Here is a 119,482-nt window from a genome sequence, read left to right as displayed (position 1 = left end):
TTCCCAGAGTCTCCCATTAGGCAGTTGCAGTACCGCCTGGATAAACTGAAGGAAGAACAAGGTGATCTGGAGCATGTTACCAAAGAACAAATTAATGAGCTTGAAATCAAGAACAATGAGTAAGTACCCAAGACCATAACGTCTCATTTCATCCCCTCCCTAGTGTACTATTAAAGGTTGTGAAAGTGCTCCTGCGTAATGGCAAAAGAACCCTGGAAACGTATGCCGTACTTGATGATGGCTCCCAACGTACCATGCTTCTGACATCTGCAGCTCAGCATTTCCACCTAACTGGGAAAGCTGAAAAATTATCACTCAGAACTGTCCATCAAGAAGTTGAAATTATTCAAGGTTCTTCTGTAAGTTTCCAGATTTCTCCCATCGCACATCCAGAGAAAACTTAAACAATTAATAATGCCTTCGCTACAAGTCACTTAGCACTTTCAGACCACACCTACCCCGTATCCTGTCTTCAACGGAGATACAAGAATCTTCAAGGTATCCCATTAACCTTTATTAACAAAGCAGCTCCACTACTGCTCATAGGCTCTGATCATACCCACCTTATTACGCCTATTGCACCAGTTAGACATGAACCATTTGGATCCCCTGCAGCAGTCAAAACCCGCTAAGGATGGACACGCCAAGGTCCAATCCCAGACTTCCAACCCCAGAGCAGTTCCACGCATGCCCAATGTTTGTTTACATCTTCCCGACGGTCTGCAGGTCTGGGCCTGCCGCTGCATCCCACCCGGTTGGCATTTGGACCTGCTTTGCCACCACCGCTGGCTACATGGTCAGCCCCCTGAACTGTCTGGCCTGCGTTGTCGACCCCTGAACCTATATTAGACCTGTAGCATGTCTGATTCCTCTGCCCCCTGCTTCGTGAAAAAGAGCACCTCTAATCCTTTGAACATATTTCTCAGTAGAAATATGGGGGCGGCTGTTGTAAAGGCTCACCTTTTAGCACATTCACTTCACCAGATGCACCTTGTTTCTTTTCCTCACCTTTGATTGGGTGTGGTGCTTGGCCTTAATTGCACTCACCTGTCACTCGTTATATAAGGACTGCACTCACCAACCCCTCACTCTTTCTTCACTCCCACATGGGGCGGCAGCTGAGGTGAGTTTCTCTTTGAGTCTCCTGAGTTCATGTATCATTTTGAGTTACTTAAATCCTACTATGTCCGTTTTAGAGATAGCAGTCATGTGTGTCTTTCCTTCCTTTACCCATTATTCAATGAAATGACAAAACTTGTAAACGATTGACTGCTTATTCTCATTCTAATCGGATGAGCCCATGATGATGACTACTGAAACCCTGAACCTTCCTCCAAAACATGCACACTGTAAAACTAACAGGGTTGTCTTTGTATGTTTACCGTTAGCGTTGGCTGTCAATCCAGGAGACTTTCCACAGGCTGCTTGCAGATCTGCAGACTTCTTTAAGCTGTTGCCTGGGGATTTTCGTGCCGAGCTGTGCAGCTTGTTCAGATCTTTCTTCAGGTAGTTGCTTTTAGGGGTGTTTTTAATGGTTAACGTCACAGACAGTCTCCGCTCAGCCTGAGAGTAATGCAAGTGAAACTTAGCAAAGTGCTCAAAAGTTTTGTCACAATTTTTGTGAGCTAAAATTACATTCACTGGGCTGAGGGCAGCACGAAGAGTAGAGCTTGGAACCGTGGACGCTCGGCGGATTTCCTCTTCTCCGGTTCTGGAAGATCCATCTTCATCCGAGGCCGGGTCGCGGGGGCAGCAGCCTAAGCAAAGAGGCCCAGACCTCCCTCTCCCCAGCCACCTCCTCCAGCTTATCCGGGGGAACACCAAGGAATTCCCAGGCCAGCCGAGAGATATAATCTCTCCAGCGTGTCCTGGGTCTGCCGCGGGGCCTCCTCCCGGTGGGACATGCCTGGAACACCTCACCCAGGAGGCGCCCAGGGGGCATCCTTGTCAGATGCCCAAAACACCTCAGCTGGCTCCTTTCGATGTGGAGCAGCAGCGGCTCTACTCTGAGCCCCTCCCGGATGGCCGAACCTCTCACCCTATCTCTAAGGGAGAGGCCAGCCACCCTTCGGATGAAGCTCATTTCCGCCGCTTGTATCCGCGATCTCGTTCTTTCGGTCACTACCCACAGCTCGTGGCCATAGGTGAGGGTAGGGATGTAGATCGACCGGTAAATTGAGAGCTTCGCTTTTACACTCAGCTCCCTCTTCACCACGACGGACCGGTGCAGCGTCTGCATTACTGCAGCTGCAGCCCCTCCCATGGCAAATTGGTCCTGGGTGAGGGACCAGACAAAGAGCGATTCAGAAGACCCTTATGAAAAGAACACCGAGGGAACAGTTTACCCTGCCCGGGATAGGGTTACCGGGGCCCCGCCCTGGAGCCAGGCCCGGGGAGGGTGCCCGAGGGCGAGCGTCTGGTGGCCGGGCCTTAGTTCATGGGGCCCGGCCGGGCACAGCCCGAAGAGGAGACATGGGCCCATCCTCCCGCAGGCCCACCACCCGCAGGAGGCGCCACAGGGGTCGGGTGCATTGTGTGCCGGGTGGCGGCCAGGAGCGGAGACCCTGGCGGACTGACCCCCGGCTGCCAAGACCGGTTCTGGAAGATGAGAAAGAAATTGAAAATCAAAGATTTAGAAAGCAAATAAATCAGTGTTGTTTCTAATACATGAAATAAAATGTAGACACTTATCTGTACAATTGTGTGATTATTTTTTACTACAGTACTCACTCCGCAATGTTTTGCGATTGCGAGTTTCGTAATGCAAAATATCAGGGAACAAGATATAATCACTGCCAATTCTTAAATCTTGTCTTGATAGTAAAACATGTCTTGGTAACATCACAACCAATCTAGAGCAAAAAATGTGTAACGAGTATGACCACAAAACCACTTTTTTTTATTTTTTTTTATTTTTTTTATTAGTTTGGGTTTTTTTGGGGGGGAGGGGGTTAGGTTAACCGGTTTGTTTACATATTCCACTCTCCGTGTTCCAGATGTTGCATTCGCAGATTCTCATTTTCACCGAAAGATCGTCTCTTTCCGCCTGGTCTTGTGTCTCTGAGCTTCTGTAACATAAAGAACGAGCTGACATTTTTCTCACGACACCAGCGATCAGCTCAACAGGCCCTCAGTTTACCTGCATGGATCCTCCTCCTCACCTGTCAGCTGTTTAACACCTGCTAATAAATCTAGAAACACGCCCACGTTACCTGGTGATAGTCTGGGCAGCCGGTGCTCGATATAACGCAATGTCGGCGCATTTTTCTGCACAAGATAAGTAAATATAGTATTTTTTTTTTCCCGAGCGCAGAGCTGCTGGAGCTTGTTTCCTTACAGAGCACTCCACTTTATCAGCGGCTGATGTCCAATCACACACAGCTTTGAAACCTCACCTGAGTTTTAGCTCTCAGTGGTTAAACGCTGGACTTAATTCACTCAGGTTCTGTCTGTCGGGTCACGTTTACTTCGCTGTTTTATTTACAACTGAGCAAATCGGTTTGGCCGAGGTTAAAGTTACATTTCATAACTGCACAGTTTTGCTGAAGTTTAATGGTTCACTGGCACATGTGTTAGACTGAACCATTCGCTTTTCTTTATCTGGTGTGTTTTGGAATTTTTAATAGTGAATTTTGAGATTAAACTGACTTTTTATACAAAGAGGAAAGAGAAGGCGCATTTCGACCGAGAGGAGCAGAGTTTGCAACAGCGTGTTCATCATGAAGATGCAACCTGGACCGAAATATTACATACATATCATCAGTTTTTAAATAGTCATTCAACTGTATTCTAAGCACCAGTTGTCAGAATTTTTAGAGTTTACTTAACTAAAAATAAATGAGGTCAACATATAATTTGTTTGTTTGTTTGTTTTGTTTTTTGTTATTATTGTTTCGGGCATGTTATGTTTAACTGTCAAAGGCTTGTAACAAACTATGAAACGCATCGTGCAGACTTCTGGATGTTAGAAGAAAACTAATACTGCTAATGAATGAGACTAAAGGTGTCCTTTAAAACTAAACATGTTAATAGGACCTCCCTATTTATATCATAGTTTATGATATAGCACGTGTATTTCAGTAATAGCCTATTTATTTCAGTGTAGTGGTGTACAGTCACATAACTCACGTGGGCGTTATCTGTGATACTCCTTAGCTATAATTTATCCGAGTTAACTTCAGATAACCATTCGGACAGTTCTTTTGCAATGAAAAACATAAACACCCATCAAGTTTCCGCAGTGCCAGCTGTTCAAATTACAGCTGCTTATGAAGTAACCATGGCAACCACGGACTCTGAGCAGCTGGATCGACGCAGGTCAGACAACAATTTTACAGACAAAGCCATTATACGTCCTGGCCTCATATCAAATGTGAACGTAGACTGAGTCTGTGTTTGACGTTTGCTTTATATCTAATCTTCGCTCTCAAACATTTAAACAGCAGCGAGTCTGCAGCTGAGGGAATACAAACTCAAATTGTCGGAACAGGTTTGATCGTTTCGTTGTATTAATTTGGTGATTTATTAAATGTATAAATGTTATTCTAATCTGCTGCTGTGCAGATAACAGATCTGTTCAACCAATCACTTTCATTCCACTTTGATCTGTGACAAACTGACGGTTCATCTCTGTTACAGTGTTGAGTTAGACTGCTATATTTTTGTGTTCTTTATACTGCAGATTTTCATGTGTCTGGAATAGTTGGCAGTAATAAGGGTGATTTTTATTTATTTATTTATTTTTTATTTTTTTTTGTAAAATCATATTGATATGACCCGTGAATTATTCGTAGATGACCATTAGATTCGTTTGATGCTGCCGACTTTTTCAGCTGTGGAACTCTGGGTTAACTCAGAGAGCTGAAGATATCGTGGAGATGCTGACCTCGCTCCGTGGTGTACAGGGCCGTTTACCCTCATGATTAATATTAACAAGAAAATATATTAGCCGAACATCATAAAGTCTGTATTATGTCAGGGGAACAGTGGTTGAACTCACCTGAACTTGGGAGAGTCCGGTGATAATTGTTCCAGTTTGCCCAGGTGTTGGTGATGTAGCTATTTTGTCTTTTCTGGTGGCTGGTATATCATACATTTTAACTTCTCTGAAATTGGGTGTAAGAAGGTTACAGTTTATTAGTTTATGTTTAAGTGTAATGTTATCTTTGTGTTTTCTCCTCTGATGTATTCAGGCTAAACGAGTCTTCCAGAAGCCCTGCTCACATTTTAATGATTTCACGTGGCTCCAAGTGTGAATGTGATTAACATGAAATATCAACCTTTATTTTTAGCTATAGAATAGAATAACTTTAGTTGTAATGTTACAGGTGTACAGCAAAATGTCAGGCATTTCCCTGAGTTGAATACATTTAAAAAAAATAATAATAATAATAATCAAGTAAGTGCTTTTATATTATACATAAATTAAATAGAAAATATAAATTCAAATACAGACAAAATACCGACGATTATGAATTACAAGAGACACACGGACATCCATTTCACATTCCTTTGTGATATTGCACAGGATCTTCTGAGTGATGGCAGTGCACAGCCTTATGAGACACTTTAATGACTTCTGCAGGGGCCTTTACTGATGTGTAGCGCCGTTGATGTTTGAAGTTTCGGCTTCTGTGCTGGTAGCTGAGTCTTGGTGGTTCTGTATGCCGACACGATAGCTCTCGCAGAAGCCGTAATGTCACCCTCAGTGCAGCTGGCATGCACCTGGTATATGCTGCACTAAATATGCTTTCTACTGAACCACAGTAAAAGGACACCAGCAAGTGTTTGGAGAGGTCGTAGGCAGGAGATAAAACATTTTAAATAAAGTCATTGATTTATTTTATGGGTCAAGTTATTATTTATTTAATGTTAGTAAAGTATGTTATGTAACGTGACTGCTTTTCTTGCCCCACGCAATGTGTGGCTTCCATAATACTGTATGTAAACAAATGGATGACACAGTGCTCGTACCAACAGGGGGCGATGTTTGGTTTAGTTGCACAATAAAGCCCACTGACGAGAGTCAAGTTGGCTTCAGTTATTTCCTTTCAATGCGACGTTCGACATAAAGGTATTATAACATTCGCTGTTATTAGCCGGAAATTTACTTAAATAAGCACTTATGGTAGATTATATATTTTTCTTTCTTGACATTTCTAAGTTTAATTTAGTTGCTGTTCATTACTAGCCCCTGTGTCATTAGTAAATACTTTTATTTTGAAAATGTGGGCAGGATGTAGTAGGTTGATTTGATGCAGGAAATTGAAGTTGAAAATGAAGGAGCGGCGAGCGAACAGGAAGAAGAAAAGGAAGCTAACTGCAGTTTAGCTGCTTTTAGCGTTTCGATAATGGCGCCTTTAGACCTCGATAAGTACGTAGAAATAGCGAGACAGTGCAAATATCTGCCTGAAAACGATCTAAAGGTGAGTCAAAGTTTCTGGATTTAACTTCAGATAAGCTCTGTTAGTATTCGTAAAAGGTCATGGTGCGACTAGACGAGGTTTGTTCAACAAATGTGGCCGGTAGTTTTAACTGGGTTTCACGCTCAAGTAATACTCTGTTTGTTTCAGCTTTTAAAAAAATGAATCTCACAGAATTATAACGCATGTTGACTCTGCTAAACACGTCGGTGTGAATAGTGAGGAAGGTGCCACTTAAAACATGGTAATGGGAACCACTGTTGTGTTAGTGTCTGCCGTTACCATAAGCCGTATTAACTTTAAATATAAGATATAGGTTTAACTGTGGAAAGATATCATGGTAGCCGAAATATTCCGATGAAATGTGCACTGGGGGTGTAAATAGCATAAGGAAAACAACATCTATACGTCTATTCATCCCTCTGCTCTGAGGCTTTGCTTGAAACGGCGATCAGAGCAGAGCTAAATATCAGACTGAGTGCGTTGTAAAGAAAAATGAAACTTTCTGAAAAAGGAGTCATTTTGACTTTGTAAATGTCTCAGAATGAACTGAGATCAAAGTACTTCCTAACTGTATTCTTTACATCCCATTTTAGTCCTTTAGTCACACTGCTGTGAAAATGTTTCACTTAAAAACAAGTTAATATTCAGTAGGACATTAATTACTTCGTACTTGGAAATAGATGGCCCCTATTAGTGCCCGATCTGACATAGGGAGAGATCTGGACTACAGCTAGTTTAATTAACTGTAACTAGCAGCTAAACTACTTACAAGTTTACAACAGAAATATGAACTGTGAAAGTCACATGACTGCAGAAACATAGCACTCAGCTGAGTGCCTACCTTGTCACAGATCATGCCTACAAATCGCCTTTAAAGAGTTCTAGCGTTTCTAGTGCTGTGGTTTGGGAGATAGTGGAAGATCCTTCAGTCTGCATGTAAAAGTATTGTTGCACAAGATGCAGCACAGAATGTAAATCCCAACCCATTTCCCATTTTACAGTCCATCTGTAAGAATAGAATTTAATGGGCTGTGTGATACACACGCTGCCTTTAATATAGTGTGTTTCCAGGTGCCTGTGTCCACTAACCGTGTTGTGTTTTTCCTCTTGTAGAGATTATGTGATTATGTTTGTGATTTACTGCTTGAAGAATCAAATGTTCAGCCAGTCGCTACTCCGGTTACAGTTTGTGGAGACATTCATGGTCAGGTAGGTCTGTGTGATTTTCGTTTTTGTTTTTTCTTCTTCTATAATTTTCTCCCAGGGTGATACACAATTTTCACCATGGGCAAAATATATTATCCCATATTTTGAAAATACTTTGATTACAGAAGTGAATATTATTATTGTTATTATTATTATCGACCAGTAAAATCATCAAAGCAAATTGAGTTTTACAATAGCAATAAAACCACAACAGACTCCCAATCAGTAAATGACCCACTCTACCTCTAAAGCTACAGCCACCCCAATATAGGATTGGTGGCAATATGTTATTGCAGTCATAAAAAGCATTTATAATATGAATATCATTTGGAAATAAGTTAAGTTAGGATTCTTTTTTCACTAGCACCTACTTGGCTCTGCTCAACTTGACTCTGCTCGACTCTGCTCCAGTCATTTTTAATTGCAATTAATGTGGGTGAGGTCGTTATGGCACACAACAACTGAGAACATCAAGACAATAATATACTCGCTGCTAAACCATTAGTAAACATCTGCACCTTGTCATTGGACCACGGTGTTAGTTTGTGTGTAGCCATTTCCCTCGTTGCCTGGATTCAAAAATTCCGGGTTTGATTGTTGTGAAGGAGTCACTCTCTTGATTTATCCAGTGATGGCATGCAGTCAATTGACGTCAGGCTTGACTCGGCTCATTGGAACTCCGGCTGAGTCAGTACTAAAAAAGTACCTGGTACCAGGTACTTTTACCGGTACTGGTACCTGTTGGGAAACCCTAAAAAACAAGTTGAATCAAGTAGTTACTAGTGGAAAAGGGGTTTTTCGTACCCCAGTTTAGTTAATTTTGGTTTCAGGTTTTATTGGTACATGTGCTAGTTCTAATTTTAATATTTTCATTGATGAGTTCTTCTTAATGTTCCTCTCTAGTTTTATGATCTATGCGAGCTCTTCAGAACTGGAGGCCAAGTACCAGACACAAATTACATTTTCATGGTAAGTAAGCTCCCTTTACTTTTGCCTGAGCTGCAGCACATTTAAATAAATCTGAATGATGAAGGCTGTTGGGCATGTTGTAATGCCATTATATAAAAATGTAATGCCTCTCAGCAGCTGAATCAGCCCATGAAAACCTATCATTGAGAATTTTTGAATAACGTGTAATGTTGATAATGCATGATGTGAGGTGCCGCACATTTAAGTGGCAGGACTCATTATTGAAGAACGTGATTAATAGTTTCAGATGCCTTTGTTATTAGTTTTTGAAATTTCCCATTAAACGGTTCTTAAATTTAACTTAATATCTGAGCGTTTCTTACTTTTAGACTAGTGGGTTAGTTTATATTGTTTCTTCGTTTAGTCGACGTCACCAGGAACATCGCTAGTTACATGTTGCTTTAACCAGTATGCATTTGCAAGTTTAATGCAACTAGTTAAAATAAAAAGCAGGTGTTCTGTTCTCATACAAATATCCACCTTTTCCAGAACCTTTTTAGTGTCTGAGGCTTTAATAATGTCTTCTTGTTCTTCTTCCTAGGGAGATTTTGTAGACAGAGGATATTATAGCTTGGAGACTTTTACACACCTGCTAGCTTTAAAAGCCAAGTGGCCAGATCGTATCACACTCCTTCGAGGGAACCATGAGAGCAGACAAATAACTCAAGTGTATGGATTTTATGGTATGTACTTCACTTCATGTATTTATGGAAATACATTTTTTGTGTGTTTACGAAGTTCAAAATTCATTATTAACAATGGTTTACATTTTCTGTTTGTCTGTTGTTTGTTTTAGATGAGTGTCAGACAAAGTATGGAAATGCAAATGCCTGGCGGTATTGCACGAAAGTGTTTGATATGCTGACTGTGGCAGCTGTAAGTCTGATTCCTTCTCTCCGGTTACATGACATTTAACTATTGTTCCTTTTTAAATGCAGCGTAATTGGAACATCCATAAAGACATCTTAAGTAGCTATTCACCCCCTGTATGCTATCTTTATGTAAATGGATGCTTGTTACTTCATTTAATACATTATCATAATAAGCTCCAACTTAAAACATTGCGTCTTTAGCATCACAACAAAACAAAGAGCACACTGGTTTACATTACATTTTCTTAATTTTGGGGGGTTTTAATATTAAAAGGTGCCTTTATCCAGCAGGCAGTTAGCTTTGCATTAAATATTTATTACGGCATTCATCATCACAGACAGAGCCCAACAAGGATCAAGGCAACAATTCTCCAGGAATTCAATTAAAAAGTACTCTGAGGTTACTACTTTCTTTTAATGATCTTATGGATATATAAGTATCCATATAATCTTCTGTAACAGGTGTATTAGCAACACAAAAATATAGAATGCCAGAAAACAACTCACTCCATACATAAACGCTACATGCATCAGTGTTACTCATTAAAAATGGTCATGACACAGCCAGAATCATAACCGTGACCGTCATCGCAAGTCTTAAAGCTAGTCTGTTTCAACAGCAGGAAGATAGATTTCAAGCAATTATGCATCCAAGGCTTCAGCTCGCTCATGATTTTGGATGTGTTCTTGCTTTTAGAGAAGAGTAAGAACAGTAAAGTGTGGGAGACGTTTTTGTTGAGTAAGGGTGTTTTCACATCTATAGATGGTTTATTCTGGTCCCAATCAATTTATGAGTTAATAAACTTGTAGCTTTTCCCTATGATTTGGTTTGAGAAAAATCCAAGTGAACTCAAAGGAAACCAGAATGAGCCACTAGAAACCATGTGAGAATATTCAGTCCACTTATTGGCCAGGTGTGTCTGGGGCGTGAGCAAATACAGGAAGAAGGTGGTGTTTTCGGGACCGTTGGAGAATTTACGTTCACAGCTAGTTGCTAGCTCATAAAGATCATTTTTGCATCTATAGTACCTTTCCACAATCTAGAATACAAAGCAAACATGGCTACAGTGCACACTTGGTAGTTGGTTTGGATCAAGGGCTGCAAGGATCCATTGAGTTATTCAAATAATTTGATTAGAAAAAATCTTCGACACACATTCTTTGCTTCAATGCATTGTTTAACACAAGGCTGTGTAGCCTGCCAATGTGTTAAACGATGGAGACGTTTAACCAATGCACCAATGAGCCTCTTGAATTTATATTAAAATATGCAGACGAACTGTTAACTTAGTCTGATAGCAAGTTTACTTGCACACTGAACTCAAAAATGAGCGGACACCAGAACTGCCTCGTTTCAGAACTCTTTTTGCCTCCTATTAATGTTAGTAAGCCAGAAAGAAGACATAGTAAAGGTAATTTGTTATGCCTTAGTTTAGATTGAATATATGTCTTTTGACTGTATTGGGATTATTTATGTATTTTTGTATTTAAGAAAATGTTTCTTTTAAAAGAATTTTAATATGGCACATACATACTGGGGGTTCAGCTTTGTGAACAAATTGAGTTTAAATTTGTTCACAGATTTGTTTTAAAACATTGCAGTTTCTAAAATCTTCTCAAAAGCCAGTGAGCAGTTCATTCTGAAAGCCTTGGGTTTTTTTTTTCTCTTTTTGGAATATTTATTGCTTATTAATAAGAAGAAAGTATTTCTTAGCATATTACATGATTGATCAATGGAATAATCAAGAGATTACTTGATTTCAAAAATAATCGATAGCTGCAGCTCTAGATTGAGGTCAGATCATGTTCACTCCATAAACAAACCGTTCTGGAGTTGATTCAGAACTGCTCTGAGACCACTTCCTCCAAATGGTCTCAGTGTGCTTGTTTGGCGATTCACATCTGCACAAATGAATCTGGCCAAGGAGGAAAACGAACCAGACTTTGATTTAAACAGAAGGTGTGAAAACACTCTGACACTGCCCTCTTCAGTTCTGCTACCAGATCTCATGAGCGCTCTTTAGCAGCTGAATGTAGTGCACTTCAAACTTTCCTGAAAGTTGTTCTGCTGTCAGGATTTTCCAGTTTGTGAAAGAGTAGAACAGAGACAAGCAGATGGCAACTTTGAAGTGTTGCTAATAGAGATGTATATTGACTTGGGTTTATTCATTGATTTGTTCATAATAATATGTTTTAAACCCTAATCCCAGTTGATAGATGAGCAGATCCTGTGTGTCCATGGTGGTCTCTCACCGGACATCAAGACTTTGGACCAGATCCGAACCATCGAACGCAACCAGGAGATTCCTCACAAGGGGGCTTTTTGTGATCTTGTGTGGTCAGATCCAGAGGATGTGGACACCTGGGCTATCAGTCCACGAGGTGCTGGCTGGCTTTTTGGCTCCAAGGTTACTAATGAGGTATGTTGAGCCATCCGTGTTGGAAAACCAGTCATTGGAAAGCATCCTTTAACCCAGGTGTGTCAACCTCCTTTTACTTACTTCTCTAATCTGTTGTGTTTTAGTTTGTTCACATCAACAACTTGAAGCTCATCTGCCGTGCACACCAGCTGGTTCATGAAGGCTACAAGTTTATGTTTGATGAGAAACTGGTGACCGTGTGGTCAGCGCCCAACTACTGCTACCGCTGTGGGAACATTGCCTCCATCATGGTCTTCAAGGACGTCAACAGACGAGAGCCCAAGCTGTTTCGAGCCGTTCCCGACTCTGAACGTGTGATACCTCCTCGAACAACCACCCCCTACTTCCTCTAATGATAAAGCGGAAGTTTTCTCTTAGCTCTACCCTCTGGACTTCTCATCCCTCAAATATTATTCAGCAAAAGATTACATGCAGGAAATCTTATAAGACTTCCTGGATTTTGTTTTTTGCACTTCTCTCTGTGCAGCTGAAGAGCACCTGTTGGGTCAGCCATCAGATCCATGCCGTGCTTCCTTCCTTTTTTGTAAACTCACAACATGTTTTAGGAAGTTAACACAAGTTAAGAGTGTTTTGAGTAGCAAAGAGTTTCTTTAAGGCTACAGTCTGTTTGCACCACACCCACATTCTGCCATAAAAGTAGGAAAAATATCTTTTTATACACCCAATGCCAGACTCATACTGTTAAATGACTTCATATTTTAAATAATTACAATTTTTGATCTTATGTATCCCTCCCAAGAAAAGTAATTGACAAATATTTATAGTAGCTCGTGCCAACAATAGAGGCATATAAGTGAAGTGATAAATACTGTTTCCTTTGATTCACTGTGTAAAAAGCTCCTGAGCGATTCTCTCAGCGTTTTGCCTTAACTGCTGATTTCATACTTTAGCTTCAGTTTAGTTTTCCTTTTTTTCTTTTATTTATTCAGTTCAAAAAGTGTCTTGCTACTGCACATGGATTTTTTTCTTTTTTAAATGGCAAGTTCCCACAGGTATCTTTCTTTTTAAAATTTCCCATCCATCTCTGCAGTGTGATGAATTATGGCATTTTATAAGCAGAATCTTTAATTGTGGAAAAATAAATAGCTGAAAAGTAGCTGTAATTCTAGGAGAGCATAGGCCTCTTTAACATTGTTTTCCTGTTTTTGTTTTTTGTTGTTTTAATTTCAATAAAACATTCTTCCTTAATATTTGCAAGTAGTTGTCATTTGAACCTTACTAATGATGTAATTTTGGCCCAGGATTGCCAAACTCAAATTTACTGAGGCTAAATATAGGTAAAAGGGAGACAAGATATTTAGAGCAACCACATCTCATACCTGATGTGACCCTTCAAAATTTACCCAAAATGCACTTTTTGAAGTTCTCTCCATCAATCATCAGACAACAGATCAAAGGGCACCAGTGCTTGTTTCTGTTTCTTCCAATTTGCTGTGGCTTTACTCCTAAAACAAGCTCAAAGTTTTATTTATTTTTTTTATCCTTTTTGGCTTTACATTATGACACTTGGAAAGAATGTAAAATCAATGTGATTAACTTTTTTTTTATTATTATTATTTAAAAAGTTTAAATGTGTTTAAATTTCAACTTTTTGCTAGGCTTGGACCTTCCTCCCAGTTTTCGTTAACTGGGTCCAAACCCCCCTGAGGCTTTCTGCGGAACAGCGACTCAAAGGGAGAAAACCCCGTGGAGGCCTCCCGCAAACAGATGTGCTAACCAGCGATCTCAATTGCCTTCATCCTCGTGACTAAACTTACAAATCATGAACTTTAAAGTGTCATTCAGCTGCTCCACCAGCCCATCAGTCTGAGGGTGGTACATACTGGTCCGAACAGATTTACAGAATGGTGTGCCCTGGTCATTCAGTATCTATTTGAGGATCTGAAACACCGCCTGCCCCACACTTATTGCAGAAATGGTGCATAGCAGCACTGCTTCAGGATACCGTGTAGCGTAATCGACCACAACTAGTACAAAGCCTTATTCCCATGCACTCCAGTGAAATGGCCCAATGAGGACCATACCTATGCGCTCAAAAGGGACCTCTATTAATGTCAGTGAGTGCAAAGGAACTTTGGGAATGGCTGGCTGGTTAACCAGCTGAAACTCCAGGCAGAATGCGCACCATTGGCGCACATCCGCTAGGATGACCGGCCAATAAATCAGGCCATTATCTGCTCCAGAGTTTGTTTTTTTGCTTTTGTTTTTGTTTTTGTTTTTTTGTTTTTAACTTTATTTAACAAACAATGAGTATACAACATACGAACAGATGAAGTATACAAAACAACAGAACATGAACACAAAAAGCCAGGGGTAAAAGAAAAAAGTAACAATTATAAGAATACACGCAAAAAATTCACATACATATATTGTTTTGAGAGCCTTTTTGTTGGTGGAGTCTGATATTGATTGTATGTACATTTCCACATCCTTAAAAAATGACAGAAATATGGTGTTTTGTTAGTAAACTTACATTTATGGATAAAAAATTTCTGCTCCAGAGTTTTATCATATCCCATGTGACCGGCCATTGGGTTTTAATGAGTCGCCTGGAAAATTCATTTCCCGGGGCCTTTTAGGCACCAACCAGCCTCCCCTGTCACCACACCCTGAATCCGCTGCTCCACCCCTCCCCTGAACTGAGCCACAAACCACACCCCACGACACCCTAGTTTTATTTGTGGTTTGTTGGATATGTAAAGGTTGAATGAGAGGCAAAGCCTTCAGCTTTCAGGGCCCTCCTCTGTGGAAACAGCTCCCAGCTTGGATTCAATACACAGACACCCCGACTCCTTTTTAAGATTCTTCAACTTCAAACTTTCCTTTTTGATAAAGCTTACAGCTAGGGCTGGATCAGAGGACCCTGAAGCCAGCCACCTAAGCCTGAATTGAATGTTAATATAGAAATAGTCCATTAAAGAATCATAGGATCATACTACTACTGGTTGAAATTTTGGCTATTAAAAACTGTAACGACGTGAAGCTCTTATTTTGAAATAGTTGACCCGGAAATAGCTAGCCAGTTGGAGTGGAGCAGTGCCAGCGGCGGTCCTCACCCTGCCTTCTGTTTCTCGTCGCCTGTCACAGCCTTTGAGCAGCGTTCAAGCTCGGACAGACAGCAGTCCAATCAACGCTGCGGGGGAACTCGTTAGCTGGTCTGGTGGCACTTCCACGCACTGAGATGCCAGGAAAGTCGCGCTTCAGCAGTAGAGCTCGTCGAGGCTTTCGCTGTGATTTTTGAGAAGCATCTCTGTGAAAGATAGTACAGTTTGTCACCGTTAGCCGGCTGCACAGGTAAGAACAAATGGCAATTACACAAGCAGAGGCGGTTAAAGCCCTGCAACCGCCAGCACTCAGTGTCACCTGCATATATGAGGTATTCTCTGTTATCTTTGTGCTTCACATTATTAATATCCAGATGCTTATTATGTTGAGATTTTATTCATGATGCTGATGGTAGATATCAGGAATTAGCTATGTTATTAGAGCTTACAGCACAATCACGCTCTTTGATACAGATTTTTACCGGCAAAGACAGAAATTGCAATTGCATTTAAATGAATGCCACCCATCTACCAGTGATAATAATATTGGTATTCAGTTTACCTAATTTTAAAAAAAAATCCTCCAAACTTGATTGTTATTTTTGGAGATCTTTCTTCCAAACATAGTGACAAATACTACTTGTGCTGCATGTTGTGTTGGTTTGGAACAAAGAGATGTTCACAGGTGAGACAGGTTTTCACCAACTCTGCTGCTGTTAACATGATAAGTAAGCCACAAGGGAAAGCGGGAGAAAACAATGGTACACATGATGTATAGCATGAGATTGTCATGCAGACCTTCTCTCACAGCTTCTCGCCTTCATTTAAAACTGAGCAGAAGTTTTAGGTACTACAAGTAAAATAAGGCTTCATACACTTCATACAAAGAACATCAGTTGTTTCATGAGGAAAATAATTAGACAATACAAAAAATCCAAGGTGCTGTCTTCGCATGTCTTTTTTAAGAAGCAGCTAGGACACTCTAACTTACAAGACAGAAGTGTTCGCAGCATATTCTGAAAAATCTTTACATGAAAAACCTTATTTTTCAATCACCTATCTCGCATAACTTTTACCATAATCTAAATGTATTTATTTAAATAAAAATATAAGCAGCATCCCAAAGTAAATGAGTGTAATAACGTGCCATTCCACGTCATTACACTCATTTACTTCATTACATAAGTTAAGTAAAGATAGCTTGAGTTCCATTCACAAGTTTTCCTGCGCACAGTGATAGTCACCATCCCACTAACTCACTTAACTCTAGACGTTGCTAATGTAGCATTGGACTAAACTGTAATCATAATATTAGAAATGTAGAAACACTTAGAATAGCCCTTTACTGTCATTGTATCTATTCTGGAATAACTTGGTATAATCCATCATACATAACAGTTCAGTTAACATCCAGACTCTGCTACTGCAAACACTGACACGCCCACTCAGAAAAGGATTAATGGACTGTTAACTGTATTTCATGACATGCAGCTACATACATAACTACTCAATGTGACAGGGCTTTGTTTGTTGCTATTGCCGTTTCTCACCACATACACCGTCATGGCATCAAATGCCCACACAAGTACAGGAAAATTATACTTTTAGGCAGTGCTTAATTAATCTGAAAAATCTGTTAAGGTGAGGTTTATATTGAATTTCAATGTATAAAAAAAATCATTTTTTAACTCTTCAGTTTGAAATTATGGATTTACATTACCTAAAAGCCAAACAGATGTAGATCCACACACATGCACAGTAACTTAGAGGCTATAGCCAGACATGTTTATAGCACGGTAAAATTGTCATTAGCTGCAAATGATTTTAACATGCAGAGCATTAGCTGAACATTGTGCCCTAGCTGTCTGCTGCCTTGACCTGATTGTACATCCTTAGCAAACTGGAGACTGCCGCCACTGTGAGAATGAAATATGGGACATCCCAGGTCAACCTAAAAAAAGGGTGACCATGTGATGCATTTCCTCCTCCATAGTTTCTTATTTCTATTCATAAGTAAGTAGGGCACCAGTAAGACGCTTGGATAACTCCAATCAGCAGTGTTTGTTCAGTAGTACAACCATGCATATCAACATGTTACATATGCCTAGATTATTTTCAAGTCAAATCAAATTTATTTATAGATGTTTAAAAACAACTGGAGTTTACTAAGTCATGATGTAAGTGTTACAGGATAGACAGTATCAGGAATTTGCTCCGGAAATCAAGACAAAAAAAAACAACAACAATATTTTGCTTCATTTTAACAGTCTAAATTGTTCCTCTTTAGTCAGTCACAAGTTCTGATTGGCTGACTTTCATGTAGTTTCCATCAGTTTCAATGAGTACTAATATTTTTTTGTAACTGAAATATTTTCTTTAATCCATCACCATCAGTCTATAGAGTATCGACCGTATACGGTCTGTATTTCTCTTTAAATTCAGGTGTGAAAAGTCAGTGTCATGACTGGAGCTGAGACTGAGGATGATATTCCATTAGGTGAAAGGAAGACTGTCACAGACTTCTGCTATCTCCTGGACAAGTCCAAGCAACTCTTCAATGGGCTACGGTTGGTTGGAATTTACTTTGTTTTCTTCTGTATGCTGGACTGTGTTTTCTACTCTAACATTGGTTTACAGTGCATTACTCTGGTGAATGGGTGCATTGAACAGATACCCCTCAAGAGTGTGTTTTCACTGGATTATTCTGCAGCATTCGGTACCAGTGTAGGAAGTGGTGTGCCCTGTCTGTTAGAGGGGTGGATTGATGTGTAGCTCATGTCAATTTGGAAATTTGTTATTTGATGGCTTAGAAAATGAATACAATGTAAACCATAAACATTTTGGGGTGTTTGCATGGGGTGGCTGTAGCTCAGGAGGTAGAGGTAGACCAGGTAGAGCTGGTCACCTACTGATCGGAAGGTTGGTGGTTCGATCCCTGGCTCCTCCAGTCTGCATGTCAAGTATCCTTGGGCAAGATACTAACTTGCTCTCCGATGCGTCCATCGGAGTGTGAATGTAGTTAGAAAGCACTAAGTGTAGATAAAGTGCTTGTGAGAATGGGTGTGATTGGGTGAATGAGGCATGTTGTATAGAGCGCTTTGAGTACTCCAGGAGAGTAGAAAAGCGCTATATAAGAATCAGTCCATTCATTTATTAAATTATAACTAAGAATAAAATGAGCAGAATATCATGTTAGTCAAAACAAATGTGTTTTAAACATAAAATCTGATATCCTGAAACTTCTGCAGGCAGATAAAATGAATAAAATGCATGCATATGAAACATTTTGTTGGCATTCTCCAAGTTTTTCTGCTTTTCTTAAAAGTTTGAAAAAGCTCTTTCTCTGGGAAGTTAAACTTCTTTCTTTTTACTCTGAGCAATTTAGAACGCTCAGGATTTTCCTTCACAGACACATTTTTGGTACTCACGAAACCCAAAACACTGTGTTTAATCAAACATACAGCAGCTGAAGAAGAAACCTTCCTGGCGGTCACATGCTTTAAACCCTGGTTGTACTAAATGATGCATTTTGGTTCAAATGCTAAGACCTGTTTCCACCTGTTGCATTGCTATTTCATTCATATCGTAATATGACTTTCTTTCTTTTTTTTAATCACATAAAAATGTATACCAGTATTATCTTGGACAGTAGGATTGTGGCATGACCTGGAATGTGCCACATTGGTGGCTTCAGTAATCTGTGAATGTCGCCTTTTTGGTAATGTTTTTCATGGCTTCATTCAGATTGAGCAATGGCAGGAATGGATAGACCTGTGTTACACACGAGTAAGATAGTCATGTGTTTATTTCATAAAAATGGCGATGATTGTGATTTAAATAATTACAGGCAGCAATCTATAAGGAATGTGGATTATAAAATATTAGCTAAAATTATAATGAATGGAGTTAATGATGTGTGTATCATTATTGATAAAAATAGACTTATAGTCTTCAGATGTGAGATAACTTTAAGAGAAATTGTATATACTGGCAATGACACAGGCTTGATATAGGTTTGCATCAAAAGAAAGCGTTTAAGTTTCACATTCCTACTTGTAGACAGTGATAAAGACATGTGAATTTTCATAAAAGTCCATTGTGCAAGTAAAAGTAAATGGCTTTTTGAGTGAACCTTTTAATGTTTCCAGTGGGGTGAAACGGGGATGTGCTTTAGGCGCTTTCCTGTATGTCTTTGCTATTAGTCTTCTGCTGAAAAAAAGAATAAAGGTTCCCGTTTTAAGAGATATAATCTCTGTGATTCATCTAGAGTGAGAGGCTAATGTTGACAACATCACTAGCGATCTCCAATCTTTAATATCTTTCTTATAAACTTATATCTTGGAAACAGTATGGACAACATTTATGAATCAACACAATTAACTAACTCATGCTACTTATGGCTATTTGTCGTACTTTCCTGATTTGGAGTTTGAAACATTTTATAACTGAGGCAATTATCAGCTGACCATTGCTGACCTATTTACACTCTTTAGAAACTAATTGTGATTGCTATAGAGTGCGAGCCATTTTAGTGGATTCATTTCCACCCGTTGTTGGAGTTTGTCCCACTTATGTTCCACCTTCTTGTTGTGCTGCTTCTTCTCGTCCGCAACGTCAGCTGACAGAACGATCACGGACATAAATCAAAGATACCAACTGCGCTTTTATTTACATTTTACAAGTGAGATGATCACTTAGAGAGAAAGCTAGAAGCAACATGATGTCTCTGTGATGTTTCTACTTGCTGCAGCTTACTGAATGTTACAGAAGGAAAAAGAAGTGTCCCTCACACTCTGAGCAGAACTCCTGAGATCAAGAAGCAGTACTGGTCCTAGATTTTTCACTAAGTAATTTATTTATAAGCACTGAAGTAGCCTGTTCATTTCAGGCATGAGTTAGGCAATCTACTAAAAGGAGGACAAATTAATATGTCAAAAACAGGCAGACCCAATTAGACGGCAATCCACATTTTAATAAAGTTACTGTTACTTTATTCCGTGCATAAAATCACAGCACACAAAGTCACTACTCACGCTTTTTATTTGCAAAATTGTTACTGTGGTTTCTTTTGTTTGTTTGTTTCGATGTGACTTAATATAAATACAATGTAACAACAGAAGAGGATTTTATGCTGCAGACTGGGATTATAACATCTAGTCCTTTATTGAATCTAAAAGTGCCTTTTGTGTTGGGTCTGAACACACAATAAGAAGGGAAGAAATTTTATCAATAACACTACCCATTCTGGGTGAGAACCTGAATGTTAAGATGTTGCCAAGCATGTACAAAGCTGTCATCAATACAGCAAAGCTTTAAAGCGCTTAAACGTAGAAGCTCTTTGGTTTGTTTACACTTTTGTCTTTTGTACACAATTCCTTACATCTAGAAAAGATTCTAAGATTAGAGTTTGCTGTTGGAGTTGTAAAAAAAAACAACAACAAGAAACTGACAAGGGTCATGCTGCTCACAACAATTCAAAAAATGGCAACTACACAAATCACCCTGACTGAAGCCTTGGTTCTTAAGGTTGCTTGTTTTCTTTTTGTCATACACAAAGCAAGATATTGTAGTTTACACTTCATCTAGTCCTCAGATGCATTCCTAATCACATTTCTTTTGGATTTGTTTCTTGTGATATTGTTAGAGTGGCTATCACAGCTTCAGAAAGCTTCAGAAAAACTGTTGAATAAACAGAGACTGGCCATCTGGAGTAGCAGGAGTTTTCCTGCTGAGTTGGTAAACCTGCCATTTGATATAAGCCAAGCTGGCCAGAACTGACACTAAGAAATTGAGTACAAAATGGGGCCAGGCCCCCGACTGACATGGATATGTAGGGTACTCCCAGTTTTTATGAAAAGTATCAAAGTTAACTTGCATTTACTTTTCCAATAGTAAAATTTTAGCTCATATTGCCTTTTGAAGCCTAGCTCTTAGTGACTCTGTTCTGCTGAATGAAAAACTGACACAGATATAAACCAAAGCCATGACCGATGTTGGTGCTTCATTTTGCTATTTTCAAATGTACTAACAGTCTGCAAAAGCATCCCATTAATAAGTTAAAGACTGAAAGGTGTGAAAAGAGACATGCTCACTCCAGTCGTTGCACCGGAGAGCAACTTGGGTTTTGTATCTTGCCCAAGGATCTTTGGCATGCAGTCTCGTACAGCCAGGGATCTAGCGATTGTGGCTAATGGCTGGAAGTTGGGAAATCTCTAAAACATTCTAGCCCTACTGTTTGTTTTTCTGTGTTTCTGGTGGCTTGGCACCATATTTTTGTTATTGATCAATGTTGGTAAGGTAGGCTTCCACTGTTTATATCTAGTTGCTAATAGAATGTACTTATTTCAGCTTAAATCTGGGACTTTAAGATGAAAAGAGAAACATAATACTTTTCAGACACAAGTTATTGTGTTATCCTGGTAAATTAATACTTTCTGTTAATTTCACAGACAGGCAGGACTGAAAGTGCCTGCTTCCTAGCTCTTACAATAATGCCCATCATAACTTCATATTACTGGATAAAACAGATTAACCTTTAGGACATAATTTATTTTATTATTATTTTTTTTAGAAAAGGTGATAAATCTCAGTATATGTTATTGCAATACTCATACAATAATCATATTGTATATTTAAAAATTATGAGTGAAGTATTGTGAAAGTGTCTTATGAGCTAGATAATCAGCCAGCCATCCTTTTGTACCCTGGTGCCTTCTGCTTGTTTTGTTCTGAGATGAGAGTGACGCACTGGGTTTGTGAGTCAGTGTAGTTGTGTAGTCAGGGCTGACGCTGCCTTTTGGTCACATTTGAATCATTGACAGAGGGAGCATCAGGTCAAAATTAGGATTTAGAGGGCGCACAAATTCAGAGTATTGTTGAAATATGAAGCACCGCTATTAAACATCCAGTTTAATTTCGGTTGTTCACCATTCACTGTAGTAATGTTGGCGTGTGAGCATTGTAAGAAGAGATCAGCTAGGGTCAAATTTAATACCATCAATATATTCTCTCATGTGTGTATCAGAATACACTAATTATGTATGCTATCCATGTAGGGGTTTTTTCTCAGTTAATGTGCATTTATTGTAGGTTTCTGTCTTTAGTGCATGGTGGTTTTATGAGAATAAAAAGTGTATTTTAAGTTTACCTTGAAAATTTAAAAGCTTGAAAAGGTTTGAAAATGAACTATAGCTAATAACAATGTGCAGCATGGTGTCATTTTCTTTACTGTAAGTGTTAACCTGCTTTAAAAAGCTGTTTAGCACATTTTACTGGTTGAATATTGGAGCATGGAGAAAGGAAAATCTAATTAATAGCATTCATTAACATTTTAAGGTAAGGCTTAAAGCTGCCCGGTGTGTGTGCCCTTCGAGTGATAAGACAAGGATAATTGTAAGCTGAACATGTGAGATATCATCGAGCTCTCAGGAAGGGATATGCTGGATGTAAAACTCAAGACAAACAGAGAGCATCTTTGCAAAACTAAATGTGGCTTAATAATCACTTTTCTCAAAAACCAGTCACTGGAAGGCATCGTTGCAATTGAAAAAATAGTTTTCAAATAATTACTGAGCTCTGGGTAAAAAGACACCCCATTCCTGTACAAATTTGTATAATGTGTAATGGAACAAAAAGTCATCGCTTTTCCTTGAACAAAAAAAGTAACTGGGGTCACAAAAAGCACCAAGAGTGCTAACAACTCTGTTTCACGAATGTTTTCACTGTTCTTTTTATTGGAGTTTGTTTGAAAGGCTGAGTGCAATCAGTTGAATTCTATGTGTGCTTTTCTTGCCTTCTCTATCCTCTTCTATGCCGTCTTTTGCTGCAGAGACCTTCCTCAATATGGACACAAGCAGTGGCAGTCCTACTTTGGACGGACCTTTGACGTCTACACTAAGCTATGGAAATTCCAGCAACAACACAGGTTATTTTTTTCTTGTACCGTTTAAATACTTGAATGAAGAATGTTCTTTTTTTCTTTCTAAGGGTTGGTTTTATCATTGTCTCAATGTTAAGTTTGACATCTTTGTATACTTACTGACAGGCAGGTTCTGGACAGTCGGTATGGACTGAAGAGATGGCAGATTGGTGAAGTTGCATCCAAAATTGGACAGCTTTATTACCACTACTAGTAAGTGACAGGGCCTCCTGAGTCATGTATCAATGTTTTGCAGCATTATTAATATGACTAAGGATAGGGTAGTCATCAGGTAAGATACATGTGTTGTTGCCTTTTGAATGAAGTGGACTGCTTATTGGGTCCCAACATAGGGTCCCGAAAATTCCATGTCTGTTTAGTATCAGCATACCTTCCCTAACTCAGATGGTGGAAGACGACAGTATATTTTACCGTTTTCATGAAGACTTGCCACTGATTTTATTTCAGCATCACGTACATTCTTTGAGAAAATGACAGTACACTAAAATATCAAACACTAACATAGAATTATTGTTCTTGGCTGGCTTAGCGATAGCATGCTGTCTGTGCAGGTGCTTGCAAAGAGCTGAAGTTGTGTTAGCAGCACAATGCAGCTGTTACTGTATTGGATGCAGTCTCCACTTTACCATCGCACAATTTTCTTTTTGTGCAGTAAAAACAAAAAATGATGTCCTTATACACGCCGCAGCCTGCACCACTAGTTTACTCCTCCTGCACACAAACTGAAATCATTCCTATCCCTACTGCACCTGGAAGGTTTTTTCCAGCAACCGTTAAGGGAAAAAAAAAGAACTGGCAAAGTGTTGGGCATGATGAAATTAGCCACTTCTGCATAAGCAGGAAACGTCCAAACATTGTATTTACAGCCCACAAAACTCCTTAAATGCACTCCTTAAAAAAATAATAATGATATTTTAATTCAGTGGCAACTACATCTGAAAAAGCTAGTCTGTCACCACAATGGAAGTGCCCATATTTATCCACTTCTTGTTACTACTTTGAGTATTCTAGTCATTATAACTTTAAGTATTGCATTACTTAACTGCAAGCAAGCAATGTTTATTTATGTAGAGCTGTTCAAACACAGAACTCAGGAAGTGCTTTAGAGAATGTAATCCAAATTAAAAATTAGGGGAAAAACAGAAATCAGTGCTTTGTGGAAATTCCAACTAGAAAAGGTTTAGAGCAAAGCATCTCTAGACAGCTCTACTGTAAGAAGATAGAAAAGAGATCACATTAGTCCAGTTTTCACATCTTTATGTTTTTTTGTTTGTTTGTTTGTTTTATCATTGAAGTAAAACAGTGAATACATGTTAGATCTGGTATGTTATGAAACTTTCAGAGCTCTCAGGTAGCCTCAAACAGCTCAGCTCAGTGTCTAAACTAAACACAGAAAAGCAAATGAATGCTGCTGCATTCATTCAATTTATCAATTACCACTCGCAGATTTGTTTAAAAAGATGCAAATTTGAAATATGTATTCCTCTTTGTTGACAGCCTTCGTACCTCAGAAACAAGTTACCTGAATGAGGCCTTTTCATTCTACTCAGCCATTCGTCAGCGCTCCTACTACTTTCAGGTCAACAAAGAGGACAGGTAAGCTCCAGATATTTTTTGTTAAAGTAGTGTAAGTTGCAGTTTTTGTAAGATGTCTTTAAATGTTATGTATAACAAGCCTGTTTAAATTTACCTTATTAAGAAATGAGATCATACTACGAAAAAACTCCCAATGAAGTTAGTATGATTGCTGATTCAGAGGGGTGTACTACTTTGTCAACTATGTGTGAAAGTGGCTTTCTTATTACCTGGCTGGGTCACCATGGTGACTTATGCTCCAGGCATAACCTGCTAGCAGTAGGTTATGTTTCAGTTTAGTCGTCTGGAACCTCCACATTTCACTGATTTTTTTAATTTGCACCATGTTTTAAGTGCAATTTAGGTTCCCTGCTGGGCAAACATGTCTCAAATGTGCAAGTTGTTGCCCAGCTGTAAATATATAAATGTTATAATTTATTATAATCTGCTGCCAAGTCTCTTTTACACAGTTGGAACTGCAGCTACTAGTAACCTAGAATGTTAAAAATGATCCAGTTTAAGCTTCAGAGCTCTGACGTGCAGCTAGCACATTTGATATAAACAGCAGCACCAAGATTTCCCTCAGCGTTGAAATAATTAACTGGAATTAAGATGTCAAATTTTTTGCTCGTTATGCTAAATCCCAAGATTAATGAATTTCTGCAGCTTTAAACTCTTGTGCTATTTGCTCTTGTACTGCTACATTTTTAAGTGTATAACATTCTTTATAGATTTTTATCTCCATTTAATCATTATTTGATATTGTGTCTGAGTGGACTGGACTGCACTCTTGGGGATCATTTAAGTGTGTAAGAGTCATATTATGTGTGAAACTCGCCTTTTTATGTGAGCGTGCACAATCTGATGTCCTTTTTTTCTAAAAATGACCAAAATTTCTCTTTTCACGCTCCCCAGAGTGTAGATATTTACATCAAATATTTGTTGAAAAGACAAAAATGTTTATTGGAGTCTTAAGAAACACAGGGTGAACCATTTGGTGGCTCCAGTCAATTTAATAAACACGGCTTCAACTGTGATAGTGCTTTATGTTGATTTGTTTGTGTTTGCACTCTCATATTGTCTTTTCTTGTCTTTCATCAGGCCTGAATTAGTAGTGAAGAAGCTTCGTTATTATGCTCGCTACATAGTCGTCTGTTTACTTTTAAACAAGATGGACCTTGTCAAAGTTTTGGTGAAGGTATGGAAGCCATATTGTTAGTACTTTATATTACAGCTTGGTATGCAGGGTTTCAGTCATTAGGTAACAGTTTTAATAATGAGGTACAGTCACATGACTATAATTACAAAGTAATAACGTAATAACGTTAATAAAGTAATAACGTTGTATTAATGAGTATATTGACTAATAATACTAGAATGAAAAGCATGTTACAGAGTAAAAAAAGGGCCAAAAACAGCTAAATAAAGGAAGAAACAGTCAAAGTGTACCTATACACTTTTTTTACTCTGTAACATGCTTTTCATTCTAATATTAGTAGTCGATATACTCATTAATACAAAGTTATTACTTTGTAATTATAGTCATAAGGGAAAACCATTTTGTAATAGTCGAAACTATAATTTGCCAAGTGTAGTACCTGTCTACAGTCCACTCGATACCTTCAAAGTTGAAGATGCTGTATTATAATGCTTAAAAAAATCCCCCCTTATATTTTAATTAGTCTTTTCGTTTCAAAGTAATGAACAAATATTAAGCTGAATTGGGTGAGGAGGAAAAGGTAAGTGTCTTGGTTTTAGGCTAATAGTTTAGTAGTTAGTAATGAGGCCACTCACATCAAGAGGGTTGTGCATGGTCTTCAAAATGTTTAGGTAGGTTGTGCAAGTCAGAGTAGTATCTACATGAATACCATAAGCCAAGTTTTCTTATGTTAAGCCTTATCTTTCTCAATTAAACAAGTCAAAACATAACAAGCAATGTAAATCCATTCACCTGTCAGTGGTTTTATTGTTTTTGCTGAGAAGTGTATTTTCTTAATTTGTAATAGAAAGTATCTTATTATTATTGGGTATGTTGCTCATGTTGTCAAAGATCAACACTTTGTACATGTTGAGGTACCATTAACAGGTTTTGCAAATCTCTCTTTTAGGTTCTTTCTTTTTTTTTTAACGTTAGAATATTTTCTAGATCTAAGGAGCTGCAGATATTGTATTGAATTGTGCTAATATTTTGGGTTTTTTCTCCCTGTAAATGTGAATGAGGTAGTCTACTTCATGAATTTTGTTCACGATTTACTTTTATGATTGTGTAAAAATTCAAAACTGTTCGTTTTTTTTCATGACACCTCTTATTGCTCTTCCTGCCTATCTGCCATCTGCAGGAGTTATCTGAGGAAATTGAAGACTACACACAGCGTTTCAACACAGAGGACCAGTTGGAGTGGAACCTGGTTCTGCAGGAAGTGGCAGCTTTTATAGAGGTAAATAACCCTCCAAGCGTAATACTGTTTGATGTTATTTCATTATGTTAGTATTTTATTCATTATGGTATAATTGTCATGTTTGTGCACGTACAGTGAGGTAAACAGAGAAGTCTCTGTTCTTCCTCTTGTCTGCTGGGTGATATACTGGATCCGCACTATTTCTTCAACTGCTCTTCTTCAATTGTTTGTCTGTAACAGGCAGATCCTGTGGTAGTTCTGAACGACAACAATTCTGTCGTCACCATCAGCAATCGGCTGCAGGAGGGAAGTGTGCCTCCACTGGAACAAGGCATGGTGGTTGGGCAGCTCATCCTTGCTGACGCACTAATCATCGGCAACAGTAACAACCAGGTTCTAACCCACTAAATCTGATTCATGGTTTCTCAAACTTAACACACATCAGCATGAGCAGCATGGTGGTGCAATGATCGGCACTGTTGCCTCACAGCAAGAAGGCTTGAACCCTGGCTGGGGTCTTTCAATGTAGAAGTTGCATGTTCCTCAATGTACCTTTGTGGGTTTCCTTTGGATACTGCATGCATGTTCTAGTTAAATGTTATTTGTAAAGTGCCTTAACTGAGTACTAAGACTAGAAAAGCAATATATTTCTATTTCCACAATTGCTGCAACTCTTTTCAGAGAAAACTTGAGACATTGACTCTCAAGTAATATGGATGGATGGATTATTTTATTATTTCATATACGTCTTCTCTCTGGGCCTCTGATCTGATCTTTTTCTGCTTTCTGTGCAGTTTACACTAACATTCAGTTTCTAAAGTGCTGATAGTATTTGCACTGCTCACTCCTGGCTGTTATGACCCAAAAAACTAAAATATTTGTCAAACTTTGTAGGAGAAGATTACTATATAACCAGTAGTTGTTTTTGTTTCATTTTCATTATAACTGCAGCACTGATTTATCTTTGAGGGCTCTCATTTTTCTGTGTATGGCAAACAATTGTGTTTGTGTGTGACTTTGAATCATTTTTCAAACCACAATGAAGGCTGAAACAGTAACTTGATATATTAATATTGTTTTGTCATTTATTTTAGGTGAAGTTCAGCGAGTTAACCATAGATATGTTCCGCATGCTTCAAGCTTTGGAGAGGGAACCAGTAAACCTGGCCACACAGACCTCCAAGCAAGGAACGATGGTGAGTGTCAGGCACATCGTGTAGTGGTAATAATGGGCAAGCCCCCCTCCTTCCTGCTTACCACTTGTTGGCCCAAACAGTATGGAAGCCTCCACAGATGCATTGTCATCTGGAATATCCTGGTTAATCCATGACTCAGTGAAGAACATCAGGCTTCTCTGACTCCAGGCGGGTGCTGTTGGCTCATGCAGCTTGTTTGCTAGCGACCTAACATTCCCCATTATACTACATGGGAGACTCGGCTTAAAGCTCTTCATTGCTTGAAGCCTCCACTGTATTACCGTCTCCCTCGTGCTCTTCTGTCCCCCACCTCTGCATCCATTTCAGCCACAGAGCGTGTGGTGTGTAACTGCCATGCCGCAATCCCATTCCTCAATGAAAGTAATAGTTCTACGGCAACAAGGAGAAGAAAAACTTTCTCAACCCACATGTTTGAGAGAAAACTATTGAAAACAAACTAACATGCTACAATAATAAGTAAAAGATGAAGAAAGTAAGGAAAAAGTTTAAAGTATGGATTAAAAAAACAGGAGCAACTGAAACAGGCTGCATGCTGGTTGACGCATGTCCATCGTGTGGGTCTCTGAGACTGAGCTGGAGGATTTATCCACAGCACAAACTGTTCCTCTGTATAAACTGTAACACATTTACTGTCCAATCCCAATCTGCTTGTCTGTTAATGAAGATACTATTACTGTACCACATGTATAAATGCACAAATGGCTTATACATTTATAATGTATAGGGATGATAAAACCACATAATACACCTGTACACACAGCAGTGTGCCTCAGCCCCTGCCCTAGAAGCCTTTTGATTTCACTTGCATTTACATAAGGTTTTACAATCTTTTGTTTACACATGCAATATTTTGTGTGATGTTTCTCCACAGGAACCCAACGAAAAGCCAGCAAAGAGAGAAAACCCTCACAAGTATTTGCTGTACAAGCCAACCTTCAGCCAGCTTTTTACTTTCTTGTCTGCCTCTTTTAAGGTCAGTATGAACTTTAATCGCAGGTTTCCTCAATAAATATTCAATAAGTTGAGATTTTTATCTCCAAGATGTATTATATATTTACATTATTTGCATTGTTAATATTTATATTCTCACTTCTTTCCACCGCTATCTGGGCATTGTTTTCAAGTTAAGCTCATAAAGGGAACATATATATATCTACTCAAGTCAGTAAATCGGGTAAATCGGTGGGATTGGATTGGGCATGATTGATGTCAGAGCCCAAACAAATCCATGGAGTTTGAGGAATCATCTGTAGACCTCTGAGTTAGGATGGTATCGAGGTACAGATCTGAGAAAGTGTGCAGAAAAATATCTGCAGCATTGAACGTCCCAATGAGCAAAGTGGCCTCTATCACTCACAAATAGAAAAAGTTTGGAACCACCTGAATTCTTCCTAATTGTGGCTTCCTGGCATTCGGGGTAGAAGAACCTTAGTTGAGGAGGTGACCAAGATCCTATGCTCACTCTGACAGAGCTCCAACATTGCTCTGTGGAGAGAGAATAACCTTGCAGAAGCACAATCATTTCTGCAGCACTCAACTATTAAGGCCTGTGTGGTAACGTGGCTAGATGGAAGCCTTTCCTCAGAAAAGGCACATGACAACCCACCTGGAGTCCTTCAGGTGCCTTTTAGACCATGAGATACAATATTTTCTGTTCTGATGAAGCAAAGATTGAACTCTTTGGCCTGAGTATCATGTCTGGAGGAAACCAGGTACTGTTGAGCACTTGGTCATTACCATACCTATAGAGAATCATGGTTGTGGCAGCATTATGGTATGGGGATGTTTTTGGCACCAGCAACTGGGAAACTAGTCAGACTTGAAGGCAAGATGATTGTAGCAATGTACATAGATATCTTGGATGGTAACGTGCTCTAGAGCACTCTGGACCTTGGTCTGGGATGAAGGCTCATCTTCCAACAGGACAGCGACCCTACGCACACAGTCACGATAACAAAGGAGTCACAGCCCAGCCAGAGCCTAGACCTGAACCCAATTGAACGTCTCTAAAAAGATCTGAAAATGGCTTTGCCCCAACTCCTGTCCAACCTGAGCTCGAAAGGTTCTACAAAGAAGATTGGGAGAAACTGTCTAAAAAATGGGTGTGCCAAGCTTGTATTATCATACTCAGAAAGACGTGGTTGTGAATTGGCACTATATAATTTCAACTGAATTGAATGGATTCAGTTTTTCGGTTATCATGCGCTGTAAATTATTTAAGATTAGTAGTTATAGTAAAATGAAATACTTGAATTTGTGACTTAATTTTTTATCTTACCACTTTTATTTCCAGGAGCTACCTGCTAACAGTGTTCTGCTCATCTACCTGTCAGCTACTGGAGTCTTCCCTACTGGGCATTCAGATTATGAGGGTATGTTTTTCTTTTGTTGTTGTTGTTGTTTTGTTTTTTTGTCTGTAATTTCATGGAATTTCTGAATACGATAATTGGATTTGATTGGAGTGGAGATGAGTAATGTCATTACAGCTGTTAGCGCATGTTTGTGGTAGGAAGTAAAAGTGAAAATACGTGAAAGAAATCTGATGAAATGTCTTGAAAAAGTCAAAAATGTCTGGTTCATGAGACAGGCTTCCAGGTTTTATCTGATGTCAAGTTTTTAAAATCCATTCAAGCAAAGTCATGGATGTAACTAATAACAATAAATTAGAGACAACAGCAAATGCAACACTGTCATTTCAAGAGTTTTTTGTTATAGTAGACATGTTTGCAACACTCGTGTCCTTCCTTCCATTTTCTTCTGCTTATCGGGGGCTGGGTCGCAGGGCCAGCAGTGTGAGCAGAGAAGCCCAGATTCTTTTCTCCCCAGCCACCACCTGCAATTTATTCGGGGTTTCCTAGACCTGCCGAGATGTATAATCTCTCCAGTGTGTCCTACTGGTTCTACCCCAGGGCATTCTCCGAGTAGGACATACGCAGAACACTTTAACCATAAGGCATCCAGGAGGCGCCCTTGTCAGATACCCGAGCCACTTCAACTGGCTCCTTTCGATGTGGGGGGAGTAGCAGCTCTAATCTGAGTCTCTCTCAGATGGCTGAACTCCTCACCTATGGAGACTCCAGCCACCTTTTGGAGAAAGCTAATTTCCCCAGATTCTATTCCCAATCTCGTTCTTTTGCTTGTGTCCATGGGTCAGCTTTGGCTTCATTAACTGGTAAATCTGCAGCTTCTTTTTCATGTTCACCTCTCTCTTCATCATGTACCGCTATAATGTCTGCATCACTGCAGCTGCGGCTCCAATCTGTCTGTCGATCTCTTGCTCCCCTCTTTCTTCAATTGTGAACACATTGTGCACAAAAAGCATAGCTGAAATTCTGAGGTCACCAAGCTGGAAGCCTTTCACCACTTAGCTACACCTCGATATTCTGCCCATAAAAAATCTGAACAGAATCGTGACGAAGGGCAGCCCTGAGAGAGTCCAGCACCCAATAGAAACAAGTCAAACTTATTGCCAGCAATACAGACCAAGGGACTGGATTCCTCATAACAATGGGCTGAACACCCTGACTCACACAGCACCCCCTATAGGGTACCATAGGGTTATAGTCAAATGCCTTCTCCAAGTCCAAAAACACATGGACACTGGCTGTGCAAACTCCCACAGACACTCGAATATCCTCGAGAGGATAACGTGCTGGTTCAGTATTCCCAGACACAGAACAAAACTCGCATTGTTCCTCCTGAATCTTGGGTTCAATTAACGGACAAACTCTCCTTTCCTTTGGCGTAGACCTTCCCAGGAAGGCTGAGGAGTACGATGCCCCTATAGTTCCCTCCTGAGTCGCCTCACGGTTTGTCCATCCAAAAATCTTTTTCCATGGCTTCGCCGCTCCCACACCACAGTTTGTTCTGCTCGGCCTGCTGACATCAGCTGCCTCCAATGTGTTACAGGCTAATCAAGCCCAACAGGACTCCTTTTTCAGCTTGATGGCTCCCTTCATGGATTACCACCACACCAGGCACCAATCACTTTGCCACCACATCCTCATGTGGCAGCCGCAACAAAGGAGATCTAGAATATGGATGGGAATTGATAAGAATTTAGCAATTCTGATTCTGTTTTCAACTTCATTTAACTATTTGGTTCCTTATCAATTCTCAGTGAGTCCCCATTGGCTCAGTTTTGAGAGTCACCTCCATTGCTAAGCAGTATATCAAAGACATATAGGTATTTCCCCTCTATGTTATGATTGGGGTTGGGGGTCATTATTTAAAGTTTATTACAATTAACAGTAATATAGTGCATTACTTAATTACTCCCAGGAGAAAGTAATTTGTTACACTACTTGTTACATTAGTTTTGCATTTCACTTTAAAATGACCTGAAATGCATTGTCTTATAATTACCATTTAACAATATACAACTGAAATCAGCTGTTTACAGCAAGTGCAAATGAAACCGTTAAGCAGGATCGATAGGCAAGGACACTAACAATTAAAAGAAATTGAACTACTGGGAACCGGTTCACAAGTCTCATCCCTAATGCAGAACAAGGTCTGTTCAGACTCAGTATACTTAGCCTCTCTTGGAATGCTGGTGAATTTGTACCTCAGGTGGTTGAAGATGTTGTGGACAGTGGCTTCTACCAAGCATTAGCAATGCATATTTATGACCAATACAGTCTTTTCGAGTTACACCAAAGAAGCGTCTAACCCTTTCCCACAGGACCATATGATTTTGGAGGAGTTCTCACGAATACAAATCGAGATGTGGTGAATGGAGAGACGGTGCAGAAGAGGAATCAGGCCCAGAAGGAAATGCATTGGTGAGAATTTCCTAGCAATACTTCTAATTTTGCTTTGTTTATTCAGTTGACAGCATCTAAACCAAAATCAGAGGAAGTGATTTTACCTATTACTTTTACTAATAAGTAAATGACTTTCAGGCTTTCGTGCTGAAAGCCTGACTCTATATATGTTTACATAAGTCATAATGTGTGACAGAGCTTACTAAGAATCTATCTATGTTACTTGAAAAGTGCAGAATCTCACTGAGGGTTTGCTGAGTTACATTTGCTTGGCATATTGCAGCCTTCATCCCGGAGACTTATTCCCTTTCACCCGGAAGCCTCTTTTTGTCATTGTGGATTCTTCAAACAGCACGGCCTACAAGGTATGTAGGTTAAGACCTTCCATTTCAGAGACATTTAAATGGTGAGGAATTGTTGATGGGCAAATGGAGGGGAAAATGTTATGAGGGAATCTGTGAGAACAGAACACAACTTAAGCCCAGTCAGCATAAAAAGAAATTTGCTCACTATGCATCACCTTGTAGTTGGCAGCTGAACACTAGTGGACATATGGTTGCATGGGAGATACTCAGGGGATGTGCAAGTTATGATGACAGGGCCAACTTGAAACCTGTAACTGAAAATGTTTGTTAGGTCTTTCTCATGCCTCCTTCATAAATTGCATGAACAAACACCCTATCTTATGTCAATTAATAGTTTTCTTCACTCCATTAGTAACAAGTACTTGCCTCAAAGTTGAGAATAGTTTTATCTGTGTGGATACCGCCACATTGCATCACTACTAGTGAAATGCAACGTGAAGTTTACATCCACAGTCTTTTGGAAAGAGGTGAACTGACAAAAGCTTGTGTTGTCCAATATGAAAAGATCAGTAATTCTCCGGTTCTTTGGCAAAAAATTTGCTTTGTGGTGCAATATAAAGACGCCTCAGCTGGAATTCTCTCATAGACTGTGTATTCTCCTAATGCAAGAATCTAAAATGTAGGGCAACCTTATTGATGCAGGTTGAGGCCATATGTAGCTGTAGGATTAAACTTGACTTTTATGTAGAGATGGGGGGGAAAAGTGAGAGCAGTTGGACCAAGACGACAAGAGAAAATGTTAGGGGCGAATATTCATGAGTTTCCAGGGATGTGCACATATTGTGTCCTGTCCTAGTACCAGAGTTACTAGTGGTTTAATCTAATTGTTACATTTTAATTGGTGCTCCAAAAGGTCGATGGCCTCTCTCTTAGCGATAGGGTGACGGCTAATGCTGTCGCCTCCTTGACAAGGTGTTCAGACGGGCACGTCCTACTAGGAGGAGGCCCCAGTGTGTACCTGGGACACACTTGGAGAGATGGCTCAATGTTTCCCAGGATAAGTTGGAGGAGGTGGCGGATTGTGGAGGCAGGACTTCTCTGCTCCTCCCTCCACAATCCGACTTCAGATAAGCGGAAGAAAATAGCTGCATAACTTGTTGTTTTGAACATCTTGTCTCATCTTACGTAGATTTACATACATAAATTTAAATTAATATTTCAGTGTTTCTTAGTTTTAGACGAGGGGGGTCGAGGTAAGAGTAGGGAATTAAAATGTAGGGGATATTACTGCTAAAGGGGAGCGAGTGATGCTGAGAATGAAGGTGTATGAGAGAATCTGCTCATGGGTTTCCTGACAAAATGTGAAGCTAATTTTTTGCCAAAGTCGAAATATTTATAAATTGAGCTGATGCTCACCTCTGTTCACATCACACAGCACAAGTTTGTGTCAGACGTTCAGCTTTTGTGTGAATGTCCCTCACTCTGTCTTCAAGATAAAAATGTCACTAGTGTCCACAGCAGATATATCAAACATGCCACTGTTTGTTTGTAAGTATATTTCCATAATTAAAATGCTTGTTTCTGTCTTTGTTTTATTAGAATTTTACAAATCTATTTGGCCAGCCCCTGGTGTGCCTACTATCACCTACGGTATATCCCAAGAGTGTACAAGGTGAGTGTCACTGCAGAACCACACTCCTTTAACCAGAAGACCTAAACGAACTCCATCTTCGTCTGTTTGCCTAACTTCCTCTCTGTGGCTCCGCTATCTGAGTGTTTTGACTTTTAGTCTAATGTTAGTTAGACAAAAGTAAATTCTGGACTATTTGTAGCAGCTGATTAATCCACATTTAACATGGGTGTCATTGGTATCTACCAGTATTTTTATGTTTGGTAAAGATGCTGCTTTCAGTGGAAGCTTTTCAGGCATCGAATTTCCTTTCAGTTTACAATGTCTCTGCTTCACCTGTTTAGATCAGTCTCAGCGTGGGAGTCTCTTCACTCTGTTCCTCTACAGTCCGCTCTTGGCTTTCTCCTCCGTGTGTGGCTTAAACAGTGTGCAACGAGGTCTTTGGGAAAGAGCTCAAGAATTCCTTCGCAAAGTGTACCGTGACATTGGGCAGATGCTCACACGATCGCGGACCATAGGTATGTTATGGAGATTAGCATGGACTATGAAAGGGTTACTGTGACGACCCATGTGTACTGTATTTGTGACTGTAAGGTGAGCTTTGTAGGTCCCTCCATGAAAATAAACTTCTCTGTTTCTTGAGAAGTTGAAATCTATGGTGGATTTAAGGCTGCACTGAAATAAATTGGGATACATTCATCTTCTGTTGATCGACTTATTTACACATTGTTTAATGCAGATCAAGCCTTTTTGCAGTTCTTTGGTGACGAGTTCCTGCGGCTGCTGTTGATCCGCTTTGTGTTCTGCTCCGCCGCACTGAGACTGCATAAACTCTTTCGGGTAAGTCTGCTTTCCTTAAGGAGCCACATTGTTTAAGTTTGTATGCCAAAAATGCACCATGCATTTCCACAAACCAGTGTTTCTTAAGCACTTGCAGTAAGTCGTATTTATGCATCATCAGGAAATCATGTCATGTCAGCAAATACTCAGTAAATGAACCCACTAAAGTCCCCAGATTATTACAGGTTTACAGTTATTGATTATTTTAATAATCAATATTTTAATATTGATTATTCCATCAAGTAACTCAATAAAAAACACTTTTATGTTATTATGGGGGCAATAATAAATAATATTAATAAATGAGAATAACAGATGACTTTCAAAATAAACTGCTATTTTTTTTTTTAAAATTTATAAGAGTTTACCTGCATACAATAATTTTTTAACCTTCTTATTGTATTTAAATGCTATTTAAATCATGTATTTTTTAAATTTCTCGTAAATGAAGGAAGCTCTTCTTAACACTTAAACCTTTCATTCTCACTTTAGATTGAGAACCCTTCAGTAACCACCAAAGTATTTTTGTCAGGTGGCTAAAACACAATTTGGATGTTTGTGTGCTTGCAGGAATCTCAGAGTTTCCCAGAATCCTATCCAGAGCTCCCCAAACAGGACACAGTGGAGAGCAGCCTTCTACAGAAGCATATTTTGGAGCTGGCGACCATGCTGGACGTGCAGAGCTTATTTTGGGATGATTCACTGGAAGCCTACTAACATCTTCACACAGGGCAGTATGGCGTATATGTAAATACAGACTCCACTGCCAAAGCCCTCATAGTCATTTTGTTTTTTTAACAGTTAATGAAAAAAAAAAAAACAACAACATGCAAGTTCATGTCCTCCATGTAAGTGTTAATGTCATGCAACAGAAAGATGTTCACATAGTTTCTTCTCATAAATTCCCCATTTTGACTCTCATTGGCTTGCCTGGTAAATATGAGCAACATAAGAGTAAAACAAATGAGACGCTTCACGTTACCGTTCAGCTTACTAGTTCTTGTTTATCAGCTTCTAACTTTTGTCATCACAGCAGACTATCATCAAGATGATAACAGCCTCGGTAGTTTGTTGTAAAAAGATTTTTCATCATTTATTAACGTAAAGGAACAAAGAAAGGAAACATTCTTGGCAGCTTTCATGTGGTTTTTGATCCACCTGTAAAAAGACAAGCATGGTAGAGCTAAAAATGCATCAGGAAATGTAACAGTTATTATATGAGCACATTATTCACCAAAAATATTATTAGTGCTGGAGTTTTGTGTTTGCCAAACAGCGCTTGGTGTATCAACTCGCAGCACGCTAAAGGTGCATGAGGTTTTGTTTCGCCACATGTTGTGAGTTAGTTATTCGCTTTCATATCATTAACAAACTAATTCGGAGACTTTTATTTTCAGCCTTGTGTGACGTGATAGTGCTTCATTTCCCATTTCACTGTGCTGTACTTGCATGCTAAAAAAGGCAAAGACGCGTGTCAGTTAGTTGTGTGCTCCAAAGAGGATGCTCCACCACCAATTTCCACAAAAGAAATTGTAGATGTTCAGATGACTTGGAATGAGAACGTAAAGGGAAGTAGTGCATGTGTTGCATGGGCCTGTACAGTTTAGTTAGTCAATCGGTGAAGACAATCTAGTGAGAGGTGGGAGAGGTGGTGACCTGTCAGAGGTTCAAATTGTTGTGCTTTCTGATAACACAGATCGTTACTTTTATTACTGAAATGGCTAGGCACCTGTTATCTTCATGATGACAGCATTAACGTGTGGCCTGCCACCTAATCAGAACATCCTTAGCTGCTTTCTTATAAAGCACAAGAAATACCAGTCGTCCTCTCGCTATGTCCTTAAGTCATTGTTGTCACCATACTGGCTGGTGGCTTTTACTCCTTTAAGCTCAAAGATGGTTCCAGGCAACTTTGCACCGCAGGAATTCAGGGCTGCCCCAAAAGTTTACTATGAATGCCAATAAAGGAAACCAAAATAGTCACTGTTTGATTATTTATAAGGATCCTATTTATCAGAATCTTAAAAGTAAAACTTAATTTCTGGATGAGCTTTGTTTCTACCCTTGCCTGTGGCCCCAAGCTGCAGGGAGTGACTTTAGAGATTATAGCCCAGAGCTTCCTTTGAACCAACTCTGGTGTCTCGTGGCGATAACCCGCATTCACTCTCTCATATCGATGAGAAACCATAGAAAGTGAACAGTATTTAGTGACTATGGGCGAAAAACATGCTGGCGACGCAACTTCCAGGTGAGCGACTTAAGTGACCACCAATGAGAATGAAGAATACTGTTGATTGACAAATGACCTGGTATTAAATACATTAGAGGCTCACCTAAGTGATCGGGCATCAGCTGAATGAGTCAGTCAGAAGAGCCTCAGAGTACGGCTTCTGCTCCTCCACATCAAAAGGAACCACGTGAAGTTGTTCCAGCATTTGACTAGATGCCTGCTAGGTGAGGTGCACGTCCTACTGGGAGAAAAAACCATGACAGTCCCAGGGCTCGCTGGAGGGTCGAGCTTCCCTGCAATCTCTGCCAAAACTACGGCCTTCAAATCCTAGACCCATAGATGGATATTAGAATCCCTATTAGCTGTGTCTTAAAGAAAAAGCTAATCTTAGTGGGGTCCAAACCTACATTGATATCAAATCCATATGAGAACTTGCATAGCACAGTACTAAAACTTCATAAAAGCATACATAAATGTATAAAAAGAGCAATTTGACATATCTGCGATCAGTTATATTAGTGTCTGTTGCAAATTTTGCACATTTGTTTGTGCTTTAAAAGCATTAGACTTTGGCTTTTGTTGTTGAAATCTTAGAGTTTAACCAGTGAGTGAGTCCCCAGTAGGTTGTAAGGGCTGCTAATGCAGTAGGTTTGTTAGCGATCCTGAAAACTGTAGCAGTTCAGAATGAATACTAAAGAGAAGGCTGCACTAGACCAGCCTGCGAGTTCCTGCAGTGGAAAACCGCCTCCCATTTGCCATTAAATGTTTAATTCTCAATTCACAATCTGTCTCTCACAGAGGCTTGGAGGAATTTTAGCTCAATTTTACCTCCAACTTATTGGTAGCTTTCTTTGTTTGATTATTTAATTGTCTTTTAGAGAAAACATTTGATGTTTTTGGTCACATTTCAGTCGATTTTGAAAATCCTGAAGGATTCACAAACTGAAATGCATTCATTGTTGATTTGGTCTTTTTATGTGATTATTTGTGAATAGAAGTGTGTATATATATATAGTATATAACATCACCAACCAGTTCCATTGAAACCTCTAACATCTAAGAGGTATTAGCTAAAAAGTAAAATTGTCTTTATATTCAAACTTTCAGTATTACATTGGCTAATATGCATGCCTCATATCTTTAATGTAGCGGGGCAGATGTAAAAGGTCCAAAGGTTTATCGGGAACTGCTGTCGATTTATTCCTGGCAGCAGCAGGGGAAAGTGACTGCACATGGCTGCTGAAATTTAACTGCACTTGTTGAAATGTTGGAATGATACAGCAATGCAAGAAGCAGCTGGTTGAAATGACTTTTGACTTTTTAGTGTTGATTTTTTTGTTATTGCCACCATTGGAGTGTGCACACATGATGTATAATAGTGTTGCGCAGAGATGTGTTTGTTCAGTATTTTGCAAGACTATGTATGTAATCCATAATGAAATATGAAGTTAAAGCGAGGAGGAGCAACATGGTAAAGAGGCCAGTTTGTTCTTTGACCATTTTTCTCTAGTTACATTCCAGCTTTCCGAGGATGTGAAGAGAGGCAGAGGACGAGTGTTTTCTCAGTGTTACATTTGTCTATGGAAGTCAGCTGTTTCTACATTTTCTTTTCTTTTTACCGTAATGTGTTTCCTGTATTGACAGTTATGACATTTAAAATATTGTAGGCTTGCACTTTATGAGATTTAATGTTCTTCTGATCTTGTTAGTTGTTCTTTAGTCCAGAAATTGAAAAATGCTTTCATGTTGTTGTTCTTCATACCAGCCCTACACACTGGTGACCTTCTTTCTCTCGAAGAGTAAAAGTTACGTGGGTCACTGATTTTAAACTTTTCATCTTTTGTCATGTTTTTAATAGCAGTTGGCTGTATTAAGTAGGCAGCAATAACATGTCATTTACATGTGTGAAAAAGAATGAGAAAGATTTCTGTGGTGCTCAAACGTAATGCTGTTGGTGAGGATTGCAATACCAATGATGTTTTCTAACACTTTGTATCAATGGTACACAGTAAGTCCTCGAACACTGCATACTGACAAATTTGTCAGGTACTATTCCAAAAGTCTTGTTTCTGTGTTGTTATAACTTCTTACTGTACATTCAGTTCTCAGAGCTCAAAAGATCTCTGAAAAGATTCAACACTTTGGCCTGCTGACACAAAATTAGCATTTTTCTATTGGAAAATAACCCCAAACACAAACTGCTGCTGCCCCTTTCATCGGAATTATAACGACGAAACCTGATAAATAAAAGAAACAAAGAACATAACTTTGAGCTTCTGTTAACCGTTTGTGGAACTTTCTGTTATTCATGTTCAAAACATCACCACAAATGCAACATTTGTTATGTAGCAGCACTTGGATCATTGATGCAAACAGTGTGTATTATTTAAAGTTGCCTCTCACAGATGTTTCCTGAAACTTTTTTTTTTTTTGGGGGGGGGGTCATGTTGCAGTGAATTTTATACTACTCTACCCAGCAGCATATGAAGCATGGTGCGATAACATGTTTATAACATTCTGTATGATGGAAATGGGTCGTGAGTCACATGATTTAATGGCTATGTGAAGACTAGATTGTTAAAATGTTTTTTGGTGCAATATTCTCGAGGTAAATTCACTGCACAATTTTTTTTTTTAAACAATAGAACAAAAAAACCCATCAGTAGTTCACACAAAATAACAGCTGTGTTAAATAAAATGTCAAGTTGTGTAAACAAGGTACTAAAATTGTATCACTAAAATAGCTTCTGCGAACAAAATATTAACAAGCTCATCTTCTATGATATGTATGAATTTGTTTAAATAAGGTAGCTTGTGAGAATGAAATATTTACAGATTATACAATTATGCAAACAACATGTTGCAAGTTGTGCAAACAAATTACTAAGAAGGTGGATTCTGTGAGACGGATGGAACTTTTACAGGCATAATGTGACCAACGTGTGGGAAACATCACTGCGTAAACGAGAGACTGTCACAGTACATGCTTTACATCCTTTACATCCTTTGGTCAGTGTTTTTAGGAGGATTTAAATACTACCAGCAATGAACAAAAACAAATGACACATTATACACTGCAAGTCGAAATGTAAAAGCAGTGTGTGTTACAAGCTAAGTACCCCCTGTGATTCGGAAACTCGTAGAACCACATTTAACAACAGTAACTCAAAGTAATCAGAAAGTCTCATCACAGCATTTTAGTCAGGTTGAGGTCTGGACTTTGACTTTTTTCAGTTATTCTGTTATAGATTAGCTGCTGTGTTTAGGATTAATGTCCTGTTTCATCCAAGCTTTAACTGTCAGACAGATGGTTTCACATTTAAATCTTGAACATTTTATACAGAGCAGTTCATGCTCCACTCAGTGACCGCAAGGTGCCCAAATCATCATCACTCCACCACCGTGCTGACAGTTGGTCTGAGGTTTTTGTGCTGGTGTTCTGAAATGGAGCTCTTGGGTTTGTTGCAGTGTCTCTAAGCATCGCACGGTCTCACCGTGGGTTGAATTTGGTGGCACATGTTTTCCACTTGTGAATAATCCGTCAAACAGTGGACAACAGATTGTGTGGAAATGGCCGTTTAACACTTGCCAGGTTGATGGGCAGCAACATTTTCTTATTAAAGATCATTGTTGATGTCTTTCCTCTTTGGCGTTGTGTTAACACACCTGCATGCTCAGGAGCAGCAAACTGCCTAAACCTGAGCTTATATAGAGGCGCTCACACTTGCTGATGATCAGATAATCAAGTGAATTTGATTAGCAGTGCCTGGCTGCTGCTTGCCATCTTAATTCCTTTTGAAGCAGTTAAAGTGTGCCTACTTTTTCACACGCTGCTTCTGCATTTGACACAAAATGTAATATGTTGTGTGTTATGTTGTTGTTCATTACTGCAATGAATTGATCAGAATGTGTAATCTGCAGGATTATACAGAGGATATTACTACTGTAAACTAAAATGGAAATCTAAACCCTGAAATCCAACTCTGTTCAAACCACAAAAGACTTTTTATTCCTCTTCTGCTGTCATGTTGCTATTCCTGTCATAATTATCTGACATGTTGGGTGTTCAAGGACTACAAATGTTCAACGTTTTGTGACATAAATTTGCCTTATTTTGAAAAGTTTCACTCTTTTATTTTCCAGAATTCACACGGTCAGGTCTCACCTACATAAAACACTTTATATTTTTGTTGCAATCATGCCAAATCAGTCCATTTCGAAGTAATCAAAGTGAAAATGCACAGAGGATGCAGTGATATTTTTGAAGGCCAGCCATGGGGGTGAAATCTGCCTAGGCAGTATTAGAATCCAACAGAGCACAAGAAATAAACTTGTTTTTGACATGGACGCACAAAGCCCCAACTCCACGTCAGCAACCTGCTTCCGCACGTCACAAAAAACTGCCAACTGATCAATTCTGATTTCTTCCCCAGATGTGCAGGGGTCCTTTCTACTGTTTTCTACTTGTAAAATTGTCCAAAAGATGGGAGCACCCGTCCTTTATACCCACATGTGTCACATGCTTGTGATTATCAGTGTCAAAATGTCAAATGTATTTTTAATATTTCTTTAAAAAAAAAAAAAAGAACAGATGTTTATCTGTAAGCAGCATGTTTGTTTAGAGTAGGAGGTGCCAAAGACTGGTGTATTCTCATGTTCCCATCTTAACAATGATTAAAATCAGTTATTGTATCAGATGTTGCTTTTTCCCCCTCTGTGATGGAGCCAATAATGAAAACAATATTTGGCTTCATTAAAGGAGTGTCCTGTGTCACAACAGAGATGATGTGTGTATTTTTCTTTATTGTTGTATGTTGTTTGTGTTTAAAGAGTTCTGTGATACAATCAGCTTTACCCGTTCGTAAAGCGAGCCTTTAGCTGTGTTGTAGTGTGGAAAAAAAGGCTAGTGTGCCTGAGTAGCACCTTAAATCTAAAAGCAGCCCATTAGCTGATACACTCAACAGATGTGTTTCAAGGTTAAAAGATTTCAAATATCTTTCAAAGATTTTCTTTGGGCACTGGCTGCTTTTTCATTCGTATGAATCATGCAAGCACAGAAAAAGGATCTAACTCAAGGATAAGTCATCTCTACATATAACAGACAACGTTGAATCTAAACATATGTGTTAGACACTTATTCCTGTAGTTGAATATTTTATATCTACAAAGTTATGGAACATATCCTGATCACTTAACCCCCAGCCACTGAGAGAAGCTGCAGCTCTAGTTAAAATAAATAATAACAATTTTTAAATAGAAGGATTTTGAGGTGAGTAAAATGTGAATATGTGGTCCTTTAATGCTACTGCTGGGGTATTACGCAACTACACTGAACTTAATTCCTCCCAAACAAACAGTTCAATTCAGTTTTATTTATACAGCGCCAAATCACAGTTGCCTGTAGGCGCTTTATATTGTAAAGTGCACCCTATAATAATACAGAGAAAACCCCCCAACAATCATACGACCCCCTATGAGTAAGCACTCTGGCGACAGTGGGAACGAAAAACTCCCTTTTAATAGGAAGAAACCTCCGGCAGAACCAGGCTCAGGGAGGGGCGGTAATCTGGGACCAGTTGGGGTGAGAGAAGGATGTACTCATGTATATTTTTGTTTTCCCTTTTCTGTCATTTAGCATATATTGCATTAACAGAAACATGAGATTCGTGACAGCAAAGATGATGGCAGAAGAAAAACACTTTTCATGTGTTTTACCACATTTGACTGCTTCTTGTTCCTCTGATGATTCAAAGTAAGAGTCCGAGTGAGTTTCAAGATGGCTGCTGAGTGGTGAGCTTACTTTAGAAAATGGAATTGACCTAGCGGGGGAGTGGGGGGTGGTTCATCTTTATACAGCTATTCTCTTTGGTAGCTTGTTAAGTGTGTTGCTAAGTGACGTAACGTCGTCGACTCTGCTCCAATCTCTGTTTGAGAAAGACGTCACGTGCTTTAAAGTAACCAACCAGAAAGAAGCTTTGTCTGTTGGCGTTGACTCCAATCCAACTCCTCTCGAAGCATCAAATGGTGCTTTGCCAATGAATTATATTTCTATTTTGGGGGTGTATTTTTACGGTCTCTCCTATGGTAAGATTCCTGACTTGTTCGTTTACTATACACATCCTAAAAATGCTGTCGTGAAGGTTTGAAGCTAATGTCATGGGGAGGAATACTTCTTGACCTCATGACAACTTCGCCAACTGTTTAAAACAATGTCGATATGAAGTGTACTCTTTGGTTATACATTAATAAATGGGGCGTCAGCCAAAAGTCTTTTCCTAATCAGACATCAAACACAAGAATGAGGATCGGATTTGTCGGTGACCGAGTGAATGATAGGTGTTGATAGGTGTTGATAGGTGTTGATAGACCAAAGAGTTAAGGTGGAAACTGTGCCTAGGAGGAAAGAGGGAAGGCAAGTTTGACGTGAGGAAAGGCAGGAGTGCAGAGGTGTTTGCAGAGGAACTATTTCGAAATATATGAACTATGTCTGGTACAAGGCAAAAGAGTTGGCTGATATGATGGAGAGGAGGAAGAAGGTAGAGTCTTAGAGCGACACTTAGAGTAAGTATTGCGTGTGCAGGAGAACAGATAGAAGCAAGGCCAGGAGCACTGTATTTGGATTCAAGCTGTCCAAGCACTGTGTACATAGGACAGCACCTTTCTCCTCCTAAGGAAGGAGAAAAGGACCAGCCTGTGTGATCAAGCTGGAAAGGATGTGGAACAGGAGAGATTGATGAAGGACAGAAATGTGCTAAGAAGAAAGTGTGTTGAGGAAATTGAAGATGTTCTTTGAGGAGCTGATGAATGAAGAAAACGAGAGAGACGAGGACTGATGAGGAAAGTTAGGGAATCTGAAAGTGAGGGGAGCTGTGAAGATGATGAAGAGTCCGTCCAGATGACATACCTGTGCAGGTATAGAGATGTCTGGGAGACAGAGTAGTGGACGTCTTGACAGATGTGCAGAGCACTAGTAACTACAGAGGGGTAAAGTTGATGAACCCCTCCTCAGCTTCAACAATAGGTGGAATAGACTGGAGAAGTGGATGCATGTTCTGGAGAGAAGAGGCACGAGCGTCACTAGAATCCAGACAGTAGATGAGGTGGAAAGGTGAACATGCAAGGAGCAGCGTTAGTAAAGGTAGAAAAGTTTAGAAACATCGAAAGCAGTGCACAAGAGAAATGAGTGCAAAGGAGTGTGTTGAGCTGGAGGTGGCAGTTGATGATTTTCATTGGGAGTAACCAGAGTGGACAGGATCCAGAATCTGTTTCGGATCATATCCATAACATTCTTTTTGTAAAAGAATACCCAGTAATTTTTCCAGCTGTTTTTGATTTACCTTAACAGAAAATTATGGATTTTGTGCAATCAAACTCACATATCCTGTCGTATTTATTTGCAAATTATTAAGATATTGTTTGTTTTTTTATTGAGCTACATGCTGTCCTATTAAGCTTATTCTTACTTAAGTTCATGTACCACAGAGGAAAATTACAAGAACACGCTCAAATTCACCTCCAATTCATGTGCACATCAATGACACCGTGCCAGTACACGTGCACCTGGAAAGCCAGAGGAGTCCTGGCAGGTCACCTCAGGTTAGATATTTGTATGTGGACTGTCTGTCTTGTGATGTTGTTCATGTTTTATTGTGAATGTTTCTCCTAATCTAATCTCTTGATCATAAACCGTTTGCTCACTCATGCCCGTAGTACATGCCCATTCTAATAAATGCAATTAATATAAGCACGCTGTATTTTAAAGGGGAAGACTGCAGTCAACAAAGCAGACCTTCGTCCCACGGCTAAAGTCAAAACTCGAGGTCTGGGGATCACGCCAGGAAAGACCTCCATACGTGATGCTACATATAAGTGGGAGGTAATACCTTCTCTCAGTTTCCAGTCCACTCTGAGATTTTTTTAAAAACACTCACGCAATCAAAGATGTAGTGTCACGGTATATTTCGCACCAAGGGGCCAACGCACAACCTTGAGATCACACCACCGCAACCAGAACCTGAAAGCTCGCAGTCTGCGCTTCAGTTAGCTGACCTTGCATCAGAGGAGGAAGAAGGCCTACATGGACAAATCAGCCAGTACACGAGGAAGATTGACAACTTATTGACTGAAGTCAGCTCGCTGAAAAATGAGGTCAGTTTGAATCAAGCAACTGTCCAACCTACAACCCTAACCTTACTATTAATTAGACAGATTTCAGATTATAACTTGTTTGTTAGTAGTACTTATGTTATAAACATTGTTGATTTCTATTTTTCTTACATGGGATTTTCAAGGCGAGTCTTGTTACATATTTATTGTTACATAACCATTTAAGGCACCCAGACAATAAATGGGTTTATTCCATGGAAACTGTTTTAAATACTCCTGGAAATTTGAACATTTTTGAATATGTTAAACCTAAAATACATAACAATTTGCAAGCTCAAGTGCTTTTAATCCAGTCATATTTATTTCATTTTAACTGCTATTTTAACTTCACAAACTCAGCTTGGAGTGTACCACCCTGTCACGAGACAACAGGTAATACTAAAGCCTGGTAGAGGTAGATAGAAAGCACTAGAAAAAAGTGCTTTGGGAGAGTAGAAAAGCACCATTTAAGAATCAGTCCATTTACCATTTACACAGAAACACATGGTAAAATCTAAATGTAGAAATGTATTAATTTAGTCAAAATTCTCCAGTCTTGCCACTCACATGTAATACGTATAGCAGGGAGATAACTTGTTCATTTACCCCATAGAAAGACTTGCCCTCATTTTAAACTGCCACATCTGATGATCACAAAGAGCAGCGAGGTTTTCTTGTCGATTTCTGTGCTTAAAGCGTTGGTCCACATGTCCTTTTTCACTTATACCTATCCGGTATATGTGCAGGTAGAAATGCAAAAGAGGGAACGGCTGCTAGAGCGTCAGTCGAAGCAGCTGAGCGTGTCCCAGCGGGTGATCGCTGAGCAGGAAGAGGAGCTGGCTGAGGTGACCAAAGAGCTGGAGGAGACGGAGAAGGAAAACACCAGGTTACGGCTTTCCATGGAGAAGATGCTGGAGGAGAATGACTGCAACAGGCAAATGTGATTCCAAACTCATTCCCAATCCTTCACGTGACAAACAGCCTCTCTTTGCCCTCATTTTCAAAGGGCTTAGAGATCTGGGTGGTTAATTATACTATAGGCAACTGAAAGAAAATAGCTTGATTCAACTGCATTTCAACTATACTACCTGTTAGCGTAGTGACATAAAGGTGGGACAGTCATTTCAGAGTATGACGTTTATGAAACTCATGTTCGAGTAGTAGTATGTTTGTGATTTAAGGTCTGTTTGTTCCTACACAGTGACAGTGGGCATCAGGACAAAGATGCTTTACTCAGGATGCTGATGGAGGCTGAGGTGAATGGAGCAGCAGCTGCAAAGCAAGCCTCCGCCCTGCGAGAGTCCATTTTCAATCTGTGCGCTCCTGGTAGCAATGTGAGTGTTACCTCAGGGTCTGCTCTTTCAATGTGTCCTGTGAGACTAGGGGAACATGGGAACTTTAGAAAGAAACAGGAGGCTTTCTCAGTGTTTCGTTGATGCAGTGTTTCTATCTCTGTCTGTGTCTTTGCTGCTGAAGAAGCCATTTGGCTCTGAGTCTTCAGCCTTGGCCTGTCAGAACGAGCTGCTGCTGCAGAAACTGGAGACATTTGAGGTCACAAACCGAACACTGCGGAAGCTTCTCAGAGAGCAGCACGAATCTCAGGTACTGTGCAAGATCCAGAGAGCTGTGCTACAAAGTGTTAACACGCTAAAGTCACAGTTTCGTGTCACGAGGGGGGTACTAGTTTGAATTTATCGCTCAGATTTTCACTGATTATTCTTCTCTGGCATATAAGTCCAAAGAGATTCTCAGCTCAAAGAATGTACATTCAAACCTGTTGAGGTGTACCATAGTAGGCTCAGTGGCAGTTTATGCTTGTAAGTGTCTGTACATTCTGTGCACTGCGTTTTAGCATACCATGCTCTTTTTGATTGATTGATTTTTTTGATTTACAGCACAGATCATTTGGAGAAATCTAAAGCGAGCCTATTGCGCCTTAAGCTCCAGTGTAAATGGTTGCAGGACTGTGTTGATGATCCATTTCATGCGAGCAGGGTCCAATGAATGAACCGTAACCTCAGTCTAATGCAACTGTCAATTTACAATAGCACAAAATACACAGGAACTCATGCTGCCTTTAGATGAGTAAATATTGAACTGTTTCTGGGACAGTATTCTTTCACATGAAAACAATACACAAGGAAACCTCAGTGCAGAGAAACAGAGTGAGAGAAGGGGGCATGTCGCAGTCGTAGTTTTGGTAGGAAGCTAGATTTGCCAGTATGGTGCAGATCTGTTGTAATTTTCAAATAAATGAATCCTTACTTAGTAAGTTGATTATATTCTGTCACAATATTTAGCCTTGGTTGGTCTCACTTTTGTAGATGCAGTAAATTCTTGTTAAAGAAACTGGTGAAGTTTTATATGTGTGGATGGTTTAAAGCAGATGGAATCACTCCAGCTGTCAAGGAAGGACGAATTACTCAAGAAACTGGCAGACACAGAAGCTGAAAATGCCGTGAGTTTAATAGAAACTACAAATTCTTTTTGTTTAAGTAACCTCACAAAATACATCCATTTTGTGTTGTTTCCTTTTTTGTGTCAGAAATAATATGTTTTCTTTCCTTTTACAGCATCTTGTTGTTAAACTTCAAGAGAAAGACCGAGAGGTTAATCGACTTGCCAAGCTCTTAGATAATGAAAAGGTGGCTGTCTTATTTAGAACTCTCTTCATCTGAAACTGTGTCGAACTGCAGAGCTGAAATTTTCCATACGGCATTCTTTCACTGCCCCATTACTCATATCATATAATCTTAGAACTAACAAATGTCAAAGCACAAAACAAGTATCTTTTGCTGGCTTTGGAAATGCAGGACAATGCCAGGAGCACAGCTGTTTTTTCAAAAAGCCTGGAGTCAACACGAGCTCATTTACAAGGACAGCTCCGGAGCAAAGACGCTGAGAACAGTCGCCTCACTGTGCAGATAAAGGTTTGTGTGGTATCTTCTGCCATCTGTTGCTGTTTTTGGTGCTGTGTACAATAATGATGGATGGATGGATGGATGGATGGAAAGAAATGACAGTCAGTGAACACACACCCTGGACAATATATATTTATTGCAATCTATATTTGTATATTTTTATTGTAGTCAGACATGTTTTTTTCAGTATATCTTTATCTATACGTCTGTTATCCTCTGCCATTGGTTCAGAACCTGGAAAAAGCAGCCAATCAGCAGAAGGTGGAGATAAAACATCTGACAGATCAGCTGGTGACACTAAAGCAGCAGGCAGGCGCAGACCGAGAGGCTCTGAAACGAGCCGCACGGGCCCAAAAGCAGCGAGCTGAGCGCAGCGAGGACACTGCAGGCCATCTCAGCATCCAGCTGCTGGACATGGTACGTCCTTCCACAGCGCTGACATACCAGTCTATTAAAACCTTTAATGTCATGGACATTAAACTTGTTCTGCTGTTTTTTATATTATGTCATTTCTGTCAATTATATTCTGTTCAGTTTGATTTTTGTCATATAAGTCACAGAGAATATAAATAATTTCCCATTTGATCTGGGTAAAAATTATTGTTATGTCCAAATGATGATACTTTTATATGATAGGGATAATGCAATTTAACATATTATGAAGCTTTCTTCCTAGTTTGACTTCAGGATCTGCAGTTAGTTTGGTTTCAGTGTGTCGCAGAGAAGACTGACTGTCTAGATGTGCATCTATGATGTGTTATTTTACAGTTGCCATTCACCATCCTCCTAGTGACCTTTGCTGTTTTGTCTTTAAGAAGATGCAGTGACACTGAACTCTTTATATATTTGAAAACTAATTTAAGGAGATGTTTTTTTTAGATTCAGTATAATACTGATGCCACTTTATCTAGCTTGGTTGCAGAAGGATCTCAGGTGCTTAAGAGTGTGAGCTTGAGCCCATACTGTTCATCTTAATCATTAGGCTGCTTCTTTAGATTGTACCATGATGTGTAGCTTTATCAGATCTTTTAGCCTGCTTCTCTTTGTCACGCAGGTTCTATTTAAGGGATTTCTGGATTCAGTGGGTCTGGCTGTAATCAGGCACAAATGTGGCCCAGCTTTCCAAAAAAATGTGATAAATCACAGTTAATTCAACCATCGGTACAGTAGATTTTCCACAGAAGTAGAGTCAAAAGAAGCATTTGATGCCTTCTTTTAATTGAGCCTGCCCAGATCCTGAAGCCTTCTTCATCGTCTTTATCACTGACTGAAGAGTTGCCAAGCCAGCTAACTTAAAGAAAGCCTGTCAAACTTGCTTCATAGTCCAACCCTCTGGTCCATACTGCAGCAAACAAATGTAATAAACACCACAGAGTGTGAGCCTGAAATTTGAGTAGATGAACTGGTAATGTGGAGTTTTAAGTTCCAGAGCAGCAGATTAGAAATAGTTCAATCAGCTCTGAGTAAGTGTGCAGGTGGGTTATGAACAAAAGTCTTATTTCATGCAGCTCTGACACACATATAGAGAGTCTGTACTTTAATTCAGTAGAAAAAGCAATATTATTCTGGCTGCTTTTATGATGACCAGTAGTAGGTACTGCACATATTAATGTCTGGGACCTTATTACTACAACTGGGCTGGTTTGTCAGTACTATCTTACCCTCTGGAAATATTTGGCAGGGCTGTCCTCTTTGCATCATTATCATGGTCCTATTGGCTTGGAGAGCAAATAGCAGACATACAGGATAGCTATAACTTTCTGGATAAGCCCAGGAGGTTATAGCTATCCCATTAGTCTACTATTTTGCTTCCTGGTAATTCTACATCTTTAGTTTGGATCAACTTCTCTGTCTTTGGCATCATTCAGCCACACTTAAACAGTCTGTGTGACACATGTGTCCTCGCTCTTGATCCTTTCTGGTGAGGTGCATCAAAGAGTTAAAGCCTTGCAAATTTTCTGGCATACAGCTTGATGTAACGTCATAAAACCAAGGAAAAACAGGACTTGTTTTGCTCCTTAAAAAGGTCGAGCCATTCATACATCACCAGCAATCCAGCACAGTGCTTGTGTTTTTCAACTTAAAAAACAGCTGCAGCATGTTCATGGACAGAGCTGGTCACAAACACAACAGTGGCTTTACAGATTACAGGTTTTTACAGTTCTACTATATGTTTATGTACGTTTCCAAAATGTCTTTGGACATGATTCTAGAACTCAACAAATGGAGATATTTGACCATAATGTACAATCAAATACAGCATATCAACATAAGCACCTCATACCAGGAGAAGTCTAAAAACAAACCAGTGCCCAACTATGACTATAAATGAATCAACCAGTATAGTGACAAAAATGTATTCCAATTGCAGGAGAAGCAGATAGCAGAGGTGCTGTCAGCAGCTGAGACATGGCAGAGTCAACATGCACGAGAAGCAAAAGACAAGAGTAAACTGGATATTGAATTGTCACTATTGAACAGGTAACTGCATTTTCCTTTTCTCTGTTCACAAAGGGGGGGGGGGGAACAAACCCAAGATCCTAAACTCCTTTTATTTTTCACAAAGGAGTTTTGGACAGCTGAACGGCATGCAGGACAATAAAAGTCTGTTGATATTTTTGGAAAATCACCATGAATACATTTTTATTTTGAGGTTTGCAAGGTCTTCAAATGTCACATTGTTAATTGTGTAGTGCAAAATGCCTTATACCAGTAATGGCATTAGCATAGGGTTATAGACTGTAGCCATATACCGAGCATCTTTCATTCATTCATCAAGTTTTCTTGCTTTCAGTATCATTCTGGGAGAGAAATAAACAGGGAATTGTTTGAGCTGAAGTTGGATACAGCAGTACATCTGAGGGTGGGATGTGAGAGACATGCAGAGAAAATGTAGTTGACACAATATTTCCATTGATCTCTTTGGCAAAACTGAGAGGAACACTCTTGCTGAGACTCATTTATTTGGCTGTTTTGTTAAAATACAAAAAAAAAAGTGATCCTAAGGAAAACGTGTGTGTGATGTAAATTTCAACTTAATTCAATTTTTATGTATATAGTGCCAAAACAGAACCGTGTAATCTAATAAACCCATATTATATTGACAATAGAACATATCAGCACATGTCAAAAAAGTTGGAATGGAGCAGTAATAGTCTGGAAAAGTAAGTGGTACTGAAAAAAATGTCTGGAGGAACATTTTGCAGCTAATTAGGTTCATTGGCAACAGGTTAGTAACATGATTATAAAAGCAGCATCTTAGATGCAGAATTTCTCAGCGTAACATAGATGGAAAAAAAAAAAAGATTGCCATAGATTGCTGGTCAAAAAAATGAAGCCGATATGGAAGTGCATTATATCCATCCATGCCACCTGGTGGCACTAGCTGAGGTTGCAAAAACACTTCCAGTCCTATAGAAGTCTATAGGCTTTCTGTGTTCCCCTCTGCAAACACTTTGCCACTGTGTTCTTTGACCTAGTCATGCATTTTGGGTCATACTGAATAAAAGATTAAATTTGTTTTGTAAACATTATCATACCATGTTACATAAAGCAGGATGAGCTGTGGTGTTATCTGCTTTCTCATTGGCTAACGCCTTGTGAGCGTACTAGCAAGTGGTTTCACAGTCAGAGGTGCCCATCGTCACTGTCAGGGTCCATCACTGTTTTTTGCGATGAAGATGGTGGAAAGGTTGATCTTGAGACTTCAGAATGGACATTTATGAACCAACAGGTGATGTCAGAATAGCTATGTAGCTACAACAATCTGCAAAAAATCTGCAAATTGTGGAGCAACTGTGCTGTGGTCAGACAAATTGAAATTAGATAATCTTTTTGGAAAACGTAAATGTCAGGGGGGGATTGGCAGGTTTCACATCTGGAAAAGCGTCATCAATGCTGAAAGGTTTAGAGCAAAATATGCTCCCTGTGTGCATAATATGCATATTTAAGCAAGACAATGCTAAACTGCACATTTAATCTATTCCTACAGCATGTCTTTGTAGTGGAAGAATCTGGGGGTTGAATTGGCTTGCCTGCAGGCTGACTCAGATCTTTCAATAACTGAAAACATTTGGCACATTATGAAATAAGAAATATGAAAAAGAAGACATATGGCTGTTGAGTAGCTAAAATCCTCTATCAGATAAGAATGGGACAACATTCCTCCCAAAATTCCAGCAGCTGATCTTCTCAGTTACCAGACATTTACGGACGCGTGTTAAAAGAAAACGGGACACTACCCGGGGGGAAACATGGCCCTGTCCCAACTTTTGTGAGATGTGTTGCTCCCATCAAATTCAAAATGTACCAGTGTTTTTCTTTGTCAGTTTAAATACTTGATATGTTTTCATATTTTACATATTCTATATTGTGTTGTGAATAAAATAAAATGAGTTTATGAGATTTGCAAGTCATTTGTATAAAGCGCCTTGAGGGAACTGTTGTTGTGATTTGGCAGTATTGTCATGGTCCTGGGTCTGGGCACCCTGTGTTTTTGTGTTTCCTGGTTTTTGAATATACTTTCACTTAGTTAGTTTCTGGTTATATTTGTTGTTTCTACGCCTTAGGCTTTTGTTTCTGTGCCTCCCCTGTGTTTCATGTGTCACGTCGAGTCCGTTATATACTCATGTCTGTTCTTCAGCAGTCCCAGCGGTCCGTGTCTCAGCTTGTTTCTCATGTTTCCTGTTTTATTTTGATAGTCCTGCGTCTTGCGTTTAGTGTGTTCAGGGTTGCTTCCTCCCTGTCACGTTGTCTCTGACTAGTCGCAGCTGTGTTTCCCTCCTGTTTGCCATTTCCTTGTTATCATTGTGCATTTAGTCCTCTTTCTGTCTCTTGTTGGTGCTTTTCTTCCTTTGTGTTCCAAGTTTCAGGTTTCAGGTCTTAGGCTTCATGTACTTAGTATTTTAGCTTTTCCCAGTATAGCTTCTGTTAGTTCCATCTTAGTCCTTCTTTGCTTTTGTTTGTAGTCTTGTGCAGCCAGAAATAAACTGCTCACTTTCTGTTCACTTCATCACATCTCCATTGTCTGCATTTGGGTCTGCACTCTCTTCACTCCACGCCATCTGCAGCAGCAGACATCACAACTATATAAATAAAATTGAATTGAATTTATTTTTACTTGAGTTTTTATTTAGTCCAGTATCACAAATCAGTGTGCTCAGTGGACCTTTTAAACATTATTTAACCATATATAAGTCTTTAGACCCTTAATTCAGATAAGGGCAAGCTTCCAGAAAATGTAACATGAAAATCACAAAGATCCCGTTGTGATGAAACCAGTTACCAAACTTCATTAATAGAATTTTGACTTTGGACTTTTACTCTTTCAGATGGATTTTGTTTATATGAATGGAAATCTAATCCTTGTTAACTTGTTATCATATCTGGTATGACAGCCGTATAGCAGAGCTGACTGAGCAGCTTCATACTACTAAGGATAAAGGCAGAGCAGAGAAAGAAACGCTGCTGGATCGTCTCCGTGAAATCACTGCAGAGAGTACTGCTGCCAAACTGGAGAACCAATCCCTCAAGGTGAAACAGCCAAAGTCACTTATTAACGATAACAGATTTGCTAAATGTTAATCAAACCATGCCCTGATCAGAATTTCGACACATCTGTTATGCTTTTGCGGCGCGGATGTAATCTTTCCATTACTGATTCTAATAGCTTTAGGTTGACTTATATTGCATTGGGAGTATGAACTGTCAATTTTATTTAATAAAAGTTCTGTTTCTCTCAGGCTACAGCGTCTGCAGTGGAGGAGAAGCTGTCCGTGTCTCAGTTAGAGCTTCAACAGGTCAAGGTTTCCATCAGACAGTATGAGGGCCTCCTAGACAGCTATAAGATGCAGGTCATTATTTCACACTCTCACGGGGATACAACAGTTTTACATTGTCATTGTACAGAAATGACACCGTTATTGTCCTTGTTGTCCTGTTAAACCATATCTACAAAGCTGGAGAAAACTCAGGCTGAGGCAGATGAGTACTGTGCTCGGCTGGCTCAAGCAGAGCAGAAGGCTCAGACGGTGCAGGGGGAGCTGGAGAAGGAGATCGATGAAGTGCGCAGGGAGCTTCTGGGACGGCTGGCAGAGTTGGAGCCTCTTCCTGAAGCCCTACAGCGCTCCCAGCTACAGCTGCAGGAAGCTCAGGATAGGGAGTGCAGCCACGAGAAACACAGCTTGGAGCTCAGCACAGCACTGACTGATCTCCGCATGAAGGTCACAACAGTCTTATGCTTTATAGCCAAAGATAGCATTAAAAATATTAACAATATTGAAATGATGTTAATGAAAAATTCAAATAAAAATATTGGATGGTAGTGGTACAAGAGCAAGAACAAATGGGAATGACAGATAATAAATGATAGATGGGCAGAAAGGAATGCTTGTTGGGAAGTGTGGATACAATGGTGCTTTACAAAGTTTGGAAAAATAGCTTTTTAATATAATTATAGCTAACAGACTAATAAAGTTGTAGAAAAGGGCACAAATAACAATTCTACCATACCCAACTGGGGGTAATGTGGGTTTTAGCATCTCTCTCAAGAGCATTTCAACTTTAACAGGAGCCAGGGATCAAACTACCAACTTTCCCCCTTGTCTCTTGAGCCACATCCATTCCATTCTGAGACTAGTTTTCATCTCTGTGCATCTTCAGTTAATATGTCCTTCAGTTTATATTCAGTGAAAATGTTTTCTAAATACATTATTCAAAGGCCTTCTATTGTGTTAGGTGGAGACCCAAGGCAGCCAGATGGAGCTTCTTAGACAGAAGAAAAAGGTGCTGCTGGAGGAGAACACACAGCTTCAGCAGCGAGTAGAAAGTTTGGAAAGGTCCATCTTCTCTTATGCTGTTTCACTTTAATGCTGTCTAGATATATAATTATTTATCAACCACCATGTCGTCCAACAGCTGTTTCTTGTTCTTGTCTTTACACCTTGTCATTTCCCAATAAAACCCCGTATCTGATCCTGTTCTAGAAAGCAGGTTTCATGAAATTCAGATTTTTCAGTTAAAAAAATAATAACCCAAACCCCAGGTAACATAACCGGCTTACTGGGACATTTGTTGTATTGCAATTGGTCAAAATAAAACACAATGATGGAGTTAACAAAGTCAGAAGCAGCCATTCCCAATCCTTTTAATACTAATGATATGAGGCTGGGACGAGAGCATATAGAACTATGTTTGGCCATAAGTGAAGAAGCATGTCCTCCATTGACAGCACGCCGTTGTTTCATAGCATAAAGAGGAGTGGACAGAAGACACTTGCTGCTCCACGAAATCATGTTGTCAGCAAGTCTCTGGAATGCTTTCAGGCAGAGAAATGTCCTGTGAGCTGGGTAAATGCTGAGGTAAACCTTAGTGAACCTGTCCGGTGCAATTTCTGCAGTTCTGATAGAAAAAACTGGGCTGTGATAGGAGTTTAGGGTCTTTCGGTAGGCCTCAAAAAAGTTCTGGCAAGCTGTCCGCTGACTCAGGAATGGGAAGCTGGCTGGCTCAGGCTGTGTTTGGTTGGGCAGGAGAACTGCTGACTGGCAATACACTGCAAAAACTCGAAATCTTACCAAGTATATTTTTTTTAATTTCTAGTCAAAATAATCTCATCACACTTAAAATAAGACACAATCAGCTACAGGGTAACACTTCAGTAAGATATATGAACTTGTTTTTAAACAGAGATTTTTCACTTATTCCATTGGCAGATTTTTTTATCACTTAATACAAGATATTTTTGCTTGGAATAAGTGAAAAAATCTGCCAATGGAACAAGTGAAAATTCAATTTAATTTGTCTATTTTTAAATTTGACAGTGCTTGTCTTGCTTGTCCTGACAGAATTCCACTGAATCATATTTGAATTATATCGATTTAATATTAAATACGCTCCCAAAGCCTGTTAATTAAGCAATTTGAAATATATGTTCATTGAAAATACTCTAACTGCACCTTGTTGTTGTTGTCTTTTTGTTTGCCATCTTCTAGAAAGTTAAAGGAGGCCGGCAGTCAGAATAGCGACCTGCTAGCAGTAATTGCAAAACGGGAAGAGACCGTCCACAGCAATGAGCTCCGTCTAAAAGAAAAAACAAGAGAATGCTCATTGTTGAGCCATCGGCTGGAGGAGGCTCTGGATGATGCTCGCCAACAAGTCTGATCCTTTTTCATAGTGATTTACTTATAAAGAACTTTACACAAAATATGATTAACCCCAAGTGTGACAGCAATTCACAATAAAAAGACACGATGATACAAAGCACATACAGACCATACAGCCCAGCAAGCTTCAGAGGAAACACCTGGATTTTAATTAACATTAGAAAGCAAACTTAATGATACTGCTTCAAATATGTTGTTCCTTTAAACCACTCCATCTACACAATGGACTGTGTATGTGTATCTGTAAATGCAATGTTTTAGCTCTAAATGCCCACTCCCTCAGCAGTATTATAGTCACGGGTTTCATTTCTTTGAATTGGGCTCTGGGTTAGTGTTCTGAGTCAGTCACCAACTTAGATATCTTGGCATCTCTGACTATCAAATGTTTCCTTTTTAGCTTGTATTAAATATGCTTTATTGATGACTGAATTTAACAAATATGACACACCCATTTTTTCATATGTACATAAACTGACTATATTTTATTTGAATTTGTTTATAAGAGCATATAACATTGAAATAGTGTATAAAAGAAATTTTAGTGAAATCCAGTGTGATCTGTTTATTTGTTTATCAGATGTCAGAGACCAAAGAACGTGTTGTCAACAAACAACGTTCCACCCAGTCCAAAATGCTGGACCTAGAAAACCAACTCAGCAGGACCACTGCAGAAATTAATCAATTGAGACGGAGCAAAGAGCAGGTAAAGGCTTCTGGGAATTACTGACTAAAATTGTCTGTGTAGAAACATCTGCCAGTCTGTAAAGTATGTATTTCTGATGCTTAGATGGAGTGGCGGTACCAGAGCCAGCTGCAGGATTTGAAGGATCGCCTGGAGCAGTCAGACAGCACTAATCGAAGCCTGCAAAACTATGTCCAGTTCCTCAAAGGATCCTATGCTAGTGTGTTTGGAGACTTTTCCCACAGCAGCTCTCTGCAAGCCTCCTCACCCAGCTGATTGTGTCTATTCCAGAACAGTGGCATGACTTAAGCCTGTCACTAGATTTGGCTGGCAGAGCTGGAGGCTGTGATGGTACCACAGTTTAAATAGCTCAGCTGTAATAAAGTTTCCTACCACAGAGCTCACACTTGATTTTGTCCCTATCAGTAAAAAATGTTCATTTTTGTTGTAGTCAGATTTTATCATGGCAGTCCACGGTGTCTGACTCCCCCATGGAGCCTTAAGTGACCTTAAGAGCTTGTAAAAGGAAGACAACTGCATTTATTTAGGTGTGTAAAGACATTTTTAAAGAAATGGTAGAGAGCCACAGGTATTTAACCCGACCACTGGTTATGAGGGTATACTTAGAAGAAGTGCAGTTTTTGGTAGTGGTTGGCTCCTGTTACTCTGTGAAAGTAATTCTCCCAGACATACACCTTTACAAAAGCCAGTGCTTGCATGAGATGTTTCGCCAGTTTAATATTGCCTTCAGAAAAAGATTTCGCAAGGTGCTGGTGATGGGGCTTTGAGAGGTCCAGTTTGACTAATGTGTGTAGTGTGGAAGATGAGTGTTGCCCTGGGTTGCGGTCGACATTGATCCCGGGTCCACTCTTCCTCGCCCAGCAGCAGGGTGTGGGAAATGGGGGTGCGTACTAAACCAGCTTTGCTGGCTCTGTCCTTCTGGGGGTCGTCCTTTACATCCAGGTCTTAATCATCCCATCACTGTTGGCCATATCATATCACAATAGAGCTAATATTTATCACCAGAATTAACAGTCACAGTTTTGTACTGTTGCTGAGTTTTTTGTATGTATGTATGCCGAAACCAAGTCTTTCTGATCCAGTAAGTACTTAAATGTGTCTTTCCTTCTGTTTGTAGGGAGCTGAAAACAGTGGTGTTAATATTTTCCTTTGGCTGGTACAAGGCATTGTGTTTATCAATATCATTATTTTGAGTAGCATCAATAACTGTCATTCATGTTTTTTAAACTTGAGTGTATTTAATAATGGAAAGTTTTATATATGTCAAATATAATATTAAACCAGCTCTCTTTTTTGCCTTATTCAAATAGACTTTCCAATCAGTGGCATATACTACGGCTGTTATGTTATCAAATATCATTACAAGATTATCCTGGCCAAAAAAACTAAACTAAAAAAAATATATCACAATAATAATATGAGAGAAAAGGCAGTCTATAATCATATTTGTACAAAAGTACAATACCAGTATATGGCAATACTCTTAATATTTATGTTGTTTGTTTTATATAGTTTTAAACTCCCCTAAAAATAGACTTTAATAATAATAATAGACTATTAGCTCATTTTTAATCCGATGGTATGAGCAGATCTCAAAAAAGTTGGGGCAACAAAGAGGCTGGAAAAGTAAGTGTTAATAAAAGAAAAAGAAAAGGCAACAGGTCAGTAACAAGGCTGGTTTAATTTTTTTAAATTACATCTTTACTCAGAAGTAAAGGTGGCAGAGTTTCCTCAGTCTGCGAAAAAACTGCCTACAACTTTTGGAACAATTTCAGAATAATGTTCCTCAGTGTAATATTACAAAGACTGAATATTTTAATCTACATTACATAATAAGATTCAATAAGAGTCTGGAGAAGCCTCTGTGTGCAAGAAACACAGAAAAGAAGCCTGAACATCCATCCTGGATACCTGTGATCTCTGGGCTCTCAAGTGCTACTGCAATAAGAGTAAATAAGTAAAATTTCAAATTGTATAGCACCTTGCAAGTCACAATCACAAAGTGCTTCACAAAAGAAATGCCAGAACATAAAAATAAAAGTTAAACACGGGTTTAAAAAGGTGGGTTTTTAGTTGTTTTGTCAAAGAGACGACAACAACAGTCACCTCAAGGTGTTTTATATTGTACGGTAAAATCCCTACAATATCAGAAGGAAACCCCAACAATCACAAAACACCCTATGAGGAAACACGTAGCAAGAGTGGGAAGGAAAAACTCCCTTTTAACAGAAAGAAACTTCCTTTCAGCCTAATCTTAAAAGCAAGAAGAGTGTCTGTCTCTTGGGTTAGGCGCTGGCTCTAGAGGAGGGGGTCCTGATAGCTGTAGGTTCTGATCATGGTAGTGAGATGTGCTATCATGTATGGTTTGGAGACAGGGACACTAATGAAAAGACAGGAGGGCAAGCTGAAGATTAAGATTAAGAACGGAAGAGATGAAGATGAAATGCTCCTTTTATGTGAGTATCCTGAGATCCCGAAGCAGAATGAAAGAAATTTGACAGCTATTGTGCTCTCTGTTATTTCTGACTGCCAAGCCAGCTAACACAAAGAAAGCCTGGCTGTATTGAACTTGCTTCTTATCAGAATCAGAATCAGCATACTTTATTAATCCCTAGGGAAATTATTATACCTTTAAAAACAATCAGGGAACAAAATAACACAACGAAAACACGAGCAATATTCAAATAAAGAGAACCCAAACATAAATTTGGATTCAGATGGGATTTTACCTTAAGTCACTATCAAAGTAGTTACCCCTTTTCATCAAGTAACTGATGAGTAATCAAGTAATCTTGTATGTCTTGGTCCTAGGTCTTAGGTCCAGCATTTATCAACTTGCCTGACTCATTAACTCATGTGCAGTGTTTCTGTTTAATACCTGTTTTACTTTGCTGTAGTCTCCAGTGTATTGCCTCTAATGTTACCTTTGGTCAGTTGTCTTCAGCTTTACTTACCTTCCTGTTTCTACCTCCCCTTTTACCTCAAGTTTATTTTATACACTCATTTGTCTGTGTTTCCCAGATGGATACTCATAGTGACTCCTTGTTTTCTACCCAAAAAGCTGATTCTGTTCATCTGGACATTGCTGTTTGTTTGCTTCTCTCTGGATTTTGTTTGTTATATGCACTTCAGGCAAAAATAAAAGGGCTTGGTCTTTGTCCATGACATGCCTGTGTCTGTTAGTCCTACATTTGGTTTCTTAACCTGCAATTCTCCAAATTATGACACTTTCAGCTGTACTTAAACTGTGAAAGTAATTTTCACTTAAAACAAAATATCAAGTATTATAGGTTCATATCTTAAAAAATGACTCTAACATACAATACTTCTTCTTGGAGTTAATGTAAAAATAGTATGAAAAGCCTCAAACACAAGAACTGACTAAATATAATTTTTTACATTCTATTATTTTAATAAGGCTGGGAAAAAGTATCGATATTACAAAATATGACACTTCCTGATGCTAGCTGAAAATGGGCGAATGCTGTTAGTGAGTGTAGGGCCGGTGTACAGCAGCCCTCTACTTATTGACGCAAAAGTAAATCGGCCCACGGGAGTCCAGCCCGGTTCTATTCAGTCAAGTTAATTTAACTTCTTCTGCCAATAAACTAAAATGAGTTCCTTTATTACACTGTGGGACAGCAGCTTAATGTTAAATGTGTCCAGTTTTCAGTTTCACAGCTCTGATGTGCACTCAAAATAATTAACTGTAATTAAAATGTTTATTTTAACGCTTTGAGTGCCAAAATACAAGATTAACGCGTTTCCGGAAGATTATTGTCTTGTCGAATTTGCACTTTTTTACCTTTGTAGATTTGTATCACCATTTTATCATCTTGATTTGATAGCGTCTGTGACCGGATGGATCATTACTCGCAGAGAAAGCCCAGCGGGTTACGTTTGTGCCAAGCCAACTAACAAAAGAAAGCCTGGCGACCTTGGATGAGACTGGACGCTGTTATCGGCAGAGCTTCGGCTTCCCCCGTCACTCCTCGGTTGTTTCCGCGCAGCTGCTGAAAATGACGTCACACTTGGGTTAAAGCAAAAAAAAAAAAAAAGGCCACCCCCATCTCCATCGACAGCGGTTGTACGTCCTTCGTCGTCGTTTCGCCTGGACAAGCACCAAGTTGTAAACACTTTTTGATAAACCCACTGAGGTAGGAAAGTGCTGTTATTTTGAATTGAGTATATTACAACAGATTCCATGCAGCATGTTTCCAAACTGGAAACGATTTGTTGAATTAATTTCATAGCTCTCCAAATACCGTGCATTCGATAACTGAATGGCTAAGGCTAACCAGCTGCAAGCGTTTTCATTGTTCGATGTTTTCTAAGCTGGTATGTAAAAACCCTAAATGACGAGCGAAGAAGTAAACCTGTTTGGCTCTGAGGCGGTCTGGCTTGTTAGCTTTAGCCGCCTACCTAATGACGTTAGCCTTCATTGATACCCGTAAATGCACGCTGCATTCAAACAAAATGATCGATTTAAACTTGGACAAGTCGATTGAATGATGGGGGGGGGGTATCTATAATAAATCTTATATGTAAGTTGTAATGTCGTTGTTATAATGCCAGTCGTGGGCGATTTAATATGCTCTCAAGAGCGAGTATACACTCATGAGCTGCTAGCTGGCCCGTTAGTCTTAACAGTTTTTTTCCTACTTGTCCAGTGAAAATGATCTTCACTCACAGTTTTTACACTTAATGTTTTGAGCATTAATCAAGCATTTGTTTATAATATTTATGGAAGCGGCTGCATTAGCTTGTCGGCCATGCTACAAGGGAGCCGCCCAGTTCAGATGAATACCTTTGAACATCGGGCCTTATCTGTCTCTCCTGCTTGTATCTCAGTGCGGACTGACTCACAGTTAATCATTTATATGTAATTTGGTGGAGAAACTGCTAATCAAATAGGCTAGTGTTTAAGGAGTTTAGTAAGGTTGTGAAAATGACACTGTCATTTACATACATTTTGCGTTATAACGCTTTTAAGCGGTGAAAACCTACCGTCCACACATCTGCTACAGAGTGTCCACTCATCAGACTTTGGCAGGGTGGTGCTAAGTTCTTCACATACCAGCTGCCTCCACAGTGTGCACCCTACTATACATGAAGGCACAACAGGAATGAGTCAACAGTGTAAAACAGACTTTCTATACTCCCAGTTAGTTGTGGCATTTCATAGTTAGTTGTATTGTTATTCACCAAGAAAGTCACAATTATAAAAGCAAGACCAAAATCATAATTCAAATACATTATGTTCTTGATCCAGTCATTATCAAGTCACCAGTCACATGGTAAAGGAATGTTTTTCCTGTTCATTGAGGTTATTTAGATAGGGGTGGAATATACAAGTTCAAAATTATATCACAATACTGCATGAAAATGTGCAAAAATATATTTCTAATGATATCTATAAAAAAATACTCTGGGGTTTTTACTGGTGATTGAAGCTTGCAATCGCAAAATGAAAGGCATTTTTCATCCTTATGGAATTGCTGTCATTAATGACACACTACCGGATGCAAAGTGTGAATTATTTTCCACAGTGTGCCAGCAGTAGCAGTTTTTATGATGCAAATGACACAGAGCAGGTCAAAGTCAAGAGCAAAAGTAGCCTAGGTAGTATTTCCCCTGTAGACTTTAAGTAAAATTAGTTTAATTGAGTTTAAAAAAACAACCTTTTAATTCCTCAGCAGCCTGCACATTATTGTTGCATAAATAATAGAAATTTAAAAATAAAATCTGCCTTGGATGTATCTTGGGTGGAGCTTTTTAATCAACTGCTTAAGCAGCCCTGCTTTTCTACTGTGTCAACTCATCGGTAATTTCCATCCATCATTTGTTCTTCTTGTAATATGGAGTGCTGCTACCGAGCACTTGAGCTCAGTTGAGTCACTTATATATTAACAACAGCAAGCATCTGTTCTTTTGTAGCCCGGTTATACGCAGTGATGTTTTTGTTGTGAAACAGTTTTGCTGTTTCCACCAGTTTTCTTCCAACTTTCCTAAGCATTGTGCTTTGTTGTCAAAAGCAGTTGGACTCACCTAGGCTTGTCTCATTAATGTGTGCACTAAGGAATGTAAATACATGGTGCCACTGTATGATCGATATCATGATATGACACTTTTATGTCATAAAAGTTTGTACCAATGTTATCTTGAACAATACCATATAATCCTGTATTCAGTACCTCTAAAGAAAAACTGTTTGTGGATCTGTGTTTCAGTGGGATCTGTATGTGTTCTAACTTTTTCCAGACCACTTTCACAACTTAAAATGTCAGTGTCGCATATTCTGCAAGCCCATGTCATAGTCTGAGCCATTTAATAGTAACAGGAGGGACAGTGGAAGTCACTGGAGAGGCAGCTGACTATAGCTCCTTACACTTACTGTCAGAGTTTGTATAGTATAATCATTTATTTAAGAAAGCATAGCTGTGTCTGCTTTCATGTACAAACAAAACATATCAGCTTATGTGAGACTAGTTAACATTAATTTATTCTGATCTAACTAATATTAGACACAAATTATCTTTGGTTGAGCTAAAGAAATAAAAATCTTTAAAATATGAGCACAGAATGAGGCTGTCAAATCCACCTGAGATATTGGGCAAGAGTGCTTAAAATTAAAGTTTCTGTTTGATTGTTTATTGGATCAAAAAGCAAATTAGTGGGGATATCTTGAATTCAGAAGTGTGCAAAGAACTCTTTTACTGTCATCAGTATAACATTTCTATGAGGACAGTCTGATTTGAAACAGTAACTTGGTGAAAAAGCTGGACCCAAGATCCTAACATCAGCAACATCATTGCTGCACCAGACCCTGTGGTTCTGTGAACGGAAGACTGAATATTTCTAACCAGCAAAAGCCAAGCAGCCTGCATTGCTCACAAATTGCTATTCTTTAGTAGAACTACACTGTGACTATGACCTAAATAGAATCTAGGCCCCCTGTTTCCAGGCCTATCAGGTCTGCCTGCAGAAGCACCATAGCAAGTCTACTAATTTTCTTTCTGCTGCATGAACTTTCCGCTCATCCTAACACCCAGTTATTCAGTCTCAAATGTATAGTGATGTACTTTAAGCATTATCTGATGAACTTCCTGAAAGCGCCCTCTTTTTGCCACTCCTCCCCTTTGATGGCTTTTTAATGACTGCTGGATCGATGGCATGTACTGTAGCCACCCTATACAGATCTGCAACATGTCGACAATTGATAAACCCAAACTCAAGGTAATGATTGTGTCTGTGTAAGCACTGTGTGGCTCCGTGTGTTGTTAGTGTGCTGCACTTTGTGTTTTGGTTTCTTTAAGAAAGAAGATTCGAGAAAAGCGTAGGGCAGCTGGGATGTTATTTTGCTGAGTAAAGGGATGGGAGGAGGTACCGAGCAGAGGGAGAGAGTGAGACGCATGGGCAGGGCTACATCTTGGCTTACTCTCTTGTACAGCATAGTCATTGCAGGTGCAATGCGTCTGTCTGTGGAGTAGATGAGACAATTCTTTTTTTTTTTCGTCAGTATCAGACTTTTAAGGGGTACAGTAAAGTCTATAGATGCTGCTGCAGGCTATGACTTTGCCACAGATGTAGCCTCTGCTCTTTCAAGATACAAGAGAACCTGAGGAACCAGACTTGACATATCTGGTGTGTGTATTGCTTTGGTTTTGCAGTTTTCTGATCTGGTCTGGATTTCAACTGAGCCTGTTCTCATGGAGACACTATGGGATAATAGGTTTCTTTATTGCATGTCTTGTGTTGCTGTGAAATTCTTTGCATGCACATGAAGTCTGATATTAACGTTTAAAAATGTTCTCTGTTAACCTAACAAATGCCCTTCAAAGTCTGGCTGTTCAGTCTTTGAGAAAACTCTTAGATTTGTTGGCTTACTCCTCTCTCGTGCCTGTCAGATAACTTTTTTTTTTCAGGGCTAATGCTTTGATTAGTGCTGGTTTGCACATTTTTTTTTACCTTCAGTTCTATTTAATGTATTATATAAAGTTAGCCATATAATTTTGATGTCAGACATAGATTTAATATTTGCTAAAGGGGCTAATCCATGGATAATATGTCTTTTCCTGGAGTCTACTGAAGTAGCTACAAGCAATTTACAGTATTCAAAATAATATTGCTTCCCTTCAGTGTATCCTTAAACAGCTTACCTCATCTCCCCTGAGGGCCACACTATGTTTAAGATGTGTCTCCCAATTGTCTGTGCGTCTTCGTCAGTATCAGACTATCATTTGAGTGTGTTCGAGATAAACATATTCGATTTTCTCAGTGATGTCACAGAGATCGAAGAGTAGAGAAACAGTCTGAGCATAATGAGGTGAGGATTTTTACTTGTAAAGGCTTGGGTGTATATGACACTGACAAAACTGTAGCACTGTATATAACAGAAATTATTGAAAATCCAAATACTGTAACATTTGTTAGTGATTAAGAGAAGGCCACAAACGTGCTGGATTGCAGGATAACTCCCTTTATACAATCACCTTCATCCTCCACTATTCCTCAGTAGGGAAAAAGGCCTGCCTCGGCTCATGAGACGTGACCCCTATTCAAAACACGTTTCACCGAAGTGATTGCGTGTTGCTGAGTGAATGACTTCATCCGCTGCTCTGTGGACGTCTCCGATATAAACCCAGTGTTTAGGAAAGCTCAGTGCACTCTTAATCTGAGACATGTACTTGATAGAGTTGATCCTGTGTGGTTTGTCCTTGTCTTGATATTCACCTCCTGTGACCCTGTTTGCTACTGCTACTGCAGAGAATCTAAGTTGGCATTAAACACTTTGTTTAATGAGGCTTAATAGCTGTGTTTTTGTTAGCATAACCATGGCGTAGTAATGGGTTTTTATACAATGGCATGTTGTTTCTGAAATGTGACCATATTTTCATGTTTGCTGTTGGGGAATGCTAGCAGCAAATCTTTTCAGTTAAGCTTAAATAGAAGCAAAAAAAGTCCCTGTTTATTGATTTGTGATTGTATTGCACTGCACCAATCTCCAAGTTGTTTGGCGTGTTACACATGTTAGAGCTGTGTTTATGACATGGAATACCTTCTTACATTTTTATATCTTAATGGCTTTACTTTAATGGCTTTGATTCTACAGAAAGGGAAGCATAGACAGCGTTAGAGACCATACAATAAAAAATTCATGCAGGTACTTACAAGCACTTTTCTATCCTTACTGAGCACTCAAAAGGTGTTTTAGTCTACAAGCCACATTCATATGCAAAAATTGGTACAGCACTTAAATGCTTTTTACCTACACACGCCAGTGGATACAGTGGGTTCATGTTGAGGTTTAGCATCTCTCCCAGTGACACATTGACATGTGATTTAGAGGTGCCGGGGATTGAACCACTCACCTTCTGATAAGTTGGCATCACAGTTTGCTTCCTGAGCTGCCTGATTATACTAGCTATTTCAGGGTCGATATCCATTGTCCTCCATCCACCCACACACTTTAGTGTTTCATCACCTGACAAAGCAAGTTTTCTCTCAACACTTAGAATCAGCTGGAATCTAAAAATCTGTCAGTGAACCCAACATTACATTTTTTAGAACGTTTTCAAATATATTCATAGTTGAGGCAACTGTTGTTGTAATTTGGCACTATATAAATAAAATTGAAATGAAGAATCGCTAAATTGAGATAATTTGGGTATTTCTGCGTTAAAGTGAACCTGAAACTTTAAATGTATAGAGGCTATTTTACACCATGGAGCCCTGCTTTCAAAAGCTGATATAGATTTAAACTGTCTATGAAGCTGGAGCTAAGAAATAAGTGCCTAAAGTTAGTTTTTAAAACATGTTTAGCACCATCTTGTGTCAGTACAGAACTTTACATCACCGAGTTGGTTGGTTGGGGTCACTAGACTGTGTTTTGGTTTATGTTAGCTAACTAAAACAGAACCAGTAACTCAGGGGGGAAAAGGGAGTATAAAGGAGGAGAGTGTCTCTCCTCAGCACTGTCCTCATTTAAAGTGCTTTACAAACCCGAACATTACAGCTAACAGATGGACTCTCATGTTTCGGTCGAGCTAGAAAAACAACAGTGCATCAAATCCGATTTTTTTGACCCTATGCGACCCATATCCGATCATGGTATGACAGTGTGAACGGCACAAATCCGATATTTTCAAATCCGATCTGGGTCACTTTCGTATGTGGTACTGAATCCGATACATATCCGATGTTTTAGGAAGTGACTGCTGTGTGAATGGTCAAGTCGCATTAAATCCGTCTTTTACGTCACTGACACAAGACAGACGCTAATTATCAGCGCCGGAGAAGACATCGCGAACGCTTCCTGGCCATCCAGTGTAGATGTCAGTAAAACTGTTGGGAAGACAGCGTGAACATTTTATTTGTACTGTATAATCTGCAGATTCTGACAGAAATCTGCAACTATCCTTTGAAGCACCGCTCCTCTCTAAAACAGCAATAAGGATCATTATTAGGTTATTTACATTATTATGTAAATAACAAAACAACTTAAAGCAAAAATTGGGAAACGTAAAGTCCGAAGTCTTTATATTAAGGGCCATCAGTCAAACAATACTGTTTGCTCTGGGTCTAAACAGAGCGCGTTGTGTATGACGTCTTCTTTTGCGCATGCGGGCCGCATTGAGCGTTCACACTAGAGCGCGTTTGCTGTCGCATTTTATTTGTAGTGTGAACACGCAGACAAAAAATCGGATTTGATCAAAAAATCGGAATCGAGCATTAAGACCTGCAGTGTGAACGTAGCCTAAGAACCACTGACTGCTTAAGAGATGGAGAGTGAATGTTAGTAGTATATCCTAGGTTTCGTAACATAAAACTCATTGCACCCAGGGACGGTACAAAACAAAGATTTGGTTTTAGTGTCCTTATTTTCCCAGAGTTATTGGTTCTGTTTTTAAAAATTTAACTTTACACACTTATTTCTTAAAGCCAGCTTCACAGTGTTAAATCTATGTCAGTTGTTGCGAGCATGGCTCCATGGTGTAAATTAGCTTTTATAGATGAAGTGTTTCATGTCCACTTTAAAGTAGATACTTGGACTTTGGAATGCTGCTGACTTCCACAGTATTATGCAACTGGTTGTTCAAAGTTTTGTCATTCCTGCCCAGTATAAAATTCTGAATGTGTCTTGAAGATAGAAGCAAGTGTCACATGACTACAACCATCTGTGGGATATAGCTGGCATGCTAACACGGTTGTGGCCACCCCCTTTCCCTGACTGTCAGCAGTGAGGCTAAAAGAGAGAAAGCTGTTATCTAGTGATAGAGGAGGGGAGGGAGTGCTATCAGCAGATGCAGTCTTGTGTTTAAGGCGTCACAGGCCTGTTATTGACCTGCTTTCACACTAATGTTCTTCACACTCGCTCACACTCACATATTAAATTCCAGTCAGACTTTTACTGAAACGTCTAAGTATTTATACCCATTATCTGACAGATTATAATGTATCCAGTCCCCTTAAGACTAGTCATCCTTATATTACATTAGAGGGATATAATGGTTGTACAAATTTGCTGGGCCATTGCATTTATGAGGTCAGACCAGCAAAATTTGCAGTATGAAAATAATGATTTAGGGATTAATTTCAGCTTTAAAGGAATTAGAACATAAAGTGACGTCTAAGATTTTATCAGGTTAAAGCAGTAGCAGTAGAGGCTGCGCTTATATTGTGAAGCACAGTGCTGTCTGAATATAGTGTATTTACCTTTTTTCAAGAAAGGAGTAAACAGTGTGCATTAGTTGAAGCTTGCAAACCCAGAGAAGAATAAGACAAGTGAGATGAATAGTTCTGTTACTGTTACCTTTGTCAGTGACTTGAGAATGTCATGTTGGTTCTTAGGTGATGGAGACAGAGATTCACAGTCATATAGCAGCCAGCATGACTGTGCAGAATGAGGCTGAGTCCAGTTAAATCCTTGAAATGATTTAGGCCCTCTGATATGGGGTGAGTTAGGAGAGGGGGAGGGGTGCAAGCTGGAGATCACTTTGTGTCAGGCAGTGGGTTGATGGTCGTAATCGGCTTACAGTACACTGTTGGACTAGATTTTTGTGAGTTTTTGCATGTGTGGAGCCCCTGGGATGCTTGCTTATCTGGAGAAATACTAGCGTCTATGGAGACCAAACCATCTCTGGTTCTTGATTAAAAGCTGAATACAGCTAGACTGCTGACTTCACTAATACCCCCACGTCATTCAGAGAGGGAATTAGTGGAATCCAGGAAATTGTCTCACATTTATCCATCGGTTTTTGTGTTGCTGTCTGCAGCATCAACAAAAACACGCAGATCTAACAGCATGGACAGCCCCGCCCTCACCCTCACTCAGTCTGGTCTCAGCTGTTGTGCTTGGAGGTTGATTCAAACGGATCAATACCTCCCTGTTTCTGTTTTGTTTCTTATTAGAGAGGCTAAAAGCTCACGTTTCAGTTTGATAAAATCATAAAACTACTAAAACTCACATTGGGGTGGCTGCGGTTCAGAAGACAGAACAGGTTTGATACAAGATACAAACCCCAAGTCTGATGCATCCACCCAAGTATGATTGTGTGTTGCTGTTAGTTAGAAAGCACTTGCATAGAAAAAGCATAAAAAGTGCTTGTGTGAGAGGGTCTGAATGGCAGAATGAGGCAAGTTAACTAAAGCGCTCTGAGTGCTCACTTAGAATATTAAAGAACCAAATAAGAACCCGTCCATTTACCATTTATACTTTTTAGTTTCTTGTTACTGCTTTGATTAAGAATTTATGAATAAGTTTAATCAGATATGTTGTTTAAAGCTAAGCTGCTGGAAATGATAGATTAGTATCCTGTTTTGTCGGCTGTAACGTTCCTACTTGGATGTTGGCCACAGTTCAAGGATACTTTAACCATGGGGCCTAGGGCACAGTGGGAATGAGCTGACTGCTGCGCTCTCTTTGTGTAGTGAAGCCTAGTTACTGTTCACATGCATGTGGAATTTCCGCCCCACCCCCATTTGTCATTTTTAGTATTTCAGCTGCCAGCCCTTTGGTTGCTTAGCTAGAGACAGGATAGGGTGGGTGGGAGTTAAAGCATGCAGCCTTGCTCTTTGTATCCATGTTTGAGTCCAAAGAAAAGCAGTAAAGTGGGATGTGAGAAAAATAACAATGTTTAACTGTAAACAGGAAAATGCAAAGACTGGGGTCTTTAAAGAAATATCTAACCCTACTCAGACACAGCGAGACAAGCTGAAGATTGATTTTAACCTTCTTTTCTTTAAAGTTTATGTTTTCCATATGTGATTATGTGCATAGGATGTGTAGGCAACATATTTTTTTCATCCAAATAAATTTCCATTTTGAGATATGTTTCATTCGCTTTTCCATACACAGCTGATTTGTCTCTGCTGTTATTTAAATGTGCATGCAAAATAATCGCACGTATGTCATTGATGGTGCTTTTCCAGAAAATGGACACCGCAGGAGCCAAAGTGCTGGAGACAGCTGAAGATATCCAGGAACGTCGGCAGCAGGTCCTGGACCGCTACCGGCGTTTCAAGGAGCTGTCGATGGTGCGCCGGCAGAAGCTGGAGGACTCGTATCGCTTTCAGTTCTTCCGCCGTGATGCCGATGAATTGGAGAAGTGGATCCAGGAGAAGCTGCAGATTGCCTCTGATGAGAACTACAAGGACCCTTCCAACCTGCAGGTCTGTCAGTTATTTAATGTATATGTATTTAAGTCCTGTTAGACCGTAAGAAGGGCACCTTGTATCATATATGTTTTTCATACACAGGGCAAGCTGCAGAAACATCAAGCTTTTGAAGCTGAAGTTCAGGCCAACGCTGAAGCAATCATCAAACTGGACAAGACTGGAAATCTAATGATCACTGAGGGCCACTTTGCATCTGACACTATTCGAGTGAGTAGCCAAAATGCACACTAATATGCAGTGTGTTGACATTTAGGTATGCCTGTGGTGGGCTTTGGGGTTATATGTATGTTCATGATGGATGTAGCCACTGTGACACCAAACATTGCTTTCCTGACTATTTATTAGTTGTTATTATTAGAAAGCTACGTCCCTAAATATACAGGAGCAACATACGGAGACAGATACTTGATAATTAGTGCAACATAAGAGAAAAATAAAATATTAGAATTTCACTCACATAAAATGTAGGTCTTCTTGATGACTATTAACCCCTTCCATCCGATTCAGTCCTACACGCCTTACCGGACACAACAGAGGCCAATAGTTACAAGTGTCAATATGGCCGAGTATATAAAAGTAGGTGCTGACCTGTGGTGTGACTCTTGAGTGCTGTGAATTCTTAAAGATTGAGTCAGCTTTCCCCTATTTGTGACTGAACAGTTTCAAAATGTACTTTTTATCGCATGCACTGTGTTTCATATGAATCAGCTCTTCCACGATCTTCAGTGGAAAAGACTTCTCTTTGGTTTTCCAGCATCTATCCAAGATAATTTTCTCATTTCTTGTCACTAACTTTATTAACACTTCCCACCTTTGTCACTTGCGCTAGACTCGTCTGGAGGAGCTGCATCACCTGTGGGACCTCCTGCTGGAGAAAACCAAGGAAAAGGGCATGCGTCTGTTGCAGGCCCAGAAACTGGTCCAGTATCTGCGTGAGTGTGAAGATGCCCTGGACTGGATTAGTGACAAGGTTAGATTCATATCTCTGTGTTTGTTTTAAACATAGAAAGACTTGAGCATGAGTATATGAACTGGATTTCTCTCCATTTCACAGAATGAGGATGAAGGCAGATGTAGTTACAATTACAGTTCCCATAGTTTACCATTTCAGTTTAGCCGTCGTCATTGCAAGAAAATTAGACATGACCTGTAAAGTGGACATGAAACAATACATGTATAAAGGCTGGATTTAAGAAACATGTGTTTTTAGAACATGTTAAGTGGCGTCTTGTGCCAGTACAGAACATTGGTGGGTTGGTTGATTGCAGCTAATAGACCTACCTCAGTTTATGTTTGCTAAGTAGTGACAGAACTGATAACTCGGTTGAAAACAAGGAGACACAAAAATAAAAATCAGTCAAAGTTGGTCACTTGGTCAGATTCTGCAGAAATCTATTTTATGTTAAGACATTTGATGTTACTCTGTTCTGTAACGACTGTTCTTTGATGACATGAGTGAGGTGTCTCATTATGCAGAACGCTCTCTCAACATTGTCCTCAGAAGCCTCTCTATCATTACTCCAGCCAGTATTGGCTGACAATCATGATGCCTGCATCAGGGAGGAGCTACCCTCCTCCCTATAAAAGGGTGTGATGCAGCGTCACTCGTCATTCAAGATAAGCGCACCTCTTCCTCGCTATATGCAAAGAGTGTGATCTGGTGAGACACCAAGTTCTCCTTCAAACATTTAATTTGGTGTCTCACTATGGGGATATGCATAGTGTGTATTGCCAGCTAAGCTTATCTGAATGACTGAGTGCCATCTTAAAAGATCTCATGTGGACCCAGACTTAAGACAGTGTGGGCTAGGGATGGTGCAGTAATATCCAACCTGTAGAACCTTGCAAAGATCAAAGGTGAAGCCCAGCTTGCTGTTGCAAATATTTTCTCTACAGAGACACCCCTAAAGATGACCCAAGAGGTTGCCATCCCTCTAGTAGAACGTACATAAATCCTCCAAATGACATCCCGGCACTAAGGTTAAATCCTACATAGACACAAGAAGTTTAGAGAGAAAGTAGAGCTGTCGTGCCCCTTTCATAAAATGGCAGGCTAGTGGTAATGCCTCACCGGCTTTCTGTAAAGCTCCTTTGGCAGGCTGAAATGTCTGCCAGAGATACTTTAATTGTGGAAAAGGCCTTTCCTTTATCTAACAGCCCCTGCAGAAAAGTGGTGTTTGCTGTTACAGAGCATCAAAAAACAAAAAACTTATTCTATTACAGTGACATTGTGGAGGGGGCCCTAGCACTATGAATAGTGACTATGACCCTCTAAGGTAGTCCTTCCGTACTCAGATTAGCCCACAGGGCAAGGCGGGGTTATACGTTTCCCCCCCTAGCCTGGGAAACTAGGTCTCGTTGGAGGGGAAAGACCTTCCTGGCTGTGACAGCTGCCAGTGACACCCACTGAGTGAGAAATGTAGGATTTCTCCAGTGGCAGAGTGCTGCAGTGCAGTGTGCTGTCACTCTGATATGGTAGTAGGCATGGCACTTTGGGCATAGTTTCAGTGATGCAACCCATCAATCAAATCCCCTCACATGCAGTCTGCCTAGTGGGATGACTGCCAGTGAAGATGCCATTAATTCCAGCATCTGCTGGCATAGCCTAAATAGGAGACATCTCCACACCATGAAAGAGATGGGCTGAGTTGGCAGCAGGACACTCTTTTTGTAGATTGTAGTGAAACCCAGAGCCATCAGGTGATCCACTGCCACCCAGCAGCTAATCGTCTATGCATGTTGCTAGGTGCGCTTCATGAATACCCAAGGGCTCAGTGAGACAAATGGCAGGACCAAGTACTCGTGCGTTTTGCTCTGAATCACCACTTGCAGGAATTTAATGTGAAGTGGGTAAATCGAGATGTGAAAATATGGGTCCTTCAGGTCTATTAATGTAAACCAGTCACCTGGGCGCACTACATGTAGAGCAGAGTGGCATTTGTCAGCATCCTGAACTTGTAAGACCTGAAATGCTGATTCAGTGCCCTTTAGTCCAGTATCAGACGCAGTCCCCCTTCCTTCTTGGGAACGAGAAAATACTTTGAGTAAAATCTGCATTGGCTCTGCTCCTGAGGTATTTCTCATATTTATAGCAAGGTAGATATTTCTTCTTGCAGTATTCTGGCTGATTCATGATTTTGCATGAGAGGAAATAACTCTGTGAAATCTGTAAGGGTTGGTTGCAAATTGCAAGCGGTATCTTCGCTTGAATGCCCTCACAGCCCACTCTCCTCATCTCTCTACTCTTGCTGAGAGAACGCCCAAAGCCAGGCAGCCCACAGTGGAAATTACTTTGGCTCCCTCTTGTGATGGAAGAAGGTTTTGCAACCAAATCCCAATTGCCCATGCGGGTGGTCTGAATTTGACCAGCATTCACTGAGGAAATGTACCCCAGTGGTGTTTGGGGGGTGTGAGGGGATTATGCCAAGGGCATGGGATTATTTTCCCAAATTACATTTAGGCTTCACTTTTCCACACCCGCAATATGAAGTAATCCAGTCAGTGAGATGATGTGAGGAAAAAGAAAGACGTCCAAAAAGCGTGGACATAGACTTGTATGTTAGGATTCCTGATTATCCTTTGGTAAGAAAATTAGTTGTGTTTGTGGTGTACTAAACTGTTTGAGTGGGTTTAGGAAAGCTTGGAAAAACATTTTATTTTTTTTAATATTGGCAATCGCATCTTTTGGCCAAGCTGTTTGTGCCGCTCGGTACATCGGGCCAGAGAGGACGAAAAGAAGTTCTAATTTGTCGATCTGGTCAGTCACCTGTCACCTGACTCAAACAGGCAATCCTCCAAAGAGTTTACAAACCTGATGATTACAGAGGTCGTGCTTTTTGTTATTTGTTGCAATTATTTTGAATTATAACGAAAGCCAGACTTATTGTATCAGATAGTAAAGCACCAAGGCATACTTTCTCTCTTTTTTTTTTAACTTTCTCTTTCTCCACTTTTACCTAAAGGAGGCCATCGCCACATCAGAAGAGCTGGGCCAGGACCTGGAGCACGTGCAGCTCCTGCAGAAGAAGTTTGAGGAGTTCCAGACGGATCTGGCTGCCCATGAGGAACGTGTGAATGAGGTGAACCAGCTTGCAGCTAAGCTGATCCAGGAATCCCATCCAGAGGCAGAGCTCATCGTGCGCAAGCAGGACGAGGTCAACGCGGCCTGGCAGCGCCTGAAGGGCCTGGCCCAACAGAGGCAGGGCAAGCTGTTTGGAGCTGCTGAGGTGCAGCGCTTCAACAGGTAAGCAGCATCATAGCCATAACACATGAAAACCCTTACACTGTGTGTGTGTTTGTTTGTTTGTCATGCTGCCGTTAGTAACAGACTGTGTGTTTACCTCGAATAGGGATGTGGATGAAACCATCAGCTGGATCAAGGAGAAGGAGCAGCTGATGGGGTCTGATGACTTTGGGCGTGACCTGGCCAGTGTTCAGGCTCTGCTGCGCAAACATGAGGGCCTGGAGAGAGACCTGGCAGCTTTGGAAGATAAGGTAGGGCATATGCCGCTCTCCGCTATGTTAGCAAATATAGTAAACGGGAAGTTAAAAACTTGATATCCTGACTTGCTGTGTTCTCCTTCCTTAAATCAGGTCAAAACTCTGGGTGGTGACGCTGAGCACCTGCAGCAGACACATCCACAGAACGCTTCGCAGATCCATTTGAAAAAGGACGAACTTATCACCAACTGGGAACAGATTCGCACTCTGTCTACCGAGCGCCGTGCCCGTCTGAACGACTCCTACCAGTAAAATACCAATAAATGCAGTAAAACAAGCAAATCATTCATCAACCTTTCACAGAAGCCAGGAGATAAAGTTATATGCAAAGGCCATGTGTTGGAGCATATTACTCTGTTTTAAACAACATGCTGATAACTGTTCACAATATATAATTACTTTACCTGATATGTTTTTAGAATTAACGCTGATGAACAACAACAACAAACTAATGTACCCAGGTCTATATTTGGGATGTAATGATGATCACAGTGAAATACATACACAACAAAAAATATAACTTATATCGGGGAATGAAAACACATATGCACATAAACCTTTCTAGGATTTATAACTGATTTAGACTTCTGTGTGAATCTTTGTGGACTTTGTGGGGTCTTCTGTACAGAGTAATTTTCAGTTCATATTTGCCAAGAGCTCAGGCCTGTTGAAGAGCCACTTGTCCAACCAAGTTTGCTCATTCTGTCCTTTTTTGATGATTTGTTTTAGGCTGCAGCGTTTCACTGCTGACTTTAGGGATCTGACTAGCTGGGTAACTGAGATGAAGGCTCTGATCAATGCTGATGAACTGGCCAATGATGTGGCTGGAGCTGAGGCCTTGTTAGACCGCCATCAGGAGCACAAGGTAAAATCTTCTAAACTATAGAGACCTCCAGCCTAAAGTGTCTTTGCACTTAGTGTAAAGGCTCAAGAAAGTGTCAAATCCTTTTGTCTCATAATTCACACCCTGTGTTAGTCAACCTGTTTCCATGTCTTTCTTATTTATATTTTTTTAGGGAGAGATTGACGCTCACGAGGACAGTTTTAGAACTACAGATGAAGCTGGCCAGGCCTTGCTCAGTGCAGGACACTATGCCTCTGACGAGGTGAAGGAAAAGGTAGGATTAAGACACCGTGTAGGTAGAATTTTCTCCACTCTTCATCTGTGTCATACTAGCATTTAAAATGCTCTTCTTTGTGTATTTTGTGTAGCTTGGTGTCCTTGCTGCAGAAAAGGAGTCTCTGCTGGAGTTGTGGGAGGTTCGCAGGCAGCAGTATGAGCAGTGCATGGACCTGCAGCTCTTTTACAGGGATACTGAGCAAGTTGACAACTGGATGAGCAAGCAAGAGGTAAGTTACCACACCAGGAGAGCTTGGTGTTTATTAGCAAAAAGATGTGCTGTGGCAGTTTTTCATGTATTCTCCTTGCGTAGGCTTTCCTCCTGAATGAAGACCTTGGTGACTCCCTGGACAGTGTAGAGGCACTGCTTAAAAAACATGAAGATTTTGAGAAGTCGCTGAGTGCTCAAGAAGAGAAGATCACTGTAAGTTTATTAAATTTGCCCAGTTACATGACGAATATTGCATCTTCTATTCTTGAATTATTGCCACTGTGTGAGAATTGTAAATTGAAATTAACCTTTAATCTGTTTGTGCTGCACATCTCCAGGCTTTGGATGAATTTGCTACCAAACTGATTCAGAACAACCACTATGCCAAAGAGGATGTGGCTACACGCAGAGATGCTGTAAGCACTGCTGTCTGCTTTCCACATCAGACATAAAATCAAATACAATAGGCTTTCTCTGAAAATGTGTTTTCTCTCCTTGTTGCATTTATAGCTACTCAGCCGCCGCAATGCCCTGCATGACCGTGCTCAGTCTCGTCGTGCTGCCTTGGAGGACTCCTTCCACCTCCAGCAGTTCTTCAGGGACTCCGATGAGCTTAAGAGCTGGATCAATGAAAAGATGAAGACTGCTACTGATGAGGCTTACAAGGTAATTTGTGAAAGAAATTGATATTGTCTTCTCCCGATATTTGTGTCTCCCATTTTTTTGATGTTCATTTGTGCATTGTGATGTTTTCTTTTGTGTCTGTTTTCTCCATTGCTGAAATTCTGTGTCTCTGCTCTCCTGTCAACAGGACCCCTCCAACCTGCAGGGCAAGGTGCAGAAACACCAGGCCTTTGAAGCGGAGCTGTCTGCTAACCAGAGCCGAATCGATGCCCTGCAGAAGTCAGGCCAGGAGCTGCTGGATGGAAAGCATTATGCCTCAACTGAGGTTTCTGGTCACATGGAAGAAGTCAGCTCTCAGTGGAAAAAACTGCTGGAGGCCACTGAGCTCAAAGGTATAGTTTGGAGGAAAAGTGAACATAAAGATTTGATTTGAGCTGTGCACAGTGACAAAGTGTCTCTAAACCACACAGGGACAAAAGTCATTCAGTTATTCTACCATGGGAAAAGAACAATTCAAAGCAATTACTGTTACATTTCTGCTCATGATGAGTGAATGTAAACATCTGACCACAACTTTAGCTGAGGAATGGGTTATTTGAAGAGTATCAGTCAGGTTTCAGAGCTCCTCACAGCACAGAAACAGCTTTAGTGAAGGTTACAAATGATCTTCTTATGGCCTCTGACAGTGGACTCATCTCTGTGTTTGTCCTGCTAGACCTCAGTGCAGCGTTCGATACTGTCGACCATAATATTTTATTACAGTGTTCAGGGCATGCTGTAGGTATTACAAATGTTTTGAATCATATCTATCTAATAGCCTCCAATTTGTTCATGTAAGTGCAGAGTCCTCTTCGCACACTAATACTCATTATGGAGTTCACAGGGTTCTGTACTAGGACCAATTCTATTTACATTATACAGGCTTCCCTTAGGCATTATCATCAGAAGACATAGCATACAATTGTTCATTAAGTCAAATATACACCAATTAGTTAAAGTGCAGGAATGTTTTAAAGACCAGGTTATTGTACTTGGCCCTGACAATCTTAGAAATATGGTATCTAACCAAATGGCATTATCTTTGCCTCCAGTAACACGGTGAGGAATCTTGGAGTTGTTTTTACGAATATTAAACAGATATGTGGGACTGCTTTCTTCTGTTTGAGCAATATCTCTAAAATGAGAAACATTCTGTATCTGAACTAGTTCATTGGTTCTAGTTTTTCCTTCCCACTGTCGCCAAAGTCCTTCCTCAAAGGGGGTCATATAATAGTTAGGGTTTTTTATTTTCTTTGTTGAGTCTTTATCTTACAGTGTAAAGCACCTTGAGTTATTTAGCACTGTATAAATAAAAATGAATTGAACTGAATAGCTGGGCCATTAATGTACTTGGAAAACCATGAAAGAAAAGTCTGTCCCTGGTGATTCAGAACAACAGTCAGAGCTTTTTTTCTTTTCTTTAAAGGCATCAAGCTGCGTGAAGCCAACCAGCAGCAGCAGTTCAACAGAAATGTAGAGGACATAGAGCTGTGGCTGTATGAAGTGGAGGGCCACCTGGCTTCAGATGATTATGGAAAAGACCTGACAAGTGTTCAGAACCTGCAGAAGAAACATGCACTGCTGGAGGCTGATGTGGCAGCTCACCAGGTAACAAGCACTCAGCCCAAATTATGGAGCTCCCATACACTGCTTTGGTGAATGCGACACTAATGTAAATGTCCCCATCAGGATCGGATTGATGGCATAACAATCCAGGCCCGCCAGTTCCAGGAGGCTGGCCACTTTGATGCTGACAACATCCGCAAGAAGCAAGAGGCTTTGGTGGTTCGGTATGAAGCTCTGCGTGAACCCATGGCTGCACGCAAGCAGAAGCTGTCAGACTCTCTAAGGCTGCAGCAGCTGTTCAGAGATATTGAAGATGAGGAGACTTGGATCCGTGAGAAAGAGCCCATCGCTGCCTCTACTAACAGAGGTAAAATCAGACTAATTGTCTATGCAGCTCTAAGAAATTAAAGTTTGTAATTGGAGGTATATACTCATTGAAAGTGATCATTTCAGAAATAAAGTTTAAATTGGAGCCTCATATTTCAGATCACTGGAGCTCCATAAAATGTTTCTCTGACGTTTTTTCTCAGGCAAAGACTTGATCGGTGTCCAGAACTTGCTGAAGAAGCACCAGGCTCTGCAGGCTGAAATCACAGGTCACGAGCCTCGCATTAAGGCTGTCACCCAGAAGGGAGAAGCTATGGTGGAGGAAGGTATTGATTTAAATCCTAAGATTCCTCTGTTATCTTCAGTGAGATGATGGTGATGTTTAAATGCAAGTAAAATATCACTGCAACAGTGGGGGGAAAAAAACAGCTGAGGTTTCATGGGTGTGGTGTCCAGGTCACTTTGCTGGTGAGGATGTGAAGGCTAAGCTGGCTGAGCTGCATGGGCGTTGGGACACTCTGAAGGCCAAGGCCTCCCAGAGGAGACAGGACCTTGAGGACTCTCTGCAGGCCCAGCAATACTTTGCCGATGCTAACGAGGCCGAGTCTTGGATGAGGGAAAAGGAACCCATTGTTGGGAGCCCAGACTATGGCAAAGACGAGGACTCAGCTGAGGTACAGATTTTACAACAGAAGAATATACAGTGGTGTGAAAAAGTGTTTGTCTAATATTTAAATATGTTCTGAAACATTTAAGTGTGGCAAACATACAAAGAAATAGGAAATCAGGAAGAGAGCAAACACTTTTCACACCACTGTAACTGTCACTACCAATGAATTATTGTTGTGCTGTTAAAGTTTAAAATCTTATGATGTAGTTTTGGGTTTTTTGCTCTATTAAAAGTTAAAGTGGGCTTAAAGCTTCCAATTAGTTCCCTTTGTGAGAAATGTAGTTGTGCTGAGTTGTTTCTTCTCCACAGGCTCTGCTAAAGAAGCACGAAGCCCTGATGTCTGACCTGAGCGCTTACGGCAGCAGTATCCAGTCCCTGAAGGAGCAGGCCCAGTCCTGCAGGGTAAGTTTAAAAAGTCCCTGAATTCTGATCTGTCCTGAAGCATCACTGTCTATTCGCAGAACACAAATCAGTAACAAGTTTCTTTTAACTAAACAGCAACAAGTTGCACCAACCGATGATGAGACCGGGAAGGAGCTGGTCCTGGCCCTGTATGACTATCAGGAGAAGAGCCCACGTGAAGTTACCATGAAGAAAGGAGACATTCTCACTCTCCTCAACAGCACTAACAAGGTACGGCACTGTGTAGTAGTCAAGCATCAGTAAATATCATAATTTAGTATCTTGGTCAAGGATATTGCAGATTTGGCATGCAGATCAGCCAGGGATCAAACTACCAACCTTCCTATTAGTAGATGACCAGCTCTACTGCCTGACTCTCGTCCACCCCGCCACATTACATACTAATGACTTCATCTCTCCCCTGCTGCAGGACTGGTGGAAAGTGGAGGTGAATGATCGCCAGGGCTTCGTTCCTGCTGCTTATGTGAAGAAGCTCGACCCCACCCAATCCTCATCCAGGGAGAACCTGCTGGATGAACATGGCAGCATTGCACTTCGCCAAGACCAGATTGAAAATCAGTAAGAAACCCACAGCCTGAACTCTTCTGTTTCAGAATCGGGTCCACTAATCCACTTTAACCTGTCTGCTCTGCACTTTAGTCTTTCTTTACTTCCATCCATTTGTTTAACACTAATTACCTTGCTCCTGGCCCCTTGTCCTGTTTCCTCTGCTGTCCTATCTCTGTATTTAACTACTTAATCTTTTCTTGCTGTGCTTTCGCCTTGCCTTGCCGCTGTGCAGGCTTGTCACCAAGGAGGCCTGCAGCGTGTCTGTGCGCATGAAGCAGGTGGAAGAGCTGTGAGTAGGAACCAGTGCCCCTCTGCGTGTACTTGTGGTCGTGATACCTATAATAGATATCATCCATCACCCACCCCAAATACTATGTTGTGTGACACTGTGTGTATTTCACCCCTGGCCTCTATTCAGTCCAGGATAGAAGCAGCTTCTGATGCACATCTGTTACATCCTTCTTATCCCAGGTTACCCTATAGGGATGTCAGTTTATGTTCTGCCCTACACACACTGGGATTTGATTGGTTCTTAGGTGTCTCAATGAATCAGTGAAATATTCACAAATTATTTGAAATTTGTGTGACATATAAATTAACAGAAACAAACTGGCTTGTCGATGTGTCGGGGTTTAGTTTGGGACAACGTTACTACAGCTGTAACCCCAGAGGCTGGGTGCCTTGCTGGCAGTGGATGAAAAGTTATTAAAAGGAGCATACAGTATTTATGTCACTACTTTTATTTTACAGCAACATCCCAGAGCCTTATTAAAAATCTAACAAAGCAAACACAGCTCTCAGGAAAAATGACCACACATTATTTTAACCATGTTCTTTATGATGCCTTTAAATTCAACACTAAATGTGCTTCTTTACTTTTAGATTGGTAGAAAATAAATAAGTAAAGAAGGATAAATGATTAAAAGAAAAAAATTAGTCTGACTGTGACCAATTAAGCTTTTTCCCTGACATTACGAATTTCCAATGTAATGCTTGCTAAACTTCCCTGCTAAGCTAACACATCTCATCTTATTATCATTGTAGTGGTGTTGTTGAATACTCTAAACACTTCTTAGCCCTGCATGAAAGTGGCAACCTGTCCAAGGTGTGTTCTGCCTCTCATCCCATGGTAGCTGGGAGAGGCTCCCCCCCCCCCTCTTTTTATCAAGATTTTCTAGATGCTTTGGTCCTTAAACACTCCCCATCATCAGGATGATGCCTGCCCCCAGGTACTGGTTTTATTAGATTATTCAATGAATCTATAAAATGTCATGGAGACCAGAGAGCAATATGTGTGGATGTTTCCTGACACAAGAGTAAAACGTTGTGGAGAATGGGACCCCTTCATTACTACACTACTCATCAATTATGATAATAAATTTCTGTCAGCCATACCATGCAAGGCTTCCTTCTCATGTCCCATGTCTACAGACTCCAAACACAAAGCATGTCAGTGTCCACCCACTTTTTAAATTTTATTTCACTTTTTTTTTTAATTAGTTTGGGGGGGTTTTTTGTTTTTTTTTTCTAGTGCTTCACTTACATTCATTCTTTAATGTTCTTTTTTCCAAGATATGGCACTCTGTTAGAGTTGGGGGAGAAGCGCAAGGACATGCTTGAGAAAAGCTGCAAGAAGTTTATGTTATTCCGTGAAGCCAACGAGCTCCAGCAGTGGATTCATGAGAAGGAGAGCACCCTCACTAATGAGGAGATGGGCTCTGATCTGGAGCAGGTTGAGGTTCTACAGAAGAAGTTTGATGACTTCCAGAAGGTAATGTCTGTTGTTTTTAGTTTGTTTTATTTTTTAAGCTTGATCCTTTTCCCAAAAAATCTACATGACTATTGACTTAAAGTTATCTGAATTACTTGTATATGGTCTTTACTTGTATGTGAATTGTAAACACAACAAATCAGTGACCATATAACAACTAAATTTGGCCCATGCAGTAGGACAGTGATCCAGAGCACAGAAGCAAATCTACAAACAACAAAGAAAAAACCTTAGAGGTGTTGCAAGGCCCAGTCAAAATTCAGAGCTCAACCCACTGAAATGCTGTGATCGGATGTTCAGAGAGTTGTGCAGAAGCAAATTCCTGCGAACTGAAGCAACACCATAAAGAAAAGTGGGCAAAAAATTCCTCCACAACAGTGTGAGAAACACACAAATAATTAAAAGTTGTGTAACATAGAACTGCAGCAGTCCTTTGAAAACCTTCTTTTTTATGTATGTATTTGAATTTGAACAGACAGTGTATGACACTTTTCTTTCTCTCTTTCCAGGACCTCAAGGCCAATGAGTCTCGTCTGAGGGATATCAACAAAGTGGCTTCAGAGTTGGAGTCTGAAGGCCTTATGGCTGAGGAGGCCCCCATGGTTCAGGCTCAGGTAGGTGCTACCTCTCTGGATCGTATGTTATTTCACATAAATGAGCCATAATTAGCTGTCCTTTAAAAAAACGGGTTTTTTTTCTCATCTTCAGCAACAAGAGCTGCTTGGTGCTGCTCCTGGCAAGGTTGGTGTAGTTTCTGTTATTTATATTTGCATCCACTATAATAATTAAGACATTTTTTAGATATCATAGCAGTGTGCTTACTTGTATGTCTCATTTGTTGAACAGGATGAAGCGGATTCTAAGACTGCATCTCCATGGAAGGTAAGCTCTAACTAACAGTAATTTACCTCAAGACATCCTCAAACCTTCAGATGATCTTGTAAAGAACATGCATCACCTGAAAATACTTGGCAGCTAGTCAGTCTTAATTTGATACTGTAACCGTGCATGACTGCTCAGTGTTTGATACTTGTGTACCTGTTTCCTGCAATCATGCCCAGAATTACATTTTACTAACATGGGGCATGATGACTCATGACTTTGTAGAATATGATTAGACATTGATGAGACAACTGGAAACTTGTAATTTATTCCTAAGATCCTTTGTAGCGGTTTTCATGTCTCGGGATGTCTCGATTGTAACAAAAACAGATGCATTCTCCTCCAGCCATGGTTGCAGTGCTAGTGAATGGTGTCTCAGTTGGTCTTGTGAGAACCAAGATTAACCCCGGGATTTTCCATAACGCTCTTGACTGGTGTGGTGTTTTTTTTGTGTCCTTCCCTCCATGTCCATGTTTGGTTTACCTTTGACTTTAGAATATACGCTTGGCTGTTCAAACAACGGCTAACTTTAATACAATCAAGGTAAGATAAACAAGTCCAATCCAACCACTCTGCGCATTGTGATCAGAAACACTAACCATACTGTGATAGTGTCACATGATCTATCCCCTCATGTTCACTGAAACCTGACTTCAGTATGAGCAGTGTTCCTCTTGTTGTTTTTAACACAATGCTTCCCGCACCATTTGTCCTGTCCTGATCCTAATTATTGTTGCTGTAATATGAATGACATAATGCATAAGTTATGCTAAACCTGTCATGTTCTTTGTTTGTAATGCACCCAGTTCTGTGCATCTCATCTCCATCATCCACCTACTTTTGTTTGTCCATCGCTGTCTGTGCTCATCAAATACTCAGTGCAAAGTAGCACGAATTGAGCACATTATTTGCATGATTGTGCTTGAGTGAAATATGTTTAATCTAGCTTTCCTTGTGTCACTGTTAAACTGATCTTGAAATGTATCTGTTAGTGTGAATGACTTTGACCCTCTTAGCCACTTTTCCACCAAAAGTGCAAAAAATTTAAAACAGGATCTCTTTTCAGTCCACTGATGTTCTGTGTTTACACTCTAGCCTCAAGATCAGTATATTTTATACGGTCTAACTGCAAAAGCTTAACCAGTTAGATAACTTCATCTTTGCAACCCCAAAGCTTATGAATTATCATAAAGTACCAACCTGTAATTGTGAGCTTTTGGGGATGGAAAGTAATTTCTCTGGAACTGATTTGGGTTTCTGGCCCTGCCGCAGAAGCACTGAGGGTGTTGTGGAAACGTGGCTTAGTTAGGCGCTTTCAGACTGCAGGAGCTTAGGTCCTAAAACTATTGTAGAAAGTTCCCCTTTTCTTTCACCTCGGAGGATTTTAACTTACCTTTACTCAAGATGTGATTGAAGTCCAGACTTTGAATAAAAGCAGAATAACTGTTTAAGATTTCTAGCTATTTCTATGAATGCCACCATAGTTAGTTAGTATATAAATATACAAATATATTTAAAACATAATTTTGAATGAACACTGTTTTTTATTATGTGGATGAAAATGAGTGCCTAACATCAAAATGCACTTGGCAACTTTTTTTGCTGTCTCCTATAGGCTGAAAAACAAAAATAAATCTAAAGATTTCCTCCTTTACTTGAATCTACGTCTCTTCGTACCTCATATTGAGAGTTGCCATACTACTTTTTAATAGTTTGACCTAAAATCCAGTCAAAATATTAAATGAAATAGGAAGAATTAACAATTTTGACTCATCAAAGCTAAGACTTTTCTTCTCGTTACGTGCGTTGTTGTCGTCACCCCGGTGAGAGGTGGGGCAATGTTGACCCCGAAGTTTGTGAATGTGATAACTCAAGAATCATAGTTGTGACTTAGGATTCTTAAATTAATACCATAGGTGCATGTAGTAGGAGGCTGAGGGTAAACTGGCAGCTGCAGGTATTTTTATTTTATTTATTTTTTGGCTATGATTGGCATCCACATAAAAGAAAAAGTATTGTAGAAATGGAAGAAGCTGAAAAAGCATTACAAGGAAGTGAGACCACAAAAGTTGTTTGTAAAGCCGTCTGTGCTTTACACGTGTCACAATAAGTGGATAACATCATTAAATTACAACCAAACCAAACATGGATTGAACTTCCTTTTCAGGCCTGTCGTCATCAAACCCATAAAGCACAATAAACACACAGCATGCTCCTTCTTGTTGTAGGGCCAACTGCAACCTGTTGTGTCACATTGGTTTTCCTATTTTATTGCAAATCCAAAATAAAAAGCACTCAGAGTTGTGCTCCCAGTGAGCCGTTAGCCTCTAGGCAACTGTTCTGTCTGAAAGCGCCTCTTGTTTAGCGTATGCTCATTTCAATTGGTGTACTGCAACTCATCTCAAATGTTACCACTAGCATGAGAAAAACATGCTCCAGACACAGGGAGCAGTGTGTGGGATGAGTGCAGAGTGCTGTTTAATATTGTATGTTATGTGCAGGAGCTGAACAACCGCTGGCGATCCCTGCAACAGCTGGCTGAAGAAAGGAGCAACATGCTGGGCAGTGCACATGAGGTGCAGCGGTTCCACAGGTACAAATCCAAAGTGGGATATCGCCTGTGATCATCAGTCATCGAGTTCACTCTCTGCTTTGTGTTATTTATTAGAGAAACGGGCTTTGGGACATTTTGTCAGCTACAACAATTAACTTGAGTTGTGTTGTGTGTCCTAAGGGATGCTGATGAGACTAAAGAGTGGATTGAGGAGAAGAACCAGGCCTTGAACACTGACAACTACGGTCACGACTTGGCCAGTGTCCAGGCTTTGCAGCGCAAACACGAGGGCTTTGAGAGAGACCTGGCTGCCCTGGGGGATAAGGTCAGATTTACTTTTAGTAATTTTAAGCCTGAAATCTTGTATTTATTTTTTATTAATTTTCCCATTTCTCTACTTAGGTTAACTCTCTTGGAGAGACAGCAGAGCGCTTGATCCAGTCTCACCCTGAAGCGGTGGATGACATCCAGGAGAAATGCACAGAGCTGAACACTGCCTGGAGCAGCCTGGTGGGACGTGCTGACCAGCGCAAAGACAAGCTTGGCAATTCCCATGACCTGCAGCGTTTCCTCTCTGACTTCAGGTGGGGGCGGGACTGCTGGATCCAAAAATGTTTAACATTTTTTGAGGAAAGTGATGTCTTAGAGATATGCAGGGTTTTGACTGACTGCAATTCTTTACTGTGCATAGAGATCTCATGTCCTGGATCAATGGAATCCGAGGATTAGTGTCCTCAGAGGAGCTGGCTAAGGATGTGACTGGAGCCGAGGCCCTTTTAGAAAGACACCAGGTATCAAATATTTAGTCTTGTTCTTTCTTTGCGTGTTTTCCGATATAAGTTATTGCTTAACTCTAACTGTCTTCTTTCTTGTTTGTTTTTCTCTCTCCAGGAACACCGTACAGAGATTGATGCTCGGGCTGGTACTTTCCAGGCGTTTGAACAGTTCGGACAGCAGCTGCTGGCTCGAGGCCACTATGCTAGTCCTGAGATTCAGCAAAAACTTGAGGCTTTAGACCGTGAGCGCGCTGATCTGGAGAAGGCCTGGGTGCAGCGCCGCATGATGTTGGATCAGTGCCTAGAACTCCAGGTAATGACATCCTTGGACATGAAGCAGACAGTTAAAGACCATATATCAGCCACTGAAGGTTGTTTGTCCATCCACAGCTTTTTAACAGAGACTGTGAGCAGGCTGAGAACTGGATGGCAGCTCGTGAAGCCTTCCTCGCCAGTGATGACAAGGGTGACTCCCTGGACAGTGTGGAGGCCCTCATTAAGAAACATGAAGACTTTGACAAGGCCATCAACGTTCAGGTCAGTGAGGCATTTCGTTGCTCCGTGAAAGCTTTGAAAACTGACTGCTATTACCCTTTTTTCTCTTGATCATTAAATCCTGGCTTGATTTACAGGAGGAGAAGATTGCTGCTTTGCAGTCTTTTGCTGACCAGTTGATTGGAGCCGACCATTACGCCAAACCTGAGATTCTTAACCGCCGCAATGAAGTTCTTGACAGGTAGAAAACGTGGCTGTTAAACTTGATCACTGACACAATCCTAATTTACAGATGCTCAAGTTGTGCAATAAAGTAGTTTTGTGGACAGTTGCATTTGCATTTAGAAGTTGTTGCTTGCACTACAAAAGGGGAGCTTAATTCAAAACGCACAGACGTTAATGACGCCGCGAAATAGATAATATAAATAATAAATAAATAATAAATAATAAATAATAATAAAATAATAAGACTCACCTGAGAAAAAGCAGGAGAAACATTTGGAGTTTCTAAATCCACAGCTTGTAAAATAATGAGGAAGCAATAACACACAGGTGTGCTGTGCAACAGAACAAGGCCTGGACTCTCATAGAAAACAAAAGGACCGTTTCCATGGTTGAAAAAAGAAAAGTCTCTGCTATGATAAATAACTTCCAGTTGCATTGTGTCAGGAGATGAGCACGGTTGTGTGTTATCCTGTGCAGAGCCTACACACAGCTCTGTGGGCCTTTGTCTAAATTTTGTAACTGTTGTAACATATTTACAACCAAGGTTCTGTTCTATTCTTGCTTGTGCTGGTGGTAGTCCTTCAGCCACCTGCAAAGAAGAGTGCAGTTACAACAGACGAAGCGCTGAAGTGAAACCAGTATTTGACCTACTCACAGTCAAGGATGTTTGAAGGACTTTTGTGGAGGTGTCAGTGGACTCTCCATATGAAAACACTAAAGATAAAGATAATGCATTGCCTTATTTTATTTTATTTATTTCATCCCCTCAAACTGATTTAAAAAATGGCAACAAAACAAATCGGTCAGCTTTGGACTGTAAATGGAAATAGAGGCCTCCGAGTTGAATATTCTCACTTTCTAATGAACACAAAAAACTTGATTTTATGAGCTAATTCATTGTTATGACAGAACGACCACTACAGCTTTGCAGTTTATACACTGTGTACATATCATAGCTTAAATTATATAGTCTTCTAACACTGGGCTTAAACTCACCTGAAGAACAATATTCTCATTACTCCCTACATCTACATCTTGAATTGTACCATTATTTATGATGAGGTGATAAGAAAAGCTACATTTTCTTTGTTCACATATCAGAAAGTTTTGGGGGGAAAATCATACATGAGATCTCCCTATGGGGTGGCTGTAGCTCAGGAGGTAGAGCAGGTCACCTACTGATCGGAAGGTTGGTGGTTCGATCCTTGGCTCCTCCAGTCTGCATGTCAAGTATCCTTGGGCAAGATACTAACCCCAAGTTGCTCTCCGATGCGTCCATCGGAGTATGAATGTGTGTGAATGTAGTTAAATTGCACTAAGTATAGATAAAGTGCTTGTGAGAATGGGTGTGATTGGGTGAATGTGGCATGTTGTATAGAGCGCTTTGAGTGCTCCGAGAGAGTAGAAAAGCGCTATATAAGAATCAGTCCATTTACCATTTACCATTTACCAAAGCATCAAGAATCTGCCAAACAAACCCGTGGCCGATTCTGTAAAATGTTTGTGTGCTGTGTTTGAGCTTGCCTTTAAAAGCTAATTTAATGATGTTTGAAAGGTGGCGCCGGCTGAAGGCACAGATGATCGAAAAGCGCTCCAAGCTGGGTGAATCCCAGACCCTGCAGCAGTTTAGTCGTGATGTGGATGAAATTGAGGCTTGGATCAGTGAGAAACTACAGACTGCAACTGATGAGTCTTACAAGGATCCCACCAACATCCAGGTACGCACTTGGGAAACCCGACTCGGAGCTGAAGCTCTGCTGCACATACAGAACGAGTTTTAAATGGGAATGTACATCTCACATATGGATTTAGTGCAGAAATATGAGATAATTTACTTACGTTCTAAGGCAAGGGGCTAATCCAAATATAAACATTGTTTGTCTGTTTTGCCTTGTTGATACTCTTTACCTGATCCCTTCCAGTGCCCTGTCTGCAGTAAGACTGAATCTTTCTCTCACTCTTATTTTGTTTTTATAGCTGTCCAAGCTGCTGGTAAGTCTGAGTAGTGTGTCAGCTGACTAACAAGCAAGCAGAATATCTGCTGTGTGTCTATGTCTGTGCTATGTGTGTAGACACAATAGAGCGTGATAAGCATTCCAACCATCCTCATCCAGCACTGTTGAGTGCCAGCTTCTTTTCACTTGAGTTTCAATTCAACTCATTCATTCTTCTTTAATTCTGTGTTAATTTTGTACTTTATCCCAGGTTAGTTTATCAAAGACTGCTGGTTGGTGGGTGTGACTTCCACTTTTATGTTGATTTCTTGGTTGAGGAGCTATTTTAAGCTTGCTTCAGATGTTTAAATCCAGACTCAAACTGATTAGAGTAATGATTAGATAGCACTACATACTGATAGCTGTGGAATTTTCCACTGGTGCCATTGCATCTCTTCAGAGCAGCTGTAAAGGAAACGGATGGATATAAACAAGAAGCAACTTTGTAGCAACTCCTCCCCCTCTTTATTTCCTTAAAGTCAGGTCCGTTGCAGACATTGCTGCCATTTTGTGTTGTTTACTCATTTGTTTTATGTGTCTGTCAGTGTCTTGACACATTGCCTGTCATAGTTGCTTTTAGTTTTTTTTGTGTCTTTGTACATTAAAGTGTTTCCGTTACAATAATTATATAAACTAATTTACATCTGACGTTAATATCGACTGCATAGCAGTTCGTTGGCTTTAATTTTGGCTTTTGCATTGAATGTAAGTATGAAAGCATTGCTGCGTTAAATGACTTTGTGAAGCTGTGAGCTGTAAATATTTCCACCGTTAATAAGGATGATGTAGTTCTAATGTTGTGGTTCTTTCCCCATCTGTGTCCACCGTCAGAGTAAGCATCAGAAACATCAGGCGTTTGAGGCCGAGCTGCACGCCAATGCAGACAGAATTCGTGGAGTCATTGACACAGGCAACGCCCTGATCCAGAGAGGAGCCTGTGCCGGCAGCGAGGATGCAGTCAAGGTGCATTTATCAAGTGTGCATACTGTGGAACATTTTACCTGTCAGCACCTATACATGAATGTCATGACTATAGTGACCAAAATGAAGACTATCAGTAGAACGTGTTTAAATAGCATGATGCTGACCATTTTATTTTACCAGATTTTACAGTGAACAAGAAAATGTCCTGTGCAAATAAGGGTTAGAGAACAGAACATATTAAATATTGAAAATAATCATTTGTTTTTGTTTTTTTTAATGAACGTGAAGCCGATCCCTCACATAGATTTCCACTTCTCTGAACAGAACATACATGGCAGCATCGTTTTATGTCAAAAAACGGAGATCTGATGTACAAACCTATAAGCTGTACCTGTCTGTTGCGTAGGCACGTCTCAGTGCTTTGGATGAACAGTGGCAGTTCCTCGTCAACAAATCTGCAGAAAAGAGCCAGAAACTCAAAGAGGCCAACAAGCAGCAGAACTTCAATACTGGCATCAAGGACTTTGACTTCTGGCTCTCTGAGGTAACAATCTGCTTGCCGACTATAAACACTGGTACTAACAGAAATTAGATGATCTCAAAGACTGATGCATGGTGTTGTTTCTCAGGTGGAAGCCCTTCTTGCCTCTGAGGATTATGGAAAGGATCTGGCTTCAGTCAACAATCTGCTGAAGAAACACCAGCTGCTGGAGGCTGATATTTCTGCCCATGAGGTACAAAGCTAATTTTTTTATATAAATGTATATCATTCTCTACACAATACATACTAAAGTAAAGACTCAAACGCAAGTTGTCTAGAATAAAATACAGTGAAGTTCTCTCACCATATTTTTTCTGCTTGCAGGATCGTCTGAAGGATCTGAACGGCCAGGCCGACAGCCTGATGGCCAGCAATGCTTTCGATACTACTCAGGTGAAGGACAAGCGTGATGCTGTCAACGGCCGCTTCGCTAAAATCAAGAATATGGCAGCCAGCCGTCGTGCTAAACTAAACGAATCCCACCGCCTGCACCAGTTTTTCAGAGACCTGGATGATGAAGAGTCTTGGATCAAGTAAGAAAGTGCCCTATGTTCATATTATTTCTATGAGGAGAATCTCCACTTAAACATGTGAAATTCTGCCGGTGTCCCACACAGAGAGAAGAAGCTACTTGTGAGTTCGGAGGACTATGGACGTGATTTGACAGGAGTACAGAATCTGAGGAAGAAACACAAGAGGCTGGAGGCTGAGCTTGGAGCCCACGAGCCAGCCATCCAGGTAGAATTTGTCATATTCATTCTTTAAGATTTTTCTACTTAGCCTAAGGAAAATTAAGCGATCCAGATATTATACAGTACCGCTGGTTTCATATTTTCTTTTCAAAATTTGAGACCAGCTGACATTTAGTCCCTTCCACACGGGAAAATGATCCAAGGCTTGGTTATGACTAGATGGATGGCACGGTGGTTAGCATTGTTGCCTCACAGCAAGAAGGTCCCGAGTTTGCATGTTCTCCCCATGTTTGCGTGGTTCTATCCGGGTACTCCAGCTTCCTCCCACAGTTCAAGGACATGTAGTTAAACTCTGAAGGGTTTACTCTAAATTGCCACATTGTGAATTTGTCAATTATGCTGTAAAATTCTTGTAGAATGGCTGATTGGATCTGTGTTGTGTGTGTTCCAAGTCTGTGCTGGACACTGGGAAGAAGTTGTCAGATGACAACACTATTGGCCAGGAGGAGATCCAGCAGAGGCTCGCCCAGTTTGTTGACCACTGGAAAGAACTTAAGGACTTATCTGGAGCGAGGTGGGCTCCCTGGGTTACACACATTCACCCAACTCACACACACACACTCTTACACATCTGCTTTTGTCTGTGTTTGTGGTCCCAGAGGAAAGAGGCTTGAGGAATCGTTGGAGTACCAGCAATTTGTGGCGAATGTGGAAGAAGAAGAAGCCTGGATTAATGAGAAGTTGAATCTAGTGGGAAGTGAGGACTACGGAGACACACTTGCTGCTGTGCAGGTGCTTCATTGTTACACTATGTTGCATAACAGATCCTGAAATGAGGCTTGTTGATGGGTTTTACTGATTATAACTGAAAATTATTGTTTTTAACAGGGTTTACTGAAAAAGCATGAAGCATTTGAGACTGATTTCACTGTACACAGAGACAGAGTGAATGATGTGTGTGCTAACGGAGAGGAGCTCATCAAGAAGGTACCTGCTGTGCTCCATACCGAGTAAAAACACTGTTTTGCAACTATATCAAGCAGTAGAGCTGAAAGAAAAGTTCCCAACATGGCTTTTGTGTATTTGCAACAGAACAATCATCATGTGGACAACATCAGTGCCAAGATGTCAGCTCTGCGAGGAAAAGTGTCTGAGCTGGAGAGGGCTGCAGCACAGAGGAAGGCCAAGCTGGACGAAAACTCTGCCTTCCTGCAGTTCAACTGGAAGGCCGACGTTGTGGAATCCTGGATCGGTACAATAACAGTTTGTTCAGTCTCTTCTATAAAAGTCTATCATGAATATGTGACAAAGTACTATATAGATGCCAGTATAGTTCTACTTTTAGTGTACACCTTCCATAAGTGTTTAATAAGAGATGATAGTCATTGTACTCAGTTTATTAGTGTTAATCCAGATTAAGCAATATCTTTCATATTTTTTCTTCAGTTACAGTTTTAGTTTCATGCTTTTTGTCACCTGAGTTTACAATGGGTGTGTATGGGATGGCATGTTGGCTGTTTCAGTGAGAGGACCAACTGCTCGAGTTTCAGAAATGATAAAAATGAATCTTAAAAATTTCTTTCAACTGCTGCTGTGTCCAGCGTTCACTCTATAGCAGTCGTTTTAGCCTCAAAACATGGCCACCACTGCCCACTTTCCAACGATGCTTTTCTAGAAGTTATAACTTTGTAAACTTTTTGAACTGTGTGGATCCAAGTGAAGGGAGTAACCGTAATTTCTAACCGACTGATAGAGATCTATTTTTCAGTAAGTAGTTTCTCTCAGCAGCACTTTTTAACCACATTTTTGACACCAGGAATATTTTAAAAAAAAAAACACTGTTTTGTAGAACAAGTCCTTGAGACTTTCACCTTGATAGGAGTGGTGGTCTTGAATTTATAAGCAGTTTTTCAGCAGGTGCACCGAGGCAGATTTGACAGGGATTTGTCACAGAGTAACAGTATGTCAGTAGTTACTGCTGTCTAACCTAAAGCTGTTGGCTCCATTTTCAGTTTATGATGATTGGCACATGAACTTCAGGGCTATTTTTCATTGGTGGATTTGTCTTCAGCAGACAGCTGGTTCAAATCTGGCCAGTTGGAGGCAGTTCATGAATTTTAGAATTAACTTTTCTAACCCGATGATTAGAAGTGAAGTCATTTCTCTGCCGTGGATTCAATTGAGATTTTTTTTCGGAGATTTTCTTTTGTCAGTATTTTTCTAATGTACATTTTAAAGATATTCAGCCACTTCTGCGTGAACTTTGGCTTTCAGGTGATGATTTGGTCTATTTCAGCTCATTCAACTTTTTTTCCACCAAAGCTTCAGCAATTATTTTTCTGTAGGAAATGCATTCTGTAGTTTCCTGCGTTACCATAATTTATAACTTGCACTTTGTGTTTAGGTGAGAAAGAAAACAGCCTGAAGACTGACGACTATGGCAGAGACCTGTCCTCTGTGCAAACGCTGCTTACCAAACAGGTCCGCCCTCACCCAGAAAAGTTCCCTGTTTTTCATCCACACCATTTTGTTGTTTTGCTCTGTGCTGGGCCTCGCTGTTTGTCATCATATATGGATTTGGATGAGCAGATTACCATCAATTCTATAACACTGCAGATGGAAATAACATACATCCTAGACTAGTGCAATCCTGATCTTTTTGTATCTCCATGTACAGGAGACGTTTGATGCTGGCCTGCAGGCCTTCCAGCAGGAGGGCATCACCAATATTACAACTCTGAAAGACCAGCTGCTGGCTGCCAAACACGTCCAGTCAAAAGCCATCGAAGCTCGTCACGCTTCCCTAATGAAACGCTGGAATCAGCTACTGTCGAACTCTGCTGCACGCAAGAAGAAGCTTCTGGAAGCCCAGGAACATTTCAGAAAGGTAAATAAATGTTTTAAGTTCCCCTCTCAAATCAGAGCATTTTATCAATCCCGAGGGACTTATCTTAAAGTTTGACTCATTTTAAGGATCCTGTCTTCTCTCCTTCTTCTCTAGGTCGAAGACTTGTTCTTGACATTTGCTAAAAAGGCGTCAGCCTTTAACAGCTGGTTTGAGAATGCTGAGGAGGATTTGACAGACCCTGTGAGGTGCAACTCTCTGGAGGAGATCAAAGCCCTGCGTGAAGCCCACGAGGCTTTCCGTTCCTCACTGAGCTCAGCTCAAGCCGACTTTAACCAACTGGCAGAACTGGACCAACAGATCAAGAGCTACCAGGTGGTGTCCAATCCCTACACCTGGTTCACCATGGAGGCCCTGGAGGAGACTTGGAGGAACCTGCAGAAGATCATCAAGGTTCTCCATGATAGAATATGTACTCCTTAAATTCACAAATGCACTTCTGCACTTCTTCTGTTGGCTTTTCCAATGACATATCTCCACGTGCATATCGTTTCTTACCAGCAAACTTTGATTTGGCTTTTTACTTTTCTGTTTATTGGAAATATTCTACAATATACAAACTATCTGCCTTATCTTCCTCTTTAAACCAGCTCACTCTGCCATTTCTTAATTTATGTCTGAACCATCATTGCTTCGCATCTTTGTACACATGCAAAGATGTGAAGTGTGCACACAGACAATGGTGGTGTAGTGTAGATTTGTGTGCCTTCAGTTCAGTTTAACTGTTGCGTTCTCCGTAAATGTGTGTAGGAGCGTGAGCTAGAGCTGCAGAAGGAGCAGAGGAGGCAGGAGGAAAACGACAAGCTGCGTCAGGAGTTCGCGCAGCACGCCAACGCCTTCCACCAGTGGCTACAGGAGACCAGGTAAAGGATGTGCTTATCCAGCTGACCCTCTGATTCATGTGGCGTTTGTGCTGTGTGGCTCAGGCTGCTTTATCAGAAGTGCTGAGTAATCTTGTGGTTTTAGAAGACAGGCTGTCTCAGTTACATGATTTAAAAACGCTGCTACTGACTGAAGTTTGTGTAAAGGTGCTCTCTGCATTGTTGCATGTCTGTGTTTGTGCTGAGGTAATATTAGGTAGATTTACACAAAGCACGTCGACCTGTGGTACGTTGGCAAGTAACCAAGTGTGATGCTGTATCGTCATCTCATGTTGTTAACGTGTATTTCTCTCTCTCTTTGTCCCTCCTTCCCCGTCGCTGCTTGGGATCACTGTGCTAATCAGGACATATCTTCTGGATGGGTTAATATCACTTAAACTTTTCTTATGATTAAGTGTGTGTGGTTGTGAAAGTGATGTAGGATGTGAAAGTAAATCTTGATCTCAAAGGTGGGTGATGTTTAGAAATGATCTCCTTCCATGTTTTTGTGTGCTGTCTAATCTCTGGTTCTTCTGGGGCTTTCTCTTATCCCCATAGTGCCCTTAGGGCTGTGACCTCATGCACTTAGGTTTAAAAGAATAGCACACTGAGCCCTGGTGTGCTCAGCAGCACCTAGCTACTCCACTAACACTCAGTCCTTAAACTTTAAACACCAGGCAGCTCTGCTTTCAAACAGTAGTCTGTTCCCGTGTACAACAGGTAAGGAAACTGCAAACAGTTTGAATCTATAATCTGCTACAAATTAAAATGCCTGCTCACACATGCGGCACCTTTTTATAATTAGACAGATGAGCTGTCAGTGGAGGATGAATAGGGCCAATCTGTGAGCGTATTGGGATGTCTAGCAGTGCAGTCAATCTACACCAAACTCTGGAGTTACAAAAACAACGAAACAACGATGGAAGAGCCAAAAAGTGTAGTTCCTCTAATGGCCACTTGAGTCTGCTTTCACAGACTACCAATTTTACAGCAGAAATATACACGTTTACCTGGAAGCACGAACCATTTTCGTCTCTGAATAGTTTCAGAGGTTCTTGGTCTTCTACATTGGCACTGTCAAAGTAACAAAGTGAAACATCAATGCAAGAATTACCTCAAAGTTAGTCTTTGATTTTAATGTGTTGTGGCTGATGAATGTATATTCACACAAACATGAAGTGTACTTCTCATGCATGCATGCAGTGACTTTAGGGTCCACATCATTCCCTGTAACAGAAAACTGATTGTCACACTGATGATCCGCTGCAGTTTCCACTCCTCTCTGCATGGTTTGGATTATCATTAAATTTATATTATGAAAGCTGCTCTTCTATGTGGCAGTTAAGTCAGCATAAAAACGCTCAACTTTCAAATGGGAGGAAAACAGTTTGATCTTAGAGGTGACGGCCCAAATTATACATTAAAGACGCCGAATTATTTGGATCTGCGAACACTGTTTGGTGCATCATTTAGAGTGGTTTTTGTGGGAACACTGGGTGTAGAAGAGTGTGTGCAATCCTATTAACAGAGTGTGTGTGAGATTGATTCCAAACATTATCTACGTTTCTGCTTTTATAATAACTCCTTGTTGCTGTCAGGTCATGTATGGTGGAAGAGTCTGGTACCCTTGAATCCCAACTGGAGGCCACCAAGGTAAATACTCATGGATAGGTTGTTTGATTTTTGGGGTTTTCTTACTATTATTACAGCAGGGGTGTCGAATCCCAGGCCTCAAGGTCCTGCAGGTTTTAGACCCTGGGTCAACACACCTGAATCAAATGATTAGTTCATTACCAGGCTTCTGGAGAACTTCAAGACATGTTGAGGAGGTAATTTAGCATTTTAAATAAGCTGTGTTGGATCAAGGACACATCTAAAACCTGCAGGACACCGGCCCTTGAGGCCTGGAGTTCAACACCTTTGTATTACAGGTTCTTCACTTTACAACAGGGGTCTCAAACTCCAGTCCTCGAGACCTGGTGTCCTGCAACTTTTCCATGTGTCCCTGTTGCAACACACCTGAATACAATTAGTAGGTCATTAGCAAGATTCTATAGAACTTGACTGCATGCTGAGGTGGCAGTTCAGCCATTCGATTCATGTTACAGCAGCTCATGAGTGAATGAACATAGTGCAATAAAAGTACTTTTAGAAGTTCATTTTTTCCAAACACTTACATTTATTTGAGTAGTGTTAGGGGTTGCTACTTCAGCATGCTGTCAAGTTCTGTACTCTTGCTAATGACCTACTGATTTTATTCAGGTGTGTTGCAACAGGGACACATGGAAAAGTTGCAGGACGCCAGCCCTCAAGGACTGGAGTTTGAGGCCCCTGCCTTACAATATAAGGCCCCTTGACACTGTTGGTGATTTGATAAATCACCATTTAAAAAAAAGAAAAAGAAAAGCAGAAGTAATAAGCAGCTATTTAACTGCTAATGAACTCACAACTTCCCTTGTGAGTTACTCATTGATGTCACTAGATATAGATTTCCTAGTCACTCCAGTAATGATGAGGCACACTCACTGTCAAGTCTTGAAGCAAGATGGGCATGTTAGTTTCCCCTTAATTATGCCTATTGTTCAAAATTAGGTTGATAATAAACACAGACTGAAATCAGAAAGGAAATGCATTGTTAAGCATCGCACAGTTGTTTGTAGCTTTTATTGAGGGGTGTGTGTGTGTGCACAGCGTAAGCACCAGGAGATCCGTGCCATGCGCAGCCAGCTGAAGAAGATTGAGGACTTGGGTGCAGCTATGGAAGAGGCACTGATCTTGGACAATAAGTATACAGAGCATAGCACAGTGGGCTTGGCCCAGCAGTGGGACCAATTGGACCAACTGGGAATGAGGATGCAGCACAACCTGGAACAACAGATACAGGCCAGGTATACAGTGCAACAGTAACTGCATGTCACTGAAGTGATGTGAATCTCAAACACTCTACTGCGTTTACAGTTGCTGTGTGAAATGCATGTTTCTTTTTATCCTTCCTCTTTCAGAAATACCACTGGAGTGACAGAAGAGGCTCTGAAGGAATTCAGTATGATGTTCAAGTAAGTCGCTCTCTCCTGACTGCATTAGGTCTTTCTGTGTCAAGGTCAAAATCCTTATCTTTACCCATTTCTTTGTAGACACTTTGACAAAGAGAAGTCTGGCCGTCTGAACCACCAAGAGTTCAAGTCATGTCTCCGCTCACTGGGCTATGATTTGCCCATGGTGGAAGAGGGAGAACCTGATCCTGAGTTTGAGGCCATACTCGACACGGTGGATCCCAATAGGTCTGTTGCATTTCAGGGTGGGGTTTAGAGATCATTTATCCAATCCATATTAATTACCAGTGTCTTAGAAGACAGCACACATTCACTGCAAATTCACCTTCTTACAATTGTTGCACTGCAGTTTTAATTTTCTTCTCTGCCAGACATGCTGAACAGGTTTCCTTCAGTGCATGTTTGCTTCATTTTTATGATACCAGTTTAACTTGGCAGGAGTTACAGACCTTCACATTAACCAATTATAGTGTCCAGCACAAGCTGACCTCCAGTCCCTGCTGAGGTTTCAATTTCCAAGACCTGTAATGTTACCACTCTTACGAACAGGATGCAAACACATTAGAAAACTCTGCTTTACAGCGCTGTCTCCTTTGGCATCATTATTGGATCATTATTTGATCTCAAATCTTTTCAAGTTCTTCATTAGCGCAGCATTTAAACGTAGCATATGCTCTTTCCTATGAGGAGGAAAGCTAGTATGTTTCCTGACTGTGAGAACTGTCTGCAGGGATGGAAACGTGTCGCTGCAGGAGTACATGGCGTTCATGATCAGCCGTGAAACTGAGAACGTCAAGTCTAGTGAGGAGATCGAGAGCGCCTTCCGAGCCCTCAGCGCTGAAAACAAACCCTACGTCACTAAAGAGGAGCTCTACCAGGTCAGACATGTTCTGCTCAGTGTGTCAGTATCAGGTAATCAGTGGTGGTCTCATTGTTGCCTTCTTTCTTTCAGAACCTGACTAAAGAGCAGGCAGACTACTGTCTGTCACACATGAAGCCCTACCTCGACAGCAAGGGCCGCGAGCTGCCGTCAGCTTTCGACTTTGTCGAATTCACTCGCTCGCTCTTTGTCAACTGATCCTTTCCCCGCCAGTGACCAATCGGGAAGCGTTTCCCACACACACTTCAATATGAACACACAGCTGAAACTGCATGATCGTGGCACTAGCAATACTCACCAATACCAAAACTCTGTACTCTATTTATCTCGCTCTGACCTAACTCTTTGTGCTTCTCATGGTAGTGAATGTGATTGTTTTTAGCCATTTTAGCTTGTGCTTTCAGTAAATTTAAGAACCTTGCAACAATGATGTAACACCACCTTAACATTTGCAGTGTGCTTTAATAAACGCTACTGGTTAAAACTGGAATCTGCTGTTCTGGATTTATTTCTGTTTCAGACTTGGAACAACTGTTGTTGTCAGTGTGTCAGGCTGGTGCAGTCTCTGTCCTTGCTAATCCATGTCACTCTGCCACTTGATTGGCTATTTTCTCCAACTGGCTGATCTCTCTGGGGCTCTGCTCCATCAAATCGGCACTCAGCTGCCAAATGTTGACTGTCCCATCAGTTTTTCCAACAGCCAAGAGGTGAGGTTTCTGACAGTTGAAGGCCAAACAAGTTGCAGCTTGGTCCGCATCTCCCTGCTCAATTGTAGCTGCTGCTCTCAGTGACCTGTGGCTCAGGTCGAACATCTGCACTTCACCTAGGAAGGTTACACACATGAAGAATCTGTTTTACACGCCCATGTACTGTTGGCTTTCTCCAACAGGCTTCATTTCTTCATTGTAACCCCACACACGCAGGTACATTTGAAATCAGTGTACTACCTTTTCCAGTGGCTGCAGCAAAAACCAGCGGCCTGGTTGGTGACCACTGCACCTGAAAAATGTAAGAGTCTGAAACTCTGAGAGAGAGCAGTGGGCTGGCCTGCAGCAGCGAGTGAAGGTGGACCAGACCATCAGTTGATCCACTCACAAACAGGTTCCTGTAAAGACCATGAGACAGATGTCACTCATGACAAATGTGAAAAGTAAACCCCTGTAGCCCTCCTCTTTAATGAATTTATTGTGTGTGTTCTGCAAGTTTACCTGTGGAAGGGGGAGCAGTGTATGGAATGGACAGGGCCGCTGCGGGGCCTAAATGAGAAGACTGCCGGGGCTCTTAGTGTTGCATTCTGGCCCTCAAAGGCTGTTGCAGCTAGTGTTTGAGAAGAGAAGGAGCATCTGAGCAGCAGGCCTCCCTCAGACCCCACGAGGAAGGTGTCAGAATCCCATGGGGACAGAGCCATTGACGTGATACCTACAGTGCTGTTGCTGCGGGCCTGAGGACAACACAAAAATCAGTCTTTTACACAGAAGCATGGTGAGAAGAGGACTGCAAGAAGAATTATGTTCTGTGTCTGGAAGAATCCATGTGCATTATCACTTGTTTACCTGAACTGGACTTTTGCATTAATTACTCAAACTATGACCATCTAAGTAAGTGGGCAGTGACAAGTCAGCCAGGGACTAGAGTCTGAACCATGGTTTGAGTAACCCTCATCACTCAGGCCACTCACACCAAGTCCATTGCAATACTTCCAAAGACTTTGCAACCTGTGACTTTCTCTTTTTTTCTATATATTCCTCCTGTTTGTTATTTATTCCTGCTGTCTTACCATTTATATTTTATTCCTCTTCAGTTGGTGCAGAGCACCCACAATTTCATTGTACATGTACAATGACAATAAAGGGCTATTCAATTCTATAAAGCACTCTACCAAAACCACTCAGTTTACTAAGGTGGCTGTCTTTTCAGGGTCACATTTTCACTCATTCTTTTCATTTTTATTGTGCTCTTAGATAGAAGCCATATTATTAATATAAACAACAGGAAGTCAGTCAGTGGGGTCTTTGCTATGCATGCTCTTTTTTTGACTCTGTACTGCCTGAACATTTCCAAACCATGTGAAACATCTTGGTACCTCATGAGAAAAAAACAAAGAAGATCTAAAATGTTTACTCAGTAGTAGGATGGTTTATCCCCTGAATCAACACACTCATTCAGGGGATAGACCATATTCCCTGAGGCGTTCCCTGTCCAGCTGAGTCTCTCCAGTGTGTCCTGGGTCTGCCCCGGAGCTTCCTCTTTTTCTGCAGATGAAGAGTTCAGCCTGAAGCTCACCTTGAAACGGCTGCTGCTGTGGGGAACCTGCTGTTGTAGCACAGCATAGGCGGCTTTCTGGACAAAACTGCCTTGCTCAAAACCAACCGTCCACAGCAGCACTCTTCCTCCCGAGCAGGCACTGAGCACCCCGAACTCTCCCTTCTTCTGCAGAGGCACCCAGGAAACCTGCACACATAAATCCTCCCTTCACACTTATGCAAGACCACCAAGCAGGGTCATGCCTGGTTAATATTTGGATGGGAGACTGCCTGTCCATTTACAATTTACTTTACTCTGGAATAATGCTATTTCAGGTTATCCTGGAGTGCTGTGATCAAGTTCAAGTGTGTAAGATCAAGCAACATGCAGCAGGATGAAGAGAGTTTAGCAGAAATGCCAAAAGCATTGTTTCCTCTTACCTGGTAAACAGGGTCTCTGTGGCTGTCTGCAGACAACCTAGTTTGAGCCACTACAGAGTCTTGAGTCCGACTGGTGTCCCAAATCACCACTTCTCCACTGTACAGACCCCCTGCAGGGACAGCATCACACACAATAAATAATTCAGTATTAAAGTCATCAAACACAGCTACTTAAAAGAAGCTTTGTGAAGTCTGGGAAAGGCAGCACTGATCATGCTGTCAGTGATTTCTCAGCCAGATTAGGAGCAACAGTCAAGAGATAAGTAGCAGCTGATGAAGATGGTCAGATAGACCAAGATAAGGATGAGGCTTTATGATAGCTTTATTAACTTTGAAGGATTTAAAACAGCAAGATTTCTTTTTGGCCAATACAGCTGATCCTAGTATCAGACAAAGGAGCACCAATGACAGCAGACAATGCTCAGATATTACCAATACTCCGAACCAAAGATTAGTCTCAAATATGGTCACAATGTCCCCTTCGGGTCCTGAATTTCTGAATATTAAAGAAGATCAAGTTCACCTCACATTTCAAGCTGGCAGTAGTTAAACTATTACTTAAAAAGCCATCACTTAATACTATGTTTAATACTTTGGAAAAGAGTTATTAGGGCATATTTGTTTCTGTGAAGGTGGCATCACTGTACCTGCGATGAGGGAAGGCTGGTTGGGATGACAGCACAAAGCTGTGACTGCAGTAGGAACATCTATGACCAGGTCCGCCTGACTGTGATGCAGGCCTCGACGGTCCAGGTTCCAGGTGCAAACACATGACTTCTCATTGCTCCAGTCTCCATTGTCAATCCTGCCCACCATAAACACAGATCTGAGCCACAATGATAACAGCAGAGCTTTTCCAGCAGTTTACACTTTTTATGACCTGGAGAAAAACATCAGGAAATAATAAGTGGACTGTTAGTATCATATACATTAACATCAGACACACATACCGACCATAGGCACAGGCAATGACTGAGCCAGTACAACTCCAGGAAACACTAGTGACATGCAGGCCTTTCTCTTTAGCGCCGGGATGTTGAAGGGAATGGATGAGTAAGACCTGAAAGATGGAACACCGTCATACAGAGATGTGAACAGGTTTTAGGCAAATCGAAACAGCGATCTGCTGTGCTGATGCCTTGTGAATAACGGGACAGCTGAAAGTAACTTTTTAGTGCAATGTTTCACTTTCACTTCATGATAAAGATCATTCTAGATTCCTTCTGCAGCAGATGACAAACCCTCTCTGACATACAAACAAGTGTTCTGCTTACCCGCTGACTGTGGTCTTCCCAGCTTGCCTGAAACCCGTCAAAGGCATGGCTCCTGACATTTTTCACTAACTCTCTGATGACCATGTCTTCAACCTGCTGTAGGAAGTCCTTCAAGCCAGGCGGCTCTGGTTCATCTTGGTTTTGCTGGATGAGCTGCTCTGTGGCCTGCTCCTGTAGCTCTGTCTGAGTAGAGCTGATGGTAGTGGAAATGACCTGGACCTCTGACTCAGCACTGCAAAACATCTGAGTCTGACATCCTTTCTGAAACCCCAGCAAAAATAATGGTCTTTTTACTAAGGAGGCAAGAAAGATCCACTGTTAGGGAGGCTTGCTACAGTGAACCTATTCTGGTTTATTTCATTTCCACTGAGATGCCTTATGTGATTCACAGTTCAACATAATCCTTATGTATCTTATAAGAAGCCCTGGTTTAGCCCATCGCTTCATCCACAGTATGCATAAAAGAGAGACGAAGCCACAGTGGAATCACTCATTAGTTTCAAATGTATTTTGAAGGCTCAATGTTAGCATTTTGGCCACTGTCAACCAGATGTTTGTGTGCTAAGTCCATGGTGTGTCCGCTCCAGAACTAGATAAGCGGATGGATGGATGGGTGTATGGAGAATTGGGTTTTCCAAAAGGTATGAACAGCACAGATACAGTTAAAAGAGCCTAGCAGACACATATCAGCTATTGCTGCCCAGGGCATACCTGTTATTTAAAAAAGCCACAAATTTAAGTCTTTCCTGTTTAATTACAGGATGAGCTTAAAGACATTAAAATAATTTTAAAAAGAATCATGTTTTGATTAGCTGTCCCTTGCAAACAGAAGGTCTGAACCCCAGGTAGGTGGGGCTTTATTATTACTCAAGGCCACAGCTGTGTGCCGGTGTTGTGCCAAAAAGTGATTGTCTGCCAAAAAGTGATTTCCGGTATTTGCCAAAAACTGATTGCTCGTATTTAAACTGCTATAAGTAACTTGTTGGGCTATAATATGTGAAACATATGTTAAATGCATCCCTCATGGATGACATAAAGTCATATTGAGCCACAAACAACATTAGTGTAACAAGGTAGAAGCTGCAATCAGTTTTTGGCAGTGACTTTTATATAACCTTTATTTATGCAGTTAAAAAAATCTCATTAACATTAAAAATGTATTTTGTCAGAGTAAGCTGGCCAAGAGGACAGCAGAAATGGCAGCAAATATTACAATAGTTTTGTAAAAATATTTTAAACGAGGATAAAGGACCGGATTGGTTATAATGTAAGTACAATAACACAGAGCTGTAAAGATACTTGAAAAAACAGATAATTTTTTAATTCTATATATAACCCCTTTGTAAACGCTGTTCACCGAAGTCTATTTACCAACATACATAAAGATATTACACATAAAAAATACACGGAAACATTGGAAATCAGTTTTTGGCAGGCAATCACTTTTTGGCACAACACCGGATCTGACTGAAACAGTGATATCTGCTGCCACTGATATACAGAGAGCAAACACTGTGTCTCAACGCGTCTATAAGTGATCCGACCTCATCATTTGAAATCGTGGTCATGTTTAACAGATAATACAACATTATCTATGGCAGGTTACAAGAACAAGAAGAACTGTTTTCTATAAACGTTAAGTCGGTGCAGTCTGCATGAAATGTCCCTGTTTGCTTGATGCTGCATATTTCATGATGTCATCTTGCAATGCATTCTCCTCTGAATGCAAATGTGTCCACCCAGGAACACCTGAACACGCATGTGTTGTATCAGCTAAAGTTAGCTTCGGATCCAACCAATATTCTGCAACTGTAGACAGCAAGCACGTCGCTGTCCAGGCTAACAGAGTTCTGTGGGGGGCAGACTCGGTGCTGCCCAAACTTACCGACTCCTGCGCCGCCTCGTGAGACTTCCTCCACAGTGACTGGACACTCACCGTGTCCAGGGCTTCGTCTGCGAACATGCTAATAAAAAGGCATTATCAAATATTTTAACATTGATCAGCTAAACAGTAAGAACTCCGAGGGCCGTTTGACGCCTTTGGAGCCATTTTACATAAAGCTGGCGTTACCGTGGTTACCGAGATTATCACGCGAGGCAAGAAATAAATCCCACATTCACTTCCGTGTTTGTAGGCGTGAACCAGCGGACATCTTCAGCGTTAAACCAGTGTTCACTAATTGCGGCGGTTGATAATTACATTTCTTTTAAAATACATACAAACAATGGTGTATAGTCTAAAAGATTACCCTCCTGTATGTTGTTAAAAAAACTAAGACACAACCCTTTAATAAAAACTAGGAGTTTATCAGCCTGTCACCGAACAAAAGGTCGACTTCGTTCATTCGGACAGTTTGCAGTGGGAGAAACGTTTCGTCACTTATCTAAGTGATTTCTTCAGTCTGAGCTGACTCCAGGTTTCCCGCTCCTTATTAGAAGCAGTACATTTGCACGGTGACTGAAACTAGCACCACTGAATGAACAATGGGCTGTGAGTTCAGTTCCTTGGTCATTAATATGCAAATTAATCAGGAACCAATAATCAATAGCCATGAGTATCATTCACAGAGAGTTGGGGGATGGCTGCACTCACAGTAAGATGGTACTACATTAACTACATTACTCTGTTTGTGTCGGGGGACCCGATCCTTAGGGTGGACGAATTTTGGGCGCAGTGTGTTTGAGCTTTAAAAGCTTGGATGAGTGACGAAACGTTTGTCCCGCTGAAAACGCTACGTCCAGATAAACAGAATCAACCTTTGGGGATTTACTTATTGAGTTTTATGATTTGCAAACCTCTGTGATGGGTCTATGCAAGACAAAACCTTTCCAGGTATGAATTTGGCCATGTATCCTGTCAAGATGATCTCCTTGTATGTGCTTGAACCATTTTCAGAGCAGTGGCTGTTAAGCGGTCATCTGTAGTTGTATCTCTTGATGCAAATATAGCCAGTGGTAAGTGAAGATTGTGTTTTTATGCTTGCAGCCCTTTTGTAGTATTTTCCCAAAAGTCTTGAGGATCACCAAGATGTTTTCTGGCAAAACTCAGAAGACCCTTTATGTTCCTTTTGCTCAGCAGTGGTTATTTTGTCTTGGAACTCTGCATGCAGGCCATTTTTGCCCATTTCTGTCTTACGGTGGAGTCATGAACACTGACCTTAACTGAGACAAGCGAGGCCTGCAGTTCTTTGAATGTTGTTCTGGGGTCTTTTGTGACCTCTTGGATGAGCTGTCATTGCCATTTGTGGATAATGGCTCTCACTGTGGTTTGCTGGAGTCCCACAGCTTTAGAAATGGCTTTAAACCTTTTCCAGACTGAGAAATTTCAGTTACTTTGTTTCTCATTTGTTCCTACATTTCCTTGGATCACCACATGATGTCTGACTTTTGAGGATCTTTTGGTCTACCCCACTTTGTCAGGCAGGTCCTATTTAAGTGATTTCTTGATTGTGGCTAGAGAAACTGAACTCATCTTTCCAAAGATGGGATACACCACAGTTCATTTATAACATATCTATATATATGTTAGAATATTTTTCATATTAAAACCTCACATAATCCTGCCCATTATGCTGTAATGTATGGGGTCCACATTAATCAGAGCTGTACCCATTATAATAAACACTCCACAAAATCTACATGCAGAATTGTGCAGATATATTTTAATTGTACAGTGCTGTGCAAAAGTCTACCTCTCATTCAGCCTAATGCAAAAGTTAATAAACTTCTGTTTATTAAAACAGACCAAAGGATGACAACATAGAATCATAATTTATGATTTACATCATTTCCATTAGTCAAACCATAAAGTAATCTCTTTTGTCCTGTGGCTGAGAGGTTTTATCATTCTGGAAGAGATAGCTCCCATCAGAATAGAAGTTATTTATTAAGCTAAGAGGATGAACTGAAGGAGCACACAGCATATGGTAAATGAGGATTATTCTGAACTGTGAAACATGCAAAGCTACTCTAATAGCTTTCAAGAATAGTTCAGGAATAAATCCAGAGTTGGGAATGATTACAATAGGTCCACATTTACTGGTTCTTTATCACGCCTCTATATAAATAGCAACACTATGTACTTGCCTTTAGAAATAACTTTACTAGTCTTACTGACCATTCATGTTCCTTTAGGCCTAACACTCCCACAGCACTTTAATCTACTTCATATCTATAGCCAAGTAAGAAACCCCAGTTAAATTAACATGTCTTTGGACTGTGGGAGGAAACACACTAGAACAGGGAGGGCATATAAACTCTAGTTAGAAATTCCTTCACCTTACGCTGAGATGACTGCTTACTGCCACCCACTATTAGTGATCCAAACAACTAAGAAGTAAACCTGACTTTGCCATGCTACGACTCTGCTGGGTTCACTAAATACACTTCTTTGATTGCAGACAAATTGTAGTTTGTTAAAGTGACCAAACTGTAATTGAAATAAACACGTGCAAAACTGTTTTCAAACCTGAGGCAGCCCAAATAATTTATTTTAACATCCACTAGCAGCAAAGTCATAAACAGTGAGGGTAAAGGTCACACTGAAGAGCTAGTAGCTTCAAATAATTCTCATGTAAGAAATTGAAAGAGGCTTTTCTTAAAGTAGCTAATCACTAGAGTCAGCCAGAACCTGCTCCCAGTTGTAATTATAAAAGTGACATTCTAACTTTTCTGGACAAATATTTCTGAAGTCAATTCACTTTTGCCAAATACAGATATTTTTCCCCAGTATGATTTATCCTTAAACAGTGCTTACACCATTAAAGAATCACACACCAAACAGATTTTGTCAGCTGTTTGACCAGAGGCCTGTGCTATGTAACAGGATCAAGTCAAAGGCAGTTCACTTTTTACAGGGGTACACAAACATAGTAACATATGCTGTAGACCTAACCTGCTACAAATGTTCAAGATGAACATGAAATCAATTCTAGCATTACCATTCATGGAAAGGAAGATCACTCAGATAGTGGTGGTAGGGTGTAAAGTCGTTGGACAGGCCTAATAGCACTAATCCTGTGAGCACATGAGAAAATGGGATGTTGTGAGATTGGTTATGTTAGCTGAACTGGCTAAATGTGATCAAACTACTCCAAACATCATGTATACATTTATTTATTATAACAAAGTAACTAGTACACTTAATTTAATGGGAACAGGTCTCTAGCAGTACAGGAGAAAAGCTGTGGACTCAAGAGAACAGCGCAGTCTCCCATCTGAACGTGTTACACTAACCTAGAACTCTGAGTTTTAGTGTAATTAATATATATATATATATATATATATATATATATATATATATATATATATATATATATATGAGAGAATGAGAAAATGTGCATTACAACTCTTTCTTGTGGGTGCCTGGAAAACAAGACAATGAAACTTTATTTAACAGAAGTCCAGAGTTGGTGTCAAAGTCCCCCTGCCCAACCATACCCTCCCCCATTAAACTGTATACAATTAACTGGCCTACCAAGATACATGGATATCCCAAAACATTTACAACAGTTCAAAGGAACAAGCTGGTGCTTTTAATCAGTTCATTAATACAATAAGTCACAAAGGAAAATGCAGCTTCTAATAAGCCTCATTACCCCCACCACTGAATATATAATAATAAACACATACACATATGTATACACACACACACACACACATATATATATATATATACATACGTGTGTATTGATATATGTGTGTATGTTATATGTACCTGTGTGCGCGCATATTATATATATATATATATAATATGCGCGCACACGTATGCGCTAAGGATGCTATGATTAAGTTATCACTGCACCATGGCTTATTTTTATTGAACTCACAACTTCAACAGAAACTGTCATTTTTATTGTACATACAAATTGTTATTGTATGGAGTTTAAATCTACATAGAATGACGTGCAGAATGCTACAAATTTTTTTTTAATTCTTTTGCATGTCTTTGGGAGATGTAGAGAAATAATGACAGGTGAAAAATCCAGAGAGCCACTGACACCTGCACCTCCACCCCTCTGCAGACCCGCTGTATATGGAGCTGGTCCTCAGACATTATCTGCAGGCTGTGGCTGCAGAGGAAGAGGACGGACAGGGTGACAACACACAGACCCCACCCCCCCAACCCACCCACCCCAGAAAACAACCAAAAAAAGAAATTTGCTCCCATGAGTTGAAGAGAGACCACGGAGCGAGGATGGAGAAAAGGTGTTGACTGAAACCTTTAATCATCTTCGCCATCATCCTGGAAGAAGAAGAACAAAAGTATTACAACACAATCATTCAAAGATGTCACCACAGCAGTTTTATTAGCACTCACATGTGCTAATTACAAGCAGCTTCCAACTACAGCAGCAGCTTTTACATCAACTTGCTACAGGTCTGATCATTTAATTAACTTCACAAACACAGAAGATAAGGAATGTCACATAAACCACCCGATCCTATACTACGACAACAAATACAATACTACAGTAATGCCGCCAGAATACTGGAATAATACAATCACAACAATACAATAATATAGTAGCAACACTAGAACAGTACCAGGTAAAGCCACAATAATATCACTGTTTAAAATAGCCTGAAATACACAATGTCTCTATATCATAAGACTTACTGGTCTACAATAACTACACTACGATGTGACAACTCATGTTATACTAACTACTACTATTAATAATGCATGTGTCAATTGTTGCCATGTTCATACTGCAATAATACCACCATAACAGTACAATATCACTGTAATACTAAATTTCTACCAATGTAATAATATAATACTAATGTAACTCTGTAATACTGCATTACCAACACTGTAAATGTGCAGTTATATCACTCAGCCTATTGGGATGTAAGAACTACAATACTACAGCCATGACACCGCAATTATAGCATTAAGTTAGTATTTTAACAGTAATATCATGCTAAAACACTAAAGCTCTGAGAAAGCAATGATACCACAGCAATACTACAATAGCGCTGTAACGATGCAACTTTGTTAACTATAAAATTACTGACTGTGCTGGTTTTGTTTAGTTTTATTTTTGTAATTTTAGATACACTTTACAGATGAATGAGCCACCAAAGGCCATTTATTCAGAAATACTGATAATACCATGAAACTGACAGATTAAATGACACCACTACATCAATTTTCAGCAATACAAAAAAGCTGAAATTACAATCTGATGAATGGCCCAGCGCTGCCTTTAGAATTACTAACATGCTAACACAATTTATTGAGCAGAGTTGTTCCAAAGTCAGGCTAAAATTACAACAAATAATAACAACATGCTCAGTTTTATCTGTTTTAAATGACCTCTGAGAATCAGTGTGTCATCAGATTGGGGTTTGTTTGTGTATTTATTAATAGGAAAAACTTTCTTTTTTTTTAAAATTTTAGTTGGATCTGTGTGGTTCTAACTAGAGATGGACCGATCCGATATTACGTATCGGCATCGGTCCGATACTGACGTAAATTACTGGATCGGAGAGAAATAAAAAATGTAATCCGATCCATTAAATATCAAAAAAGCATCTCACAAAACTTGCGACATGGCGTAACTCGGCTCATAACCGTAGCACATCGCAGCAGTATGCGTCCCGTGATAGAGCGGCTGTGTGGATTTGTAGCCTCGCTACCAAACCAGCATTTCATCTCCGAGGAAGTTATCCCAGAGAGAAGTAAAGCAAGTGTGTAAGTTCATCTCTGAATGTTTGTAAAGCATTCTAGCGTTAAGCTTAACAACCGATATATGGAGCGACTGCCTCTCTCTCTCTCTCTCCCCCGCTGCTACTTCAATCATGAAACTGATCAATGATCAGCTTTTGTGTCGCGACTCTGTCTTTCTTCTTTGTTTAGCGGCTGAAAAACAGCAGCACGTTTGATAAGATGATGATTTTGACCTTGATAAGCTGTTGTTAGAATTTATTTACTTTCTACACCAGGATCCTTTTCTATGTAGCTGACGGCTGGTATCTGTGTAGGGTCGTATCTAGCAAGGGGGGGGGCGCGATAGGGCATGAACAGGGAAAAGGGGGCACAAAGACATACTTTTCTTTCTTATTCTCATTTAAAATGCCTAGCTTTTAATAAATAATTATCCGAATCTTAGACCCAAAGTTTTAATCTGATGTAAAATCCAAGTCCATTACTGAATATAGTAACTATCCATCCATCCATCCATTCGCTTCCGCTTATCCTTTTCAGGGTCGCGGGGGGCGCCGGAGCCTATCCCAGCCGTCATAGGGCGAGAGGCAGGGTACACCCTGGACAGGTCGCCAGTCTGTCGCAGGGCTAACACACAGGGACAGACAACCATTCGCACTCTCATTCATTCGCACATTCACACCTAGTGGCAATTTGGATTATCCAATTAACCTATCCCCACAAGCTGCATGTCTTTGGACGGTGGGAGGAAGCCGGAGTACCCGGAGGGAACCCACGCAAACACGGGAAGAACATGCAAACTCCACACAGAAAGACCTGATGGTGGAATTGAACTCAGGACCTTCTTGCTGTGCGGCAACAGTGCTAACCACCGTGCCACCGTGCTGCCCTATAGTAACTATTAAGTCTAATATACCCTAGTAAGCTATAGTACTTTTTCCTTTGGGAAGATACCATCTGTGCAGTCTGCAGTTCTGTTGAAGAAAGATGTTGAATCTATTATTCTTGAATACTAATTGATTTCTGTGCATTTCTTTCACACTGCATCAAATTAAAGTTGATTACGTCAATTAAGCATCATGAGGTGGAGGGTGGGTGGTTCCCTATTTTTTTTTTTTTTTTTTTGCTGGGAGTTTTAGAACCCTATTAGTTAGGTTGCTTACTCTTTAAAATACCAGAATAGGGAGGATGGAGCAGGTTTAAGTTCATTAGATTGATCAGTATTGCTGAACTATGAAATATTTTGGGTGCACTGTATTTTTTGCATACAGGTATAACAGAATAGCTTTAGTGTTTTGGGTTTTTTTTTAACTTGAGTATGAATGTATACAAAAAGTAGCAAGATATTGAAAAACAGTTTTATTGATTAAAAAACACACTATATCGGATTCATATTGGTATCGGCAGATATCCAAATTTATGACATCGGTATCGGACATAAAAAAGTGGTATCGTCCCATCTCTAGTTCTAACACCATCTTTCTCAGCACAGCCAACTTAAATCTTCATTTTAGGCAGATTTGATTCACTTTTGTAACAGGCCTCTTTACAGTAATGTTTTTGGATAACCGATATAATTAAGTGATGAGGTGAAATTATTAAAATGCTTAGAAACGTCACAACTGTATGTGCTCTGAACTGGGCTAAACAGTCTGCATTAGTGTTGCTGGTTTCATGGGGATTGTATTTTGTAGTTTGGCAAAGCATAAAACTTAAATGTCAAAAATATTCAATACCCAGAATAGTTAATGAAGCTATATAAAAGCAACTTCATAAAAACAGTCCTAAGGACCCACTGAACCCCTTTCCTCACCTCTCCATCTTCCCCATCACCGTCCTCATCTTCATCTTCACCCTCTTCTTCCTCCCCTTCATCAATATCTTCCAGTCCCTCTTCTTCTTCATCATCATCATCGCCATCACCTTCCTCATCCTCCATGTCTGGGACCTTGGGAACATAAGAGAAAGGTTGAACAGATTGTTACTTCGGATTTAGCCAAAGATTCGCTTTGGTTGCTACTTATGTTTACTAAATATTTCTGGATACAATTCCAAAACTAAAGCATCTATCAGTTCCCTTAACTTGCCACCAACAACCACACCCAGACAAAAAAGCACCTCCTGTTTTTACTGGCTCACTCACTCAGCCAGAGTTAAACGGGTCAATATGAGATCTGGATCTGCCAGCGAAAGCAGCTGTGTTGCTTGGGTCTAGACTCAGTGAGAAAAAAACAAAACAAAAAAACCCTCCAGTCTCCTGGAACTAAATCTGAATTTCATCGGCATTGTGAAAAGGAGCTTATTCCACTCTTTGAAATCGATAATGACTATGTTCATTGTGCTGAAGGCGAAACTACGAGTACGATGCAGATGAGTGGAGGCTGTTCATTGATGGTCCAAAACTCATAAACTGTCCTACTACACCACTCAGACTGGAAGCCAAGACTTTGTCGAGTGTTGTCAAGTTCTTTCCACAAAGTCGTGTTTTTAAACTGTTATAACATCTCCCTCTGGTGTCAGTATGTCTGAGCTTCTGTGCATGACTCTCATTAAAATGGCGGTAAAAACCGATATGGTCAATCTTACCAGGTAGTACTGCAGTGGGTTTGGCCAAATGTCATCCTTGATCACTTCTCCCAGTTCATCAGCCCCTGCATCCGAGTGGTCAGTAAACCAGGTGAAGAAGCTCTCTGGCTCCTCATGCTGCCTTTTCTTCCCAGCTTTGTTTGGCGTCTGACCCGTACGTTTTGTCAGGTCCTGATGAGCCAAAAGATGACGTTTTTTTGACGAACATAATCAAAGGGCAACTTTGTAACCATATTGTACAGTAGTACATGTAAACAGAACTGAATTTATAAAGAAAAAAAATCCAAAGCACATACAAGTCTAATGGAAAAAAAGGAGAGAAAAAAGCAAACCAACCTTTCCAGCTTTCCATTTGATTTCAGATGATTTGGAAACCGGGTCGCCGCTCTCGTTTACATTAAACTCTTTGGAGAGGGCTTTGTTCTCGAAGTACGGATTCTCGTCAAAATACTTCAGGAAAGAAAACATTCCAATCAGAATATGGCATGCCAGTTACAATCTATGAATATTACATGAACCTGACAACTCACAAAATCTATTCTATATCCAGACTTTATGTCCTCAAACTCTGTGACCTCCACCCTTGACAAGTAATGAAGTGCTTCCTCGTCCTCCTCTCCCAGAAGAGCTGAAACTAGAGATCAGGTTATGCTGTTAGATCCCATTTCATTATGTGAACATTTAAAAACACTTAATAATAATTTACCATAACTGATTAACTTTTAGTCCCTGATGGTGGCTTCTCTTACACTCTTGACAGTTAAGAGTCACCATAAACACAGCAGCAACAATCATTTTCATTTAATTACCTTGTGGATGGTTGACGAACGTTGTGACCCAGAAGTTGGGGATTTTGGCTATGATTTCTGATCGCTTCTGAAAGAATGGCTGGCGTAATTTATTGTACTTCTGCTCTACTTTTAAAATTTCTTCACTAGCCTGTTCATTCAGTCTGATGGAGAGAGAAAGACAAAAATGTGATCAATAAAACAGTTTTCTGTGAATTTTTCCCCCCAGTACTAATACAGAAGATTCAAACTCACCTGTCAATTTCATTCTGTACTTCATCAATGTGCTCAATTGCTTCCTGCTGCTCTTTTTCTGAAAGAACAAAGAAATGTTTTTTTTTAATTAAGGATTTTGGAGTTTAAAAAAAAAAGTTCACAAAATAACACCATTCAGCCTATTCGTTAAAGAGTATTTATGAAATTAACATGACATGCAGACAAAAATAACAATGCACACAATAGACATGTTACACCATAAATGTGAATTATATATTAATATTTTCACTGGACTGTGCACACCGCAGCATCTGATTTCATTTTGGTTTCATAAACTTAGAAATAGCAAAAATGTACAAGGTTAGTCTCGAATCCTTTTGGCCTAAGGAATGAACTAATTTAGGTAATATTCAGGAAAAACTGCCATGAAAAAATAAGAATATCTCAATATATGTCATGACAGAAAATTATATTGATATGCTTTTATTCATCTTCATCAACCCAGGACGTACAACTATCGACTTTTTTCTTTTTAAATAATAACTTGGCTGACAGCCAACACACTTTTTCGTAGAAGCAAAGAGACCGTCATTATAAAAAAAATATTTTTTAGAGCACTTCAGGAAACAGCACGTACCACGGGTAAGTACCAACTGAACGGAAGGTAACCGGGAGCATGTCTGCATTCCTAATATTTACAAATAGAGCCTGGTAGTCTGCCGTGTCAAATCAACTATATGCTGATAAAATGCCATTTACTTTTAGACAAATATAGTTAGACAAGTAGATGTTTTTTTGTTGTTTGTTTTTGCTTCCCTCGTACAAACCGGATGATACACAGAAACAAAATAAACAGACTTGTGAAGTTTCAACTTCGGCCAAACTGCAACTTTGATCGGTTCAGAACTTCAATTCATAGAGACATGAACCAGCTTAGCACCTCATGTCATTATATAAATAAAACTCATTGTATATAATTATTTCGAAAAAATGAAATACTGTCAAGAAACCAGGCTTTATACAGTCTGAACATGATCAGCGTATTTAAAAGTGCTATGTTGACTGGATGTTGAACAGACTGATGATGGTCCATGGCAGACAGACCCTGTGCCTCCTGCAGTTTAGGCGCTTCCTGTTACTGCTAAAGGCGGCCTGGTTTGAATGCGAGGCTTAGCGACGTCTCCGCTGTCTGCTCCCCTCTGATAACAACACACCACCCGGTCCACCAAGCATCCCTCCGCGTGCTCCACACACATACTGCCTAAATTCCCCATTTCCAATCCTGTTTAAATGACCAAGTACAGAAGCGCCGGTTTACCATATACACAGACACGATCTCAATAGACGGGCTCCCGTGAACGTTACCCCGCAGCAGCTAACCTTTCCGTTATCGCTGCTCGGCCTCTCTGGGAAAGACTTCTGCACTTGCTAACAATGAGGCCATTTAAGAAGCTACAGCAACAAACGCGTGTACGGAAATGTACAGGGACGTGCAGTTCCATCACTACTTCTCCAAGGGCAAACTTCTCAAACCGAGAACAATAACCACACATCCCGCTAAACGCAAAGTAGACACTGGCCTCCAACACGCTCCTCAACTAACGCTGGCAGCTAATTTAGGCTAACAGCTAGCACCCGCTCACGCTGCCTAGCATGCTACGTTACTGAAAAGCGCTCCACAGCAACATTCTACCCTGACGTGTATCTGCAGGAAAATATTAATTTAGCTTTTCATCCGCAATCACGCGGACCAAACCACGCACCACACTGAGAATAACAAAATCACGATAAACAAATGAAAATGGCGTTGTACAGGATAAGCGCCATTCCTTAACGTTACCAGAGGTCTCGTCCGCTCCGTCGTGATTTGAATTCTCCTTCCTACTGACTTTTGCCGATGAGGCCGACATGGTTATCGTTTGTTGTGACTCTTTCGACCAGACGTATATCCAAGGCGGTTCAAAACTCTTCTCCACAGGACAAAAGTTACTTCCACCTTGGACAGAGTGCGTGTCTCGCAGTACACGATAAGGAGGAGGACTGAGCGCAGCTTTGCACGCTCGTTTCTCTCTGCGACTTACCGTAGCTAAACATATCTGTGGTGCTCTACTGCCTCCGACTGGTTGGAGTCCGACACTACAACTTAAAGCGACAGCTTGTACAAAGAAGTTAAGCCTCCACTACCCAGCAAACCACCTTTTCTTTTAGTACGAATTTTCACGGCTACTTGATAATATATATATATATATTTATTTATTTATTACAAAAATAAACAACAACAACAAACCACACACCGAGATCAATTCTACAGATTCTCTCTAGGCTCCTTTTGTCCATGTGTTTCTTTTATCTGTTTATTTATTAATTTATATTTTTGTTATTACATTATGTGTAGTATAGTATGACAGACAGGAACAAAAAAGGGAAGGGTCAACAGCCACACCAGAATGCGCCCTGGAACCAACAAGTACCCTCACTCCAGGGAGGGCAGCAGCATCCAGCGGGGAGCAGTAGAGAGGGGAAACCCCTCCCTCCATGACCATATACCACAGGGGCCAAGGCTCAGCAAGTCCTCAGACCCAGGCCCAGCCATTCACACACACACACACACACACACACACACACACACACACAGGCTGATTATACATGATAGTTTATTTTTCCATCCATCCATCCATTCGCTTCCGCTTATCCTTTTCAGGGTCGCGGGGGGCGCTGGAGCCTATCCCAGCTGTCATAGGGCGAGAGGCGGGGTACACCCTGGATAGGTCGCCAGTCTGTCGCAGGGCCAACACACAGGGACAGACAACCATTCGCACTCACATTCATTCCCACATTCACACCTAGTGACAATTTGGATTAACCTATCAACCTATCCCCACAAGCTTTATTGTGTTTATTTTTCCATAAAAAAAAAAAAAAATAAAATAAAATAAAATAAATAAAAATAGTTTATTTTAGGCAGAATCATCATTTTAATGGCGGCAACTCCTCCCAAGAGTGATACAGGTAAAATTCTTCAACGTGTGAGATTATCATCTCATGTTTTTAGCATAGGAATATGATTTAACCATAGGTCTGAGAGCATGATGGAAAAATTGATACCTCCATATCAAATTTTACCTGTCTGTAGTGGAGTGGTAGTTGTGTTTGGAAAATTACAATTCAGAGACAAAACTGTATATTTACTCAGCCAATTGAATAGTGTGATATGGACCAGAACTTAGTTATAAGTAAATTGGCTTTATAAGCAAAGTTTGTGAGTTCCTAAGGAAAAGTAATACATCATCAGCATATAGGCTTATGGTTTGAACTCTTTTGATATCTAGATTTTGTTGGATGCTAGTGGCTTGATAAAATTAACAAAAAGTGAAGGAGAAAGCTGGCAGCTCTGTCTGGTGCCCCTCTGTAGGTTGAAACTATGTACTAATTAATTAAGTCTTGTTCTTTAGGTAATGATGTATTAAATATCCAGCTTCTGATTGGTGGTATGATTCTTTTCTGTGTGAGAAATAGACACCAGTGCATGATCATTGATAGTGACAGGATGAATCTGAGTGTCTGTGTTATCCCTCATAATGGAGCTTCTAACTAAAAAGTGAGATTGTGAGTGGTGTACTGATGAAAAGAAGGTGTAGTCCCTGAAAGTGGGGTGATGTGAACGGCAAACATTGCAAAGACCAAAATCACACATGTATTGTTTGAGAATGTGTGTAGACTGCCAGTTCAAGTTATGAAAAAGGGAGGGTTAATCAACATTTGGCCCATATATACTAGTGATACACAGATCCATATTTTCAATATATAAATAAAGTATTATAAATATACCTTTTGGATCTGTAATAGCGTTGTGAATTTTATGTATTTTTTTGTTACGTAATATGGCTACACCTCTTTGTTTCCAGTTGTTTTTCTGCCATTTAAGTTTAGCTTGGTCTGCGAGTCCTGCTTTTGGGTCCCACCCTTGCCTGCCACATAGAGAACCCTGACAGTGTGTTGTACAAATCAAATCACGTCATTCAACTTCAAAAGCAAAAATGTTCTTTGAAATGTACACAGATGTTTTGTTCATACAGTATGAATCTCATGTAGAAAGGGAATGTCTGCCTGTAAGTCATTTAACCAGTTAGTAATTTTAAGCCACTTTTCCCTGGAACTAAGTCCACGTACATTCCATGCGACAAACATCAGTGTGGTGATGTTTAAACTAACTGGTAG

The 119,482-nt window shown here is 40.3% G+C and overlaps 6 protein-coding genes and 1 pseudogene across 15 annotated transcripts; 5 read left to right on the top strand and 2 right to left on the bottom strand.

Moving 5' to 3' along the window:
- Nucleotides 1-6,254: 6,254 nt before the first annotated feature.
- ppp6c (protein phosphatase 6, catalytic subunit) lies at nucleotides 6,255-13,101 on the top strand. The gene is made up of 7 exons (XM_006797376.3): nucleotides 6,255-6,425; nucleotides 7,539-7,634; nucleotides 8,535-8,600; nucleotides 9,142-9,283; nucleotides 9,397-9,476; nucleotides 11,683-11,892; nucleotides 11,997-13,101. Exons 1-7 carry the CDS (start codon nucleotides 6,255-6,257, stop codon nucleotides 12,243-12,245), a joined length of 1,014 nt encoding a protein of 337 aa, XP_006797439.3. The 3' UTR covers nucleotides 12,246-13,101.
- Nucleotides 13,102-14,950: 1,849 nt separating this feature from the next.
- scai (suppressor of cancer cell invasion) lies at nucleotides 14,951-42,627 on the top strand. Of its 3 annotated transcripts, none has more exons than XR_004843854.2 (17): nucleotides 14,951-15,207; nucleotides 17,400-17,524; nucleotides 22,786-22,881; nucleotides 23,002-23,088; nucleotides 24,394-24,492; nucleotides 25,573-25,669; nucleotides 26,811-26,909; nucleotides 27,111-27,263; nucleotides 27,965-28,066; nucleotides 28,959-29,060; nucleotides 30,381-30,459; nucleotides 32,772-32,871; nucleotides 33,137-33,218; nucleotides 34,758-34,830; nucleotides 35,133-35,306; nucleotides 35,545-35,628; nucleotides 36,199-36,261. XR_004843854.2 is itself a non-coding variant. In XM_006797375.2 (17 exons), exons 2-17 carry the CDS (start codon nucleotides 17,418-17,420, stop codon nucleotides 36,343-36,345), a joined length of 1,698 nt encoding a protein of 565 aa, XP_006797438.1. In that variant the 5' UTR covers nucleotides 14,951-15,207; nucleotides 17,400-17,417; the 3' UTR covers nucleotides 36,346-42,627. The 3 variants fall into 3 exon arrangements, 2 of the variants coding, with proteins under 2 accessions (XP_006797438.1, XP_035766482.1); XM_006797375.2 differs by having other exon boundaries at nucleotides 35,528-35,628; nucleotides 36,199-42,627; XM_035910589.2 differs by lacking the exon at nucleotides 14,951-15,207 and having other exon boundaries at nucleotides 17,405-17,524; nucleotides 23,006-23,088; nucleotides 35,528-35,628; nucleotides 36,199-42,627.
- LOC148102271 (uncharacterized) lies at nucleotides 29,355-29,965 on the top strand (annotated as a pseudogene).
- A 1,169-nt stretch (nucleotides 42,628-43,796) lies between the features above and the next one.
- Nucleotides 43,797-60,016, top strand: odf2a (outer dense fiber of sperm tails 2a). Of its 5 annotated transcripts, none has more exons than XM_087844027.1 (20): nucleotides 43,797-43,942; nucleotides 45,327-45,454; nucleotides 45,621-45,734; nucleotides 45,830-46,006; nucleotides 46,750-46,943; nucleotides 47,205-47,337; nucleotides 47,480-47,605; nucleotides 48,387-48,461; nucleotides 48,577-48,648; nucleotides 48,817-48,933; nucleotides 49,156-49,341; nucleotides 51,296-51,405; nucleotides 54,321-54,456; nucleotides 54,666-54,776; nucleotides 54,882-55,145; nucleotides 55,660-55,760; nucleotides 56,913-57,075; nucleotides 57,661-57,786; nucleotides 57,871-58,083; nucleotides 58,121-60,016. In XM_087844027.1, exons 1-19 carry the CDS (start codon nucleotides 43,894-43,896, stop codon nucleotides 58,039-58,041), a joined length of 2,553 nt encoding a protein of 850 aa, XP_087700153.1. In that variant the 5' UTR covers nucleotides 43,797-43,893; the 3' UTR covers nucleotides 58,042-58,083; nucleotides 58,121-60,016. The 5 variants fall into 5 exon arrangements, with proteins under 5 accessions (XP_087700153.1, XP_087700154.1, XP_087700157.1 ...); XM_087844028.1 differs by having other exon boundaries at nucleotides 48,390-48,461; nucleotides 58,121-60,015; XM_087844029.1 differs by having other exon boundaries at nucleotides 43,826-43,942; nucleotides 45,341-45,454; nucleotides 58,121-60,015.
- A 4,944-nt stretch (nucleotides 60,017-64,960) lies between these two features.
- On the top strand, nucleotides 64,961-100,534 carry sptan1 (spectrin alpha, non-erythrocytic 1). Of its 4 annotated transcripts, XM_087844022.1 has the most exons (56): nucleotides 64,961-65,022; nucleotides 71,218-71,457; nucleotides 71,545-71,670; nucleotides 72,293-72,433; nucleotides 75,426-75,706; nucleotides 75,813-75,957; nucleotides 76,057-76,211; nucleotides 76,693-76,828; nucleotides 76,980-77,081; nucleotides 77,176-77,313; nucleotides 77,397-77,507; nucleotides 77,633-77,710; nucleotides 77,805-77,960; nucleotides 78,106-78,310; nucleotides 79,384-79,565; nucleotides 79,647-79,890; nucleotides 80,054-80,176; nucleotides 80,307-80,524; nucleotides 80,830-80,922; nucleotides 81,019-81,153; nucleotides 81,353-81,501; nucleotides 81,725-81,781; nucleotides 83,065-83,263; nucleotides 83,773-83,877; nucleotides 83,972-84,004; nucleotides 84,110-84,145; nucleotides 84,641-84,688; nucleotides 86,647-86,738; nucleotides 86,880-87,024; nucleotides 87,102-87,283; nucleotides 87,391-87,490; nucleotides 87,591-87,788; nucleotides 87,866-88,012; nucleotides 88,108-88,211; nucleotides 89,751-89,913; nucleotides 90,173-90,187; nucleotides 91,021-91,152; nucleotides 91,520-91,657; nucleotides 91,743-91,847; nucleotides 91,979-92,187; nucleotides 92,272-92,392; nucleotides 92,799-92,920; nucleotides 93,006-93,138; nucleotides 93,235-93,333; nucleotides 93,439-93,598; nucleotides 94,751-94,827; nucleotides 95,024-95,233; nucleotides 95,348-95,644; nucleotides 96,002-96,114; nucleotides 96,477-96,494; nucleotides 97,710-97,764; nucleotides 98,803-98,999; nucleotides 99,114-99,167; nucleotides 99,246-99,392; nucleotides 99,895-100,042; nucleotides 100,117-100,534. In XM_087844022.1, the coding sequence occupies exons 1-56, from the start codon at nucleotides 64,993-64,995 to the stop codon at nucleotides 100,240-100,242; spliced, it is 7,473 nt and encodes a 2,490-aa protein (XP_087700148.1). In that variant the 5' UTR covers nucleotides 64,961-64,992; the 3' UTR covers nucleotides 100,243-100,534. The 4 variants fall into 4 exon arrangements, with proteins under 4 accessions (XP_087700148.1, XP_087700150.1, XP_087700149.1 ...); XM_087844024.1 differs by lacking the exon at nucleotides 81,725-81,781; XM_087844023.1 differs by lacking the exon at nucleotides 84,641-84,688.
- Nucleotides 98,634-106,090, bottom strand: dync2i2 (dynein 2 intermediate chain 2). The gene is made up of 9 exons (XM_087844026.1): nucleotides 105,888-106,090; nucleotides 104,003-104,263; nucleotides 103,679-103,788; nucleotides 103,376-103,533; nucleotides 102,729-102,838; nucleotides 102,328-102,495; nucleotides 101,253-101,485; nucleotides 100,992-101,149; nucleotides 98,634-100,867 (listed from the first exon to the last, which is right to left on the bottom strand). The coding sequence occupies exons 1-9, from the start codon at nucleotides 105,963-105,965 to the stop codon at nucleotides 100,629-100,631; spliced, it is 1,515 nt and encodes a 504-aa protein (XP_087700152.1). The 5' UTR covers nucleotides 105,966-106,090; the 3' UTR covers nucleotides 98,634-100,628.
- Nucleotides 106,091-108,461: 2,371 nt separating this feature from the next.
- LOC102782844 (protein SET-like) lies at nucleotides 108,462-117,335 on the bottom strand. Its single transcript, XM_006797374.3, has 8 exons — nucleotides 117,105-117,335; nucleotides 115,304-115,361; nucleotides 115,070-115,212; nucleotides 114,791-114,894; nucleotides 114,597-114,710; nucleotides 114,261-114,431; nucleotides 113,488-113,622; nucleotides 108,462-110,246 (listed from the first exon to the last, which is right to left on the bottom strand). Exons 1-8 carry the CDS (start codon nucleotides 117,172-117,174, stop codon nucleotides 110,226-110,228), a joined length of 816 nt encoding a protein of 271 aa, XP_006797437.1. The 5' UTR covers nucleotides 117,175-117,335; the 3' UTR covers nucleotides 108,462-110,225.
- Nucleotides 117,336-119,482: the final 2,147 nt, after the last annotated feature.

The sequence above is a fragment of the Neolamprologus brichardi genome, chromosome 7, assembly GCF_056152115.1.
Source record: "Neolamprologus brichardi isolate AB-2024 chromosome 7, ASM5615211v1, whole genome shotgun sequence".
Classification (NCBI taxonomy): Eukaryota; Metazoa; Chordata; class Actinopteri; order Cichliformes; family Cichlidae; genus Neolamprologus; species Neolamprologus brichardi.
This window is presented reverse-complemented; position numbering and strand designations above follow the sequence as displayed.

Coding starts and splice junctions, on each gene's coding strand:
- ppp6c (XM_006797376.3), top strand. CDS start 6,255: ATGCAGGAAATTGAAGTTGAAAATGAAGGAGCGGCGAGCGAACAGGAA. Junction 6,426..7,538: donor TGCCTGAAAACGATCTAAAG/GTGAGTCAAAGT, acceptor TTCCTCTTGTAG/AGATTATGTGATTATGTTTG. Junction 9,284..9,396: donor TCAAGTGTATGGATTTTATG/GTATGTACTTCA, acceptor TGTTTGTTTTAG/ATGAGTGTCAGACAAAGTAT.
- scai (XM_006797375.2), top strand. CDS start 17,418: ATGACTGGAGCTGAGACTGAGGATGATATTCCATTAGGTGAAAGGAAG. Junction 32,872..33,136: donor GCCCAGAAGGAAATGCATTG/GTGAGAATTTCC, acceptor GGCATATTGCAG/CCTTCATCCCGGAGACTTAT. Junction 35,629..36,198: donor GACTGCATAAACTCTTTCGG/GTAAGTCTGCTT, acceptor GTGTGCTTGCAG/GAATCTCAGAGTTTCCCAGA.
- odf2a (XM_087844027.1), top strand. CDS start 43,894: ATGAATTATATTTCTATTTTGGGGGTGTATTTTTACGGTCTCTCCTAT. Junction 46,007..46,749: donor TCAGCTCGCTGAAAAATGAG/GTCAGTTTGAAT, acceptor GTATATGTGCAG/GTAGAAATGCAAAAGAGGGA. Junction 55,146..55,659: donor TGACTGATCTCCGCATGAAG/GTCACAACAGTC, acceptor CTATTGTGTTAG/GTGGAGACCCAAGGCAGCCA.
- sptan1 (XM_087844022.1), top strand. CDS start 64,993: ATGTCGACAATTGATAAACCCAAACTCAAG. Junction 65,023..71,217: donor TTGATAAACCCAAACTCAAG/GTAATGATTGTG, acceptor GTGCTTTTCCAG/AAAATGGACACCGCAGGAGC. Junction 75,707..75,812: donor GAGGTGCAGCGCTTCAACAG/GTAAGCAGCATC, acceptor TACCTCGAATAG/GGATGTGGATGAAACCATCA.
- dync2i2 (XM_087844026.1), bottom strand. CDS start 105,965: ATGTTCGCAGACGAAGCCCTGGACACGGTGAGTGTCCAGTCACTGTGG. Junction 103,789..104,002: donor GGGAAGACCACAGTCAGCGG/GTAAGCAGAACA, acceptor TCCATCTTTCAG/GTCTTACTCATCCATTCCCT. Junction 102,496..102,728: donor ACAGAGACCCTGTTTACCAG/GTAAGAGGAAAC, acceptor TTATGTGTGCAG/GTTTCCTGGGTGCCTCTGCA.
- LOC102782844 (XM_006797374.3), bottom strand. CDS start 117,174: ATGTCGGCCTCATCGGCAAAAGTCAGTAGGAAGGAGAATTCAAATCAC. Junction 115,362..117,104: donor CGGAGCGGACGAGACCTCTG/GTAACGTTAAGG, acceptor TTGTTCTTTCAG/AAAAAGAGCAGCAGGAAGCA. Junction 114,711..114,790: donor CTGGATATAGAATAGATTTT/GTGAGTTGTCAG, acceptor TCTTTCCTGAAG/TATTTTGACGAGAATCCGTA.